This window comes from Oryza glaberrima, chromosome 11 (genome assembly GCF_000147395.1).
Source record: "Oryza glaberrima chromosome 11, OglaRS2, whole genome shotgun sequence".
NCBI classification, from domain to species: Eukaryota; Viridiplantae; Streptophyta; class Magnoliopsida; order Poales; family Poaceae; genus Oryza; species Oryza glaberrima.
This window is the reverse complement of record NC_068336.1, coordinates 21686451-21805765: the sequence shown is the minus strand read 5'-3', so window position 1 is coordinate 21805765 and position 119315 is coordinate 21686451. Positions and strand designations below refer to the sequence as shown.

The 119315-nt window shown below is 41.7% G+C and overlaps 9 protein-coding genes, 3 long non-coding RNA genes, 3 other non-coding genes and 1 pseudogene across 19 annotated transcripts; 7 read left to right on the top strand and 9 right to left on the bottom strand.

Moving 5' to 3' along the window:
* The first annotated feature begins 12461 nt into the window (after positions 1-12461).
* On the top strand, positions 12462-17950 carry LOC127753818 (LRR receptor kinase SERK2-like). Its single transcript, XM_052279266.1, has 12 exons — positions 12462-12631; positions 13613-13754; positions 14277-14409; positions 14740-14811; positions 14917-15060; positions 15139-15210; positions 15311-15376; positions 15449-15516; positions 15597-15734; positions 15873-16220; positions 16522-16916; positions 17219-17950. Exons 2-12 carry the CDS (start codon positions 13685-13687, stop codon positions 17540-17542), a joined length of 1830 nt encoding a protein of 609 aa, XP_052135226.1. The 5' UTR covers positions 12462-12631; positions 13613-13684; the 3' UTR covers positions 17543-17950.
* Positions 17951-18083: 133 nt separating this feature from the next.
* Positions 18084-21968, bottom strand: LOC127753814 (pentatricopeptide repeat-containing protein At4g19890). Of its 3 annotated transcripts, none has more exons than XM_052279261.1 (2): positions 19568-21968; positions 18084-19484 (listed from the first exon to the last, which is right to left on the bottom strand). In XM_052279261.1, the coding sequence occupies exon 1, from the start codon at positions 21951-21953 to the stop codon at positions 19935-19937; it is 2019 nt and encodes a 672-aa protein (XP_052135221.1). In that variant the 5' UTR covers positions 21954-21968; the 3' UTR covers positions 18084-19484; positions 19568-19934. The 3 variants fall into 3 exon arrangements, with proteins under 3 accessions (XP_052135221.1, XP_052135222.1, XP_052135220.1); XM_052279262.1 differs by having other exon boundaries at positions 18084-19697; positions 19811-21968; XM_052279260.1 differs by having other exon boundaries at positions 18084-19697; positions 19863-21968.
* A 652-nt stretch (positions 21969-22620) lies between these two features.
* Positions 22621-29514, top strand: LOC127753964 (uncharacterized). The gene is made up of 3 exons (XR_008012734.1): positions 22621-22806; positions 22929-23061; positions 29370-29514. It is a non-coding gene; the product is annotated as an uncharacterized LOC127753964 (long non-coding RNA).
* On the bottom strand, positions 28835-33840 carry LOC127753963 (disease resistance protein Pik-2-like). Its single transcript, XM_052279413.1, has 2 exons — positions 32832-33840; positions 28835-31359 (listed from the first exon to the last, which is right to left on the bottom strand). The coding sequence occupies exons 1-2, from the start codon at positions 33707-33709 to the stop codon at positions 29211-29213; spliced, it is 3027 nt and encodes a 1008-aa protein (XP_052135373.1). The 5' UTR covers positions 33710-33840; the 3' UTR covers positions 28835-29210.
* Positions 33841-38946: 5106 nt separating this feature from the next.
* On the top strand, positions 38947-42665 carry LOC127754916 (disease resistance protein Pikm1-TS-like). Its single transcript, XM_052280523.1, has 3 exons — positions 38947-39870; positions 39993-42220; positions 42308-42665. Exons 1-2 carry the CDS (start codon positions 38999-39001, stop codon positions 42199-42201), a joined length of 3081 nt encoding a protein of 1026 aa, XP_052136483.1. The 5' UTR covers positions 38947-38998; the 3' UTR covers positions 42202-42220; positions 42308-42665.
* Positions 42666-45257: 2592 nt separating this feature from the next.
* On the top strand, positions 45258-50002 carry LOC127754917 (disease resistance protein Pikm1-TS-like). Its single transcript, XM_052280524.1, has 4 exons — positions 45258-46088; positions 46185-48285; positions 49272-49541; positions 49612-50002. The coding sequence occupies exons 1-3, from the start codon at positions 45259-45261 to the stop codon at positions 49509-49511; spliced, it is 3171 nt and encodes a 1056-aa protein (XP_052136484.1). The 5' UTR covers position 45258; the 3' UTR covers positions 49512-49541; positions 49612-50002.
* A 219-nt stretch (positions 50003-50221) lies between these two features.
* Positions 50222-54494, bottom strand: LOC127754918 (uncharacterized). Of its 3 annotated transcripts, XR_008012920.1 has the most exons (6): positions 54290-54494; positions 54110-54195; positions 53210-53329; positions 53017-53106; positions 51158-51185; positions 50222-50878 (listed from the first exon to the last, which is right to left on the bottom strand). It is a non-coding gene; the product is annotated as an uncharacterized LOC127754918 (long non-coding RNA). The 3 variants fall into 3 exon arrangements; XR_008012919.1 differs by lacking the exon at positions 51158-51185; XR_008012918.1 differs by lacking the exon at positions 50222-50878 and having other exon boundaries at positions 51077-51185.
* LOC127756109 (small nucleolar RNA U54) lies at positions 51328-51407 on the bottom strand. The gene has a single exon (XR_008013149.1). It is a non-coding gene; the product is annotated as a small nucleolar RNA U54 (small nucleolar RNA).
* Positions 51750-51830, bottom strand: LOC127756108 (small nucleolar RNA U54). The gene has a single exon (XR_008013148.1). It is a non-coding gene; the product is annotated as a small nucleolar RNA U54 (small nucleolar RNA).
* On the bottom strand, positions 51928-52008 carry LOC127756106 (small nucleolar RNA U54). Its single transcript, XR_008013147.1, has one exon. It is a non-coding gene; the product is annotated as a small nucleolar RNA U54 (small nucleolar RNA).
* On the bottom strand, positions 52283-52365 carry LOC127756107 (small nucleolar RNA U54; annotated as a pseudogene).
* A 3431-nt stretch (positions 54495-57925) lies between the features above and the next one.
* On the top strand, positions 57926-62408 carry LOC127755341 (acyl-coenzyme A oxidase 2, peroxisomal). The gene is made up of 7 exons (XM_052280996.1): positions 57926-58443; positions 59757-59872; positions 60188-61071; positions 61320-61499; positions 61576-61742; positions 61874-61997; positions 62091-62408. The coding sequence occupies exons 1-7, from the start codon at positions 57974-57976 to the stop codon at positions 62244-62246; spliced, it is 2097 nt and encodes a 698-aa protein (XP_052136956.1). The 5' UTR covers positions 57926-57973; the 3' UTR covers positions 62247-62408.
* Positions 62409-71002: 8594 nt separating this feature from the next.
* Positions 71003-74657, bottom strand: LOC127753863 (thioredoxin domain-containing protein PLP3A-like). Its single transcript, XM_052279314.1, has 8 exons — positions 74429-74657; positions 72289-72363; positions 72138-72185; positions 71909-72051; positions 71728-71800; positions 71583-71644; positions 71330-71427; positions 71003-71253 (listed from the first exon to the last, which is right to left on the bottom strand). The coding sequence occupies exons 1-8, from the start codon at positions 74510-74512 to the stop codon at positions 71144-71146; spliced, it is 693 nt and encodes a 230-aa protein (XP_052135274.1). The 5' UTR covers positions 74513-74657; the 3' UTR covers positions 71003-71143.
* Positions 74658-75240: 583 nt separating this feature from the next.
* Positions 75241-78869, bottom strand: LOC127755410 (uncharacterized). The gene is made up of 7 exons (XM_052281084.1): positions 78551-78869; positions 78370-78455; positions 77808-77954; positions 77606-77714; positions 76015-76138; positions 75649-75922; positions 75241-75565 (listed from the first exon to the last, which is right to left on the bottom strand). The coding sequence occupies exons 1-7, from the start codon at positions 78684-78686 to the stop codon at positions 75464-75466; spliced, it is 978 nt and encodes a 325-aa protein (XP_052137044.1). The 5' UTR covers positions 78687-78869; the 3' UTR covers positions 75241-75463.
* A 6526-nt stretch (positions 78870-85395) lies between these two features.
* On the top strand, positions 85396-86348 carry LOC127755353 (uncharacterized). The gene has a single exon (XM_052281008.1). The coding sequence runs from the start codon at positions 85450-85452 to the stop codon at positions 85885-85887; it is 438 nt and encodes a 145-aa protein (XP_052136968.1). The 5' UTR covers positions 85396-85449; the 3' UTR covers positions 85888-86348.
* Positions 86349-104301: 17953 nt separating this feature from the next.
* On the top strand, positions 104302-105892 carry LOC127754072 (uncharacterized). Its single transcript, XR_008012758.1, has 2 exons — positions 104302-104709; positions 104886-105892. It is a non-coding gene; the product is annotated as an uncharacterized LOC127754072 (long non-coding RNA).
* Positions 105893-119315: the final 13423 nt, after the last annotated feature.

Sequence of the window (119315 nt, the reverse complement as noted above, 5' to 3'; positions counted from 1 at the left end):
AAACTCGTTCGTTTTGAATTTAAGTTTAATTTTGAAATATTTGGCCGAACCCAAATCATGCTCACACCTGCAGCTAAAAGCATGCGACAGATGGAAGTCTAGTACATCAGTCCAACCGCACTTAGAAATGTTCATGGTGCATAGCTTTGGTTAGTCAATTATCGCCAAAATGGGACAGAATTCCCAAACACAAGTGTCATAGCAGCACACAAATACTAGGCTAATTGAACTAAACCGAACTAAACATCGTTGAACTATTCAGAGCCTCGGAATGGTTTTGAGAGATGGTTACCCGCGACATCAATCATGATTTGGAAACTATCTCAACCCCACCATTTATGAAACTAAAGCAGCATATGTCGCACATATGCAAATGAGTTACGTGAGAAGCATACTCACTAAGCACATGAACCCCCAAGCTTTTCTATGTGCATGAATTACATAGGAGCTACGAACTAAGTCATGTGGAAGTCTTGCAGATTTGTCCACTAACTCATTATTGACATCTTCTCTTGAATAGGTGTGTCAGAGAAATCGGAATAATGAGACTTAGATAAATGCAAAATTCAGGGGGAGAATTTCGCTGACTCATTCTATAATCTTGATATAGAAAATCAAGTACCCAAAATCAATCTAGAAAGATTGAACACAGAATTGGGTGGATTGTACTCTTTTTTCCTTGGATAAGTTTTCCTAGCAGTTTCTTATCAAGGTTTTTAACGAGGCAATTCGTGCGACATTGCAAGCGTATGCTATGTACTCTTTCTCCAAATTTTTCCCACTGGGTTTTTGTGGAGTTTTGATGAGGCATAGGCATCACGCAGTGAGAGCCCAAGGGGGAGTGTTAGGAAACCGCCGGCCCATGAAGGCCCGGCCCGGTTACCCACTAATTGGGCCCATCACTAAACATGGAAGGTGGAAGAGGGAATGGCTACAAATAGAGAAGTAGAGAGGAGGATTGTACACTTGAGAATGCAATGGATGAATGAGAAAGGATGCCACACCCTCATATCTTGTGTCTCCACTTTTGTAGAATTACGCAATCCCTCTTGGACTACCTCGGTAGCAGGAGGGGTTGCATAATAATACTCACGACTAAGATTACTAAAATTATTGATTTTTTATATTCCACTCTGCTGGAAAGAACAAAATTACTATGTTTTAATATTCTCCTCCTTGCACATGACTGATGACCATGTAACTTAAGTATAAAGGAATCGAAAATTCATATCTCATAACCCTAATTTCCAAATTGTGATAATAATCTAGAAATTATGACAGGGTTAATCGGTTACCCATCAACTCGCCATCAGCTCGCCCCCTCGGCGGCTCGACCTTGCCAATTGCCCTCGTGCCGTCAGCCGTCTGCGGTCTGCCGAAGTGCCGATCCTTGCCTTTGTCTCTCCACACCTCTGCCTCCTGGAATCTTGGATGTGGCAGCGATGTGCGTGTGCGCGACTAGGGGACGACAAGATGAGAAGTCAAGACGTGCGGCGGTGCTAGGCGAAGCGCTCGGAGGAAACGAAAACGATGCAACAGGTAGAATTTGTGGACTTGTGGGCTGCCCGCTATAAGCCTTGTGGTTGTGGGCTCAAATCTCAAACATATATGTATATTAGGCCTTTCGGCTGACATATAATCATTAGCGCTAGCTAATTTCTATCTGTTGCCTGCTAATTTCAATCGTGTCGTTTCTAGTTGCTAATCGGGCTGTAACAAAACATGCTTACCGGCGTCTATAGATGGCCATATAGCTCGAGGGCTGTGGCCCGGCCCAAGCACGACACAGCCTGACTGGAGTCGTGCTCGTGTCGGCCCGGCCCGACAGCCGGGCCATGCTTGGGCCGCTCCCTTGGCATGATGGGCCGGCCTAGCACGGCACACGAAAAAAATAGTAGAGGGATGTAAAATAGACTTAATTAACCATATAAGGCAAGGCCCAAAGAGAAGAGGAATATAAAATAGACTTATTTTGTGGAGAAGCACGATGGCCTGTCATGCCTTTGGGCCGGCCCGGTGTTGACTGTCGTTAGTGATCAGTTTCGACCTTCAATATTACCGAAATAGAGGAGAACTAGTTATGCTTGCAATGCATATCCATGTTAGAATAATAATATTCCACTAGTATTTGGTTCACTTACCTTTTGCAGAGAATAACCATAAAGTGGAGGAGAATCGACATCAACTCAGACAATAAATCAATCGGACGATGTCGTGAATCAGACTTATGCATGAATGAGCCAAGAACTCAGAATTGACACGATGAACTGGGCCAAAATTCACAAGTCTGCGTATGAGAGCAAAAGAGGAGACGACCTGCCGATTTTGGGCCAGGCCAGCCTGACCCATGGTTCGGGAGAACCATTGGGTTCGGCCAAACCTCCCGTGGAGCCAATGGATGCAGGGTTTTGATGGACGGCTAGGATTGATCCCCAATGACAGTTGGAGGGTATTACCGACCTTTCTAACCGTCATTACCTGCCTATAAAATGAGCTCTTATCCTCACTTCACTCACACACCTCAAGCAAGAGCTCTCTCGTATTCTCTCAAGTTAGTTTAGTGTTCTCAAGCTAGTGGAATAGGAATAGAGTAGAAATTGAAGTCCGGAAGCCTTCGGAAGAGTTCGGGTATGGCTCTAGTAGCTCTTCTTTTCTCTTTTGTAAGCTTTGTACTTTTATTAGAATACTCTTCTATATACATTCATGGTATTGGAATACTTTCCAAGTATATGAATGCTAGCTTTACATTATGTTCATGTATACTAATTATACTAGCTTATCTGGGAGATGCATGGGTACGGGTATAGTGTTTGCTTATGCAATTACTCTATGTCATGACGATGGCATTAGAGTAGTATCTGATAGTTTAGGTGTGGTGTCTAGATAACGGGATATCATTATTTGGGGTTATATGCTACGGATGAGAGGTGGGCCGCTAATGGTGACAGCTCAGTACGGGTATTCCTCCGCGCGTGTATACAGTCCTAAGTTAATTTTCTAGGGAGGGTACTCCTCCGTATTTAGCCCCGGTTGTATGGTCATGACGGGCTGTCGTAAGGAACTCGACAGTCAGGGGTGGCTTCTCGAAGTACCAGGAGGGCATCGGATAGAGGGTATTAGCTGGTATGACAGATAACTAGGATGTATGTATACTATGTATACTAGAAGTATAAGAATATATTCTCTTTCTATTTTCTTTTCACTTAGCTTAGATATTTTAGTATGAGAATGAGTAGCCCTGCTTGTGTGTCACTCTACCCTTGGATTATCTTAACCCCTGCTTAGGCTACGATTATTACAAGTAACTTATAAATTATTAGTCCGGTTCTCTCTACTATGATCTTCCCACGGGATTAAATAAATACGATACCCTTCGAATACTCTCGGGTGATATACTACAATGGTATATACGTGCGCTTGCGGATGAACTTTGTAACCATAATATACCAGGAGTATTTCTGCGTCATTGCTGGGAATTATATTTCTAGTAATGTCGTTAAAAAATCCCAACACTCGGCACGGCCCAAGTCTTACTGGGCTGTGCCTGGGCCGTGTGTGCAGCCCGTGGGCTAGCACGACACGGCCCGGCGTGTAGGTCGGGCCGTGCCGGCTCGACTGACCTCAGCCCAGTCCCCGCCGTGCCTGGGTCGGGCCTTGCCGGGCGGCCCATTTGGCCATCTATACCGGCGTCTAGTCTTTTTAGGGACTGTCTATCCATTTGTCGGGTGATTTCTAACCAAAAATCACCCAGATTTTTTCTACTCTTAGATTTACATCCAACGGACTATGAAAGAATATAACAAATACATATTTACTTACACATTATTTTTATAAAAATTACAGTGCACTTACATGCCTTATCAACTGAATTTACAAATGTAATTTTAGTTATATAGGACTGTAATTTTATATTTTAAAGAAAATAACAAATATATATTTACTTACACATTATTTTTATCAAAATTACAGTGCACTTACATGCCATATCAACTGAATTTACAAACGTAATTTTAGTTATATAGGACTGTAATTTTATATTTTAAAGAAAATAACAAATATATATTTACTTACATATTATTTTTATCAAAATTACAGTGCACTTACATGCTATATCAACTCAATTTACAAATGTAATTTTAGTTATATAGGACTGTAACTTTATATTTCACGATGACGACGACGACGAGAGTGGCTGTACTGTCGGCGGCCAGCTCAATCGGCGGAGGGTAGCTAGGTAACACAGCCCGACGTGCCAGCCGGCCGGCGAGCTGCATGGAACGTCGACCTTGCAAATTGCCGCTCGCATCGCAAGCTGCATGGAGGCCAAAAAAGTGTCAAATGCCAGAAAAAAAATCACGCGGGAGATGGATAGCGAAATCGGTCTTGTTATTATTAACCGGGGTCATTGACGGTAAAATTAAGATGGGTATGAGAAATTGTCAGGGTCAGTGGGGCCCAATGCATGGCTATAGCGCCACCCCTAGCTGGGAGAGGATATCGCCGAGAGAACTCGAGATGATGGCCTACCTTCGCCGCTTCGCATGAGCTCCAGCTCCACCACCGTTGCAGCTGCCTCCATCCTAGCTTCAGTTCCACCGCCTCCAGGCTCCATCACCGTTGCAGTCGCCACCGCGCTAGCTCAATCTCTGCCGCAGCGCCGTCCCAAGTGACTTCTAGCTCCGCCACTGGCCGTCGAGTGAGCGCATGCAGGAGAGCAGTAGGGTGGCGGCGTGCTTGCCCGATTAGCAAGCTCGACGGGCTAGCCCCTGCCGCGGGTCAGCAAGGGGAGGAAACAAAGGGTATGTTTGGGGGAGCTTAAAGATTCTGAGAAGCAGCTGATTGGTAGCTAGCTTCTAAGAATCTGGAAAAGCTTGGTTTTCCTGCTTTTGGCTTCTAGTTCATTTTCGGGATTCTACAACTACAACTTCTCAGAATCTGAACCAAAAGCTGGACTGTTTGAGGAGCTTTTGATTCTGGGAGAAGATGCAAAACTAGAAGCTCCCACAAATAGACCCAAAGAGGTGGTGGGGAATGGGATTGTGAGAGGCTCATGTGAGAGAGGTGAACCTCACTAATTTTTTTAAAAAGAAATGTTGATTGGATTGCCACATAGAACCAAAACCACTTATGATTGAGTCAAGGGGGTGAGGGGGTGGTATTTGTCCGGTTTGAATAGTTGAGGGTGAAAAATATCTGGTATTTAAATTCAAGGGGTAATTCGATCGACCCCAATGGTTCGGGGGGTCTAATCAGGACTTTTCAAATATTTTAATTATGACCAACGGGATCATACGGGCCAACCAAAGTTGTTTCCGTACTGATCCCGCACGATAGAATCAGCCCAATAGGGCCCTATTAGTAGCGACTCAAATAGGGCCCAGTAATGGATCTCACGGCCCACGCGCACTCGTCGGAAGCTTCCTGGACTTGGACTCTACAACTGAACCGTCTCCCAAATCTCCCGCTGCTGAGGTGGCGTGGCGTCACACAACTCACAACCCGGCGAGGCGAAAGTCCGGTGAGCATCACCGCCGAAGCCATGGCGGAGGGGGTAGAGAGGAAGCCTCCCGCCGATGCGGCTGGCGGCGGCGAGAGCGAGGACTCTCCTCCGTCTCCGGCGGCGGTGGACAGGATGGCGCGGCTGCCGCCGGCGGACGTGGCCTGGTTCCTCTCCCTCCGACGAGAGAACCTCGGCCACCAGTTCGGCTATGTGTTCACGGCGCCGGCCGATCGCGACGACCCCGCGGCCTCGCCGGAGGAGATCGCCGGTGACTGGTTCGAGGCCGGCGGGTGCTTCGAGAAGGCCGATGAGGTGATCGAGAGGATTCAGGCGTCGGTGCGAGCACAGTACGAAGCACAGGGATTCGTCGAGATGTAGGGAATACGGGTACTCCCGCCGTTTTATAATTATTATAAGTCGTTTAATTTTTTTTATTAGTAAAACTTTTTTAAGTTTAATTAAATTTATAAAAAATATAGTAGTATTTTTAATATAAAACAAACATATTATCAAAATATATTTAGTATTAGATTTAATGAAACTAATTTAATATTTTAGATATGACTATTTTATCTATAAAGTTGATCAAACTTAACAAAATTTGAAAAAAAAACCAATCAAAACTACATATAATATAAAATGGAGAAAGTAGCATTCAATATTTTTTTAAAAAAATTTTGTGAGGTACTTTGCATGTTTCGTGTTATAAGTTGTTCTAATTATTTTCCTTGTTAAACTTTTTTTAGTTTGATTAAATTTATAGAAAAAATTGGTAACGTCTATAACACCAAAATTAGTTTCATTAAAATTAGTATTTAATATATTTTAATAATATGCTTGTTTTGTGTTCAAAATATTGATATATTTTTTGGTTAAATTTAAAGAAGTTTAATGAAAAAGGACAATTTATAATATGAAACGAATTGAGTAATTATGATTGAATTGGCATTTAATTTGCTTTTCTCCATCGATTTTATTTAATAATAGCATCAACCATCAAATCACCATGCGCATGATCTTGGTGCAAGTAGCCCCGCCATCGTCGTCACGCCGGATTGACGATCTGTCTCGCGGCTGCCTCACTGTCTCACACTTTTGTCGTCTTCGTGCCATGGTCACGTTTCACCATCCATATGGCCATATCCGATGAGAAAGATCAGAGAAGAAGATGACGACGGCGACGACCGGAGACCACTGACCACTGTTCACGATGCATAAAGAATGTCATGAACATGATCGAAAATCCAAGAGAGGAGCCGGTTAATTGATTGCTCTGGGATTTGAGGATTACTAACTTGCTGATTTCATGAGTTGATGTACATTCTATGTCATCTCTGACCTAGGAGAGTATCTGTCCAGTGATTTAGGATCTTGAATATTTAGTCAATTTAATTCGTACTCATGCAGAACTAATCAATTCCATTGAACTTATTACTGAGCTTTAATAAGCATGAGAACCACATCCAAAGTGCCTCGTGCTTTTCTGCTCCTCCTCCTTCCCTTCTTGTTCAGTCCTTGCCTGTACTACTTCATTCAGAATTTCAGAGTTTGGACTAACAATAGATATTACAGAGCTTGTAGTAGCACTGTCACTTGATCACCAGACTTAGTGATTTAGTTTCTCTGTCTATATATACTGCTTTCTGGATCGCAACAATTTTTGTACTGTAGAATTACAGGGATAGGTCTCACCAATGATTCCTTTTCAGAATTTCAGAGCCTGTTCAGATTGAGATTGTAGCCAAAATAAACCTTACCAAGTTTTGGCAATACCAATATTTTGGTAAGATGATAATATTGCTAAAATTTTTGCATGATTTCTAGTGTATTGACCAAATTTAGCAACAAACTAAATATAGCCATTTCTTGGCAACTTTGTCAAAAAAAATAGTATGGTTGAAAATGATATCAAAGTGAACATGCCCTCAGTCTTGCTGTGGGGGCAGGTATGTTGACGTTGGTTCAGTCTCAGTACTGAGCTCCAACTGGCTAAAATCATTGTTGCTTACAGCTTGATCTTACGTATACTAAACCTCTACGTTGATTGCTGGTTTTCAACCTTGGCATTGCCCCATTCAAGCCTGAAAATGCGCGTGTGTTTCTGATGTCAGTTCAGTTCATGCAGAGTTTCTCCCTGATAGGAACTCCCGATTGGCCATATCTGTTGTTACATCTCCATCATCAGATCATTTCCAGGAGCATCCAAACAAACCTCACCCTGTAGTATATATCAACTTGCTTACTGACTACTGAGATGTTGCATGATGACTTGTGCATGATGTTCTACAGTATCCAACTCATGAGAAAGAAATGTTCAGATGGGACAGAGAAAGATGAGCATAAAAGTTCACCTTATTCTTTGCAGTCTACTTCGAATAACAGCATATCTAACCTGTTCCACTGGATGATGTTGCATGATGACCTGTGCATGATGATCTCCAGCAGCATCAATCACAGGGAAGAAAAAAAATTCAGAAAGGAGCATAGAGAGAGGAGCATATGAAATTGAAAGAATCTAGAAGGCATTATAAGAGAGAAATTAAGTTAATTAGCATGATAGATAAACATGGATATGTGGACTGCAGAAGAACAGGATATCAGTGTCAGATTGTTACCCATGTCTGAACGCATGAAGGGCAAAAAATTCTACGAGATTTGGAAGCTTCTGATGAAATTTCGTCCAGATTTCGTTCTTGTTTTGATGTATCTGTATGCATATGGACCCCAAATTGAATTTTGCAAGCCATGAAAGGTGCCAAAGATAAAGTCTACGATTGACTACTGTTTGACCAATAATTGTACCGTCTTTTAATTCAATCAAATGCAAATACACTCAATAATTTTTCCTTGACTGCAATGTAATTGAGTACACTCAATAAGAAAAATGACCACCTATAGATCCTAGTGTGATACTCACATTAAGGAAACTGGAAAGGGCATTAGTGGTGGGGCCAAGGTGTTGTTCTGACTAATGACCAATCAGCATTAGCTTCTACCATGATGCCACAAGGCCCCTACACTTCCACAAAATTGAAAGCTTGTTTATAGTATGCACACATTTGGTGTTGGATGGGGTATGTCTACACACCCCTATAGTATTTATGAAAGACAAAAGGTGAAACTATTCTGCATATACCCATCTACAACCTAACGTATCAAATTCGTAAAGCAGTCTATGTGGTTTAGTAATGGCAAGGCAATCATTCGTGTAAATTTTTGTGTGTTAAGAATCTCTCTTTCTGTATTTTGTAAGGTGGAGGCTTTTCTAGTTGTCTGCTTATAGTCTTATCCACTGCCATCGGATATGAGTGAGTGGACTTCAGAAAAGATAAGGTGTGAGAATACCACTATTAATTCGACGAAAATAAGTTACATTTTGGTCCTCTAGTTTTCTATAATAGGCTCCACTATAAGGCTTCTATTTTATAGATAGTCAAATTAGGAATAGGGTTTTCTTACCATCGGTTACCATGGTAACTGGGCTTACCGCATGTGTGCAGTAATAGAAATTGTTCGTTATGTCGACCAAGTTCAAAAGAACTTTTAAAAAATAAGTTTGTAGTAATGTCTGGTTTTCATCGGTTTTGCTTGGTAATTTGTAACCGGTTTTACCGGGGGGAAGGGGTAAGGAAAGCCTGATTAGGACTTCAAAACTCATCACTTCAAAAGTGCATGAACACTTGAAGGTCATCCAGCTATACATATACCGCTGATGGAACTGTACATGTCCTTCAGTCTCTTTCCATATGGGATCTTGTCAACATTAGGGCAGGGCAGGTTCTTCTGAATTCTGGGAAGAGACCAAAAGGCAAAAGCCACGGGAATCCAGACTATTTTTAGGACAGAACAAAGCACACTTGCGAAGAGAATTTGTTTTGTTTGGAGAGGGGAGATGGATGAGGATGGATTTATAATAATGCAAGGCATCATTAAATGGGAACAGAATAGATACCGTTAACACTCACTGCATTTCATAATCCTTTTTGTAAAGATCTTGCTGGTCAATTTTTAGTTGGGGTGGTGATTAGGTTGCTAAGCTTGAATCTTTGAGGTGTGTGACACGCATTTTGAGCTTCATTCAGAAGATTTTGCCCTTTTGTTAATCTTATCGAATTTCATTTCTTTGTTTTATAAAAGAGCTGAGCTTTCATTGCTATTAGGTTCGGTTGTCATCTGTTATTAATTGTCCTTTGAAACCTTTTTCCCTTATTGGCTCTATGTTCATAGGAAGCTTTAGGGTGTATTCGGAAGTGCTCGTTCTCAACCGGAAAACAGTACGCATGGAAAACAAAGCAGTCCATTAGCGCGCGATTAATTAAGTATTAGCTAATTTTTTAAAAAGGATCAATATGATTGTTTTAAGCAACTTTCGTATAGAAACTTTTTGTAAAAAACGTACCGTTTAGCAGTTTGGGAAGTGCGCGTGCGGAAAACGAGGGAGAGGGTGTTTGGAACTAGGACTTCCGAGGCCTTTAGCTAAGTCAAATAGGAGTTCTAGGTATTTCTTCCCTAGTTTTCCTTTTGCTAAAAGGCTAAAACTATCTGATATCTTAGCGGAGACCATGTATCAAGTTCATATATATGTAGTAGAAACTAACTTACATGATACCTTATTTTCTTCTAGACTCAAAGGCATTTTCTGGAGCTCCTACATTTTTTTAACTGAAAACAGTGAGGGAGGCTCCCATGGTATATAATTTTAATTAAGGCGAGTATGTACATCAAGGTAAAAGGGAAAAAAAAACTAAAACTCTAGATGAATGTATTGATATGTACTAAAAAAAAATTTATTAACAGAAGAACTGGATGCCTATCCACCCTATGCTTGTAAATTCCTATGGTGAGAAGTAGATTTTCTGTGAACACAGGTTTTTTATACAGAATAACATAATCTTATCCGCCAAAATGGGGTGAGGGAATCCTCTTTTGCTTCTTTTTTATTTTTTAAAAAAGAATACCATTCTTTTTCCTTGACCAATCATTTCTTTCTATATAGTTACATCCACCAAACAATAATTGCTACTATAAAACAGTCACGTTTATTAGAGTGTGTAGCCCGACCCACCAATTATGAGCCACCCAGATTAATTACATCGGCCTACTCCATCACAGATTCAACAGTCACAACGTTAGGTGAGTCTACAACCCAAAAGATTAGTTTAATAGGATGATGATTGTCCCCACCTTCTAATTCGTGCTCTCCCAATTACCGATATACAAGATGGGATATTTGTTTGGGCTGTGTAGACCAGGATATAAATTTATAACTTGGGTTGAGCTTGAGCCTTCTTTGCTTTTGAATGACTTGATGTGTCTGGTAATAACGAGAAGAGTCAAGGTAGCGAAAGGAGCAGGCCCACGGCTTCAGCCCTTGATCAATTTGTCCCTCAAACAGTCAATGTCCGACAAACAATGAAACTCTAAATACAGAAGAAAAGTCAACAGTCAAAAGATCCTTTTGTGCTCAGATTAGAAAACATAACAGCAATGAACCTTTGCAACCATAGGCATACAAAATGTCACTACTGTAATACTACCTCTATATTTTAATGTATGACGCCGTTGACTTTTTGTCTAACGCTTGACCATTCGTTTTATTCAAAAAAAATTTATAAAATTATCATTTATTTTATTGTGACTTGATTCATCATCAAATGTTCTTTAAGAATGACATAAATATTTTCATATTTTTACAAAGATTTTAAATAAAACGAATGGTCAAACGTTAGTCAAAAAGTCAACGGCGCCATACATTAAAATACGGAGAGAGTACCTAATTTGGTTTAGTATATTAGCAATTCGTAGCAGGAGAATATAGGTTGGTGCAAGTGGAACTGTACAACAATGATTCTACAATTATTTTAATTTACTTTGGTAAACTTTCGGACCGCATGATACAATAAAATACATAAAAATATAGCAGCATTCAACTATAATAGTAGATTAGCAATCGAGTGGTAAAAATAGAAAAATAGATAATCTCAGGACTGCATGACCGTGCATGTGGCATCCTAGTCATGAAAGGTATAGTACATCTTGGCAGATTAAGGACAAGGCAGAGTATACTGTGTTGACCAGTAATTTGTCTAGCACATAGTGTCGTTTTAGATCCTACGGAAGTTCATGGAGCATATATGGTTCATAGATCAAAATCACCACCAAGACTCCAAACAAAAATCTCACTTACGCCTCTAGATTATCTAATGCACTTGCTACAACCCATTGTATAAGACATTTTTTATTTTGCGTGTTTTCTAACTAGCTATTTTGCATGGTTGAATCCACGTAGATTTGCTTCAAAGGGCAATATCATACTTGAGTGGGACCCTTTTTTTCAAAAATAAATAGATAAATGGAGTATGGCCTGACTGAGATTACGTGTTGCTTAAAGGATGAAGTAATGAACAAGGGTAGTTTGGGTAATCACTAATCACCTTGCTTAAGTCAACGGGGTCAAGGAAGCAGTCACCATAACAATATGTAAGGCACAAATTCCTAACTGTTAAGTTCAGCACTCCCTATGTCCACACCAAATACTAACAAAAAGAACTCTTCGTTCACGCTTGTACACAAAGTTTCTTTTTGACATCTGTACAGAGTGAAATTGACACTGTTTTATTCCAGTTCGTTAAAAAAAGTACTAAGAAAAAACCTCATGCCAACACACACAGGAGGGTCCATATAAAATGTTAGGAGATGTAGATGGTCTATTATTCGGCTAATTTCGGTTAATCAACTAGTAAATACAGTCTTTCGGTGCTCCGAAAGTTATCAAGGTATCTGCAGTTTTACTATTCCCTTTTGGGCGGCTGAGATCGAGTGTTCAGTGGAGAATCTTCTCTGTTGCGTCTGATCTGAGCCGTCCGTTGCAAACTTGCAACATCCAATGAGATGGCTTCAATGACACTGTCTCCATTGTCTCCTCCAGGATGAGCTCTCATGACATAAATACTGCTCACACAAGATTTCAGTCAGCAGCTGAGCTCCATGACTTGTCTCTGAGGCCTGAGCTCAGTTCTGACTGCCGAGCTGAGACCTCAGGTCTTCTTCTTCCTCCAATCTCTCACACGAAAGAAGAAAGTTTTTAGGAAGCTAGGAGCAGCACACAGTCCTTCTCTCCCTCTCTTCTTGGTAAGTTCTTGCCATATGTGGTAGTACAGCAACAGTAAGAATGGTTGACTTCTGAATCTGTTCTCTTCTACCCTCTTCTCTGCCTGTTTGCTTCAATCACCTGCCTGTGTCATCTGGTGAATTTATTCTATTTCTTCTCAATTTAATGGTTCTTTGAGTTGGGGAGGTTTATGTGGGGACTTGGGGAGAAGAGGCATCACCATTGGAGAGATGGATGAAGCTTTGCTGTTAGCTTAAACACCCTGCAGAACAGCAGAGGTTTCTGTCTGCAATCTGCAGAGCTAAAATTTCTCGGAAATCAAGAGAGAATTCAGAGAAGAGTTTACTTTGCGCGTCTTGAGGTTCTTTGCAAGTAGTATTCAGAACAGGGTGTGAACTTTGAGAAGCTGCTACGCAACTGCAAAGAGAAGAGGACAGCTTGTCTTCTCTGTTTTTCTTTTTGCTCAGTTTATTCCCCTAAATCATTTTGGGCTTTTTTTTTGAGCTTCTAACTTCTCCAGTAATGGTTTAGAATTTACATTTATTTCTTTAAGACAACCTTTATTTCAATAGTAACATACTTTTCATATTTAAGGACAACCTTTTAGACAGTTTAAGGTCTTTTGGACCACCCCATATTTGTACAGGCAATCGATTAGAGTGTAACTATAGAAATCCGGTTAGGTTTAGTGACCGCTGCAAGACTCATACAGTCAGGTGACTGATCACATGTTTTTATATGCAAGAAATCAAAAATGGTTTGCAACAAAAATAAAATCTTTATCTCTAGAAAGAATCCCAAACAGTCTGAATGTTCTTTTAAGGAGATTCTTGCCTTGTTTGGGTTAAAACACTTCCTTTCAATTTTGGCAGGAATTTATGAAGATTCCTCAATCTCTGTATTCTCAGTTTACTCTTTAAGCCTTGTGAGTCTCACACAATTTATTTTATTCTTCTGCCTTGTAAGTCTCACACAATTTATTTTATTCTTCGGTGATGCAGCTATACAGTGTGTATTCAAGAGTGCTTCTGTTCCTGAAAATTAAACAAATTGATAATAATTTTCAAGGAAGTATGAAACTAATAGCTTTTGGGTTGTTATTATTGGGGTATATACAATATTTTGCTACACCTGATTCCGAAGGTAAGGCCTTTACACTTTGATGTATATATTTTCTACATCAGTTATTCATATGTGGCTGGCATTAGAAGAGGCAATGGAATCAATCTGAGAATTTTGACTGTGAACTGCAAGAGACTCTGGAATTATTGCATTATTGAGTTTTTGACTAACACAATATTTACTGAGAACGCTAGTGTGTGTTGTGGATATGACATCTTGTCCTTGTCATCAGTCAAATGTTTGACTATCAACTGCATAACAGATTCTAGAGCACTTGTACTTACTACTAGCCTACTAGAAAGCACAACTACTCCTTCAGTTATTTAGCACATCTGCATTTTTCTTCCAGTGTAGCAAATATGCTTGCTCACAATTGTTCATAATTGAACAAGATTGCTCAAAATTCTTGGTTAGATAATGTACTCGCTCTAAATCCATATTGCATATGGGGCATTGAATAAGAAGAATATTACCACTTCCAATTCATTTTCACTGAATGTGTCTCATAATTTGCAAATATAACGATTTTATTTTCCTCATCAGTCATAGCATTGTATGAAATAAGGACAATGCTCAATGACAGTCGCGGCGTACTGAATGGCTGGAATAATAATCAAGTTAGTCCCTGCTATTTTCCTTCCATCAGTTGTAATCAAGATCAAAAGGTCATTTCAATGTGAGTTATCCCTTTCATTTTTCTTAAATATCTTAAACTCTAAACTTCATTATTTTCCTCTTAACAAGGTTGAATATCTGAAACTCTTAACTCCATTATTTTCCTGCTATGCTAGTTAAATGCATGCTCTAGCCTCTAACCATTGATCATAAGGAAAAGTTTTTACAGTTGGCTTGCACATACTTCATACTATAGTGTTTCATATTTGTAGTATATAAGTTTGTTTCACAATAAAAATAACATTAAAACTTTGTAACCACATATGGTTAATTTATTTTTGAGCCTTTTGAGGTAAACACATGGTTAATTTCACATTTCTGGAATTTGCAGAACTTTGAGCTCATCAGGATTATCTGGATTCTTGTCACCCAGCATTGGAAAGCTACTATATTTACAACAGCTGTAAGCTTAGCAATTTAATCCTAAAAATATTTAACATTTGAAGATTAATCCTCATTCCTCAATAAAAGATCTACTTTGTGGTTCGTTTTACTTTTTTGTTCCTAGATTATTGAATGATAACAACATAACCGGAGGAATTCCACAAGAGTTAGGGAACCTATCAAGCTTAACAACACTAAAACTTGGAGGAAATAGCTTAAATGGTTCAATACCTGACTCTCTTGGCCGTCTTTCAAAACTCCAAAATCTGTAAGTCAAATTCTGTGTCTTTCTAAGAATACAAGATTATGAGTCAATAGTGTAGTAGTTGATCATAATCTTCGACAGGGACATGAGCAAAAATCTCTTAATCGGGAATATTCCAACTTCTTTGTCTAATCTCTCATCATTGAATGATATGTAAGTCTTTCTGTATTGATAACATTGTGAACTTGCCAAATATCACCACTTGGATTACAGTTACATTATATGATGTATCACATCTCACTGTGATTTGCAGCAATCTAGCAGACAACAATCTGAGCGGTGAAATACCCAAACGGTTGCTTCAGGTGTCTCACTACAGGTATAGGCGAGGATATATTCTACAAGCAATTTTATGCCTAGTGCTTCACAGTTCTGACAATTGTAATTCCAGTTATATAGGTAACCATTTGAATTGTGGCCAACACTTGATTTCTTGTGAAGGAAGCAATTTTAATACAGGTAATATAGAAATCAACATTGCAATCTATATTGCACCCTTAATTTGGATCAATAAACAGTTCCATTCTTTTTATCAACAGGTGGATCAAATAACTCCACACTCAAGGTGGTTCTTGCAAGCATTGCTGGAGCAATAACTCTCCTTGTTATCATAGTACTATTTCTGCTATGGTGGCAAAGAATGCGCCACCGATCTGAAATATACAGTGATGTTCCAGGTTAGTTCAGCAGCATGACATTTGTGTGATGGTTACCATAGGAAACATATTTAGCTAAGGAACAATTTCACATGGACTGAAACAGATTAATAAAGACTTCTTTTTTACCAAGATGATAAGCATGTGCAACAATTTCAGGTCAACATGATCACAATCTAGAGTTTGGACAGATAAAGCGGTTCTCATGGCGAGAACTCCAAATTGCAACCAACAATTTCAATGAGCAAAATGTTCTTGGCAAGGGTGGTTTTGGTAAGGTGTACAAAGGAGTGCTTTCAGGTCCACACGGCAGAAAGGTTGCAGTTAAAAGACTGTTTGAAGTGGAAAAGCCTGAAGGGGAAATAGCTTTCCTGAGAGAAGTTGAATTGATAAGCATTGCTGTGCACAAGAACATATTAAGATTGATAGGATTCTGCACGACTCCAACAGAGCGACTCTTGGTCTACCCTTACATGGAGAATCTAAGTGTTGCTTCCCGTTTGAGAGGTAACAATAACATAAGAATACCACTTTAGCATGTTCCTAGAATATGCTTTCATGATTCATCTTCATTTACAATGTCAACTAAAGCTAGCATGCAATTGAGGTATATTAGTTAAAACAGTGCCAGGAAATAGAAGGAAATGTGGTTTCTGTGTCTTGATAAAAAGGAAGTGTAGGCAATTGAATCGTTGAATTATCTACTTCTTTAGGCAGGTTACCACCAAAAAAATAGGTCCTTTTATGATAATACAAACCCTAAAAATATCTAATGCAATAGTACTGTTGATGACACCTATGCATGCAGATATCAAACTAAATGAACCAGCATTAGATTGGCCAACAAGAGTGCGAATTGCCCTTGGCGCTGCCCGTGGCTTGGAATACCTTCATGAGCACTGCAACCCCAAGATTATCCACCGCGATGTCAAGGCAGCCAATGTCCTGCTTGATGGAAACTTTGAAGCAGTGGTAGGAGACTTTGGGTTGGCGAAGATGATAGACAGAGAGAGGAATACAGTTACGACCGGGGTTCGCGGGACAATGGGCCATATAGCTCCTGAGTACCTGAAGACAGGAAGGCCATCAGTGAAGACAGACATATTTGGATATGGTGTAATGTTGTTAGAAATAGTGACAGGAGAGCGTGCAGTGTTCCCTGAATTCTCGGAAGGAGACAGTGAGATCATGCTCAATGATCAAGTAAGATATAATTACATTACCTTACTATCGTTTATAGCTACCAAAGAAAGTTTAGATTGCACACCATTAATAATATCTTATTAAACTAGAGAATGGAAGCATATTAAGATCAGATAAGCAAAAGCTTCTCACCTATGTAATTGATATGAGTAGAAGTTAGGTATAACTATGAATGATGCTTGACTTATTGTATGAACAATGCAACATAAATTTTCTGAAGAATTAGAAAGTTGGTGTCTCATCTTTTCACATAGATGACCCTGATGGGATTGGATGGGATTGACTCTTTGGTACATGTGAAGGTGAAAAGGTTGGTGCAAGGAGGACGATTGACAGACATTGTGGACCACAACCTGGACAATGCATACGATTTGCAAGGTCTGGAGAAGATGATCCAAATAGCACTCCTCTGCACTCATATGGAGCCTCATCTTCGCCCTGCTATGTCAGAGGTTGTGCAGATGCTGGAAGGCAATGTTGTCCCAGCGGAGCAATGGGAGGAGTGGCAGGTGGCTGAACTTGCCCGGCGGCATCAGCATGAGATGAACCAACAGCGCAGGCTGTTCAGCTTCAGTGAGGAGTCTCTCAATATCCAGGAAGCCATTCAGCTATCCAGTGGCAGATAACTGGAAGATCATATAATTGTATCACTTCACTTGTTCCCCAAGAAAGGGTGAAGGAGCGAGGAGTCTCTCAATATCCAGGAAGACATTCAGCTATCCGGTGGCAGATAACTGGAAGATCATACAATTGTATCACATGAGCTTCACTTGTTTCCCAAGAAAGGGTGAAGGGAGACAATAGTACTCGCTATAGTTGTGGATTGTTAGGAATAGCCTAGAGTCCTCACGGTTTGCATAAGTAACTGTATCTAACATTTATGCTGTGAACACAATGTCGTGCAGCTACATCTCGTTCAGACATTCATGTGTATACATAGACTACAGACTACTATAGATTATATTCTATAGTGTTTTTGTGTTAATGTATACTTGGTAAAATGGTAACCCTGTGAATAGATCTTGTTCTTGAAATTTTCTAACGTATAACATAATTCTTAAAAAAGACTCACAAAATTCAGCCAAAATAGGTTTTTTTTTTTTAAACCAGGTTTCCGGAACTGTCTTGGTGGCCTTCCCTTTCTTTTCTGGCATGACACGTTTTTTAAAATCCAGACAAGTATGAAAGTGTGAACTGAATAAATGACCTAATAAAATCTCAAGAAGTAAACAGTTTTGTTAAAGCTGTGAGCGTGACAGGAGGAATGAAGCTGACCATTAGCAAATATGCAACCAAAGAAATGAAGTTAACAGTTTTTCTCACAGATTTTTGCTAAAGCTGTGAGCGTGACAGGACTAATGAAGCTGACCATTAGCAAATATGCAACCAAAGAAAGAGAGGAAAAATTAATGAAACTATAAGGCACAAACCTGGAGTGGTGGAGAGTGGATTTCATACGACAATGTGCATGGAAACAAACAAGATGCAGAAAGATCCATGGAGGCCAGAAATATCCCATGAGAACCAATAAGAGAAGGTTAACAAAATAAGACAGACATCTTCAGCATCGTCGAGGCAGCCCACGTTTGACAACCAATACAATCAAGCACCAATTTTGCTAGCTGGAAAGTAATTTCCTGGACTTACCAGCATCCACAGCAGCTTTGGTCAGTTTTCTGGTTGAGCTTTCATCTAAAAAAATTTCTGTATTGCTTGTTAACAGACAACATAACTAATCACCCCCCATTTTTTGCAGGACATTAGATGATAGCCTGATACCTATCGTCCCAAACACCCTGATATTGTGGGTAGACAGGGTAGTTTAAAAGCCATATCCAGCCACACACAGCCAGAACCACTGAAGACAGGAAAAAGTTAGTGCTGCTCATATAAGAGTTAGGTCTACAGAAAGTAGAATGAAAATAAGCAGGAACGTTGATGTGTAACATACCTGCAGCACTGCATGAATCACATTTGTAAATTGTATTGTGGAGCCTGATTCTACATATCATTTCTAGATTATTGTAAAAATAATTTATCTTCAAAATAGTGTGACTCCTATTACAAATACCTAAACATTTTCTTTGTCGAAACAGAATGCAGGGAAATTGGATAACCTGAGGATTCCTTGTAAGTAATATACAATGTAAAAATAGAAAACCATGAACGGCAACAAGTTAAAGCTGACAGCTGTAGTCTATGGTGCATGCAAAAATTCCATGCCCTTCATGTTTACTAAAGAAAAATAAAAAGAAGAATTAAAACAGACTGGAGTTTGGCCATGTAATGGTAAAACCTAGAAAGCTTGTCAACAATATAGCAATATACATGAATAGCTGGAATAAGCATAAAATCAAATTGTTAACCATCCAGACAGCAGAGACTTTCAGATGGTAGGAATAATGGATAACTTTTCTATGAAACAACATCCTTGTTGCTTAAGTACAAAATTGAACTAATTGTTCAGAACCAGTATAATGGTTAATGAAATAACCTTCATTATACAATGCACAGATGGATTTTGTTAGTGACTACTATCTCCCAAGTATTCAAGAAAGACTTGTTCTTCTGTAGGCAAATGATACAATGATGTGTTAGAAGAATAAACACTAGGATCAAACTAAAACACTACTGAAGTGCTGAGCTGTTACCATTTCTCCATCAAATCAACGAATGACCTTGTTTCTTCTCAGTTCTCACAGAATTTTATGCAAAGAAGATGCCATTACTATCTTCAAGTTCTCCCCACTCCATTTGAGAAAGTCAGGTCTATACCTTGAACTGGAGATTTTAAGACTAGTAAGTATATAAGAACAAAATTTTGACCAACTAGAACTGGGAAAGATTTCTTCAACAGGAGCACAGTAAAGAAATAAGAAAGGACACATTTTTACCAAAAACTGATTAATATGGCAGCATGTGAAAAAAGTCACATTGAGGACCTACTGTAGAATTTCTTGTCTGTATCAGTAGAAGCAATGCACCACCCTTTCTGATCAAGCAATGGCTGTTGCTAAATCATCTTTTTTCTTTAAAGCTAGAGATTTTCTTTGAGAATTTTTCAGACATTTCAGAAGCTAGGGCATATCTATTATTTTCATAACAAGAATTGATGAAGCCAGTATAAGTTGCATGGTCAACAGCATAATCCTCGTCCAAAACTTTTTTAAGAAAAAGACTGGCAGCATCCACATCTCCCAAGGCTCTGAGCTTTCTAACTACTACATCTACTGTATGAGCCTGCTGCCGTTTGTCCAATCTATCCAAGACTGATACAGCAATGCTTGTTTTCTCCCTCCTGCAATATTCAAAAGTTAAAGTGACACGAGTTACTTCACATGGCACCAAACGTTTATCAAGCATGCCTTCGTATAAAGCCTTTGCTTCCTCTAGCCTCGATTCTTTGCAGAGACCACTTATTAGAGCACCATAAGTTATAGAGTCCGCAAAACATCCATTTTGAACCATCCTTTCAAAGACCCTCAAAGCCAAGGTTGATCTTCCCACTTTGCAGTACCCTGCAATCATTGATGTATACGTTTGTTTGGTTGGCACTAGTCCTATCATAAGACATTTGTCAAACAATTTCTGACTTTCTTCCATTTGTCTCTGCTGACAATATGTAGAAATGAGGCTAGTGTATGCTTCTATATCAGGACAGCAACCATTTTCCACCATCCGATCGAACAAATCTAGAGCATATGTTATGTGACCTTGTTTGCAGTGCTCAGTAATCAGTATAGTATATGTTATCTTATCAAACTTGAGCCCCTGACTAGTGGCCATTCGGAGCACCTTGTAAGCCTCTTGAATCTTTCCTTTCTTGCAGAAGCCATCAATAACAGCATTGTATGTGTAAATATTAGGTAGGAAGCCTTCCTGCTTCATCTTATTCATCAGTTCAAATGCACGATCAAAACTGCCCCCCTTGCAATGCCCACCAATCAGCGTAGTGTATGTATTTGTGTTTGGTTTCAACCCCTGCTCAACCATCCTCACCAATAGCATCTCAGCACGAGCAAGTTTGCCCTCCCTGCAATACCCTCCAATCATTACAGTGTACGTGTGGACATTTGGCTTGTACGAGCTACTCTTGATGAGCTTCAAGAAAAGCCGGAACGCCCGCTCTGTCCACCCAATCTTGCAGAGACCATCAATCAACGTTGTGTGCGTGTACACATTAGGCTTCAACCCTCTTCCAACCATCTCCTCCAGCACATGGAAGGCTTGCTTCACGTAGCGTCTCTTGCACAGCCCATCAATCCATGCAGTGTAATTCACCACGTTCGGTGGTGTGCCCATCTCCAACATCCTCCTGAAGAACTCAGACACATCCTTGAACCGTCCCTTCTCACAGAGCGACCGCACGACCATCGTGCACGTCGCGTTATCCAGCGAGAACCCACAGCGCCACATTGCTGCCAGCAAGGCGTCAACCTCCTCCACCTTTCCCTCCCGGCAGCACACCGCGACCAGCGCCCGGAAGCTGCGCGCGTCGGGGCACACACCGGCCCTCGTCATTCCGTCGAACACCTTGCGCGCGTACACGAAGCTCCCGGTCTCCAGCCCGACCCTGAGCACCCAGTTCGCCGTCTCGACGCAGAGCGGGAGCCCGTGGCTGCGCATCTCGAGGACCATGTCGGCGGCCTCGGGGAGCCTCCCGGCCTCGCCGAAGGCAGCCACCATCCCCCGCATGACCTCGTGCGCCATCGGGAGGCTCCCCCTCGCGACGAAGGCGGTGGCCGCGGCGACGTAGAGCCGCATGAGGCGGCGCAGGTCCGGGCGCGACGCGAGGCGACGGAACAGCGCCAGCGCCGCCGCGGAGCCCGCGGAGTCCGCCACGGAGGGGAGGGACGCGATGGCGTCGTCGGGGGCGAGCGCGCCGGGGTCGCCGGGGGCGTCACCATCGAGGGTAGCATCCGGAGGCGGAGGCGGAGGCGGAGATGGGGTGGAGATAGCGGCGGTGGAGAGTGGTGGGAGGTTGGGGAGAAGGCGGCGGCGGCGGAGGACGAGGCCATGGCGACGGCGAGCGAGCATCTCTCTCCACGCAGAATGCTGCTTTCCCGTTATTTTCTTACTATTTAACATATAGATTGATTTTTGTTAGTAAACTGTTAAACGGTAGTAGTACGGAGTAGTATATTTTTTTACAAAACTATTGATATATTGTTTTAAAAAAATATCAAATAAACTTATTTTTAAATCTATAACAATTAAAACTTAATTAGTCAACGATCTTTTCATTCTGATAAAACTTTATTATATACTCCCTTCGTTCTAAAATATAAGAGATTTTAGATGAATATGACATATCTTTAGTATTATAAATCTGTACATAGCATATAGCATGTTTCGCACCCAACCTAAAATATAAGGGATTTTGGATGAATATGACATAGCTTTAGTATTATAAATCTGTACATAGCATATAGCATGTTTCGCACCCAACCTAAAATATAAGGGATTTTGGATGAATATGACATAGTTTTAGTATTATAAATCTGTACATAGCATATAGCATGTTTCGCACCCAAACAAAATACTTTATATTTTTTGTAGCGAGAGAGTATATATTTATGAATCTATTTTTATAAATTTATCGTACTACTCCTACCAATTAAAACTCAATTAACCATCAGCATTGACTTCGTTCTGCGTACATCACGATCTGAACCGTCCGTTTTCCTATGGACGGCTACGACGAAACGTCGATTCCAACCTCCAAGATTGTACCCCGTTCTCACCGGCGGTGGGCTTCCGGCCTCCCCGCCGCCGTGTCCGCGTCGGGGCGTCGGCTACCTCACCGGCGACCGGTGATCGGCGGCCGTGAGCACGGAGGAGGGGGAATGTGGAGGCTATGTTGCCTTCCAGGTATCACGTATATCACCAGGTAAAGCCTCTTTTCTCACCCCAAGTGACACACGTCCATCCCGATTTGCTGTGCGTTGCCGCCGTCGTGCGGCGACCGACCGATCGATCACTCGATGTTTGATTCGCTCGTATCTGCTGCAGATGCATTCTGCAGATCGAAGGTTGGGGCCTAGCTTGCAGTTGCAGATGGTCTGAAGGCTACAAATATGTGTTGCCCACGAACTGTTTGATAGAATGCCGAGGAGGAAACCGACCCTTTGCTTCTGCCTTGGATGTAAGTTTCCTCATATTAACTCCTGCAACTAATTCCAATTTACTTTTCATTCTACTTGATTTCAGTTTACGCAGAAGCCTAATCAAGGCCTTAGGAGAATGTAGGGAATGATTATATCATAAATATATAAATACATAGTGAAGGAAGTTTATTACAAGAGATTAAGAAGAAAAAAACTAAAAATTACAGTTATATAGCCAGCTGGGGGAGTAAATAGCTATAGGGCTCATTTGGGATGATGTATCGTCTTTCTTCTCTCATCTTTCGACTGCCAGGGCTTAGCTACCAGCTGGCCTGATGATCAGGGCTCATTAAGAGGCCATCATGGGCTCCCCAGGTTTTTCATCTGATCTGATGCAAAACTTCTGTTTCTCCTTTTGCTTGTGTACGCTAAGTGACGGCCACAGTTCAACACATGATAGGAACATAAGGGAGTAATTTTAATCAACATGTTTAGTGCAGACACAAGCTATGAAACTGCACACCAAGCTGAACTGAAATTGCAGAATGAGCAACGATTTTTTCTAATTTAAATGAATTGGTAATGTTGGTAGTTCCACCACCACTGGATTAAAATTTCAGGTAAAAAACTAAATTTTAGTGCTTAGTTAAGGCGGTTGATTTGTTCACATCTGTGAGGCATTGCCATATCAGGATTTAGTTGTAAAACAGATTGGATGTCGGAATAAATAATAGGTCACATTCCGGTGAACTAAAAAGTGCAGAACTCCTAGTACTGAAAATCAAATCAAGATGCTATACAAGATTATTGAAGTAAAGAGTTTTTGTTTAATATTTTAAGGAATATTAGATGTATACACAAATACAAGTTACACACAGAGTTCACTTGAACTCTATAATTATTAAAAATGAAATTCTGGTCGAGAAGGTACTTTTTAGGAAGCTGTGAGGGATGGTTGAATCCTTCTTGAGACAAGAATTCGATAATTTTTTCACCGCGCTGGCGGAAACTGGCCAAAGTTTATTAAGAGTGGGAGAAAACAGAATTTACAGGACACACGGCTTACAACAGCTGGCAACAGGCCAAAGCTCCGGAGTGCGCCCTAACAATCAGAGAACGAAACAAGCCACATCACAGATCTTAACACCGCAACAACAACAATGCCAAAAATTCTCACATAAGAACCCTCAATGCCTTGATATGCCAGGTGTCAGGCGGTGTAAATAGGCCAGCCACCTTCCACATCCGCCACTCATCTGTCATGACCGCGCATAGAGCAAACACCATAGTGTCCTTCCCCTCAAAAACATGGGCATTGTGTTCCTTCCAGATAAGCCATGTCACTAGGATCACACCTGCATCGAAGGTTCTCCTCTCCTGCTTGTTGATCATCTTGCGGACCATGAGCCACAAGGAAGGCAAATGCGGTGTAGGCTGTGGGCAAATGAAGCCCAGGCGGCTGTGCACCCGCTCCCAGACCTGCACCGTGCATGCGCAGCAGTGGAAGATGTGCAAGCAGGTTTCCAGATCGCAGCAGCAAAGGTAACAAGCTCGCCAAATGCCACCTGCGACGCTGCAAGTTGTCGGCAGTAAGACAAGCTCCTCGCATCACGAGGAACATGAAGAATTTACAACGTGCTGGCACCCTGGATTTCCACACAATTCTGCCCAAGGCGCACTTTGTTCACCGAGCACAGAGCAGCGAATTAGGGGTGGAAACGAGCCGAGCCGAGCCCGGCTCGGCTCGGCTCGTGGAAGCTCGCGAAATGCCTGGCTCGGCTTGGCTCGGCTCGGTTCTCCAACCGAGCTGTACATTAGGCTCGGCTCGGCTCGTGGTCTGGCTCGAGCCGGCTCGAGCTGGCTCGTGAGCTTTGCAATAGCAGCAGTTGTATTGCCAGCAGCAGTTGTGTTGCTTTGCAATGACTTGGTTATTCAGATAATAACTCTCAAGTCCCTACAAAGATAATTAGGTATATTGTATACAGCCAGCATATAACAAATTGATGAGCTTTTTTGGTTTTCGGCTAGAAGTCTTTCTATGCAAACCGAGCCAACTAAGCTCGTGAGCTGCTCGCGAGCTGGCTCGGGCTCGGCTCGGTTCACAAACGAGCTAAAACCCAGGCTCGGGCTCGGCTCGTTCAGGATTCGAGCCGAGCCGAGCCAGGCGAGCCCGAGCCGAGCTTGAGCCGAGTTCACGAGCCCGAGCTATTTGTCCAGCCCTACAGCGAATACACTGATTTGACGGAGAAATCGCCATTAGCCAATGCCGACCAGAGGATAGAATACCCTGGCATAGGGATCCAACACCACCTCTCAGACAACATCCCAAATCTTGAAATAATCGGCAACTAGCAGGGTGTCCCGCGCAATTGCGCGGCTAGCGAAAAAAATATATTATGATGTAAAATTATCAAATTTTTTCAACTTGAAATATGTTTTTATAAAAAAGAATTGTAATCAATCGTATTGTATTGTATATATATATAGGCATATCTCGTGTACAAAGAGACCTTATATCAATTCAAGAATATGCTTGCTAATTAAGAGAAATAATAAATAAAGTGACTACAACAATTTTTATGTTGCGACTTCAAAATGATCAAGCATCTCTGACGGAATCCCTATCCTACACCATTAAATTATGGTTTTATAATAAAAACTTCCTTCATTTTTATATTTTTTACAAATCCTGCAAGCCACCACCATCCCTTTGCTCATCTTCATCATGTCCTTCCTCTTCATTTTCGTTGCCACCCCTTAGCTCATCCTCCGATACCAATTGTCTTTTATCTCCCGTCTACTTAGCCGGTCATGTCATCTCTCATCTTTATTATCATCAACACCTTATAAAATCAGACTTTATTATCATTGGGGTTTCTTTTTATAGTTTTCAGAAGTCGCTGCCTCCACTTTACTCATTTGTTGCCCTTGGATCGCTTTTCCATGCGCCTCCCTACTCCTATGTCGCATATCCACTTGTTAGCCTGTACCGACTCTCTTCTTTGTTATCGTCGACGCCTAAAGTCAAACTTTATTATCACCATGATTGCGTTAGAAGACCTGCCAGCTATTGCCGCCACACATCCCGTGCCTTACTCATTCTCTACCCATTGGGTCATCCTCTCATAGTCCTACTATTCGCCACTTGAGCAGCTCACACTCCTGTAGCCTCGGTAGGACTAATTTATGAAAACTTTTTCTAAAGCCCAATGTGTCTTTCTTTAATTGTCAATCCTAGATTTTGCCATTTTGGTAATCAAAAGAGAACATATCTGTACCTCTTGTTTAGATAAAAAAATAGAGTGCAATTCTTCTCAAAATCTCCATTTATTTATTTTTGTTCGTCTATAATCTTATAATCTAGTTTCACCATACAATGTAGCATTTTCTATTTTCTTCAACTAATGTGGTATAATTTCTAGATATGCAAAGTGAGCATTGTTGTTTTATTTTAGGGCCCATATATCAATCGCAACACCAAATTTTGTTTTGTTAATACTACCTCCGTTTTTTAATAGATGACGCCGTTGACTTTTTCTCACATGTTTGACCATTCGTCTTATTCAAAAAATTTATGCAAATGTATAAGATATAAATCACACTTAAAGTTCTATGAGTGATAAAACAACTCATAACAAAATAAATTATAATTACGTAAATTTTTTTAATAAGACGAATGGTTAAACATGTGAGAAAAAGTCAACGACGTCATCTATTAAAAAACGGAGGGAGTATATTTTATTCCAAATTTCAATTATTTCCAAATAGCCTTCCTACTTTATTCAAATTTATTTAAGTTTATTTAGAATTAGTATTTAAAAACAATTTTGGAATTTATTTTTTATTTTGAATTTTAGCTACTCTTAATTTTGGATATGTAGAGATTATGTTTTGCTATGTACACATCTTGGTCTGTAGTCTTTACTTATTTAATTTTTATTATATATTGTTTTGTATTTTAATGGTACTTATTCAAAAATTATTTTATTTTTTATTTTGAATTTGAGTTATTTCTAAATTGTATTTCTATTTGACATGTTATTTTTCTTTCTCTCTGAGTAATGTGTGAATATCTAGCTTCTAGAGTGAATGTGATGTCTCCTTTCAAAGTTTTCTTAATACTTTATTTTTTTATATGACACTTGTAAAAAAGTTGGGGAAGTATTTGTTTGTATAAATTTTGATATGTACATTTGATTTCTTTGACTATGCAAAAGGTGCTTTGTAGTATTTAAGGTTAGAAACTTGAAAGTGAACCCATCTTTATAACTCGCACGTATATTTTAAAATTTAGCATGTGCTGGTCCTAAAAAAAAGCATATGCTGGTCATTAAGAATTTTTTGTAATTAGTGAATAGGATTAGCTGGTATTGATTTTTGCTAGCTATATATCTTTATATCTTTGGAGAAAAAAAATCAGAGAACGTGTCCTGTCCTGTTGCTTGGCATAGCACGGTTTGGAGTTCGTAAAGAACTTCAGCCTTGTTTGGCTCGGTGTCCGACTCCTAACCGAAGTCCAAAGTTATTCGTTTTTATTTATTACATATAATCAATCTCCACCGTTATAATCTGGACCCACCATGATCTGATGGTCCAAATATTTTTCTTTTTCTTCGATTAATGTGGAAATTTCTAGCCTCTACAGCGAACGTGGTGCCTCCTTTCAAAGCTTCCACATAATCGGATTCGTTTTTTTGCCCGGTTTTTTTCACCCGGTTTTTTCCTGGTTTTTTTCACCCAATTCCTTTTTTTTAATCGGACCGATTCTTTTTTTATTTTTTTCGCCCTTTTTTTACACGGAATCGGATTTTTTTGCCCGATTCCTTTTTTTTAATCGGACCAATTCTTTTTAAAAAAAATTTCGCCCTTTTTTTACACGGAATCGGATTTTTTCGCCCGTTTTTTTTCTCGGACAGATCGGTTTTTTATTTTCGTTTTTTCGCTCGCCCGATTTTTTTCGCCGGTTTTTTTTTTTGACGGACGACGGAAACACCTCTTATTTTTTTAAGTAAGTAGAGATAGAGATAGAGATTAACATGATAATTTCTTTAGAGTGAATATAGTACAATTTGAGCGCATAAATATTTTATTATACATGCATGTATAATTAGATTTAGTGTAGAACTCTTATCTTCTGTTTCTATAGATAAAATTGTAGCATTGTAATTTAGTCCTACCATAATCTATTGGAATAGATTTTAATCTACCTTTGAGCGTTTAATAATTAACATAATATTTGCTTGAACGTGCATGACTCTAATTACCTTCACGCCATATGAATGTCCGATTCCAATTGCAAATCTCACTACAGATTTACATGCTCAAATGGCCATACGCATGCATGCAAATACATGCATGTCCGACTCCTAGTCAAATTAGTCCAAATACATGCGTGTCCGATTCCTAGTCAATCTCTCTAGATGTTTTCCTTTTGGACTCACATATTTTGCTGGTTGATCTAGACCATCAAAATCTAGACAAATGCAATCCAACGACACATATATTTTTCTTTTTTTTCGATTAACGTGGGAATTTCTAGCCTCTAGAGCGAACGTGGTGCCTCCTTTCAAGGCTGTCTTAATAATATAATAGATAGATAGATAGATAGATAGATAGATAGATAGATAGATACCTTGCAAGGATAACCCCCCTCTGATATTGGCCAGTCGCCACCCAAGCATAATCTTGCAGAGCTGCTGCCACCAAGCGATTCGTATACTCGACAAAGGAGGAAAGGATAGGAGCTTGATTCTCAATCATAATTCGTTCGCCCAAGAATTCAAGATTAGTTGTTACAGTACCGATTAGTTCTTGAAGTAGATAAGAAATAAGTGGATTAGTCAACTTAGTGACAAAAGACAAGGTTTTCTTTTATTATACTAGGCAATTTATGAGAGATAAAAAAAAAATAGCACCTTGAGTTAGAAAGATAATTATTGGAACCAGTGAACACCTCTGACTGATTAGTTTTCTATGGAAAGCTGAAGATAAGTCTTTATACTTGCACAGACTTCAGGGTACAACAGATGAAACGAAATAAAGATACCACAACTCAACAAAGAACAATACAATAATTTGTAAATAGATCAGAAAGTCACAAAAGAAAAAGGCACCACTGATGGAGTAGGTACAACACATCGATAATACAATGGCACATTGCAATTGTAGATTATGTCTAGATCATCCATCATTGTTTTGCTAGTTCGTTGTACTCATCTATCACCACACTGGGGTTAGGGGAATTATTAGCCTTTTGAATCATGTTTGCCAGTCGTTTGATATGAGATGTCTTTGCCCTAGTATCTTCAGGTGCCTGGCTGCTGACTGTTAAAAATACCTGTTGCAGCTTTGAGAGGTTTTCCAGACCGTACATATAGTCCACCATTCTGAACCTCAGCTCAAGCCTCTGAAGCTGCCGCATTGCCCCTTCTAGAAAGCTCAGAGAAGGTAGCACAGGTGCCGCAAAACGCAGTAGCTTCAGCTTTTCAAATCCCTCATCTAGCACAAAGATCATACCTCCTGACTCCAATGTATTCTTATGCATTATTTTGAGAGCATTTGAATAATTGTCTGCTGCATGGAGTGAAAAAGTGAGAGAGAATAACTCAGGCAGGCTACTCAGAACCGCCAAAGTACCTGTCTTAAGTGAAGTCAATGACAGAGTAAGCTTCTCAAGGTTGTGCAGGCGGTCAATCCATCCAGGCACTTTAGACAACATGCCAGAAAGCTCAAGGGTGTACAGGTGTTCTGGTGGTGCTTGCGAAGAACTCAGTGAGCTGTCAAGGAAACCTGTGAAACTGTCATCAATTGCAAGAAACTTGAGGGAACAACTGCTCAAATGCTCAATAGCAGAGAGAAGTAACTCATCGTCTTTAGCTTGGAACTTTACAAGCTTGTAAATGGCAAGTTTCTTAAGGTTGATGAGCTTCTCCAGAGCTTCAAGGGAACGAAGCTGTTTTGGAAAGTCCACTTTGCTATCTTCTTTATGGGGACCATGCAAAGCCGTGTTGTCTCTTTCCTCGGCTCTGGTGGGTGTAGAGTTTCTGATGGCCATATCTGGTGACTGCTCCCGGTCTTCTTCCAAAGTTGAGCTTCCACTGATCTCAATCCCAGAAAGTGTTTGTAGAGCTACGACCTTTGTAATTTCCTCAGTTAATTTCAATGCTGTCCGCTTGCTTTTGTTGCCAGCAAGTAGATGGGTCATTCGCTGAAGCTTCGCAAATGATGTAGGCAACTTTGTGACATTTGTCTCCCTAATGTCAAGTACCTCCAAGTACTCCAGCCTTCCTATATTCTTCGGGATCTTGTCAATATCTGTCCGCCGCAGGCCCAGGTATTTCAACTGATACATGTTGCATATTTTCTTGAGCTGATGTGAGTGGGACAAGTCCTTGCAACCATCAAGGTCCAATACCTGCAGTATCTGGAACTTGAGCATAGTAGAATGAAGAGCACTGAAACTCTCCAATACTGTCAAGGATCGGACATGAGACAATTTCATCCTCTCTACCATTTCTGTTTCTTGCCAATCACTTTTATGAACAGACAATCGCCGTACCTTGTAGCTTGGAAATGGTGTCTGCCAGTGGCCGCCAATAACAGTGATGAAATTCTCATCACTAGACTTGGAGACAATGTACTGGAGAACCATGTCATGAATTTGACAGCTCTTCACCTTGCCGTTGCTGCTGTTGTTGATAGGCTTTATCAAGTTCCTGCCAATGAGTTCATTGAGGCTGTCTTCTGCAACTTCCTCAGCAGTCTTCCCATGCTCTTCAGTAATGAATCCTTCAGCAATCCATCTTCTTATCAAATGCTTCCTGCTAATACTGCGGCCCTTGGGAAATGTGCTCAAGTACAGCAAGCATGTCTTAAGATCAGGTGGCAGATTTTTGTAACAGTGGTTAATTATTTGCGCTACTCCTTCGGTGGTGAGATTGCTTCCCAACTCTGCACTTAAAGCCTCATCTACATCAACCAAATGCTGATCCAATGTCAGATCAATCTTTGATTTCATTTTGCTAGCAATCAGCCCTGCTACTACTACAATTGCCAAAGGCAGACCCCCACATATCCTCATGATAATGCTAGCATTAATGTGTCTATTGGGACACAGATCATTAGCAGATATTATCTGAAGAAACAAATTGCGGGAGCTCTCTGGATCGAGCTGTTTGAGCTTGTGCACATGACCTTGTTGACGGCGGCAGGCTTCAGCTACAGAGTTAAACCTAGTAGTCACCACCACACAGCTACCCTTGTCACTCTTGGGCAATGAATCCCTGACATTTTCCCATGCTGATACAGACCATATGTCATCTATCAAGATATGGTACCTGCTTCAAGCAATGTTTAGAAGTATAGTTGTTAATAATGGTTTATAGTGCTCATTCCAGACACAAATATAGTCACTTTTCCAATTCGGAGTATTAGTATTTTCTTATATTTTGTATAGTTGCTAGATTTTGTAAATCTTTATGTAAACAAGTTAGAGGCTTTCCTAGAAGCTGTACATTAATCCTAAAAAGACAAAAAGATCTGGATATTCCCATATTGATTAGAAAAGCTAAAAATTCCTACGTGTTAATCTAAAAAAGATAAAATCATATGCATCCATATGTCAAATATATGGCTGAGATTTATCAAACTTTATGTATACTAATCAGAGGGCTTCCCTAGAACCCTCCGCATTAATTTAAAAGATACTGCATAATTTAGAAATTACCATATTAATCAGAAAAGGTAGAAATTCTCACGATAATATAAAGAAATACAAAATCATATGTGTAGCATGTGCAGATGCACAGTTGATGTCTACTAGCTACTACTCCCTCCATTTCATATTATAAGTCGTTTGATTTTTTTTTCTTAGTTAAAGTTTTATAAGTCTGACCAAGTTTATAGAAAAAATAGCAATACCTATGGCACCAGATTAGTTTCATTAAGTTTAGCATTGCATATATTTTGATACAAAATTTATTTTGTTACTATATTTTGCTACAAATTCGGTCAAACTTTAAGAAGTTTGACTAAGAAAAAAGTCAAATGACTTATAACATGGAACGAAGGGGTACTGGCCTACTACAGTCCAATACAATAAACATAGGGAAAGTGCTAGACATACGATTTTTCCGTACGATCTTAGTACGAACAAACACGGAAGTACGACAGGGGTCAGGAGCAGCGCTGCTATACATACAATTTTTTTTAGATTGTTGTACGATATAACGCTTCTCTCGTAACAAACATTAATGGTTAGAAGATATGAACCCACATGGAAAAAGATTACTCTCCCACCGTGAGCCCATGTTCAAGGCCCAAACTCATCAGGTATTTGCCCTGCCATCTCTTAAGCATTATGACACCGTGAACCAAACAATTTTCTTCCTAACCAATCTATACTTCATACCCCTCCGGTTCCATAATTATTAATGTTTTAAATAATAACATGATCTTTAACACATATCTTTGACTATATCTTTTTATTATAATCTATACAATACATAAATATATTTTTACTTTTACTACACTAGTTTGTAAGACAAACCTATGTATGTTATCCTAGTGTCTTCAAACTAAATATTTTATTAAGCTATCGATAGTTAATTTAACCTCAACCTTATTAAAACGCCAAGAATCATATAATCGGAAGGAGTTGTTGTACTTCGGCACTCAACATTTAATTTATCATGTGGCCTAGCTTATGTTACACAAATTGATCAATTAAAAATAATGGCATGTTTTCCAAAGCAAAAATTTATATTAAATCCATATTATAAAATTGATATTAGCAATCCCAAAATCATACCTCTTGCCTGTTAATTGTTCAAGCAGCTTCTTCTTCAGCATTTCATCACCCCAACCCTCAATTCCATGGAGGGTATCCTCAGAAGCGTCTGCCTGCTTCTCATGGAACTGCTTGACAAGGCTTCTCAGAACCGTCGGGAGATGGAACTTCTGCGACGCGAGCACGAATGCTCGGCAATCGAATTCGTCCCCAAGCTTGCGGTACAACGCCATGGCGAGGGTGGTCTTGCCAAGGCCACCGAACCCGACAATGGCGAGGTACCTCTGCTGGGTGCCATCCTTCCCTTTGGAGAACCACTCCTGGAGCTCATCAATGGCAGCATCCATTCCTACAGGCTCCATGGTGCCAATCAGCCGGGGAAGAGGAGCTAGACGGTCTCTAGGAGCGTTGGCTCCGACGCCGAGGCCGCTGCCGCTGCCGCCACCACCACCATTGCCCTGGAGGTTCTCCACCCCGTACCTGGTGCGGCGCTCGCTGACATGCTGCGCCCGGAGCTTGAGGTTGCCGATGTCGGCGGCGATGCGGCGGCGCTGGTAGAGGGTGGTGAGAAGGTACCACGCCCTCCGGAAGGAGATGGCCGCGCCGCTCCCCCGCGGCTCGCGGCCGAGGCGGTGGCCGACATCGTCGACGCAGTCCTCGATGTCGTAGGCCACCTCCCGCACCTGCTTCATCCAGTCCTGACGCTGCTCGTCGTGGTCGACGTCGTCCCGTCGCTTGAGCTTGCTGAGGAAGGCCTGCATGCTGGCCAGCTCGTCGTTGATGTACTGGATGTCGTCGCGGACGCCGGCGATCAGGGTGTACTCCTGCGCCAGGAGGCTGCCCAGCTTCCCGGTGAGCGACTTCACGGCTTCGCTCGACGCGCCGACGACGAGGTCCATCGTTGATCAGGCTCGATTTCCGGCCAAATCAATCAATCAGGTAGGAAGTTTTTTTCACAAGGGAATGAATGCCATTCTTGTTCACGGCAGTGTTTGATCGCTTAATAAAGCGTACAGGGGAGGGCATAGAATACGGTGATCGTAGCCATAGGAGAGTTTTCACAATCCTTTCTTTCTTAAATGGATGGTTGAACAATAACTTGTCCTGGCCTAGACATTAAATTTTACAATTGATAAATATTTTTACAAATTTAAATATAAAATATCCTAACTTAGATAAAAACAAAGTAAAACAATATGCATTAAACAAATTGCAATAAAAATGAACTAACTAAAGCTAAACACTAAAGTGCACAAAACAATTTTAGGCCTAATAATTTGCAATTATTTTTTAATTAAAAATTGCAGAGAATAAATGGCAACTGAAATATAGCAAATACCAATGAATTAAGAGAGTACCAAGCAAAGAACAGAAAAAAGAGAGAATGATCGTGCTACCTCTACTTAAATGCCATTCAAATGTGAGAAACAAGTCTACCTCTACTTAAGGTTGTAATTGATTATCCATTTGGGAATTCCAAATTATCCCACTTGCTTCACTCCTTTCCATGGTGCAGGTGCACGCAACCGAGAAAATTGGCATTATACCATTATTAAAACAGGGTTTCACTAAAATACCGCTTCGCAGTTGGGATTCGCTGAAATATCGCTCTCAATTGAGGGGTTTCGTCCAAATACCATTTTCTTCCAATTCTCCCTTCCCTCCCATCTTTATTGACCAAAACGGCCCCTAGTTAAATCAATTTAATTAGATAAAAAAATATATAGAGTACAAAGTAAATACCGTCTAACATAATTATCTTGACATGTATTTTTTTTCTCTACACCAGATTGTTTAGTATGCAGCATACTATCTCCACAACATAAAAAAACACTCTCAACTGAAAACTCTCAGTCTCCAATTATATATTTTTTATTTGGTGTAGAGAAAAAAAAATATTGCATGTTCAAGATATTTGGGAGGTAGTACTCTGTAATCTACATATTTAATTTACTTGAATTGATTCAACTAAGGGTATTTTGGTTAGCACGGATGTGAGGAAAGAGAGAATTGAAAGAAAATAGCACACGAAGCCTCTCAGTTGAGATTGGCATTCTGCCGAATCTTAACTGCGGAGTGGTATTTTGATGAAACCCTATTTTGATGATTGTAAAATACCAATTTTCTCGCACGCAACATGCATGGCTAGTTATGCAATGTCTCACTGGATATAGAACAAACGAGTATGTATTCATGAGCATGGCTTGTCCTTCTGGTGATCATTAAATGGCAATGCCAATATAACTTGGAGAGGTTTTCTGTCCTGAACTTGTAGGAGAGTTACTTTGATCTGGAAAAGAAAAGGAAGAAACTTGTCGGAGATCAGGATCTACCGTACTGCAGGAGGGGTTAACTAATACCTATTATTGTTGTTTTGATAATAGCATCGAAGGAATCAACGAAAGTGAAAGCAAAGTCAATCAATATCGTCCCTGTTTAGTTGGGACTAAAACTTTTAAGTCCCTATCATATCGGATGTTTGGACATTAATTATAAATATTAAACGTAGACTATTAATAAAACCCATCCATAATCTTGGACTAATTCGCGAGACGAATCTATTGAGCCTAATTAATCTGGATTAATTAGGCTTAAAAAAATTGTCTCGTGAATTAGCTTTTATTTATGTAATTAGTTTTGTAAGTAGTCTATATATAATACTCTAAATTAGTGTCTAAATACAGGGACTAAAGTTAAGTCGCTGAATCCAAACACCACCACATAACTTGGTTGTGGTGGCAAGAATAAGTTAGAGTACTCTAACATTAGATTCGATGGAGTGGCGTGAGATGGCTAAGAAAAGTAAATTATGACCAAAGAGGTGTATATGCAGTGGTGGTACGGTACGTTGCTTTGGAAGCTGGAAAGTACTCTCTCGTCTCAAAATAAGTGTAGTTTTGCTCTATTCACGTTCAATGTTTGACCGTTCGTCTTATTTAAGAAATTTTTATGATTAGTATTTTTATTACTATTTGATGATAAAATATGAATATTATTTTATATGTGACTATTTTTTTTAATTCTTTCATAAATTTTTCAAATAAGACGGACGGTCAAATGTTGGACACGGATATCACGGTTGTACTTATTTTAGAACGGAGGTAGTAGAGACAAGACAACAGTGTCTACTGAAGGAGAGCAGAGCAAGCTAGAGATCGAACGGGATCATGTCGGAGGGAGCGATGGGAAGTAATGGTTCAGCACTTAATCTATTCTAGATGGGAGCACAAGGAAGGCATCTTCGTAAATATGTATCCCGTACATCATTTTCATAATATTTTAACATAAATCCATCCATCATTTCTATAATATTTAAATATTCATTCATGAAATTTCTATATTCATGAATTTCACAAAGCGCAATACATCATCTAGTTCATGTCACTTTTCTCCTCCTCTTAGTAAAAATCTCACCACTGTCATCACCACTCCCCTTGTTGTCTACTCCCTCTGTTTCATAATATAAATCATTCGCATTTCCCACATTCATATGGATGTTAGTGAATCCAGATATATATCCATATAAATGTAGAAAATGCTAGAATAACTTACATTATGAATGGAGGGAGTACTGATTTCAAGTATAATTAAACACAAATCCTTTCTTTCTTAAATGAAAGGTTGAACAATAACTTGTCATGGTCTAGACATTAATTAATGAATTTACAATTGATATATATTTTTATAAAATTTAAATATAAAATATACAAACTTAGAAAAAAACAAAGTAAAACAGTATAATTAAGAAAATTGCAATAAGAATAAGCTAACTAAAGATAAACACTACATAGCACAAGAAAATTTTAGCCTAAAAATTTGCATTTTTTATGAATGAAAAATTAGATAAAAGGGCAATTGAAATCTACTCCATCTGTCCTAAAATATAAACATTTTTAACATAGTGTCAAGTCAAATATTTTTTAACTGTGACTATTAATAGCAAAAAAAAAGCTCAATCATGTAAAATTGATATTATTAGATTTATCATTAAACAAACTATTATAATATGCAACTATTTTATTTAAAATATATTACTTTTATAGATATTATTGGTTAAAGTAGCATCTCGAAGACCATGTCGAAGTTTAAAAATATTTATATTTTGAGATGGAGGGAGTAGCAAATATCAATGAATAGGGTACCGAGAGAGAGATAGGGGGGGGGGGGGGGGGATGATCGTTCTACCTGTACTTTAAAAATAAAGAACAGAAAGGTCTAGCAAGACCTTCTCCTTTTCTCATATTAGAAAAGCATGGCGTGCTACCTCTACTTAAATGCCTTTCAGATTTGAGAAAATCTCGAGAGCATTAGTTAGGAAGGGAGGAAAATCCAAATACTCTGCTCCAATCCACTGGCCTTTCTAATCTCCTTAATTTCTAACCTCCAGCCCACAACTCAATATTGGTGAGAAAATGTATGACAAATGTTTTTTTAATACAAGTGCAAATGTTGATAAAATATGTAAAAGATATTTTTACAGTCTCTAGAAATTACCAAGCACCACATTTTTTTTTTGCATAAGTTCTGGTAGCTCTTAATATTTTTTTAGTACTACACAGAGCTACCACAAATTAATAGTTAAAATTATGGTCTCTCTCAGTACCGTAAAATCTCTCTGTTTATGGACAGCGAATATAAATTTCTCAAGGTTGCAAATGATTATCCATTTGGGAATTCCGAATTCTCCCGTTTGCTCTTCACTGCTTTCCATGTCGCAACATGCATGGCTAGTTACGCAATGTGTCTCGCTGTCGCTGGAGATAGAAGAAACGAATATACTCCCTTCGTTTTTTAATAGATGGCGCTGTTGATTTTTTCTCACATGTTTGACCATTCGTCTTATTCAAAAAATTTATGTAATTATAATTTATTTTGTTATGAGTTGTTTTATTACTCATAGTACTTTAAGTGTGATTTATATCTTATACATTTGCATAAAATTTTTGAATAAGACGAATGATCAAACATATGAGAAAAAATCAACGGCGTCATCTATTAAAAAATGGAGGTAGTATGTACGCTTGTCCTTGTAGTGAGGAGGTGATAAATGGAAATGCCAAATATACCTTGACGTTGCCAAAGGGAGAGGTTTTGTGTCGAATCGCCTTTAACTTGTCGGAGAGTAGTACTTTCCTGGAAATTGAAGAGAAGAGAAGGAACTTGTGTGAGAGGATCTAGCACTGGAGGGATTTTCTTTTTGATAAAAGCACTGGAGGAATGAACGAAAGTGAAAGCAAAGTCATCGTCCTTAATTAACGTGACATCATGCACATGACGTGGCCATGGTGGCAAGAATAATAGTTCCTCCGTTTCACAATGTAAGTCATTCTAGCATTTTCCACATTCATAATGATGAAATAGATTTATTAATATCATTATGAATGTGGAAAATGCTAGAATGACTTACATTGTGAAACGGAGGGAGTATGTGTAGAGTGCTCGAAGCTTAGGGGGTGTTTAGATCTAGGGACGTAAAGTTTTGGCGCGTCACATCAGGTATTATATAGGGTGTCGTGTGCGGTTTTCGGGCACTAATAAAAAAAATACTAATTACGGAATCCGTTAGTAAATAGCAAGACGAATTTATTAAGCCTAACTAATCCGTCATTAGTAAATATTTACTGTAGCACCACATTCTCAAATACTGGAGCAATTAGGTTTAAAAGATTCGTCTCACAAATTAGTTGCAATATGTGCAATTAGTTATTTTTTAGCCTATATTTAATACTTTATGCAGGTGTTTAAACGCTCGATGTAACAGGGTGTAAATTTTTTTTATGTAGGAACTAAACGGGGCCTCAGATGAAGTGGCGTGAGATGGCCATGTAGAAGAACCTAAGTAGTATAATTCAGAGGAGATGCATGCAGTGCAGTGTTAATTATTGCTAGTACGTTTTGCTTGGCAAAGCTGGAAATTAAAATACAGACAAGAAAGGCACGAGAGCATTGCAGAGAGAGGTGGCAAAGTAAGTACTGAAAGTAGAACTCGCCGGCAAGCTAGCTAGCTAGAGATCGATCGATAGATAGATACATCTACTATATCTGTCTAGCTTGCATTCGATCGGCATGCATCTGCAATACAGTTGTTTGCATGCTGCAGCAATTTTGTTCTGCCGCCGCGCTACCTAGCTAGCTCTTGAGTCCTTACCAGCTAGCCGTACAGTCTTGCAGGCGTGCGGCCGGGGATCATGGAGGAGGAGGGAGCGATGGGAAGTCCGACGACGGCGGCGCTAATCATGGAGAAGCGGGAGGAGTTGTTGAAGATGTTGGTGCCCCTCCCTGGGATGATCTCTGAGCTGCTGGAGGCTGGACGCATCACCGACTCCCGCGAAAGGCACTATTTGGCGTTCATGGAGATGGAGGTGAGCACCATTGTCGCGTCCCTGAGGATGCCGCTGCCACCACCCAGAGATCGTCGTGGTGTCGACCTCGATCGCCAGGCGGATTGGCTGAGTTCAGTGGAGTACTTCGGGTGGAGTACAGTGAAATCTCTGGGTAATCCGCACGGAGAAGATCATGCACCTCGTGCACTGCTGCGAAAAGCCATGCGGTGCTTCCGCCGCCCAAGGTCTTTCGACCATGAGGCGTTCATTCTCTTCCTTTTGTGCTCCATTGATCCACGCCTCGAGCTCCCAAGCTCGGAGCTCATGCCATCACCGCCTCAAGCAGCCCAAGTCGAGGCTGCTGCCGTCCATGATCATCTTGTTGGCATCGACGGCACGGCAAACGAGCTGCTCGGATGGCTCATGGCCGCCGACGAGAGCCTCCGGGTCATGGCCATCGCTGGACCCGCCGGCATTGGCAAGACCACTCTTGCCATGGAGCTCCACCGTCGACTCCGGTGCCAAACTCAAGAAAATTATTTCCAGTGCCACGTTGTGGCCAACTTCTCCCGGAGGCCTCACAGGAGCAAGCTTCTTCCTCAAACCATCCTGAAGCACATCATAGAGCAACTGGAGGCACCATCATCACCTAACAGCTTAGAAATCACGATGTTGGAGTTGGAGGACGACCCGGAGCTGTTGGCTCGCAACATATCAAGACGCCTCAAGGATAAGAGGTAGACAACTTGTACTGCTTGCTTAATTCAGCTGCTATATAGTACTCATTTAGGACTTCTCTTACAGAGCAGCATTTGAGCTCGAATTCTCTTAATATTTTATTTTCGTATTCTCCCTCCAGATACTTCGCTTTGATTGATGATATATTCGACGAATCAGATTGGGAAATGATCAAGGGTGCATTTTCTAATAATAACTGCGGTAGCAGAATATTGTTTACGGCTCGCGATGAGAGGATAGCAGGGTGGTGTTTGTCTAATTATAATGGGATTGTGCATAAGATGAAGCCTCTGAATGACTCGGATTCAGAGAAGCTGCTTCGCACAAAAGCTTTTAGTTCCATGGATGGTTGCCTTCCAGACAATCTTAGGCTATTATGTGATGAAATCTTGAACATGTGTAGAGGAATACCATTGTTCATAACTAGTATGGCAGATTGGTTGAAACAACATCAACAGCAATACGGCAGCTCTGCAGTTCCTAGGGTGGAACAAGTTCGCTTGCTGCTGAAACAATTTGAACACTGGCTATCATTTGATTACAGTGATGAGCTGAGACAATCGTCACTCTACCTAAGCATGTTTCCACAGGGATATGTGTTTGAGAACAAGGATCATCTTGTCACGAGATTGGAAGATGAAGGGCTCTGCCTTCCATGGTGGGACCTTTCTTCACGGGGTCCTTCATTTCAAGAGGAGCATTTCTCTGAGTTGGTCGACAGAAACATAATCACCCCAGCAGCAGAGAACTATGGACCCAATCTTGATGAAGATGACTTATGCCAGTGGCAAGTCAATCCTTTCATACTGAGGTTTCTTGCCTCCAGAGCAGCAGAGATGGGTCTTGTTTTTACCAGCTCAACGCTCACCTCAGCACCGAGCGGTGGTGGCAACACCACTCGGATAGCGCGCTGTCTAGCTCTCCACCATCCTGATCCGCAGCTTCCAGCAATGCTGCAGCAAATGGATTTGTCTCAGACTCGTTTACTACTCATATCTGGTGCAGTCGACAGAACAACGGTCCCTCTAGACAAGTTTGGATATCTGGTGTTGTTGGATCTTGAAGGCTGGGAGAATTTGAAGGATGAGGACATACTGCAGATATGCAAAATGTTTATGCTGAGGTATCTGAGCGTCAGGAACACAAGGGTCCGCAAGCTCCCACCTCAGATCAAGGAGCTGCGCAACCTGAGGACATTGGACATAAGCCGCACCAACATAAGTGAGATCCCATCAGAAGTGTGTGAGCTAGAACATTTGATGATTCTGGACCTCAGAGGCACACTGATAAGGCAGTTGCCAGATCGAATTGTGCTGCTAAAGAGGTTGAAGCGTCTTATCGTTGGTAGTGCTGGAGCTGGATCTGGAATGATTTACTCAGACCAAACAGTGCTAACAAAGATACCGGAGACGATCCACCAATTAAGAAGTCTAGAGATGCTAGCAACTATCGATTTAAGTGAATTCTCTGCAAAGTCAATAGAGTCTCTCAGTGATCTGAAGCAGTTGGAGGTCCTCGCAATAACATGGTCCTTTCACCAGTGCAGTGACAAAGACTACCAACAAGCCCTACGATCATCCATAGAAAGATGGAGGTACCTTAAGTCCCTGACCATTCATTGTGGGCTCGGTTGTTCCATGGAGTTCCTGGGTTCTCTAACAATACCACCTAAAGAACTTGAGAAATTTAAGGTAATAGCCGGAAAATTTGCCCGTGTTCCCCAATGGATCAAAGGGCTCCACCATCTTACTTTCTTGCAGATCACGGTCTGCAAACAAGTGGCAGATGATGTCAAGATCCTCGCGGGCTTGATCGAATTGCAGCGCCTAGTACTAGGCTTGGAGTTCATTCCCGACAAAGAAATAGTGATTGAGAAAGAAGGGTTCAAAAAGCTTGAGAGATTCTCCCTTGACTGCCCTGTCCCATGGCTGACCTTCAAAGAAGAGGCTATGCCGAAGCTCACATATCTTCGACTGAATTTGCACGCGTTCCCAGCGAGCGAGAGGAGTGTTCCTTCAGGTATCAGAAACCTTAGAATGCTTTCAGAGGTAGCTCTTCGCTACAACATACGGTACATCAACAGCCCCAATGTTAAGAGGACAGTAGAGGCGGTGAGCAAAGAAGTTGCCGACAATTGCAACCCTATTCCTGTTGACTTTTTCATCAATGGAATCCGAGTAGATGTTAGTCGAGCAAGTGACGAAGAGGCAGAGAGTACAACAGGATTCATCAAAGATGATGTGTCGGTGGATGGTGGAGTGCCACTGAGGAGAGCAACACTGTTTCAGAGCGAGATTGAAGTTGAAGGTGAAACAGAGAGCCATGACTAGCTTAGCTCCCGAGGAAAAGGTAATCAGTGTTAGCTCCCAGCGTTGCCTCCTGTAATTAACTCCAAATATAGTAGTTAATAATTTTTTTTCTTACTTGTTGCCGCAGGGAATGATGTCCTCGTCTCCAGAGGGGAGAGAGCTATCAAAAGAAAAGGAGGACGGCCTGTACTTCCTCAGCTTAGTTTTTTTACAGTCCAGCAGGCTGGAGCGGTACTGAATCGTAGCCATCGATTGGATCAGATCCAACGGCTATCGTCCATCGGTACCGCCAGGTACTTGGGATGGTACCCGTATGCCGCAGACTACATGTATTTATGTCAATAATCTGTAGAGACTCCCGTGTAATTGTGATTTGATATGCATTGGATGTCCCTGTTTGAGCTCATGCATGGTGCGGGAGTTCTTCATGGAGTATTACATAGCTCAAATGCTCAATACATTTCTTCATGCTGTGACGTATTTGCAACGCATGGTTTGACTGAAACTGAAGGTGAAAGTATGATGATCAAGCGGCAGACGAGGATGTGAAGCGAAATTGAGATTGATGATGGGATCAGGCGGCAGTACATCTTGTTCACAGAGTTGAAAACAACGTCATTTGGTACTGATATGGTTGAATTTCTTTAGTGTCAGGAAGGAAGCTTCAGTGGAGCAATATGGTATGCCAGTAAACTTAGGAGAACTTACTGGTACCAGCGCTTCATCATGCATTCGTGCCTTCCTAAGTCATGAAATTGCAAGCGATGAAACAACTCCTAAAAAGGTGTATGCACATAATTAGACCACGAGTCAACGCACAACATGATATAGACGATGGATCTGCCCAAAACTTGATGATATATGATCGAGTTGAACGGTGAATCAAGAATGATGAAAACAAAATGAAGCTAGTATTGCAGTATAAGGAGCCTTCGATTGCTCAATGTACAAAATCTCTCAAGCATCTACAAAGATATACAGTGCAACAAGAACGTCCGAGATGCAGTACACCAAACACTGCACCTGAGTATCTCCATGCGGTGGAGATGAAACAGCTCTGCTCAACCACAAAGTGCCTTCGGCCTTTTCTCAAATACAGAAAGGTCTAGCAAGACCTTCTCCTTTTCTCATATTAGAAAAGCATGGCGTGCTACCTCTACTTAAATGCCTTTCAGATTTGAGAAAATCTCGAGAGCATTAGTTAGGAAGGGAGGAAAATCCAAATACTCTGCTCCAATCCACTGGCCTTTCTAATCTCCTTAATTTCTAACCTCCAGCCCACAACTCAATATTGGTGAGAAAATGTATGACAAATGTTTTTTTAATACAAGTGCAAATGTTGATAAAATATGTAAAAGATATTTTTACAGTCTCTAGAAATTACCAAGCACCACATTTTTTTTTTGCATAAGTTCTGGTAGCTCTTAATATTTTTTTAGTACTACACGGAGCTACCACAAATTAATAGTTAAAATTATGGTCTCTCTCAGTACCGTAAAATCTCTCTGTTTATGGACAGCGAATATAAATTTCTCAAGGTTGCAAATGATTATCCATTTGGGAATTCCGAATTCTCCCGTTTGCTCTTCACTGCTTTCCATGTCGCAACATGCATGGCTAGTTACGCAATGTGTCTCGCTGTCGCTGGAGATAGAAGAAACGAATATACTCCCTTCGATTTTTAATAGACGGCGCTGTTGATTTTTTCTCATATGTTTGACCATTCGTCTTATTCAAAAAATTTATGTAATTATAATTTATTTTGTTATGAGTTGTTTTATTACTCATAGTACTTTAAGTGTGATTTATATCTTATACATTTGTATAAAATTTTTGAATAAGACGAATGATCAAACATATGAGAAAAAATCAACGGCGTCATCTATTAAAAAATGAAGGTAGTATGTACGCTTGTCCTTGTAGTGAGGAGGTGATAAATGGAAATGCCAAATATACCTTGACGTTGCCAAAGGGAGAGGTTTTGTGTCGAATAGCCTTTAACTTGTCGGAGAGTAGTACTTTCCTGGAAATTGAAGAGAAGAGAAGGAACTTGTGTGAGAGGATCTAGCACTGGAGGGATTTTCTTTTTGATAAAAGCACTGGAGGAATGAACGAAAGTGAAAGCAAAGTCATCGTCCTTAATTAACGTGACATCATGCACATGACGTGGCCATGGTGGCAAGAATAATAGTTCTTCCGTTTCACAATGTAAGTCATTCTAGCATTTTCCACATTCATAATGATATTATTATGAATGTGGAAAATGCTAGAATGACTTACATTGTAAAACGGAGGGAGTATGTGTAGAGTGCTCGAAGCTTAGGGGGTGTTTAGATCTAGGGACGTAAAGTTTTGGCGCATCACATCAGGTATTATATAGGGTATCGTGTGCGGTTTTCGGGCACTAATAAAAAAAATACTAATTACAGAATCCGTTAGTAAATAGCGAGACAAATTTATTAAGCCTAACTAATCCGTCATTAGTAAATATTTACTGTAGCACCACATTCTCAAATACTGGAGCAATTAGGTTTAAAAGATTCGTCTCACAAATTAGTTGCAATATGTGCAATTAGTTATTTTTTAGCCTATATTTAATACTTTATGCAGGTGTTTAAACGCTCGATGTAACAGGGTGTAAATTTTTTTACGTAGGAACTAAACGGGGCCTTAGATGGAGTGGCGTGAGATGGCCATGTAGAAGAACCTAAGTAGTATAATTCAGAGGAGATGCATGCAGTGCAGTGTTAATTATTGCTAGTACGTTTTGCTTGGCAAAGCTGGAAATTAAAATACAGACAAGAAAGGCACGAGAGCATTGCAGAGAGAGGTGGCAAAGTAAGTACTGAAAGTAGAACTCGCCGGCAAGCTAGCTAGCTAGAGATCGATCGATAGATAGATACATCTACTATATCTGTCTAGCTTGCATTCGATCGGCATGCATCTGCAATACAGTTGTTTGCATGCTGCAGCAATTTTGTTCTGCCGCCGCGCTACCTAGCTAGCTCTTGAGTCCTTACCAGCTAGCCGTACAGTCTTGCAGGCGTGCGGCCGGGGATCATGGAGGAGGAGGGAGCGATGGGAAGTGCGACGACGGCGGCGCTAATAACTTTCATCATGGAGAAGCGGGAGGAGTTGTTGAAGATGTTGGAGCCCCTCCCTGGGAGGATCTCTAAGCTGCTGGAGGCTGGACGCATCACCGACTCCCGCGAAAGGCACTGTTTGGCATTCATGGAGATGGAGCTGCGCACCATTGTCGCGTCCCTGAGGATGCTGCTGCCGCCACCCAGAGATCGTTGTGGTGTCGATCTCTACCGCCAGAAGGATTGGCTGGGACCAGTGGAGTACCATGGGAGGCGTACAGTGAAATCTCTGGGTAATCTGCGAAAAGCCATGCGGTGCCGGTGCTTCCGCCGCCCAAGGTCTTTCGACCATGACAATCCTTTCATGGCGTACATTCTCTACTGTTTGTGCTCCGATTATCGACGCCTCGAGCTCCCAAGCTCGGAGCTCATGCCATCACCACCTCAAGCAGCCCAAGTCGAGGCTGCTGCCGTCCACGGTCATCTCGTTGGCATCGACAGCACGGCAAACGAGCTGCTCGGATGGCTCATGGCCGCCGACGAGAGCCTCCGGGTCATGGCCATCGCTGGACCCGCCGGCATTGGCAAGACCACCCTTGCCATGGAGCTCCACCGTCGACTCCGGTGCCAAACTCATTTCCAGTGCCACGTTGTGGCCAACTTCTCCCGGAGGCCTCACAGGAGCAAGCTTCTTCCTCAAACCATCCTGAAGCAGATCATAGAGCAACTAGAGGCACCATCACCAAACAGCTCAGAAATCACGATTTTGATGGACGACCCGGAGCTGTTGGCTCGCAACATATCAAAACGCCTCAAGGATAAGAGGTAAACAACATGTACTGCTTGCTTAATTCAGATGCTAGGACTTCTCTTACGGTGCTCGAATTCTCTTAATATTTTCTCTTCGTATTCTCCCTCCAGATACTTCGCTTTGATTGATGATATATTCGACAAATCAGATTGGGAAATGATCAATGGTGCATTTCCTAATAATAACTGCAGTAGCAGAATATTGTTTACGGCTCGCGATGAGCGGATAGCAGGGTGGTGTTTGTCAAATTATAATGGGATTGTGCATAAGATGAAGCCTCTGAGTCACTCAGATTCAGAGAAGCTGCTTCATATAAAAGCTTTTGGTACCATGGACAATTGCCCTCCAGAAAATCTGAACCTATTATGTGATGAAATCTTGACAAAATGTAGAGGAATACCATCGTTCATAACTGGTATGGCTGATTGGTTGAAACAACATCAACAGCAACATGGCAGCTCTGCAATTCCTAGGGTGGAACAAGTACGCCTGCTGCTGAAACAGTTTGAACACTGGCTATCATTTGATTACAGGGATGAGTTGAGACAATCGTCACTCTACCTAAGCATGTTTCCACGGGGATATGTGTTTGACAAGGATCATTTTGTCATGAAATGGCTAGACGAAGGGCTGAACCGTATTCAAAGGGATCTAATTTTAAATGAAGAGATATGTTTCTCTGAGTTGGTTGACAGGAGCATAATCACCCCAGCAGCAGAGAAGTGTGGACCCAATCTTGATGAAGATGACTTATGCCTGTGGCAGGTCAACCCTTTCGTGCAGAAGTTTCTTGCATCCAAAGCAGCAGAGAGGGGTCTTGTTTTTACCAGCTCAACACTCACCTCATTACCAAGCTGTGGTGGCAACAACACTCGGATAGCACGCCGTCTAGCTCTCCACCATCCTGATCCGCAGCTTCCAGCAATCCTGCAGCAAATGGATTTGTCTGAGACTCGTTCACTACTCATATCTGGTGCAGTCGACAGAACAACGGTCGCTCTTGACAAGTTTGGATATTTGGTGTTGTTGGATCTTCAAGGCTGGGAGAATTTGAAGGATGAGGACCTACTGCAGATATGCAAAATGCTTATGCTGAGGTATCTGAGCGTCAGGAACACAAGGGTCAGCAAGCTCCCACCTCAGATCAAGGAGCTGCGCATCCTGAGGACATTGGACATAAGCCGCACCAACATAAGTGAGATCCCATCAGAAGTGTGTGAGCTAGAACGTTTGCAGATGCTGGACCTCAGAGGCACATGGATAAGACATCTTCCAGAGAAAGTCAAGGAACTGATCAGGCTAGAGAGTTTGGATATAAGCCACACCAAGATAAGTGATCTCCCCTCTGGAGTGTGCCGGCTACCTAGTCTGGAGACGTTGGACCTAAGAGGCACACTGATAAGCCAGTTGCCAGATCAATTTGTGCAGATAAAGCAGTTGAGACATCTTATTGTTGGTGGTGCTGGAGCTAGATCTGGAATGATTGACTCAGACCGAACAGTGCTAACAAAGTTACCGGAGATGATCCACCAATTAAGAATTCTAGAGACGCTAGCAACTATCGATTTAAGTGAATTCTCTGCAAAGTCAGTAGAGTCTCTTGGTGATCTGCACATATTGGAGGTCCTCGCAATAACATGGTCCTTTCACCAATGCAGTAACAAAGCCTACCAACAAGCCCTACGGTCATCCATAGAAAGATGGACAAAACTGAAGTCCCTAACCATTCATTGTGGGCTCGGTTGTTCCATGGAGTTCCTGGGTTCTCTAACAGAACCACCTAACAAACTTGAAAAATTTAAGATAATAGATGGAAAATTCGCCAGTGTTCCCCGATGGATAAGAGGGCTCAAGCAACTTACTTTCTTGCAGATCACGGTCTGCAAACAAGTGGCAGGTGATGTCAAGATCCTCGCGGGCTTGATCGAATTACAGCGCCTAGTACTAGGCCTGGAGTTCATTCCCGAAAAAGCAATAGTGATTGAGAAAGAAGGATTCAAAATGCTTGAGAGATTCTCCCTTGACTGCCCTGTCCCATGGCTGACCTTCGAAGAAGAGGCTATGCCGAAGCTCACATATCTTCGACTGAATTTGCACGGATCCCCTGCAAGCGAGATGAGTGTTCCTTCAGGTATCAACTACCTTAAAAAGCTTACAGAGGTAACACTATGCTACAACATACGGTACATCAACAGCCCCAACATTAAGGATGTGTTTGGATGGGAGGATAGAGTCGGATAGGATCTGGCCGCCCAAATTTTAAGGCTGTTTGGATGGAGGGCAGTAGTGGGATATGGCCACCACATAGGGAATATTCCTTTGGATGCCGGCTCTGTGCATCCGGCCGATTCGGGCGGCCCAGCCTCGAGCGACTCGCGCCTCCGCATGCGCTCACCTCCTCTCCATCCCTTTCCCCTTTTTCTTTCCTCTCTCTCACCGGTTTCTTCCGGCGGCGCACCAGGCGGACTGGAGGGCGGAGTGGGAGACGAGCGGCGAGTCCGGGCGGCGACTCCCGGCGGCGAGGGCGGCGGCTCCGGGCGGCCGCGGGCGGCGACTCCCGGCGGCGAGGGCGGCGAGTCCGGGCGGCCGCGGGCGGCGACTCCCGGCGGCGCGGGCGGCGAGTCCGAGCGGCCGCGGGCGGCGAATCCCGGCGGTGGCGCCGGATGCGAGCTCGGCGGCGGCGCTGGATGCGAGCTTGGCGGCGGCAGGAGGCGAGCTCCGTGGTGGCTCCAGATGCGAGCTCGGCGGCGGCCGGAGGCGAGCTCCGCGGCGGCACCGGATGCGACGGCTAGCCCGGAGGCGGCGGGAGCGGCGAGCTCGGCAGAGACGCGTGCTGGAGACTTTTTTTCCCTATTTCTTTGTTATTTTTCTTTTTTTTCTTTATGTTGATTTGTATATAAATATATATTATATGAATTTGTGATTTGTTTAGGAATTTGTGATTTGTAGTATATATGAATTTGATGGGGGTATACTCACCATCTCTACAGTGAGAGGTGACCACACCTGCTCATCCATCTACTCCCTCCAACCAAAAAAAAAATTGTATCACCAAATCCACCTTCATCCCTAGAACCAAACAAAAAACTAGATCGCCATATTCACTCAACCAAACAAAAAACTGGATCGCCATATCTAACAAAATATGGACCGCCATATCCCATCCAACTTTGACCGTGAACCAAACACACCCTAAGATGACGACAGACGCAGTTAGCAAAGAGGTTGCCAAGCATAGCAACACTATTGACCTTTTCATCAATGGCATCAGAAAAGATGTTATTCGGTCAAGTGACAAGAAGGAAGAGAGTGCAACAGGATCCGAAGTCGATGCAGCGGAGGATGGTGTTCAAGCGGCTGATGAGGCCATACTGAGGACAACAATACAGGTTCAAAGCGAGATTGAAGTTGAAGGTGAAACAGAGAGCCATACCTAACTCTAAGCAACCAAGGTCCCAAGAAAAAAGGTAAATCACTGTTCGTTTCTACTATAGTAACTCCCATTTTAGTTGATAAATTCCTTGTTGGCTTCTGCAGGCAGGACATGATGTCCTCCTCTACTAACTCCTAAGGGGACAGAGTTGATAAAGGAGGACGGCCTGCACTGCTTCAGCTTCGATTAGGATTTACGAGCAGACAAGAAGAAGCTTCTGTACTTTTGCTGACAAATGGCAATACATCTTCATGGTAGAGATCATAAAACTCTTGCATCTCATGGTCGCTTCTGCATTGCTGTTGGCCAGTTTGTATCTGTAATTTCTATGTGTGTAGTTGCTGTTGGCCACTTGTATCTGTATGTTTTATTTCTGTGTCCATGTGTTCGTTCAAACATAATTATGCGCGTATGTCATGCTGTTGCAGGCTGCATGTTCATTCGTATCAGACTCCCTTGTTGTAATAGCTATACATTATACCTCTATTTGAGCTAGCTCGTGCATGGCGTCCTGTACTGCGCATTTGGGGCTAAGAACTTGGGAAAATGTTGGACATGACAACATCAGACATGACAAATCTGTGTTGTATAAGTTTTGACTGGGACTGAAGCTGGCGAGAATGGTGATTACGTGGCTGTGATGAGTGGTGACAGTCGAGATTGAAACTGAAGATGACGATGGGATTTGGCGGCAATTACACGACTGGCCAAACCTCGGTGTCGCTGTGTTACGTAGTACTGATGATGTGTTTACTGTTTAGTATTCAGTACTGTAGGTTGACGCCCCAGTTTTGTGCACAAATATTCGAGACTCGCAAGTCCAAAACCAAGTTAAAGTAATTCGCTTCAAATCGGCTTTGCATTATAACTTTTTTACTATGAGTTCAAAAAATGCAAATTCGATCTGGAGTTTCAGGCCGAAGTTTCAGTACAGTATTTAGAGTTAGTGTACTCCAGAAAGCTTGATTGAACTTACTAGTGCCAGCACGACTTCATAGTAAAAAGCAGGCAGAACTTCTCTCATGAAATTGCCGTGCGATGAGACACTCCAAAAAGGCGCCAACCAAAGAACATAGACGATGGATCTGCCGAAAACTTGATATATGGTTAAGTGAACCAAAAACGGAAAAACAAAATTATGCTAGTATGCGGTACAAGGCGCTTTCGATTGCTGAATGTACAAAAAGTCTCAAGTATCTATAAAGCTGGACGTCCAGTGCAACAAGAGTGTCTGAAAAGCAGTACACCATCGGTAGCTAAACATGGCACCTCAGTCTCTCCACGTGATGGAGAGAAGTACCTTCGGTTTGTTTCTCAAACAGCTCCACCTCAACCACCAAAAGTACCTTCGGCCTGTTTCTCAAACGCAGCCTGTAGACAAGTTGCAGAACAACTGTTTAGGCTAAAGGCAAAATCATACAGCAACACAGTTCCAAGATTAACCAACATAAATGTTGCTATGTAATAATATAATCTATCACAGATAATTGCAAACGAACACTTCACTACTCGAGGAACTTGAATAAGAGTCAAGCTGTAAAAATAATATATAATTCAGTAACATGCCATGTTAATGCTTTGCTGCCAACTGTTGAACTTCTAGGTTAAATCTTGATATTGGAGTAGTCGGAATCAAAATGGTGATCTTACATATCCATCTTCACCACCACTTGAAAAGCTGTTAACATAGCATTATACACATGAATAAGAACTGAAGCTCAGAGCTAAATAAAAAACACTTTCTTGCCAACACAAATTAACCATCACATCACATGAGAGAGAATGTGCTTCAAGAACATAAACTAGTAATCACAGAAAGCAGCTCATAAATTTTCTTTTTCCCCAATAGAAATCAGAATAGCGTATATGACCAAATCTGATTGGCAACAATCACTGAGTCACCATGAGATGAAATCAAATTATCAAAGTATACAGCAATCATTAGAAGACCAGCTCGGTGCCCCCACCAAGACATCGTCAAATGATACAAAGCATAAACCTTCATCAATCTAACTTACAATATTTAGAACTTGTTTTGTTTCAAAATACTCAATTTTCAGACAAAGCAATAGTGGCTCTCAATGGAAAATGCATTGAAAATAGTCATGAAGCCACTACCATCTGCACATGCATTGAATCAATACAAGAAACACCTTGCATCAACATAATAATTATAAGATATGGGGGTAACAGTCAACTATGTTTCTTCCTAGTATGCCTTGTGGATGTTAACAGAAAAGGCAGCTCTCATAAGTCTTATTTTTCAACAGCTCCAATCAGAATAGCGTATAAAACCAATGTGACTGGTTGAAAAAACTGAGCTTCGAAATCCTTAGACATATACGACGCTTCAAACAGCCATACTAAGAATGCAACTCAATTGCGCACTAACAGATCAAATTTAATCTTGGACATGGCATAGCTCTCATATTCTCATTCATCATCAAACTATGGTCAGCATAGCGTATATTGCCAACATAAGTGGCTACAATCACTGAGCTATATATGACACAAGAAAAGAACTTAAACAAGACGAAAATAAACAAACAGCATAAGAATTCAACAGGAACAAATGAGACCAATGAATCAATTTAAGGGACAAAACTAGAGACAGGGTGGTGGGGTTAAAATGACAAAGGTGAACAACGGTTGTACGACAATGCAAAAGTTAAAGCTTAAGTAAAAAAAGGAGAAATGCCCATGGGAACATAGCCAGTAGAACCACAAGAATGTACTAAAAATCTATACAGTGGAATAACATACAAAATGGACACTTGCTCTCATAATGTTTATGACATCTTAATATGATTCAGAATAGCGTATATTGCCATGGCATAACATGGCCTAATCATTGAGCAGAAAACACAGAGAAGTACTATGGAACAAAGCTAATCCAGACATAAGTACAGAGGTAGAACGTAAATATAGCATTCATTACAGTAGCATTACAGGTGAACAATTCAGATGTGGCCAATTAGACATTTTCCAGTGTTAGTACAAATACACATCCATGACAGCCAACAGCACTCAAATAAATTATATGGAATTGGGGTAAATCCAGGGTGGAAATAGTGCTGGACAGGTACATAGGTGCTTTGCACTTCCCGGTGTATATTCATTGTTATTTATGCATGTAAAAGTACTACTTGCATGCAGATAAGAAGCATGTGAATGAATCATTTGTTGCTCTCTTGTCTTATAGTAAAATTAATCACAGAAGGAAAATGACTCGAAACTGAGAAAAAACTTATGCCAACCAAAATCATCGAAAAAAAGCATAAGTAATATCCATATTCAACTAATAAGGAGGTTTACTTCAGTGCAAAATAAAGAAACATAGACCATGAGCATTTCGATCCCAACAATAACATGTTGGGAAGATATGCAGTTAGCATGACATAAAACAAAGTAATTTAAGGCATGACCATGTAATCTGATAAAAAAATGCATCTATAAAAGAACTTAAGAAAATGCATTTAGGAATTAGGTATTGTGACATAGGTACATACATGGTCAATAAGAGGAGAAATGTCAACAGCATTAACAGGTCGCTCAGTGACATGTCTTCATCAGGGTCAGAGTTCTTGTATCCCATATAGCTAGCCAGATAGCAATGTGCATGTCAGTAAATAATTATATTTGTAGTACGAAGTACAAACAATTGAAAATATGATTATGCTAGTGGCATCAACAAAATATCACCTTAGCAGACTTATCCAAGGAGCCTGTTAGGAAATGCAACCAATCTGCAGATTTAGAAAGTGAAGTAATTGTTTTCTGATGTCCTTGTTCCTTGTCTGGCTCCTTCAGGCATTGTCCAGTCTGTACATGCATAAACCAAACAGAATGTAAAAGCATCCCATGATAAATTTGACGGAAAAACCTGTTCATTCCCATACAATTACAAAGTCAGCATGTTTAATAAAAGGTAAAATGGCAACAAATAACCAGCAAGCGTTATGCATAAATATAGTATGTTTTTGGTTAGTGAACAAACAACACAAACTACCATTGTGTCATTTGCACTATATTGCCAGACTCAATTCAAATCGAGAAGCCTGCAAGGTATTTATAACCAGTTCAGTGTACAAACATATGTCATGTTAATTCATACGGTTGCCATCAATAAACTGTGACAGTCACACATACGTAACAGTGATTTTTCAATCATATCTGGTAATTTTTTTACTATTAAACAACTTTCACTTGTCAGTCCAGATACACGTCGAATGATCCTATACAAGAGCGCTACAGGTTCAGAATTATATGCAAATTATCACATTCCGGACAAGCATCACACACCGAGTACTAGTGAAGAGTTTCTAGTAGCACGAGTGGTAACTGGTACTCCCTCCTTCCCTAAATGCTTGACGCCGTTGACTTTTTTAAACATGTTTGACCGTTCGTCTTATTCAAAATTTTTGTGAAATGTATAAAACTATATGTATACATGAAAGTATATTTAACAATAAATCAAATGATAGAAAAAGAATTAATAATTACTTAAATTTTTTGAATAAGACGTACGGTCAAATAATTTTAAAAAAGTCAACTGCGTCGTACATTTTGGGATGGAGGGAGTATATTGCAATGCAAGCTAACCTCGGTGATGATGATCTCCTGTTCAACGGCCCCTACACGGCCCTGTTAATCCTCCCCAATAATCACGAGAAGAGACTCTTCCGGCTCTGCATCCACAACCACACACTTCAGAATTCACGCATCCAGAAGCTTCCAAGCGGAAGGAGACTGAGGAGGTAGGAAAGAGGAGACGCGTCTTACGGTCATCGGGGGTCCTCGGCGATGCGCTTGACCTGGGCGGTGGGCACGTTATTCTCCATGAAGCTGTCGGTGGTGATGACGACGAGGCCATCGCCGATGGCGAACTCGTCTGAGAGCGCTCTTCGCCGCCGGGCTAGTGCTTCCCTGCGCCGCCGCCTCCGCCGGCGGGGAGGAAGGGTGGTAGACTGGTAGGGTTAGGGAGAGAGGCGGGGAGGTGGGGGACCTGGAATTCTGGATCGGTGCGGAAAAACCCTAACCGGGCCGGCCCAATCACTTCTTGGTATCATGGCCTCGTGGGCCGTTGGGCCAGTGCATTTACATTTGGATAAGTTCAATTTAAGTCCCTCATGTTGTCGTCGAGTTTAAGAGTAAATTGCATCCACGGTGCATTAACTTGGTAGGTGGGTTTAATTTGGTGTAATAACTTGAGAAATGAGTGTTCTAGTGCGACAACTTAACAGGTACGTGCAATTTAGTATAAGAACTTTATAAGTGATCGTATAAATGCAACAACTTGTAAGGTAAGTACGATTTTGATACAATAAACTAAAAATTTATGTGACAACTTGATTATTTGGAGTATTTTTTTATATAAATTCAATTTTAAGTACTAATTTTGACAATATACTAACGCGGATTTGTATAAGTATAATAATTATATTTCAATTGATATTTGAGAAGGTGAAGAAAAAAAATCTTGAAGTTAATTGGATGTAAATTGTACTACTATGTGCAGTATAATTCTTAAGGATTAAATTAGGTAATATCCGTATGACTATTGTGTAATGGTATATTGACATCGTGAAATTGACGCACCAAAATACTACATTGTTAAGTTATTGTACTAGAACGTATCCACTTGTCGAGTTGTTGTACTCGGATGTTCAATTCTCAAGTTTTTGCACTATATCGCACCCACCTATCAAGTTGTTGTACCGTTAGTGCAATTTACTCTTGAGTTTAAAATCAGGTGCTTCAGTGCTTAACCCATAATACCATATGAAGTATAACGTATCTTTTAACTTGCAATATCGTAGCACTCGAGATCCTAGACAATATTTTGTTCGGTTGACGTGACGAAGTCATGGATCACATTTTTGAACGGTTCAGGGAAATTCATAAGTTGTTTTTATTTTGCGAGGACATTAAGGGGATTTCAGAAATTCAGAAGTCGTTAATTACATGCACTCTACTATGCGTGTACGAGTTGATTCATTTTCTTCGAGAATAAGTGAATAACTCAAGCTGATAATATCTTTCGTTACACTAGAGTAACAAAAGATCAGACGACTTATTGACAGATTTAACAGTCTCCACTTCTCCGTTTGTCGGCACCGTTATACTGCCACTGCTAATTCCTTGATTGCACGACGCCCAAGCTACGAAGGCTAGAGCTGAGGTTTAGGATCTTGGAAGGTGCTCACGGCGTGGAAAACCTAGCAAAGCAAACCTCCTGAAACTATCAAGGTGCAGGTGTCTGATATGATATCAGAAGTTCAGTAAGCATGCATACCAACGGTTGTAGTTGATGAGTACTACGGGGGATCAATTATCCCTTAGGGCAACAACAATGCTTAAGGGGCCTTGGTGAAGATAAGATAGATCCAACCATACCCTGTGCTGTGCCCATGGCCATAATGCTTAAGACAGTAATAGATGTTAAGATAGGTTCCATATTTTTTTTAAAAAAATCTACTTTAAAATAGATCCCACCATACCTTAAGTTATTCATATATTCTTTATTGTGTATGTGTGCTTTGTTTCATTATTTTACTTTTTAAAGTTAAGCCATAAGCTTATAGCTATTTAATGTCTTGCGGTTAATAAGTACAATGTATATAGCTAATTATAAGGTTTTTATTGATCATTCTTATTCTCGTAAGACTTGTGAAGCGACAAGTTTTATTAGAAAAAAACATCTGTTTAAGCATTTATCAAACTTTTATTAAAAAAGACAAACAACCAAAGTTTAGCATCAACGTCCTATAAGGCTATAATAAAAACGAAAGGATGAAGTATATAAAAGGAACTGAGGGAGCACTTTACACAATATACCCATATGCATCCTCCGGCTATTAAATAGTCCTTCGAAATCTTGCTATTTAGAACTATTAAACGTAGATTACTAACAAAACCAATTCCACACGAATCTAACGATGTATATTAATCCATAATTAACGGATGATTACTGTAGCATCACTGTAGCAAATCATGGATTAATATACCTTGTTATATTCATCTCGCAAAATAGCCTAAGGGTTATGGAATGGGTTTTGTTAGTAATCTACATTTAATACTCCTAAATAGCAAGATTTCAAAGAGCTATTTAATACCAGAGGATCCAAACAAGGCCATAGTAATCTCCTTACTCTTTCGTTCAAGGTAAACAATCTCTTCTCTCATAATGAAATACTACATCCGTCCCAAAATACGTGTCGCTTTGATTTTTTTTTTAACTTTTGATCTTTCGTCTTATTAAAAAAATTATGAAATTATTATTTATTCTTTTTTGATTTACTTTATTATAAAAAGTACTTTAAGTATGAATTCTCTGTTTTTATATTTGCACTAATTTTTTAAATAAGACAAATGGTCAAATGTTGGCACTAATTTTTCAAAAAAGTCAAAGCGACTACTAATTTGGGACGGATGTAATAATAATTAGACGATCTTGTTCTCATACTCCCTTCGTCCCAAAATAAGTACAGTTTTGTACTGTTCACGTCCAACGTTTAACCGCTCGTCTTATTTGAAATTTTTCTATAATTAATATTTTTGTTGTTAGTAGATGATAAAACATAAATAATACTTTATGTGTGACTAACTTTTTTTAATATTTTCATAAAATTTTCAAATAAGATAGACGGTCAAACCTTCGATACGGATTTCCACGGCTACACTTATTTTAGAACGGAAGTAGTACATAGATTTGCATGTGTGATCATTAGTTCACTACGTGGAACACGGTGAAGCGTGAGGGAAATCAAATCAAATATATATTGAGCCGTTTATTTAAAGATCAGAGACATATGCTTCGTTTGAATAAATCAAATCATGGGAGATTGATTGCTTCGTTAGCTCAAAGTTTCAAACCCACACGAAAAATAAAATCCCAAGTGAATAAAAAAAAAGTGCCTTGAACGAATTCCACATCACCATCCTCATCCATCCTCTCACATGATTCACATCGTAAAGCGTGCGACAGAAAGTCCGCGGGTGGACACGTCATCATGACGAGCAAACGAAGCTCGACTCGCACCGTTTATCCCTCGCATCCTTTCCCATTACCCCAATGACATGTGGGACCAGAAAATGCATAGGAGGTCAGGGCCCCACCTGTCAGTGGGATAGAGGGTCAAGAGAAGGTAGTCAAAGAAAGGTAAGCCTTATCTACACATCACCATCTGCTTGTTGCCACGTCACCTCTCGCTTCCTTGCCTTCGCCGTCTTAACAATACCAAATTACCAAAAACGCCCACAGGTTTCTTCATTATTACACAGATTTCCTCAGAATTCGGAGGTTAGGGGCATATATGAAAATATTAATTTTGTTAGGGGTCAATTTGTGAGAGGGGTCAACCTTTTGTGCCCATAAAAAAGCAACGTCCTAACGTAACGGCAACGACCACCCTTCGCTTTCCGTCGCGCGCGCGTTTCGTCGAACACCTCGCCGGCGACTACGACATGGCCACCGCCGCCTCCCGCTCCGGCCGCCGCGGCGGCGGCGGCAACGACGAAGACGACCGGACGGCGGCGATGCGACGGCTGCGCGTTCTGTCCCTCCACCTGGAGGATCCGTCACCCTCGTCGGAGGCTGGGCTGGCGCCCGCGGCGTGCGCGGCGGGGAGGCGGCGGGCGACGGGGGGAGCGGACGCGGCGGCGGCGCTCGCGGCGTACCTGCGGGGGAGGCACCGGGACACGCAGGCGCGGGTGTTCGAGTTCTTCCTCTCGCGGCCCGACCTGCAGACGCCCGTCGAGATGACCACCGCGGCGCACCGGGAGCTCTGCTTCCGGCAGCTGTGCGCGCTGGTGCGGGAGGCCGGGGTGCGCCCGCTCAGCCTCATGGCGAACGACCCCGCCGAGTACTTCGCCGTCATGGAGGCCGCCGGCGGCGCCGACATCTCCCTCGGCGTCAAGCTCGGCGTCCAGTACAGGTAAAGGATAGCAAATTGAGTACTAAATAATTAATGAGTAAATTTCACAAAACTACAGGTATTTTGACCAAATTATCACAAAACTACAGATTTAAGAAGTTTATCACAAAACTACACATTTAGCACCAAATTTATCACAAAACTGCAGATTTTAGGTTAAGTATCACAAAAATGCATATTTAATATTGAACTTATCACAAAACTACAACTTTTGGAGTTTAAATCTCTAGCACCATTGTTATGGTGGAGCTATAAACATTATTACTTTGTGATTAAATTGGTTCTAAACCTGTAGTTTATGATAATTTAGTTACTAAACGTGTAGTTTTGTGACATTTCATCTTAAATGTGTAGTTTTGTGATAAATTTAGTGCTAAATGTGTAGTTTTGTGATACAACTCTTTAAATCTGTAGTTTTGTGATAGTTTGGCCATAGTATCTGTAGTTTTGTGAAATTTACTCATAATTAATTGACTAGTTCCTGTCGGTGCTGAATGTTCTGCACGTCTCATTGTTTCTCTTCAAAAATTTTTCACGCTCAACTGCAATTTGTTATACACTTATACTAATTGTTAAACTCAATTAAATGTATGCTTCCTCGAAGAGTTCGTGTGTTCCAATCCAATGGGAACTCAATAAATCTAAAAAAAAAAATGGTAATAGTTAGCTGGTTACTAGTAGTGATCTTCTTTCCTTCTTCTTTTTTACCGAGATAAATAATTGAGAAAAAAAAGCGACCATGCGATGTAATCATGTAATACATGCTAATTGTGTTTTCACCTTCGCAATAATTAAAGCATTATTGCTGTGATTGCGAAAGGGGGGCTTGTACCTATCGATAGCTCAACGAGATACAGTACTGCTGCTGTTGGCTGTTGGCAACAATATGCCAATATTGCATTTGCACTCTTCCACGAGGGCAACTATTGTTAGTTGGGTTGTTAGTTATAAGGGCTATGAAAAGCAACAGTTCATTTATAATACAAAATTTTTGGTTTCTCTTTTGTAATGGTTTGATATTAAATGATGGTCATCTTCTGCAACCGTCGAGTGTCAGCCTGCTTACTTGCTATGATAAAGAGAGCTAATTAATTCTTGATTTTGATGGCTCAATCAAGCATCAAAACGTGCTTGAGCTTGCTTTTGGAAAGCATTTTTGTTGGTTGTTAGTTTTTAGGCCATTTAATTTACAGGATGAATGATAGCATGCCAAGCTCCAAAAATGCAGATGATCTTTTACCCCTTTTTTAACAAAGTTATTTTTTAGGAGCTTTGCATTGGAAATTCACTACATGACCTGCTTGTTAATGCAGCCTTTGGGGAGGTTCTATAATAAATCTGGGAACCAAAAAGCACAGAGATAGGTTCTTTGACGGAATCGACAATTTGGATTATCCTGGCTGTTTTGCTATGACAGAGCTGCACCATGGTTAGTTCTCACTTCTATTTACTCACTAACTAATCATTATCACTGCTTGGTTGCTTTGCACTTTATCAGTCCAAACCTCCTAGTTCAACCTCCATGGCTCCATGCTCCATCCCATTACTGTTATGTACCATATTATTTTGGTTCTTCCTAACACAGTCGGATCTGAACCCTGCACCTAACAACACTGTTCTGTTCTCAATAATTTGAGAATGAATATTCATGCCCATGCAGCCTGTTAGCTCCCATCATGATAATAGTTAAGTCCTCCACACGTTACTATTTCATCTTATTTTATTTATTTTCCCTTCTTAACAGGATCTAATGTCCAGGCCCTACAGACTACTGCTACATTCGATCCAGTTACTGATGAGTTCATTATCAATACACCCAATGATGGAGCTATTAAGTGGTGGATTGGTAATGCAGCACTTCATGGAAAATTCGCTACTGTTTTTGCAAGGTTAATTTTGCCCCTCCAAGGAAAAGGTGGGGACCCTGCTGATATGGGCATTCATGCATTCATTGTTCCCATACGGGACCTTGACACCAATGCTGTTCTTCCCGGAATTGAGATCAATGATTGTGGTCACAAGATAGGCCTGAATGGTGTGGACAATGGTGCACTGAGGTTCCGTTCAGTGAGGATACCTCGTGACAATCTTCTGAACCGATTCGGTGACGTGTCACGAGATGGAAAATACACAAGCAGTCTGCCAACAATTAACAAAAGATTTGCAGCAACCCTTGGTGAGCTTGTTGGGGGACGGGTTGGTATTGCATATAGTTCTGTAGGTATACTCAAAGTTTCAGTGACCATTGCTGTTAGGTATGCTCTGCTTCGACAGCAATTTGGTCCCCCTAAGAAGCCTGAAATCAGTGTGTTGGACTACCAATCTCACCAGCATAAGCTAATGCCCATGTTGGCATCATCATACGCATTTCACTTTGCCACACGGTACTTGGTGGATAAATACTCAGAAATGAAGAAAACCAATGATGAGGATGTTATGGCTGATGTGCATGTTCTTTCATCTGGATTGAAAGCCTACATAACTTCATATACAGCCAAATCCATTAGCGTATGCCGAGAATCATGTGGTGGCCATGGGTATGCTGCTGTAAATCGTTTTGGTGCTTTGCGCAATGATCATGATATATTTCAGACATTTGAAGGAGATAATACAGTTCTTCTTCAGCAGGTACCAATCAGCCTCCTTTGTTAACAACTAAGTTGACTTAAACACTCAGCCTGACCTATGTAATAATATTTGACTTGCAGGATTTTAACTGCAGTAGTAATATATTATTATTCAAGCACACATACATATTTTGTTTTGGTGGGGCGCGTGCGGGGGGGGGGGGGGGGGGGGGGGGAGGGTGTGGTGTGCGGGGTTGGTTAAAGGCTACTTATCCTTCAAATAATGTGCCTCATATCATGCTGTTGCAGGTTGCTGGAGATCTCCTGAAGCAATACCAGGAAAAATTTAAGGGAGGGACACTCTCAGCCACCTGGAACTACTTGAGGGACTCCATGGGCACCTACCTGTCCCAGCCGAATCCTGTCACTTCTCGATGGGAAGGGGAAGACCATCTACGGGATCCCAACTTTCAGCTGGATGCATTCAGAGTAAGTCATATCTGCATAATGATCTCATTATAGAATGGATAAATTTGTATACTGATTGGATATATTTTCTTTGCAGTACCGAACATCTCGATTACTGCACAGCGTTGCCGCTCGACTCCAGAAGCATAGCAAGACGCTTGGAGGATTTGGTGCATGGAATAGATGTTTAAACCATCTGCTCACACTTGCAGAGTCACACATTGAGTCTGTCATTCTTGCAAAGTTTATAGAAGCGGTCAAAAGGTAAATTCTTTGGTTGCATCTGCATTCTGTATTTCCTCACTTGGACTGTTCTACCATCTTGCTTGCTTATGTTACACTATCTATGAACCACATCAAATGAGGTGATGTTAAATGGTGCTGCATATATGCAGATGCCCGGATGAAAAAACACGGGAATTGTTGAAACTGGTGTGCGACCTTTACGCGCTCGATAGGATCTGGAAAGACATTGGAACCTATCGGAATGTCGACTATGTTGCCCCAAACAAAGCCAAGGTTTGATTTTGCTTATCACTTTCATATTGTATACTCTTCTTTATCTCACACTTAAAACAAATCTAATACAAGTCGCCCCCAATATGCTTGCAGGCTATCCATAAATTGGCTGACTACCTCAGTTACCAAGTGAGGCTTGTTGCTCAGGAACTCGTCGACGCATTTGATCTTCCTGATCTCATCATTCGTGCCCCAATCGGCATGCAGTCTGAGGCATATGCTCAGTATACTCAACACGTTGGATTTTAAGTGTCAACAATATATACTTACCATACTTTCCAATATCCAAGATATATACAGTCAAACTTTATGTTATAGCAAATGACATTAAGTCACCATGAAGCATACGAGTGTAGTGAATAATAGATGGTAAAATAATATATTTTTAGACTGTGCTCTCATTGTGAATAAGTTTTGTCAGACTACATCTTGGCACAACTGTTGCGAGCTAAATGCTTGAATTGTAAAGGTAAAAATTCCATTTGATGAATATTTTGCTGCATATCATTAATTTTTAATAAAACGTGCTGGTATTTTGCGCCATGAATAATTTACGTGACGAAGTTTTATCACAAAAGACAGCCATGCTCCTTTCACTATGCAGAACTCTACCAGCAATTTTTGCAAAACTAAAATGAGACCAGATGCATCTCCCCAATAAACATTGTGTTCTGTCATTCTGTTAACCCTGGATATGCTTTGGCAAATATAACACCGAATGTTATGGATTGGCTAAGGATCCGAAGACCGGGAAATAGGGCACACGCCCTCTAATAGCAACTCTGAAGATTATGGCTAACTTTAGATATTCATTAATTGATTGATAATAGAGTACATGCAGTCCTTCTAATAGGGAAGACAGGCTTGACATCCAAGTAACTGATCTTTAATATTATAGAAATCAATTCAATCTCTATCTCTAACCCTCTAATAAACCTTATCTCTTTCCTAACTAGATAAGATTTATTAGAAGGTTAGAGATAGAGACTGAATTTGTTTGAATTTGTCTTTTAATACTGATATTAGTTATTTGATGTGAAGTCTGTCCTCCTTATATATGAAGGGACCACATGTACTATATTATCAATCAATCAATGAATCTCTAAAGATAGCCCTAAACCTCATAGTCTCGTTTAGCTTAGCAAAGAGAGGCCTTGCACTAGGCAATCCATAACACCGAGGTATATTTTGCAACCATAATCCTTAACCCAATACCTATTACAACCTCACAATTAACGTACGAAAATACTCTCAGATGTTCAACTAGAATACTAGGAGTAGAATAATAGGGTGAAAATTGTAGATCAGGATCATCATCAGACTAAACAAGATGAGCATTCGATCAACCCATCTGGTAGTCATGACGAGCCATCTCGTAATTTTGCTTGAGCTCCTCGTAGTGCTTCCAAAGTGAAGGCTTTTGAGAACTTCATTAGACGATCCAGAACCGTGGTCAGCTTCGACTGCAACCCTTTCACTGCCTGTACACTTCCCACTCACCTCCTGCTCGTTGTTCTCCCTACATCCCGTGATACCGTTTCCGATTGTTTTACTCCGAATGTAAAATTCAGGTTTTCTAATATCTATTCACTAAATAGTTAAACTTATAAATATAGAAAAAGATTATGACCACACCGTACCATTTCCATAAAACAACAAAGAAAATAATATCGTTTCCGATCTTTTCTGACCGTTTTTGTCCCTAGCTTAGTGGCCAAGATTTGGCTATGCTCATTTCATGATTTTATCATTCTCACTGTACCTAATCCATATTAGTTCTATTACTATTTGAAATATGATTACGGGAAAAAGAAGAAACTGAAAATGGGTAAAGCAGATCAACTGAACCTACATACTCCGTCAACCGTCAACGACTTTCATCTTATTTTAACACTTGATTTTGAATTAATTTTTAGTTTTTTATTGTATTTTATTTATTTAGTATTGGATTTTAAATCAACGGACACAGATATAACTTATTTGTGTGGTTTATTAGTATATATATAGGACAAACGATTATTCCGAACATGTTCGTGAGAGTGAGAGTAACCTGCTCCTTTTTTGTTTGCAGGTGATAATATAACCATGCGTCCTGCAAGGCTGAAAAGTGAATTAGCTTTCTTTTAAGTCTTCTATATAATTTAATCCGAAAATTCAAATCGGGCGCCCATGCATGCATCGGGTGCCCACGCCTTCGCGCCGAAAAAATCGGGCGCCACGCCTCCCGCACCTCCGCGCTGTCCCCACCACGTGCCTCACCACACACGCCGTTACAACAAATCACCCACGTATTTACGGAAACGCTCTATTTTGGGAATCTATTTCATTTTCTATTCCACCAATAATGTTTCAGCAATTATACTCGTGTTGTTTCACTATGTATAGATCAAATGTTGCAGTAAATTAAAACATCATTTCGCTATTTGCTGAAACATTATTTTTATATATGATGAAACAGCTTCAAAAACCGTTATTTCATACATTGTAACAAATGTTTCATGAGGTGATTTGGTTATGTTTAAGCTTTTTAAACTATTGAAACATTTTTCTATCTACTTAGTGAAACAATTCCGAACTACTTGGTGGAACAGCGCCCAATTTGTAGGCGCCTCGAATTCAATCATGCAGATTTTGATACAAAAGTCAAAGAAATTAAAGTTGTTCTTGGAAAGCCAGCTGAACATCCTCGAGCCTTCTTGGGCCGTTTCTGTGTAACGGGCCTAAACAGAGCCCATTTGCAGTACGGCCTCCTGGGGAGTTCCTCATCCGTACGTACCGCACAGGGCGGATCGAACGGCTACGAGAGATCCCAGAGGGATCGAAGTTTTCTTCACCGAACCCCCTCGCCCTGTCATCTCGGACGTCACACACCGATGACGCACACCACGGCGAAAAAGCTAAGAGCAGGTACAACATCAGGCTATAAGCCAACTATAAATATATTTTAAAGAGATAAAGGAAGAGAGAGAAGAATAGCGGGCTACAGATTCGTAGCCAACTGCGGCACGGACTCCAAGACATAATGTATGTATGACAGGTGGGACCAAGTATTAATAGTATAGTAAGTAACTATTGTATGAATTGGCTATTACATTGGCTATAGATGATTTGGAGCTAATAGTGGGTTATACTATTAAACTTTCTCTAATGGGCGGCCAGTCGCGCGCCCCCTTCCTGTACGACTGGACACGTGTCGCGCACAGAGAGGGGGAAGGGTGATTTTTTTTTGCGATTTTATTATTTTTATTTTGGATTTTTATTTTTGCATGAGGCCCATGTAAACAACCGCATGTGGTTGCCCTAGCCACATGCAAAGATCTTGATTTTCGTGGACTTTTTCGTGCATGTGGCTGGTTCAAACGCATGCGAAAATGTTTTTTCGCCCGTCATGCAAAAACCCCATCCATAGTAGTTCGGAGTTTAGAAACCCCAACCCCCGTGTTGCTGAGCAGGAACGCAACTGCCCACTGCCGACCTCTGCAGTGGTGCTCAACATGGGCCTGCTTCCGTTGCGTTGTGCTCATCTGGTCCGCACAAGCGGCCGAGGTCAGGGACGCTGTCGAGTCACATGGCTACTGCCGGGTCGAGACCGAGCCCGAAACGGCTAATGGGCGATCGCTCGCCTGGCGATGGGGGTAGCAATCAATTCGCTCCCCCCCCCCCCCCTCCCTCTCCCTCTCTCCATCTGGTTTCTTTTTTTTCACCACATTATTTTCCTATTTTAGTAAATTTATACACCTAAAGTTTATACACCTCAAGTTTACACATCTAAAGTTTAGAGACCCAAAGTTTATAAGTCAAAAGTTTATATATCCGATTCAAATTTAAATTTGAATTCAAATATTTTTTATATATAGTATTTCTATACATCTAAAGTTTATACACCTAAAACCTAAAGTTTATAAGTCAAAAGTTTATATATCCGATTCAAATTTGAATTTGAATTCAAATATTTTTTTTATATAGTATTTCTATACATCTAAAGTTTATAGACCCATTTCAAATTTGAATTTGAATTCAAATAATAGTTTATAGACCCAAAGTTTATAAGTAAAAAGTTTACATACCCGTTTCAAATTTGAATTTAAATTGAAATATTAGTTTATAGACCCAAAGTTTATATGTCAAAAGTTTACATACCCGTTTCAAATTTGAATTTAAATTGAAATATTAGTTTATAGACCCAAAGTTTATATGTCAAAAGTTTACATACCCGTTTCAAATTTGAATTTTAATTCAATTTTTTATGGTGTAGTAGTAAGAGAAGAAGGGAAGGTAAAGTAGTTAAGGGGGAGGGGCGGGTGATCGCTGGGGAGGGGAGGGAGCGATCACCCGCCCATTAGGATTACCTGACCGAGCTAGGGCAGTTCATTTTTTCGGCTCATCTGAGCCGCACAGGCCAAATATAACAGCTGCGAGACATCCTAAGGCCTTGTTCGGTTTAGATGGTGATTAAAAAATATTGGAGGAGATTAAGAGAGAATAATTCCACAATAGGTGTGGAATAAATTCCCTTCAATTTCTTCCTCATAAGAATTAACCGAACAAGATTTAAAGGGATTCGAAATTTTGTTCTCCTGACCCTCTCATGCACGCCTCGCCGAAGCGCTCGCCGTTGTATCATGGCTTTCCCCGGCCTCGGACCATAGTCTCCTTCAGCCACACTTGCACAAACACCCGCGCGGCCACCGCCATGTTGGCATATATGAAGAAGAGCTCCGTCAGTCAGCGCACACGACAGCTAGTCTGCGGCTCCGCGCCCTGCTCACGCAGTACGTCGTAGGTCGCCGTGGCCATAGGGATGCAGGCGGGGCGAGCAAACAGGTTTTTTTTAGCCCATTTATCTCACTTCTGATTTATTTTTTCTTCTAAATTTTATTCTATCATGTCAAAAATGAACTAGCAAGCAGGTAGCGAGACTACCCACCTGCATCCCTACGTGGCCACCCAGCCCAATCGCCCAAATGGGGAATGCGCACGCCTTGACGGACGAAACGAACGCCACGTAGATTGTGTTCGTTAACGTGAAATGGAGCAGATGATTAACATATAATTAACTACTCCCTCTGTCCCTCAGCCATGAACTTTCATGACTAACTTTAATCTAATAAAAAACATAAATAATATAATATGTAAAGTGTTATTTATATTTTATAATCTAATAACAATAAAAATACTAATCATAAAAAATGTTAAATAAGATGAACGATCAAAGTTAAACACGAAAATTTATTACTGTGTTTATTTCAGATAGGATGGAGGGAGTAAGTATTAGTTTAAAAACTTAAAAAAAAAGTATTCAATAGTATATTTTTTCAAGTAACGTTTATATAGAAGTTTTTCAAAAAGAAAAACGTGTCTTTACCAGATTAAAAAAGAGTACGAGAAATCAGAGGCAGAAGTTAACACAGCCGTAGCAAGCAGCGCCCGCGCTCGCGACGGAGAAGCTGCATATGCGGAGCTAGCGTCGCGCCGGCGTGGTGACCGCGCGCGCATGACCAAGAGACAACCCGGCGACGGCGATTCCATGAAGGAATGGAACTACCTAGTAGATGTTCGACAGTTTTTTTTTTACCAAAACATATACAAATCCTAGCATAAATGTCATGGCGAATCATATGCTTAGAAATAATACTATGTGACTGCAACAAAATTGATGACACAATCAGAACATAACTACAGATAGGCATCATTGGCCGTTCTCACGGTCTCACTATCGGCTAAGTATTTAATCAAGAAAGGACATCTAGCTTAGTGGTTGCATTGACCTGATTAGCATTCTAAGGTCCTGAGTTCAAATCTCCATAAGAGCGAATTTTAGATTGGGTTATCTGAAAGCTAAGTTTCATATTTGATAGGCTAAGTTCCTAATTTAAAATTAAATAGCTGCATATATCTGGATATAGAGGCCGGATAAAAAATATCCTTTTAAAAAAAGTATTTAATCAAGATTCATGGTTGATGAAACATGAAGAACTAATCACGAATGGTGTTCATCAACCGTTGGCTTCAGTTGGATTCCATGGTCTTGCTCCTCCTCTTCCTCTTGGTTGTCTTCCTCGCAATCCGAGAGCTCGAAGTCCGCGAACAATTCCGCCCAGTCTTCCTCGAGCCGTGCCTGGCGCTGCGCCCTGACGGCGAGGTAGTCGCCGTCGACCTCGTAGTAGCCCCGCGACTCGACGGCGGCCCTCACCTCGGCCTGGTACTCGGCGAACGCGTCGCCCGCGGCGGCGCGCAGCGCGGCGGTGGCGAGCAGGATCGCCCTCGTCTCCTCGATCTCCTCCTCCGCCATCACGCTCTCCCGCCGGTCGATCGTCCTCAGCCCGGCGAAGTCCTCCGGGTCGCAGGCGCGCTCGCGCTCCTGCGCGAGGATCCAGTCCACCTCCGCCTGCGGCAGCCGGACCATCATCTTCTTCTTCTCCTCCTCCGGAGCCGTCGCCTCGCCGCCGCCGCGGTCACCGCCTGCCGCCGCCGCCGCCGAATCCGCCATATATATGCTCGCCGGCGATCTCTTCCTCCGCCGCCTGGGGTTCTTCGTGTGGGGGTGGTGATGGGGAGGGAGACGGGTCGGACTTATATAGGCGGAGGCGTCTCCGAAGTCCGAATCAGAGTCGGGCTCGGGCCCGTGTGCGTGTGGGCCCGCATCCGATTCCTATGCGGGTTGGGTTCGTGTTGTGATACTAGCTAGTGGGCCCGAAACCCAACACAGCCGTGCTATGGGTCGGGTTTCGATGTATGAGAATTGAGAAAACGTTGGGGGCCTGGAATCGTGGATGCTTCTGACGGGTTGCGGGTTCGGATTTGGAAAGCACTTTTCGATTCACATCGCATATGGCTGAATGGCCCTTGAGCTTACTGCTGTCCAATCTATTTTTCATATAAGATTCGATCGTGTGCCTGTTAAAATTGTTGATTTATCTTTCTGATTCTAATATAACTAAATTTTCTAGGTATTAAGATATGTCACATCTAGTTGTAGATTCTTTTTTTAGACTGTTTCAGATTCATTTTTTGGACAGTTCTATATTTGTTTTTTTAGTTCTATATTTGTTTTTTGGGACAGAGAGAATATGTTAGTGATACAGGAGATAAGTCCCTTTTTTTTAATCCATTTCTGCACTAGACATTTTATTTTGCTGATTTACATCGACGACTCAGTCCTCACGAGCTAAAATTTTCACTTGGAGTACTCGGCCAAAATTTTCTTTTAAACTGATTACTCGGCCAAATTAAACTGGGATTACAAATTAAAAGGCACTTAACGAGAGCGCTGTCAGAACTCAGTTTGTAAGCTAGGCACTGGTGATAGCAGCAGAGAATCGGCAAACAAGAACAGAATGTAAATGCAAGGTCATTTGACCTACCTAACAAATACTAGCAAAAAGAGCTCACATCAAAATGCTCTTTCCAGATTTATTTTAAGGCAATGAAAAAAAAAAGGGCCGCCATATGGACAGCATCGATCACAGCAACGATCTCAACATAAAGTACTAACTCAAAATGAGCATGATCAGGTACCCCTAAAACATCACGATTCAGAAGCGTGCCAGTAATATATGCTCCATCCGTTTCGAAATGTTTGACACCGTTAACTTTTTAGCACATGTTTAACCGTTCGTCTTATTCAAAAACTTTTGTGAGATATGTAAAATTATATGCCTACATAAAAATATATTTAACAATGAATCAAATGATAGGAAAAGAATTAATAATTACTTAAATTTTTTGAATAAGACGAACGGTCAAACATGTGATAAAAAGTCAACGGCGTCAAACATTTCGAAACGGAGGGAGTACACGAAAACATGCAGAGACTTCTACAGTTGTCCAAAAAGGTTATCAGATACGACTGAAAATGTCAGGTATCTACGATTGCAAATGTCAGCTAGATATCATATGCTGTACTCAGGCTCCAGGGGCCTTAGGTTCCCTGTTAAAATGGCTAGGAATAGGGACGGCACGTCCTCCTTTGGTCTCGATGGAGGCACGCAATTTTTTGCATTTCTGCATAAGTAGTTTGATCTTTATGCAGAGGTTTTTCACGCCAGTCGTCTCCTTTCCATGAGTTAAAAAAAGCTCCCGGATGATCTCTCTCCTGGCTTTTGCGATCTCATTATAGATGTCAACTAGGTCGTGATTTGCGGTGTTAGGCCCAGTTTCTTTCAGCTTGGGATTATTATAATCCAGATTATTGGGAGTAAACTAAAAGAAACAGACAACTTATTGAAGTAGCTTATTATAATCTGGAGCCCAGCTTATTATAATCTGATAAACTCATTTAGGTGAGCTTTTTCCAGATTATTGGGTGAAAAATTACCCACCATGCCACCCACTTCCTCTTTAGACTTACAAACCCAATAATCTAGGCTCTAATAATCTAGGAAAGAAACAACTAACCGCTTATTCTATTACAGATTATAACAATCTAGTTTATAGTAATCTAACTCAATAATCTAGATTATAATAATTTTAAGTTGAAAGAAACAGGACCTTAATCTTTTCAGCATCAAACATGTACTCAACACCAACCTCGAAAGTGCGCAGTTCCTGTAAGTGAGGAGTCAATGAAGAGATTTCAAGAAAATAATCTACCATGATACAAGTCTATAAGTTTATCAAATTCTCAAAGGCCCATATCTATTGCCAGTGATCCCTGATCACGGCGCCCTGGAACGAAAAACCCTCGAGGAAATCACGAACTCACACAGATGCACAACGACAAGACACGGAGTGGGTATATAAATGCGGGTAATACTAGAACGTCTTATAATATGAAACGGAGGGAATATGTACTTTTTTATATTATTTTTGAGATGGTAATGTTCAACTCGTAGCTCGTCATGTTTATGTGAAACTCCATATATAGCAACCAGTCAAGTATTGTAGCTGAAACATTGGCAACACGATGACCAGAAAAGAAAAGCTGTTAAGGGTAAAGCACACCGACTCGCATAGGCCAGCTTCGCACTTTAGCAGTATGAATGAAAAGCTAACTAAACAGTACACAAAATAAATTCCTTTGTTGCTATTGCATTTTCAAATCCCTCGTTTCCTAACTGGGTTGATACAACTCGGAATGCATATTACATAAACACATAGAGTGCAAAAGGAACTTGATGACACTGTGGAGTGTTATCATCTCTTGTTCATTCTGAATCAGAATCTTGAGCGGTTGAAGATCTAATCCTCCTGTTCATTGACATATCAGTTTCGTCATCTTCATCGTCCTCATCCTTCTTCTTTTCGTCGATTATACCTACATTGTTGTGTGTTATCATATTTGTCATTTCAAGGTTTTGACAGAATTGTGTATGGAGATGTAATAGAGATACCTTTCATCTTGAGTATATTTTCCAACGCTCTTGTTGAAAAATCATCTTTACTGCCGAGGTCTTGAAACCCAACTAACCGGTCAATAGCAATGCCCTTCCTAAAGAACAAAATGTCAGTTCGAGAGCAAAAACAGAACCCTGACTATTGGATTAGTCCTTGCATGACGAAAAGGTTATAGCAAGGAATACCAAATAGTTAAGCACACGTTATCCAAATCCGATGGGTAGAAATGATGAAAGTTTATGCACTTACTTGAACAATATCACGCAGGGCAACGTTTTGATTCCTAGTTTCGTGACAAAGAACGGAGCATTCTGGAGTAGTTATTTACAAGATTAGACATCATCTTTGTAATAAAATACAAGTAACTGGATGCTAATAGAGATAGCATACTAACTTCAGCATCAAGCTTTATGAATTTAGTTCCCAAATAGACTGGTGCAAGGGTCTTCAAATGCTTATCCATGATCCTAGAAAAGATTTAGATAGGTGTCCATGAATTGTCATCCGTGTCAATTAATTATCATCAGGTCAACTATAAAACAACTTATTTTTAAAAAGAACAAATTATGTCCTACTTGCAACGGTAAAATTCACGGTGGTAGAAATGGCAGATGACCTTTTCGCTGCCAGTGACCTCTCCTAGGAAGTCCCCTTCAGTTATCTCCCTATATTCACCATGACCTTGCCTTTTTAGCACTTCACGCTTCTCAACCTCTTTCTGTTATGCACAGGAAAATGAATAACTTAAAATGAAGATTATCCACACAGGTTCACAACCTTCAAGGGAAATGTGCAGAGGAGTACCTTCAGAGCAGCAATTCTGTCCGCATGCAACTTCTCAAGCTCTGGATCCTATAGTTGTAGTTCCACAGCACGATAGATAAAAAGGTAATCAGTGCTTCAAACCGAAGGAAAAAAACAAGAGAAATATAGAAGATACTGTAGTTAAACTCACATCCAATAATTCATCAAGATCAACCTCATCATGGCTTGCACTTGCTGCTTGGGCTTTCTCTTTAGCTACAATTTCCTAACATAATAACTATGTCAGTATACAGGGGGGGGAAACAAAAGGGGACAGAGAGAGTTGTATTAGCCTGTTTTGAAAGCAAGTTTGTTTTTAAAAAATGCAAGAGGTTTACAGCACTGGAACAAGAGTGTAAAAATACAGTATTTCACCCCCATTATAACAAGGACATAAATGAAAATGACACAAACAATAAGAGAAGATATAGCTTGCCAATCATATCACAAGGAGTGAAGAATCAAGTATAAATAATAGAAACGAGTGATGTGCGTGGAGGACAGTTATATCCTTTTGTACTATACTTTCGATGCAAACCCCCAACAGTTTGTTGCTGTCAATATACAGAAAGCCCATTTTGATAGAAAAATGAATACCTTTAACATAATGTGCATTCATGAGAGAGCAGAAGGCATCAGAAGGTAATCCATTTCCAACATACATAAGAAGTTAAAAATGCCCGGATGGAGAATGATCCACTGCAACTTTGATTATTGCAAACTTGCAAACCATATCCCCAACTAACCACATTTATAGGCTGCCTAAATGGGAGAAACACCCTTGTTTTGTGTACCCTGAGGTGTCATAAAGCATTATCTCCTATCCAGCATAGAATATACTGGTCTCTAGACCCTGCACCATCACTCTATTTGTTGTCCTCGAATACAGGACTGGAGCTAATCCATCCTCCTAATGAACTATCCCCCACCCCAACGTTCCCAGCCAAAGATTGAATCATGCTACAGCAACACCAGGACAGAGCAATCTGGATGGCAAGACTTCTCGCACGAGCTAAGACCACTCCCATAGCCAAATGCTCAAATCCAATGCACCTGCCCTTTCCCAAGACAAAAAGAATCACACTGTTGTGTTACCAGGATCAGCCTCCACGTTGATCTATGGTTATACCTTCCACAATCCATGCCTGCGGCACAGCTGAGTGGAGGCGAATCAGACGCCAGTTCTAAGGATAGGTGTACCGGACTACAACTCACTCCCAATCAAAAACCAAGATTTGATCACACGCTGGTTACCGAGATCCAGGAGCGCACTGGCTCCACGGCCACCACCACAGCCAATTCCACGACCCAACCCGCTGGATCAGTTTTTACCCCCATTACAACAAGGACATAAAACGCAGCTGACACAAACAAGCAGAGAAGATTATAACTTGCCAATCACATTGCAAGGAGTGAAGAATCAAGTATGTGAGTGAAGGACAGTCATATCTTCTTCCCTACACTTTGATGCAAACACCACAGTTTGTTGCTGTAAATCTAGGAAGAATATCAAAAGGACTACCTGCAAATTTTACATGACATGCATTCATGGCATAAGAAGGTAACCCATTTTGAACATGTAAAAGAACGGCCAGATGTATCATGATCCACACCAACTCTTTGTTATTCTAAACTTCAAAATATTATACTCAAATCGAGCCAGGTTTATTGGATAAATGTGAGTAGCGCCATTGTTTATTGGATAAACCGAGGTGCCATAAAGCATCATATTCCTATTCAGCATGGAATACACTGGTCTCTATACCCTACAACATCACTCTACTTGTTCTCCTGGAACACAGGACTGCAGCTAACCCATCTCCTTTATGAACTAAACCTCCCCAGTCCCCATGATCCCAACCAAATACTAGATCAAGCTAATACCACCCACATTGCCAAATGCCCAAATACTAGATTAACCAAATACCAGAACAGAGCAGTCTGCAAGGTAACATTTTCGATACGAACTAATACCACCCCATTGCCAAATGCCCAAATACATGTCCATGCCCTTTCCCAAGTCGAGAAATTCGCACTGTCGTCATACCAGATCATCTTCCCCGTTGCCTCTGCCTTCCACAATCCATGGAGGCAGCACAGATGAGTCGACTGCTCCGCGGCCGAATCAACCCCCCCGGCCCGCTGGTGCCGAGATCCATCCAGCAGCACGGCCGGCTCCGCCACCAACCTCCACAGCCAATTCCGCGACCCACCCACCCGCCCAACACCACCGGACATCGATTGCGGGAAGCGCGAGAGCTAGGTGAACGAGAGTGAGTGAGCGAAGTCACCTTCTGGTAGTCGCGGGCGGCGGCGGCCATGACGTTGCCGAAAGCCAGGTTGGAGAGCGTCGACTTCACCGCGTCGGGATCCATCTCTCCCTCTCGGCTCTCGCCTCGCTGCTACTCCCTCCGCAACCTCGCCGCCGCTTCTGCTCGGCCGCCGAGATCTCCTCCCCTCCGATTCCCGTTCAGGTGGCGCCGCGACAGAGAGAGAGAGCGAAGTGGTGCGTGTTGCGTTGCGGGTGCAGCCGCCTCAGAGAAATCGAAGCCCGATGGGCCAAATTCTTTCAAACTGTTCGAGCTTGTTTTAAAAATAAATTTTCCAAAACTACGTAAATATTGACTAAACTGTTATAAAACTATAGATTTAAAATGATGTATAGTAAAACTACATATTTGTTGTTAAATCTGTAGTTTTGTGATATATCATTTTATATTTGTAGTATTGTAATAATTAATTAAAGTATATTTTAAATATATAGTTTTGTGATAATTTAATTAAAGTATATGTAGTTTTGTAAAGTTAATTATCTTTTTTTTGGGTGGTATTGGTACCACACTTCGAAGACTACTGACTGAGTAGAAATTTCCTCTGTTAAATGTTAGTATTCTGGTTTAAAAGGCGCATTCTTGGATTTTTCTGGTACCAATTCAAATTCAAATACAGTTTTGCCGTATTGTCATCTGGTTTAAAAGGAGAATTATTTGTCTACATTTCTACTCATTGCAAGGTTTCCTAATACATTGCACAGAAGCACATATTTTCCCTAGACACGTTCAGATCACCAACCTAACATGCACAAGAAATGAGCTCATCGAAATAAAACTGTGAAACCATTCATCGTATAAAACTCAAATGCTGTTGTCATTTTTCAGATAGGTATTCCCTTGTTACAATGTACAAAAAAAGACAAACGATATTGTTGTGCATTTGGCTGCTTAAAAACCGAAACGCCTGCTTCACCGCTTAATTTGTATCATCTCCTGTACAGCTGGATAGTGCCGCAAGTCCTAAATTAAGGTCATCATTGGTATAACCATGGGCTATAGAAGCCCCAGAGACTTCAGCTGTTGGACATGCTCCGAAGGGAGAGGCGGCGGACACCAATCCGCGCGCTCGCCATCGACATCTTCCACAACATATTCCTGTAAGAACCAGATACAGCTTAAGTGCAGAAGGAAATAAACTAAAGTGAAAGACTGAGAAATAAGCGGCAAACAGAACTCACCTTGGTTAACATTCGTTTTGCAAGAATATGGTAGTGTCTCTGCCAGATCCGCTGACCCACCATGGTTGCTACCAAGACGCTGTAGAAAATGCCGATAACTGTGAATAGTCCAAGCACGATTACTCCCATGATAAAGAGCAATGGTAACCCTGCTTCTCCAGCACCACCCAAGCAACCACCACACTCTCCAGCTGTCGTTGCACAGCCCTCAAAGCATGTAGTGCAATCTGTCCACATGCAAAGCGTACCAGGTAGATGGCAATCTGCACACATCCTGAAACAGAAAAGAACAGTGAGCAGTCAGATGAAGCAAGCATGCAGCATTGGTAGCTTGTTAATACAGTTGCTAAATTAATTGAAGCATACCCTGGTTGGCAGCAACAAAGACACAACTCTCGACAAGGCTGTGCCAGGTCATTCCGTACTCTTCGGTCATAACAAGTTATGAAGCATCCTGATAACCCAAGCAAAGCAAAAAATAGCAATGCCCCTGTAACCATAAGAACAATACTTAAATTTAGTCCAGATTAAACTAACATGCGTAAGAGAAGGTACGATGAATCTTATTGCCAGTCTTCCCACAGATTTAGTAAGTATATATGAATTTTCCACATAATATATGTATTATCACAATTGGCAAATCTTAGTTCCTCATAATATAAGTTACAGAGCCCAATGAATTAACACAGCAGGGAGAATACGACATGCATATCATATATCCACTTCTTTACATACTTGGCTATGATACAGATGAATATCCTAACTTGCCCAAATCTCCGTTCGTTTGTGATGGCGGGGGCAGATTATCCCTCGGTTTCATGCTTTTCAAACTACTAAGGCTGTGTTCGGCGCTGCCTGTACCCATCCTCTTCTCGTTTTCCGCGCGCACGCTTTTCAAACTGCTAAACGGTGCATTTTTTTTGCAAAAAGTTTATATACGAAAGTTGCTTAAAAAATCATATTAATCCTTTTTTTTAAAAAAAAAAGCTAATACTTAATTAATCATGCACTAAACGCAGCCTAAATGGTGTGTTTCGTGCAAAAACTTTCTATATAGAAGTTGCTTTAAAATATTTGATAAATCCATTTTCCAAGTTTAAAATAGTTAAAATTCTATTAATCATGTGCTAATGCCTTTCTCGTTTTGCGTGTCCGTACTTAATATTCAGCTTCACCACTTGCGAAAACCACCTGATAATAACAAAGAAAGATCAACCACTGAACCATATGTAATGAACATGTGTATGTGTTCCTGATTGATCCAGCCATGTGAGCTACATTCAGGTAGTTTGGTTGATATAATTGGCATTTATTTATTGAGCTGAACAAGGTTAACCAGATGTCTATAAAACTGTTCATTGCGATGTTTCAGCAAGAGCTCAGAATTAATCAAACTGAAGGCATTAATGTAAAATGGGCGAAATGAGCAGCTGAGCTTCTTGTTAATTATAGTGTTATAGCTAATTAGAAGCAGAGGTGCTTGGTTTCCAAGGACGCAGCCTCCCTTTTATAGAAAGTACAACTAAGCTGAATATTACAAAATTGGACAGCTCATTGAGCAGTTACTCCTAATAATATGATGATCAAATTAGTCACAAGCAAACCATGGCATATTCAAGTGACAACCATTACCGTGCATTAAACAGGGAACAATAGCTTGCTCTTTACTATTCGATACACATATCATTCACTCTCATATCACATTTCTACACTTAAATTCCTTTTTTAAAAGCCCATCTCACCCATCATACATGACACAAGAATGAGCCATTGAGGTTCGTCGTGTACACTCACTGCACATTTAACATTGTAAAACCTACAACTCCCACGTGATTGAATTCTATGGATGCATGGTGAGCTAGCATGATAATTCTTTCAATCAGGGTACAATTTCATCAAACAATCATGCAAAACTAAGTGCAAGAAATAACAAGTTTGGTATGACAAAGTAATTTACCACATATGTAATAAAAACTAACTTCATTGTCAAACCCCCAGGCTGTCCTCAACCAGTAATTCTGTAATCCATCAATAAAATGCACCAAATACGCTAATGCAGATATGACCTGAACAAATAAATAACCAAAAACAAAACTCTTTTATCATTCATTAGAATAAAGACAATTGAGAACTAACAAAGAGTATCTAGAGGAACTTACAAACTGCACTAGAGCAAAGATGAATAATATATCTCTAGTGACGAAGAAACGAAATTTCAATGTTCGCCATTTCCTATCAGTGTGAACATGAACCCTCAAATAGTAAGGAGCTTTACAAGTGGTGCAATGCGAAAAGGCAAATCCTTCCTGTACATGAGACAAGGAAAATGTCAAGCAAAGTTAGTTTTCTTACTAAACAAAGCTTAGCAAAATAACATTGACCTGCCAATTTGTGTGCAACAAAAATATGTATCTTGAAAGCGTAAATGTTGACAAAGGCAACCCTGGATACTCTACGTTATGAAGAACCATAGCTTAAATTTGTAACAAATCGCACCAAAAACTACATTTTAGGCACCGCATTCATATAACGCTAAAATTAGTTATCACAAAGAATGAGGTTCAAACATGGTATATCTTATCTACCAAAAATGCCACAACCCCCCAACTTCTCTCAGCGCACAGCAAACAGCAGCTCCCCCAATTTATTAACAGCTAACGTGCAACCAATGAAATGGGCGGGAGATCAGCGGGGAGGCCCGAGGGATCAAAAGCTTCATACCTTCACGGCTCTCCAGTGGTCGAGGCAGTCGCGGTGGACGTACTTGGACGTCCCCTTGCACTTGCACGGCGCGATGAAATCCCTCCCTGCACACACACACACCGAGAGACAACAAAGCACTCAGATCCCCTTGCACGATAAGGTCGCGGTCGCGGGGGGTGGCGGATGGATCTGCGCGTACCGTCGGTCTCGAGGCAGATCCGGCACTGGAACTGGTCCCCGGCGCCGGCCTCGATGTCGATCTCCGAGGGCGGCGGGATCAGCGGCGAAGACTCCGACGCCGACGACGCCGCCCCCCGCGCCGGCTGCTCCCCCATCGACGATCCACCGTAGCCTGCCCCCGCGCTTCTACAACCCTCCTCCTCCTCCGCCTCCCATCCGAAACCCTAGCTCCTCCTCCTCCTCGCCTCGATCGATCGATCGATCGAATCGAAGCCGACGACGACGAGTCGAGGGAGGGAGGTTGGCGGCTGTTAGGTGCGGTGGTGGACTAGCGAGGAAGCGAGGTATAGATTGGTCGCGAACTTTTGCCACGCGACGGTGGCGTACGCGCGGGAGGATGACGCGTGGGGCCCCGCGTGGAGGTGGGCCCCGGTGGTTATACTGGTTTGGAGTAGGAGTAGCTTCGGTGGGGTGGGGTGGGTGGGTGGGTAGTCGTACGTGCGGGTGAGAGTTGACCAGAGGCTTCGTTGTGATTGCGCGGGCGGTTAATGTTTTTGCTCTTTTGCGAATGGGGGGCTTCAGTGACTGCGTATCAAAAGTTTGCGATGTTGTCTTGGGTTCAAAACTTAAAATGCGAACCAACACGAATCTCCTGAAAAAAAAATTGTGAATACTCCCTCCATTTCATAATATTTGTCCACGTTCACATAAATGTTAATAAATCTACATTATGAAACGGAGGAAGTAATATATTTGAAACTTTACTGTGTTAAGGCATCTTCAATGTATCTTACCGAACTCAGTATTAGTGTGGCCCATAATAACTAGGTAGTAGTAGTTGTTTAGAGCATCCACAATGTTTATGTAGAGGATGGGAAGTAAGGTGGGGCCTGCTTTAGAAAAAAAGGCAAGTTTGCTGGAGACATTGGATTGATGTGTCGGAAGGTAACATTGTTTATCTGCTTATACCTGGTAGTAGCACTATTATCCGGTATTAGTTCTTCACCACCTCCACAGTGGTTATTACCCGGTAATAAGGTAATATTTAATGCTTATGCTACATTGTGGATGCCCTTAGTGGTATTTTATAAAGTAAGCTGTGATACCTATCGAAATTGTGTAGTTTGCATGTCTTATTGACCTACATACTTAAGCTCGAGTATGTCTCCACTTAAATAGTCGGATGGCAACAATCTTACAAGAGGTCACTCGCTGAATAACAAAGTTGTCATTGATGATCAATGTGTGATCAACGTCCTTTAGGACGCCTTTTCCAATGATTTGATACTTTCTCTTTAGCCCTTTTTAACATTTCTCATGATCGGATTATAAGTTACGGGTTTTATGAGTGGCTTGTTGTGAGATAGTCACTTCAGACGCATGGTTTGTTCTTATCTCTTATGTTTATGACACGTGTTGATCCAACTTAAAACAAAAGTTTCTTTTTATAGTGGCAAGAAAACGTTTATGAGTGTTGCATGCATAGAGTGTACCCCTCATACAACTCCATCTCATTTGTTAGCCAAAATCAACGAACCAAAGAATACCAACTAGCCATTTTCCAGTCGTCGCTACCAAACTTCATCTAGTGATGCACTCATGCAAGTGAGCAATTATGCTACCCCATAAATACTACCCCTTTCATCCCAATTTGATTATTCCCTAGGCAAACGACATCAAGATCAAGAACACCATTCTGAAATTAATCCTCACCAATTAAGGTGCTATGTCATCTCGTATCCAACAGAAATTAATTCTACTTAAAATTTTACACGTGTTTAAACCAATAGAAATTAATCTTGGTTAGTTACATGCATACATAGCATTTAAAGATACACATTACTATTTGTTCAAATAAAAATTAAATAGAGACAGTTTGTTAGAGGATGATTATTTCGGGAAAACCTCGCATTGATTATCGATGATGACTTTGTTATCCAGCGAATAAAGAATCAAACTGTATGTATGTAAACTATTAAATAATGTCTTTATTCAATAGTTTATTTTCAACATGCTAGTATATAATTTGAAAGAAAAATGTTAGAAAATGCTACTTACTAGTCTCACTCTCACTTGCATCCTTACCATCCATCGATCCATCCACGACCACCAAGGTAATCGCGTCGTCAGTTCGTCACGTACGCGGTGCCCGGCTAGGATATGACCAAAGGGTTGATCACTTCCCCGTAGTCCCGTCATATTAGGGCACCTCCAACAGTCTCTCCAAATCTCACTCTCTAAATATCTATTTGGCCAACTCTCGATCCAATTTAGCAAGTGAAACTCGTTATTTACTCCAACAATCTCTTCATTCATCCTCTCTATTCTGTGTCTATGACAGTGGGACTCACATGTCAGTCTCTAGAACCCTTTCTTTTCATCTTTCTCCCCCATCCGCCCCCATCCGTTGCCGGCATCCGCCACGCCCCATGGACTTCGCCCCCATCCGCCGCCTCCGCTCGGGCTCCATCCCCATCCGTTGCCGCCATCCGCTACTGCCGCTCGGGCTCCGTCCCAATCCGTCGCTGCCGCTCCATCTCTGAGCTCGGCGGCCGCGCCGCCGTGCTCGGCAAGGTCGGTGACGACGACTTCGGCCGCGCCATCAGGTTCGACGACGGCGCGGCCACAGCCACTGCGCGCATGAAGGTTGGGTTCCGGGACCGTGAGGACGGCAGCGGTGGAACGAGGCTTGTGGCCGAGATGGTGAAGAGCCTTGCCGAGCCCTCCATCCCCCATCCGCTGCCGACATCCGCCGCCTCCACTCGGGCTCCGTCCCCATCCGTCGCTGCCATCCGCCGCTGCTGCTTGGGCTCCGTCCCAATCCACCGCAGCCGCTCCATCTCTGAGCTCAGGCTCCATCCCCATCCGTCGCCGACACTCGGGCTCTGTCCACATCCGCCGCAGCCATCCGCCGCCGCCGCTCGGGCTCCATCCACATCCACCGCCATCCGTCGCCGCCGCTCCGGCTCCGTCCCCATCCGCCGCTGCCGCTCCATCTCTGAGCTCGGGCTCCATCTGTGTCGTGCTTGTACGAGAAGTGAGAGCCTGAGAGGGGAGGGAGAGCGGTGCCTGTCCTCCATCTCGCCGGCGGCAACAAAGCTGAGGCACTCCTTGCCGACGGCGACAACGACGATGACGGTGAGCTCGGGCGAAGGATTCTAGTGACGGCGCGCCTCCTTCCCCATGGTGGTGGCATGCACGAGCGGAGGGAGCTGGTGTGCGGTTGGTGGGAAGAAAGGGGAAAAAGATGGTGGGGCCACAGATGGCCAGTGGCTGAGGGTGGCCAAAGGCTGGCCAAGTTTGGCTAGCTCGAGCCCATGTTTGGCCATTGCTATTTTTTAGTTAGTGGAATAGCCATGCTGTTGGAGTGTATTTTTTTTCAAAGTTGTTAAAATTTTGCTTGGAGAGTGCAATGGAGAGGCTATTGGAGATGCTCTTAGTTGCTACTCTTCGATCCGCATGAGCTATTCTAGAAGCTTCAAAACACTGTGATCTCGATCGAAAGTCGTCCTTTCGAGGTAAGCAAAAAGCAACTTAAATTAGCTTTTGTAAACAAAAAGCTTTATATACAATCCAGTTCGTGCAAAGCAACTTAAATTATCTTGGAATAATCCAAACGGTATATTTACAAACGAAAAGTAATTTGTGAATACAACTTTTATATACGTGTTTTTAGCAATAAAAAAGGCTGAAAAATAAACTTCAATGAGAAAACCACAAAATCAGTTTTAATTTTAAGGTTGAAAAAATAAATTTTGCTACGAAAAGATGAGGCCATCTCTACTCGTCAGTAGTATCACTTGATTAATTAGGGGTTTAACCATTTGTTTCCTCGGAAAAATTTGATAATTTGACACTTTTTTGTTGCCCAATTACTTTAATTGACATTTGTGAGGATGACATATGGGACCATCTGAGTGAATGAAAGTGGGCCAGGATGTCAAATAATCGAAACCCATTGAAAAAGGTGTTAAATTATCAAATCTCTCGTTTCCTCGTAGTCGTTGAAGCTGCGGTACAAAATCGAGACGTGCTACAGGACATGGCCGGGCGTTGCCGTGCACGTGTCCCCCGGCAGAGGCACCGGCCGGCGGCAACCCGGGAATCGATCGATGATCAGCTCGTGGCCAACCATAATGCTCCTCGTCGAAATCTCTATTCTCTAGTGAGCTTGGCGTGTCGATGCGTTTGTGCGAGGCAGAGTGCGCGTCGTCGTCCGCACCGCGGACGACGCAGGTGGCCATGGCTGCAGGGAGAGGCTGGGCTCGACGTGGCCCCGTGCCGGCGCGCGCCCTTGCAGTTGCCGGCTGTGCGTGGCACTGCATGCACCGGAGCGCGCGACGCTGGGCGTCCACTTCGCGCTCGGACACGCGGTTGACACACGCTCGAGAGACGAGACCCGGGGCCGTCCGTTCGATCTGCTCGGCCTCGCACTCGCCCGGCGCCGCCGATGAGGCGAGGGCAAAACGATGGTCACGATCGACGCAGCGATCTCATAGGCTGCACTGTCAGCTGCGCTGGTGCAGAGAGCACGACGCGCGCATGCAGTAGTGCCACACCATAGAGCGCGGAGGCGGTCTGGCGGTGGTGACTGGTGGTGGTCGATCCCGCAGTGGCACAACACTTAAGTAGGATGGCAATTTTACCCGTCCGAATATCCGCGGATACCCGGCCCAATAGGTATGGGCATGAGTGTAATATTTTGACCGTGGGTATACCCGACCGAGACCCGAGAACATAGCAGGCAGCATCCGAGTATTGTTTTTTGCCCGCGGATAACCCATGCCCGACCCGATACATATGTATTTACTAATTTTGGCCCATCTCTTATTCCTCGTACCCTTTTCTCTTAGCCCATTTGGCCCACTAACCAGGGACATATATATACTCAACTAATAGAAACCCTAACCTAATTCCCCACCTCCTTCTTCTACCCCAATCCCCATGGCGGCTAGTGGCGGCTGCGCGGCTGCCGGTGGCGGCAGCGGCGCAGGCTAGCGATAATGCGGTGGTGGCTGGCGGCACACAGCGCAGGCGGCGGTGCACGGCCCAGGCAGGGCCGATGGGTACTTATCGGGCATGCCCGTGCCTGACAGGCATGGGCACGGGCATAGGATTTTGCCCGATAGACCTTGCGGGCTTGAGTCAGGCATGGGCACGTGGGTCTCGGGTCGGGCATGGAATCGCTTTACCTGTGCCCGACCCGACCCGTTGCCATCCCTACACTTAAGGCTGTGTTCGGCACTCGTTCTTCCCAACCTCTCTTCCTTATTTTTCGCGCGCACGCTTTTCAAACGGTTAAACGATGTGTTTTTTAAAAAAAGTTTATATACGAAAGTTGCTTTAAAAAATCAAATTAATCATTTTTTTAAAAAAGCTAATACTTAATTAATTATATGCTAATGGACCGTTTCGTTTTCCGTGCGCACTGTTAACTTTGGGAACCAGGCTGTCCGAACACAGCCTTAATCAACAACGTTTTCATGGTAGAGTTTGTGAAGGTCGTCGTGTCGGACTCGAACCACATGATGATCTGGCCACTAGCTCACTACGCATGGCACCCGTTGCTATGTTGGGCCAATTGAGTTCTTTAATCTCTAGGTTATTGCTAGACTGGATATCCGTTTCCGTATCTACGTCCAACAAAAACAGATTTATTATGGACGCGACTACACAGCTAGCGGTAGCTGATTTGTCTAAACTAGCTACCACTCCATCTATGAGAGACACTATCTACCTATACTTTAAATATAATTTTCTCTTAAACTACTCATTTGATCTACGATCCGATTACACCATTGTGTTCGTAACAATTTAATCTTTATAACAAGATCTCACATGATTATATTTTGATGAAAAATCATAAATTACTTTTATAATATATCTAAATTACTTTTAGATCTCACTAAGTTACTTCTTAGACATATAAAAGTAAATTGAATAAAGCCTAAAAGTAATTTACATATATTATAGAAGTAACTTAGAACAAAACGAAGGTAACTTTAATTAATGTCTTTTTTCATTGAACAAATTATCATATTTATAAGTTACTTTTAGATTTGATTAAAATACTTCCTATACATTCGTAATGCTCTGAGGTGATTAAATTTATTATTGTTTTTAGTTAATTTCATATTTTGTGCTGATTAATTTAATTTCTAGATAGAGTCATGTTTTTATCTCTACAACGGACTTACTTCAAATGACATGCCAAAGTTACCTTCGTTTTATTCTAAGTTACTTCTATAATATATGTAAATTACTTTTAGACTTTACTGAATTTACTTCTATATGTTTAAGAAGTAACTTAGTGAAATCTAAAAGTAATTTAGAAATATCATAAAAGTAATTTGTGATTTTTCATCAAAATAGAATCATGTGAGATCTTGTTGTAAATATTTAATTGTTACGAACACAACAATGTAATCGGATTGTAAATTGGATGAGTAATTTAAGAGAAAATTTTATTTGAAGCATAGATGATAAGAATATTTTTCCTACTTACTTAATAGATTATTACTATATAAAAGACATGCACGTTGACATAATAGGTCGGTACAAATCCATGCCAACCTAGCCTTAAAATTTGGCTTAGATTTCTCTTACACTTAGCAACTGGACCGTTGCTGCTTAGTACTAAACCGAGAGCGCTCTCGGTTTAGATTTTACGATTTATTATATTCGTATATTTGCATCCGAAACAGATACGATTTAGATTTGATCTCTATTTGAATATTTTCGCAAAATGGTCCATAAAAAAAATAATACTCCTGCACGTTTCCGTATCCGTTTTGGGCTACCCTAAGCCCAATAAAAGGAAAAGCCTATGCGCAGCCCAATAGGACTTCGGCGCCGCATTAGGTGATCCATTGCAGCCGATCATCTGATCATCTGATTCTTCCTGCTCCGCCGCTGGTCATGGAAACTCCTGGACCGGAGCCGAAGGCGGCGATGACGGTGGAGGTTTCCGATGAGGAGGAAGTGAAGGCGATCGCTGCAGATGCGGGATCCGTCACCGGGGAGGGGAAGCGTCTCGATGCGGCGGCGGCGGCGACGACGGGCTCCGCTGCAAGTGGAGACGGCGGCGAGGAGGAGGAGAAGCCTCCTGTCATGGTGCCGATGCCTCTGAACACCATCGCCGCCATCCTCTCACTGAAGAGGGAGCCGAGGCCGACGCCTGAGGACCTGGCGCGTCTCTCGCCGGAAGAGCGCGACGAGCGCCTGGCGTTCTTCGATTCATTGGAGGAGGTCAACGACGAGTTCGAGGAGTTCCAGAAGGAGATCCTCCGCGAGGTGAAGGAGACTGGCCGCTACATGGTCCACGAGAGCTACTTCACGGAGCAGGCGGAGATGTAGGCTCGTATGGAGAAAGAATGGGCCAAGATCGACTGGACCGGCGTCAAATTCGGCGACTGGGACTACGACGATCCCACTTGCTGTCAACCATTGTGATTTCAGGCTCGCTCGCTCAACTGAGATGCTGCAGAGGATTTACTTCTTTACTCATTTACTGTATCTACCCATATGGTCTCAAGCCAGTTTAGCTTTTGAGTACTGCATCACCATTAGCTACTAAATTACTAGCTCTCTATCGGGTAGTATCAGTTATCTATGGTGTTTGCTAGGTAGTAATGTCTTATGTTATTGGACCGACCCTTATATAGGGTACTCCTCTAAGGAAGACTGGTTTTTGCTATGAATGAATTACTATAATAGTAGTAAGTCTGTTATTATTAAGTTTCTGCCGGTATTAGGCTTGATAATATTCTTTCTTGGAGTTCCCTTGTGGTGCTCTATGTGATTATTACTGTACTAACTCTATCTGTGATTACTACTTTACTAACTCTGACCTTGGTTAACAAGGGGGCATACCAGTACTCTGTGATTAGTGGTAATTTTGGTATTTAGTTTTTTTTAATTCTTTGAGACTGCTTCCAAGAAAGCCCAAAACCCTCCTCTAAACTAAATTTTGGGAATTAAGTCTGAAATCATATACCAGATCCCCTTCCTCGACGGTCGACCTGCGCACTTTTCTAGGTGAATGATCAGCTTCTCTGTTCTGCATCTATACGAACTGTGATGGACAAGTTGTTGCCAAACAGAACTGTTGGTACTTCTTTGGAAAATATGCTGTTGAACTTGTCTTGAAAATGGTACAGCATGTTTGTTGTAATTTTACACATGGTTTGGACATATAGCACATGTGATGTTTGAAAGCAGCATCTTTTTGACAGTCAAACTGCCATGTGTGTAGCTTAGCTTTACAAATTGCAAGAAACATAGCAACCTGAACTTCTAGAAGACTTTTGCCAATGCCTCTACAATCAGATTTATATCCGTGGTCATTTTCTTAATCTGCAAATGAACCAAGCAATAACAGAGTTGTTAGATGTACATTAATTAAGCTGCAATAATAGAGTTGTTAGTCGTTTTATGGCATAAGGTGGAGATAGCAAAAGTCGAAGTACTAAGAAATCAAAATCTGCATGAAAACATACCCTATTGAAGTCGTCAACTTTGGAAATCATTATGATCCAGATTACTATAGCTGAAAAGCATTTGTCCAAGTGATAATCTATTGACCTAGTTGATGATGTGAATATCATTTTTGGTTGTGCTTTCATGGCAGGTCTAATTTTGGACAGCAGACATAATTTTGTCTGTGCAGATCTCTATCTATTTGTTTGTGGATTATAAAGCGAACACTACATTGTTTTGTATCACCTGAAAAATTATTTGATTTTACCATGCTAATTATGCCCTCAGTCCAAGTGTGATAATCTGTAGTTTATGACTTGTTCATTCATCAAATTTGAGCTGCATCCTTGTACTGAAAAAAATGTTTACTGGACTGTTGATAGACTTGATGTTTCGAGGTTCAGAGACTATTAATTTGGTTCCCTGATAATGTGTCAAGAGTTTTGTGTATGTACTATTGATGATGGAAGGAGAAGGATACTTCACTAACTCGTTGAATGAGGGAAGCATTATAGATTTTTGCCAAAGTAGGTGTGCTCATTGTCTCTTGTAGTCAGCACGGTTAGCCAAGGGCTACATGAGCCAAATCTGTGTATGTCGGTGAAAGAAGAAAAGAAATACTATCCAAGTGTTATGTGAGCCAAATCTATGTATGTGGGTGAAAGAAGAAAATAAATACAGGAAACGTTTATATTCATTCGAAGATTTCCAGGTAAATTATTATAGATTTGCTCCGGTCCAACAAAAAGTACCTCGAGGCACCGGTACCTCACGGTACCAAATCGTTTTCGATCGTTGGATCTAACAATACCCATTCTGCCCAACTAGATCCAACGATCGGAAATGATTAGGTACCGTGAGGTACCGGTACCTTGAGGTACTTTTTGTTGAACTGAAGTAAATCTCAAATTATTATTTTTTTCCTGCAGGTTTCTCTAGTTCTGCACATACATTTGTTTTGTTCTATGATATACAATATTCTCTCTTCCGGTTTCTACAGAAAGATGCCTATGGATCTTGGGAGCGGTATCTTGGTTTGGAGCACACTCCACTGCTACTGTGGTATGTCTTGCATACCTTTTAAACTTTCATCACATGATCTTTCAAATATTTGGGTTTGCCTGATGTTTTAAAGGATTCTGTTGAAATCCCTTTTAGTTGAATGTATTTATGAACCCAGTAATAAAGATGTTTTTACTTGCATTTTACAGTATATCCCTATATGTCACAAACTTAGAGATGGCTTCGCTGCTACCAAAAAGTATCCTCATCAAGTATCTGGCACATCTGGTAAAAGATCTTGGAGTTAACTTTGGATTTAATTCCCCATGAACATCTTGTTAGTTCACATGCATTTTTTGAGAAAATATGTAGTGCAAACCGCATATGTAGTGGAAACTTGGAAACTATCGTTAGATCGAGAAATGGACGTCCGAGATTTGTCCATGTCACTATGAGTTAAAATTTAACTCCTTGTAAAATTTTTACTCATGAGTGAATCTGCGAGTTAAATTTTAACTCATGGTGGCTTGGCCGAATCTTGAACGTCCATTTCTCGATCCAACGGTAGTTTCTAAGTTTTTACTACATTTGTGGTTTGCACTACATATTTTCCCGCATTTTTCTACACTGTACCGTAGCATTCCAGTGCCGTTTTATGTGCACATTACTATGGATTTGAAGGACCTGTATCTTCACGAAATTCTGCTTTTCTCCCCTGGTTTCAACCAACATGCAGAACCGTCACATCTATGAGGATTTGCTGCCTGATGTGATTTGTGTTCCTCTTAATCTGAGTGCCTGACTAATCCCTGTATTTGGACACTGATGTGCAGATGTGGACCCCTGGAGTTTGTGCGCGACATATCCAAATCACACTCAAGGCTCAAGTTGTTGCATTTTAGGCATCCGCGGATCTGCCTGTAGGGTGCTTATAACTAGAGGCGTCTGGCTGCCCTAAACCATAGATGAAAATCCAGTTCAGGATCAGGAATCATCCTTGTGATCGATTGTCTTTCAATTTTGGAGTTTTGAAAAGCTTTGTTTCAGTAACCATTTCGTTCTACTATGTTCTCTCCCCCGGCTGACTCTATTCTATTTTCTGCGGTTGCCTTGGTTCCTCGTATGTTTAGCAACTTAATGTGAGAAAATAATGCTGAAACATTGAACATGCTCTTTTGCATGCTAATGAGCAAGCAAGGATGATATAGGCTGCAATGGTTTCTCCGGTCGTCACAGCAGATCATTATTTAGGCCAAACTGGTTTTTCCTATTGGAGATTTTATCTCAGGTTGATAGCATTGTCTTGTAAAGTCAGCCGTAGCAGATTTGCCAACCTTCTGAGGTTGAGCGAACCTACTGGTGCAGTACTGTGGTGAGCCTGTAGTGAGCCAGTGACTGCAAATGTAGTATCGGGGTATAGAAATATTCAAATTAAAGAAGATAAAAATTAGGGGTGAAAATGGTATAAAAATTTTCCGACGTTTCTGTTCACGTAAAACTAATATAATAATAATATTTTTACTATTTATTACCATTTATAAAATTAAGTTTACTCGGACTCCCTTAAATATATGTTGAGTCTAATTCGTATATCTTAATATTAATACTTAGAGATTTTGACATCTCAACCATTAAAACAGATACAAAATGACTTTATAGACGGTTTTAAATTTGGATTTCGTTAATGTGGCTGATTGATTTAGTCCAACCGATTGAATCAGCATGTAGACCCTACGTGTCAGCGCCGCTCTTCTTTCCCCTTCGCTCCCCTCTTTCCTCTCTCTCTTCACCTCTTCTCTCTCTGCCCTCAATGCGATGCGACGACGGCGGTCGACGAAAGCAGCACCTCCTCTCACCTCTTCCCGCTCCAATGGCAGCGGCAGAGAAGGCCGCGGGCGGCGAGAGCTTCTGTTGCTGATGCTTACCTGTCGCCAACTCCGCGCAGGTGCTCGCCGGCGGGGGCAGTGCTGGTACGCCATGAATTGCGTCTCGTTCGTCGTCCCCGACACGCCGCCACTCAAGCTCGTGGACAACTATAAGCATCGCCAATGTCATCGGCTGGGACAGCGTCCCGGCGAGAGGCCCACGGCACGCCGGTGTAGAGGCTGAACCTGCACGAGTTCATCGAGGTGGTGTTCCAGAATACGGAACAGGTTGCAGTCTTGTCATCTCGATGGATGGATGTGACTCCTGGGTTGTTGGGTAAGCTTCATTTCCATTAGCCACTGAAACTTCCAGACTTTTAGATTGCCTCAATTCTTAGATGAACATCAAGTCATCAACGACATGAGAGAAAAACGTTCATTCACCTTTGATGATCACCGAACAACCTACAACAACATGGTTTATGCTCAAGCGAGACATACAGTTCAGGCATGACATACTCGTAGTGAATTTGAAGAACAATTTATTCTGAAGTCTGAACATTCCTACTAAAATGCATTTGAGGAACAGTTAGCTCTGAAATCCGAACATTGCTAGTGAATTTGAAGAACAATTTATTCTGAAGTCTGAACATTCCTACTAAAATGCATTTGAGGAACAGTTAGCTCTGAAATCCGAACATTGCTAGTGGATTTGAAGAAAGAACAAGTATTTCTGAAGTCTGAACATTCCTAATCATGGATTTGAAGAACAATTAGCTCTGAAGTCTGAACATTCCTAATCAATTTGTAGAACAATTACTTCTACTATATTGTTGCTGCTTGCCGAGCCGTGCCAATTTCCCAATTTACTAAATTTGTGATATTTTGGCCGCTTTGAATTTGAGATGAATTAGAATAAGTTTCTAAGGAGGATAAATGAGAGAAAATTGGAGGAATGGGAGGCCCTCAAGTTTTATCAACATCAAGGATATACATTATGAACGGATTTGAATTTTGGCTACTGGGGACGATTGCAAAGGAAATTTTTCACAGTAGTTGGATTTTAAAGGATGGCCCATATCCGCTCACCATGAAACTTGCTTCAGTGGCAGAAGCATGGTACCATGCACAAGCACAAAAAGCTTAAAAATCAGAAACCAGACAGATAGCTTAACTAAATATTACTACCATGAGATACCTACCTAACAATCATCATCGACCAACGGTAAAACAACTAGTACTAACAGCAAACATCACCGATCGATGGATTGATCAAACATGTAGATATAACTGGTACTAGTTACTAATTAATAAAGATAATTAGTGTCCAATCTTCCACCACCACCAGAGATGGTGGCCTACTTCTACTTGTAGCAGCCTGCTTCTTCGTCCCAGTCACCGACATGGACGCGGCTGAAGTCAATCTTGGCCCATTCTTTCTTGATCAAGGCCTGGAGCTCCGCCTGCCTGGCGAAGTAGTTCTCGTCGACCATGTAGACGCCGGTCTCCTCGACTTCGCGGCGGACCTCGGCGTGGAACTTGTTGAATTTGTCGTCGGACTCCCTGCGGATGGCCGCCGCGAGGCGCTCGTCCGGCGAGAGGCGCTCCAGCTCCTCCGCGGTGGGGTACCTCTCCTCCACCCTGAGCGCCATGATGGCGTCGATGTAGCCCTTGGGGAGCGGCACCTTCCGCCCCGCGGCGGCGGACGACGCGCTGCCGCCCTCGGCCGCCATGAGATGAGAGCTTGGAGATGATGCAAGCTGCTTCAATGGCGATTGGGATTCCGAGGTCGTCGACGGCGGGTGGGGATCGTGGTGGGAGGTGGCGGCGACGTACGGCTCGATTTGTAGGCGATCAAATCCTGACCAGATCGGACTCGGGAGAATTGCGACTCCGAGTCGGAACTGGGTGGGTGGTGTTCCCAATCATTTGGGCCAGGCCCATCTTTGCCTCCACGAGGATTTTAGCTTTTTTAGGTCCATTCATTTCCTATACTAGGAATAAGTCTACTTTTCTTCCCTCTTACCTTTGGTTGAATCGTTCACAAAAACCGGATGTAACAACTTCTCAACTTCAAACCATTCATGTATACTGCTATGGGACCTAAATTGGACGGTTTTTTAATAGTTTAGGGGTGAAGATTTCTGGTTTTACGGTTAAGGGACGTCAAAAAACAATCTCACTGTTAAGTTGAGGGAGCTCCGGTGAACTTATTCCATAGCCCATGTTGGGCCCAGCCCAGGCCCAGTTTGTTTGGAGGCCTGGAGCGAGAGAGTCCGAGTCGGATCCCTCCCGTCTCCCACAAATCCCCAACCGATCCGATATATAGAGAGGCATGCAAAAAGAGATCGAGAGAGAGTTCGATCTTCCGGCGATTCGACATGGCCACGACGGAGGTTGCGGCGGTGGCTTCCGCCGCCGCTCAACTCGTCAACGCCGATCCCGCCGTCGCCGCTGCAGCCGCGGGTGGAGATGAAGAAGGCGACCAGAAGAAGAAGCCTTCCGCTAAGGTGCCCATGCCCGAGAATCTCCTCGCCATGATCCTGGCGCTGAAGAGGGAGCCATGGCCGACCTCCGAGTACCTGGACTCCCTCTCGCCCGAGAAGCGCAGTGAGGAATTGAAGAGTGCTGAACGCCGCTCCAAGCTGGACGACGACTTGGAGAAGCTGCAGAAGGATGTCCGTGACGGCATCGACAAGGATGGCTACTATCTGGTCGATGAGAGTTACCTCGCTGAGTCGGCCGCCTGCGAGGCTCAGATAGACGAACTATGGGCCAAGATCGACTGGGATCTCTACAACTTTGGGGACTGGGACTACGATGATCCGGAATGCGTTGTGTACCTGTGATGATGATGGTGATTTCTGGCTCAAATGACAATGGTGGACAAGGACTGACCGGCCTTTGGGGAATTCAGCTAGCCCTTACCTATCTATCTAAGCTATCTCTATCAGTTAGTTAGTAGTATCAACCAGTTAATATCTATCATGTATCTATTTATCTCTCTCAGCAAGTATCATGTTTAGTTGATGACGTTTGTTAGGTAATGCCTATCTATGTTATTCGGCACTCTACCTATGGAGACTATGTGATATATATATCTTATGGATGAATTGCGTATGGTAGCAACTCTACTATTATTAAATTCTTGTCGCATTGGCTTTCATGTGGTTCTAATGCTTGGTTGTGGAGCTGTCAGTCAGAGATGCGATATATATATGATGCTCTCTTTCTGCTTGTGTTTGTGATAGTCAGTTTCTTTATTCCTCTGTCCAGGTAACTAAGGCTGTTTGATGCTAAAAGACCAGCACTGCTAGTTAATTTTGTTTGGTGATGAAAATTGCTACTCGTGCTACTCTTTAAAATTGCAGGCCTATGATTTGTTTGTGACAAACTGATGGTACCTTTTGATTCTGTTATGTTAACTCTGTCTTTGAGTGTGTTTCTATTAAATTTGTTTGCAACTGGGGTGTTTAATTTGTTTAGTTGTTGTGATATTGTACAATTTGCATGTTCGAGCTTAAGTTATGCCTCTCTATGACCCATTTTGCAGCCCTTGTGTATATATTTATTTCTATCAAGTCAGTATCAGTTATGTCTACCCTTTTAATTGATGACGTTTGTTCGGTAATGCCTACCAATGTTATACTACCGACCCTTTGTATAACTATTCTTGAAAAATCTTATGAGCTGGTGTGGTTGTTTATATATAAATTCGAGAATTTACCACTCAATAGTAGTATCGGAAGGTTTTCCACCATATATCTCACTGATGTGTGTCTCGATTCCACATGTTATAGAGTATAGACATATAAGAAAATGCAATTTTTTTTCTTCATTGTCCAATGTGTCCTTCAATGCTGGTCGCCCTCAACCGATGTTGGACGGCGGACCCCCTTCGAAGCCGAGGTCTGTCGCACCCGGATCGTTGCCCCCTCTGCGATCAATGCGACGGAACGATTGATCATCTCCTGGTCGCATGCCCGGAGTCTCGGCAGCTTTGGTGGATTGCTCTTACTGCTATCGGTCATTCTGAATGTCTACCACTCAATGAGCAGTCCTTTCATGCCTGGTTGTGTGACAGTCGCAAAAGAATGATTAAAGACCATCGCCGAGGGTTCGACACAATTGCGGCACTGGTAGCATGGACAATCTGGAAGGAAAGGAACAACCGGGTCTTCAACCAGAAGAGCAGACCTTGGATGGAGATAGCTAGGGCTATGATGGGGGAAGCGGACCTCTGGCGGATGGCTAGATCAGCCATACCGACCATGACAGTCCCTTCGCTTGTTCTTTGGTCGCCAAATCATTCGGGAGATTAGGCTTCTACTTTTCTCTTCCCCTCTCCTGTACCCTGTCTCTTTCTTTTTATTTTTTAGGCCCGTTCTGTAAATACTTTTATTCCTCTTAATACAAAAATGCGCGTCTCGCGTATTCCCAAAAAAAAATGTGTCCTTCAATTGGATTTGCTTACAGAGCATCTGCTTTTCTTAGTTGCACTGATACTAAAGAATGTTTTCTGTCCATGACCGCTCTTCAGCTCTTCCTTTTTAAGGAAGAATGCAATTTGATAAAATGGCTGAATGAAATACGTTTTGTTCGATGTTACATTATCAGAACAAGCCAAATAACTAGATGGTATGATAATTTTCATAGCAACTGTTTGAATAACTATATCTTCAGTGTTGAAGTTATGTGTTGCCGTGGGGAATATTTTCCTTGCATTTGGTTTTTTGTTCTGTTCTAATCCAACTGTAGCTTTACTTCTTGACAATGTAGTAGACGAGGTTTGTAGTACCTTATGGAAACTTCATTTGTTTTCATGCATTCATATTAATCTTAGAGCAGCTGTTGTGTCTGATGGAGGAGGAATGGGTCCTGCCTAAAGGGGTCAGGCGATGGATCAGTCTAGGTTTCGCAATCAAGAAATCAAAGATAACCAGTGTAAGTCTCATCTTGTTTTCCTAGCAAAATTTGAAGACCTTTACCAATCTGTGAGGGATTTCAAATAGAAGCTTATTGAGTACTAAATTTCTATATTTCTTTTTGAGAATTGTGTATTCTGTACTTTAATGAGAGTCTACTAAATTAAGAAAGCAAACCTGCAGAAAGATGACGTGATGATAATGGATAATTTTGTTACCTTTGCTATAGTGTTTTAAATTATTTCCCCTGTATTGTTTATGATATGATACTGAAATGTTTTCATTCGATATAGGGCATGACAACGAGAATTAAATGCAGTTCTTTTTTGTACTAGCATGCATTGACAAACTATGGTGTAAGAAATACAAAAGATATTATTGAGGCAAGTCTGATGGTAGGCTGGCAGCTTGAACATGTGTGTAAGATATATAGTTATATATAATTCTCTGAAATGAAAGATGAATTGATCCCTAATGAGTAAATATATTTTGGAGATCTTCAAATGTAAATCTGTGTAGTGTGTACTGTTTTATAGGCTCTGTTCCTTACAAAATGGAAATATCCTTTACTTGTATCACAAACTTTGCAGTTATATATATGCAATTTCATCTGTGCATTGTTTGTGCAATTAATCTTATAAAACTGTCATGGAGTGTTTTAGTTCAAATATTTGTACATTTTTTCTTTTAGTATGTAGGTGCCTTATGCTTTTGTGTCAAAACACTTCTTAATCACTGACTGTTAGTTGTTCATTTTGCACTTTTCTCTACAGCATAGATTGAAATGGCTTTAAGACGAGCACAATGAGACTTCGTGCTGATGCAATAGTGTTTGCTTGCGCAATTTTTTTTTATTTTTATCATTGTTTATCTTTTTTCTGAACAATTCATGGCAATTTAAACTTCTGCAGCTATCAGCGATAATCACACAGTTCTTAACAGATGATTATTTTTACAGTTTGCTTGTCAGCTCCAGGCCCTGCTTCCCTTCCTACCATTTTTGAATCCAATTGATAATTGAGAGGCATGGTCTAGAGTCTAGACAGGACAGTGTTGGTGCCAGCATGCCACCATCGAGGCCAAGCTTCAAACAGCATAAGGTTAAGGTATGAATCTACACCATATTTTCAGCTTCAGAAGAGATCCAATTATATTATCTTTTCTCTTTTGTTGTTCCATCTTTGATTTAAATTGTCAAGTGGGGCAGCCAAGACGAAATTAATTAGTTTTTATCTCGATTACATGTGTATAAACCATGGCACCATGCATTCACCCTTTCTATATTGAACGCTTGATTGATCTGAAAGATTGGCTAGATTTGTTATGTTGGTTTGTTGGTTTCTTGGGACTTTGTAACAAAGGAGCGGTGTTATAGAGCTCATCCATGGGTGGACCATGGACGATGGGCAGCAAGCCTGAGAGTCAGGTAAAGGAGTTGGCAGGAAGCTCAGAGAGACTTCTTTGCTTATAGATTATGGTACTATAATTGATTTGGCTTCACACACAATAGGCTCATCTTCTGTTCTTTTTTAATACTGGTGCAAGAAACCATATAATTTTTCTCTCTCTTTTTTACTCCAGTCATCGTAGTGCCTCCATTGTTTCAGTTCTTGCAATATCCAGGTGACCAAAATCTTTCCTTCTTTTCAAGACAGTTTTCCTGAAATTTAGTAGAGTTTCAGAACCACTAAGACTGAACTTTGTATGGAAACAAATGTTAATTATTTTTGGAGCTAGTATGATGTTAGAATTTCTTATAGTTTTACGTTTACCTCCAATCACATGGTTGCAGAATCATGGTATCAGCCATTTCATTATTGATATTAGAAAAATCCATGTGTAGTATCATTGGGTATTTAGAAAGTTCCTCCAATTTTTGGCTGTAAAAATGTTTTACTATACATAATATTTGTTGTCCTCTACAGTTCAGATTGTTTTGGCACTACGTTTCAAGGATGGATTAAACATCCCAAGCATCTCAATCTGTGGTTGTACAATCCTCAGACCACATAACCACCGGTTGTCTAATTTTCTGGATAATAGCATGTTGGATGGCTATTTTGCTGTGTTGGACGGACAAACAGACGATTCAAATGTGCATTCAGTACCGTGAATGTAACAATTAGGTACCTGATCATTCCAGAAAAAGAAAGCTTTATAGAGCATCTTTTTTGTTGAACAATTATAGGTATCTGTCTATCTGATCATTCCAGGTACAAAAAATGCTTCATCCTCGGGCAGACAACTGATGTGATCTCGAATTCTAGGCAGCAGGTGCACGCTCTATGCCTCTATCCTAGGGCCTTGACCTTTGAAGAAAAGGAATGCAGATCCTCTGCCTCACCTTGGCACCAGAATTGACTTGACAGCCTTTGTCTCCACTATCAGGTAAGGAGTAGTATTTCCCCTTTATCTACTTTGATCATCACTTTTTCTTTAGTTTCTCCATTAACTTTCAGTTCAAATAAACTACATGTCATCTTCCAATATCAGATATAATTCATTGAGTCCGAACAATGCATATTAAATTTCAAAATTGAATTCATACTCGAATGGCCAGCATTTAACTTTGCTTGTAATGAACATAATGGTTCAGTTTGTCAGCTATAACAATAGATTGCCGTAAAAATACCAGTGGTCAATTGCAGCATTCTGTCATATCCATTATCAGTTGTGCAGCTACGAAAATATGCGTGCAGCTGACCATTGCAGCCTATAAAAGTAAAGCGGAGGTGAATACTTTGGTGATGGCAATATGATTATGCGTATGTGATTCTTAATTTATTTTATATGTTTTATTCTCTGAAATAAGAGGGAGAAAATGCTGATTTATGACAGTGTAACAATGTGAATGCTAATTTTATATGGTGTGAACTTTCCCTGCTATGAACAAATTACGGTTACCAAGTCCATATGCTATAGAATTTCAGAGTTATGATGCTACCTATATAAAATACACTCTGTATGTAGACATAGGTTTGTTGGACTGCAAGTGGTCAACTGCAGCATTCTGTCATCCATTATCAGTTGTGCAGCTACTAAAATATGTGTGCAGCTGACCATTGCAGTGCAGCCTATAAAAGTAAAGCGGAGGGGAATACTATGGGAAAACTAAAATACTCTCTCTTGCAGTCCAAACCATTAAATATACTCATGTGCCTTTTTCTGGTGAATTGAGAGACCAAGTTTATTTCACTCAAGTAAACCAAGTTCTATCCCACAAATGCATCTACTTAATTATGTGCTTTCTTCTGAGTAAGAGATCCTCAAGCTCATTTTACTCAGGTAAACCATGGGCAATTTCCTCCGGGAGTTTAAGCAAACACATCTAGTCATGTGCCTTTTTCTGGTGGAGCTAGAGAACATCAAATTCATTTTATTCCTAAAGTTAGACCAAGGGCATTGTCCTCCAGCAGTTCAAATAAACACTTCTACTCATGTGACCTATTCTGGTTGAGTTACAGAACAACTTTCTCAGGCAAACCAAGTATGAAATTTTTCCTGATACATATAATTATGATAACTGTTTGCTTATGGAAAAATAATTTAATAGTGTATGATTTAGTCGGTATATATGAGAACCGAGAATTTATTTTATTTTATAATTTATGTCGGTATTATGGAATTAAGATGGTCTATTGCCTTTTCCTTAGCATGGTTATAGTGCCTTTAGTTTAGCCCACCAACTTTTGCATCCTTTAATGTCCTTCCTGATCTTGTGATGTCTTTTACTTTTCTGTGCCCAATTTTCAGCTTGCCCTGAGGCGGCACCGGTGAATTTTGTGTGGTGTCAGCCTCTCAGGCATTGGTTAACCGATGAAAACTTTTTTTTTTTGGGTATTTGGATCGACTGTTTCTTTCTGCAGCATTATCCAACATGGAGTGCTCAATTGCATCGATGCAGATCCCTATCGTTCACTTATCCTTATGCTTATCTATACGGCTTATTGAAAAAAAAAATTATGGGTAAAACTTTTATAAACAATATTGTAAAAGAAAACTTGATGAAAAAAAATACAAAATCAACTTTAAAATTAAGTTTTAAAATTTAAATTTTGACTTGTAAACATAATCATAAGCAGAACAATAAGGCTGGAAGTGGCTACTTCCTCCGTCCCAGTAAAAGTGACGTTTTAAGGTTAGGAACCAAAATTAACTGAGGAGTAAAATGACCAAATTGTCCGCCGTGATTTGATTGAGCTATCATTTCCAGCATTTGTTAATGCACCCAGATTATCATTTCCAGAAGTTTCCTGATTGCTAATGAAACCACAGCTCAGTGCCACGTGCCTCTGTAGATTGGTCCCACCTCTGTAGATTGGTTTAAAGTAGTAGTGCAGAAGCAGCATAACGACACGTTTACTGGGACATGGATAGATCGGTAGAACGACACATTTCCTGGGACGGAGGGAGTAGCTAGAAGAGCTGGAATTCCAAAAATAAATATTATCTACCTGAAGTCTCTTGGCAAATTTTTTGAAGAACTGAAAAACACCATGAATTCTTTAAGGCATTTTGGATGTCTTATCCAATATGTTTCTTACGCATAATGTGATTTCATAAGAAAATTTTTGTTCATCATCTTCTTTCTTTCTTTTTTAGAAACTCCATCATATTCTTTTGGCATAAAAATTTGAGTTACATAAATTTTGATGGTTTATCTTTTTTTTTAAGCGGGCAAAGCCCACTGACAAAGATCCACTACATGATCCAGTACGCTCGGCCACGATTGCAGCTGATCTGAACCACATCGAAAACTGCTTTGCTGCTGTGGGCTGTGGCACATGGCTTGTACCTGTGGCCGAGACTATTTCGGACGGCGGCACGAGGTTTGACCCGACTCGGAGTCGCAGTCCTCTCCAGGCTCCCGCGAGTCCGACCTGCTTAGTTTTAGGGCTTGCTTTGCTCGCCTACAAATCGATCGAGATCCACGTACGCTGCCACCACCTCCCACCACGATCCCCACCCGCCGTCGACGACCTCGAAATCCCCAATCATATCGCCGCCGCGAATACTGTACTTCAAAGCTCAACTCGATAAGAAATACTACCTCCATTTTTTAATAGATGACGCCGTTGACTTTTTCTCACATGTTTGACCATTCGTCTTATTTAAAAAATTTACGTAATTATAATTTATTTTGTTATGAGTTGTTTTATCACTCATAGTACTTTAAGTGTGATTTATATCTTATACATTTGCATAAAATTTTTTGAATAAGACAAATGATCAAACATATGAGAAAAAAATCAATGACGTCATCTATTAAAAAATGGAGGGAGTACTGTACTTCAGTCGTGATCACTGAGTCCGAGTGCGACTGGGTTTGCCCGCGTGCCTTTATATTGGAGAAGCCACAGCCGTCTCGTTCATCGATTCCACGGGCGCCCTTCAAATTCAGTCTCCCCCGTCTCCGGCGAGTGCAATTACGTCGATCGTTTTGAACGAGCGCGAATCGCAAAGCTTATGGCGGCGGCCGAGGAGGGTACGAAGAAGGCGGTGACCTCGGCTGGTGGTGGTGGAGTCGACGGCAGAGACGTCGAGCCGAAGCACGCCGCCGCCGTGGAAGAAAAGGTGCCGATGCCTCAGGAGTACATCGCGGCGATCCTCTCCATGAAGAGGGAGCGACCCCTCTCCCCCGAGGAGCTGGCCCGTCTCTCGCCGGAGGAGCTCCGGGAGGAGGAGGAGGAGCGCAAAGAGCTGGACGACAGCTTCGAGAAGTTCCAGGCCGAGGTCCGCCGCGACGTTGAGAACAATGGCTGCTACATGGTCGACGAGAGCTACTTGGCCGAGAGTGCCGAGTTCCAGAGGGAGCTCAAGGAAGGATGGGCCAAGATAGACTTCAGCGGCGTCATCGTTGGGGAGTGGGAGTACGACAACCCGGATTGGTGCACATCCCTTTGATTGATTTATTGAGAGGGTGGTAGTTTTACCTAGGCTTTATTAGATACTCTTACTTCAGTAATATATGAGGCTTATTACTAATTTTTATCAGTAATATATGAGGCTTATCCTTGTGTATTAGTTAATTTTTATCAGTAATATATGAGGCTTATCCTTGTGTATTAGTTACCCTGTATCGGTTGGTACAGTATGACTTTTATTAGCTAGCGATGTCTATTTTTATGAGTTATTAGACCCCTATGGAGACACTTCTGTTTTATCACTGAAAATCCTTTTTATATGGTGACTTATCTTCTGATCGAAAGTTGCTCTTTTGTTGGTTTTTGATTGGTCCATGTGGTGCCCCTTCGATCTTTAGAGGAAAAATCATTAATTTATACAAGAAAAAAATGCTTACAAATCATTAGTGGAAAAAAATCTAGAGCAAAATACACAAAAAAATGCTTATAAATCATTTGTGTTATTTTTTTCACAAGAAGAAAAAAAATACACAAGTATGAGTAACTATATTTTTAAAAATATAGTTACTTTTCAAGTAGTGAAGCAAAGAGTTAAACCAACAACATGGATTAAAAGTTTCACACACTATATTTTTAAAAATTAAGTATGTGCTCAACATGTATAGGGATAGGATTTTGTAAAACTCTAGAACCATAATTCCTAAGGTCATGAGGTTTTGTGCAACTTTGATCATAAAAATACAGGGTTTCCTTTTTTAAGAAAAAAAACCAGGCCTTTGACAACAAACAAATCACCAAGAAATTTCCACGCCGATTACCAAAAATGTGCAAAGGAAGTAATAAAGTTTGCTTGGACAAGTTTCTCAAATCTTTACCTTAACCTATTATAAAAAATTGTATTGTTTCCGCTGTTCGTTCGTCCCTTGTTCCGCATCCATTTTGGTTTGTCCATTTACCGACTCACGCAACTAGATAGCCCATGGCTCACTACAGGCCCTACACGGCCACATAAGCAAACCGCGGCAACGGCAGCAGCGCCACCAAATCCATTAACCATCCCAGATCGATTTGTACATGCACCATCATCAAAGGAATCAAATCAAAACACGAGAGCGGTTCATGTTCCTCGGTCATTTTCTTTGCTCCACCGCCATGCACCACCGGATCGCCCGTTCTCTAATGAGGGAATCGCCTCACGGGGAACCGAAAAATGAGCCACACATTACCACCCCTATTCCAGCTGGGCGTCATTTTCTTCGCCACCGCCGGCAAAGACAACTTTACAATATTTTCTTAATTAACTACTTTAAGTGTAAAGTTTTGCTTGTTACTGTCAGCCTTGCATTTTTAATAATAAATTGGTATTCTCTAAGTTGAACTATAAAGGGAATTTAATATTAGCACTATTTCATTAGTGTACAAGGGATATACTCATTATATTCATTGTTGAGTTAAGAGGGAATTCCTTGCATCGCTGCTGTAGTGGTTTTACTGTCTGGGTTTGTCAAGCCATCAGCTAGGAATCAGTTGCCTGCTCTTAAGTAATATCCAATTTTTCGTTCTCAAAATCGATTCGCAGATGAAGCATAAAATTAGTGACCAAGGACACATTGAAGAATACATATAAAGGTTGCTGGCTACGATAATACGAGACTATTTTGTACTCCCTCCGTTTCATGCTATAAGATGTTTTGACTATGGTCAAAGTCAAACTATTTCACGTTTGACTAAATTTATAGACAAATATAGTAATATTTATAATACTAAATTGGTGTCATCAAATCAATAATTGAATATATTTTCATAATAAATTTATCTTAGGTTAAAATGTTACTACTTTTTTCTATAAACTTGGTCAAACTTAAACCAGTTTGACTTTAATCAAATCAAAACGTCCTGTAACCTGAAACGGAGGGAGTATCCAATACTGTGTGAGATGGCCCAAGCATAGTAATTGTCTTTCTTTAGGATCGGTTGATCAAATTATCCAAATTCATGAAAAAAAAGCTGGCACTGGATCGGCCCAAAAATTGGGCTTATTTGGTACTTGTCCAACTCCGATCATTAAATTTAACCCTCAAGAGCCGAGTCTGGAGCTAGTAGAGGTGTGGAGCAGCTAAAACTTAGTTCTACCTTTTTAGTTCATTTTATGAGAGCACTTTAGCTAACTCCACTATCATTTTTAGGTGGAGCTGAAAATATTTGGTTGGGTTCCAACTCCAGAAGAGGTGAAGCTGGAGTTGGAGCTGTGCCAAATAGACCGTTAATTCATTCTTTGTTTGTCTTTTTTTTACCCTAAAAACATGATTATTTTTTAGGGATGATTAAACCTTAATATGTTGGTTTCTAATCTCCTACCAGAACCTCTGTGATCCTTATTGATTCATTATTAAACAAAATTATGTTTTATATGGGTAAGTAGATTGACTTCAGCTGTTGCAACTTAGGACAGGTTGGAGATGGATTCCAGCCAGTTGGTCTCAACTGGGACTCTGACCGTTTAGAGTTGGCTTGATCTTAACCCGTGATGCCACTCAAGAATGTGAACGACATTGGTAATTTTGGATCCATGCAGGCCAGATATACTGAATTTGTGCCTGTAGGCTGTTTACCAGGAGAAAAGTCTCCAGTTAAGCTTGGGAGAAGAACGGTAGGCCACTAGTTGTGAAACCATGTGTGGTTATAGTTCTTTTGTGATGGAAAATTGACAAGTACCGGAAGTACAAGAAGTGTGTGCGTGGACTAACATTGGTCAGGTTGCGACATCTGTGCCAAGACAACGGTTGTTTGGTTCATGTGTGTGCAGGTGATCGGGGTCGATCTTGGTCAACGGCGGATCGGGACTAGACTCAGGGAGGAGTTGAGGTCCAAAGCGATCAAGGATGCCGGGTGACAAGATTGGACACAAGGTTACACACGGTGGACGAACACCGTGTGAGGAGGTCTTTGCAACGGGCTTCAGAAGGTCAAGTGTGCAAGCATCGGATTCGCGAAGAAATCAGAAGGGACTGTGCAAGTGCATTGCTGCTACAGTAAATGGGCTTACGGTAGGTAGCATACATGCATGTACACGTACTGTACTTGTGCAAGGAGGAGCTTGCACTGTACTGGTTGCTACTAGCATGGCTTGGTGGAAAAGTCAAGCTAGAAGCTGTGCATGTGTGCTGTGATTGGTTGGCAGGGAGGCCAAGCCAATCCAGCCGTTCCACGTGGCCCAAGGAGATCATTGGCTCGGTTGGCATGAAGGCCAATCCGGCCTGTCCAGCTCGGGAGCTCGGTCGGCCCAAGCACGTTGCTGACTCAAGATGGTGAAGGCCAGGCCGAGCAGGCCCTAGACATGACGACGGCCCAGCTCGGCTCGGCAAATGCACAGGCGTGTGCATGCGCGCGCGGAGCATAGTTATTAGGACCGGACCGGACCGGCGGTCCGACCGGTAAAAACCGGAACCAGAGACTACAGCGGCTCGGTTCGCTTAACAGACCGTCCATGCAATCGAACCGTTAAAAACCGGGCGAACCGGCCGGTTTTTTGTGGAACCGGTGAACCGGGCGGTTCTGTGGGGACCGGCCGGCTTCGTAATTTGACCTTCTTAGCCCCAACTTTTCCGGCATTACTCAAGTGAGGGGTGGGTAAAATTGTAAAATTTTAGTTTTGGGGTTCCTCTCCTATCCCGCACGCACAGTATCGATCCCCAAATCCAATCCATCGGCGGCGGCACCGGGCTGGAGAAGGCGGCGACGGCGGCGCAGCCGTAGCGTGCCAGCGTGTAGGAGCCTGGGAGGCGGCGACGTCACAGGCTTGCATGTCGCAGCACTGCAGCCGTGCAGCGGAAGCTAGCAGCGGCAGCGGCGGCGCGTGAAGCTAGAAGCGACGGTGGCGTGCGGAGCGGAAGATAGCAGCAGCGGCGCCGAAGCTAGCAGCGGCACGCGAAGGTCGGAGCGGCGGCGACGCCGGATTGCAGAAGGCGGCGACGGCAAGCTCCAGATCCGACGGCTGCTTCTCTGCTCCTGATCTTCTGGTGTGCCATGGCAGATGGTAGTATGGTACGTACTCTTTCTTACAATTGCAAGCTGCTATTTTAGTTGTGCTTTATTGTTTGACACTAAAAATTTACAGCTTGATAGTTTTCCTTGTAGTTTCATACTAAAAAAAAAAACAGATTTACTGTAATATTGTTAGATGTTAGAGGTGCTTATCGTTGATTTGTTTCCACACACAGCAATGTATCAAAGAGAGGAAGAAAAAGAGGTACTGCTACTCCTACTATTGGCACTTTCTTTTATGCATGTGTGAATGTGATGTTGGTGAAATTGCTTTGTGAGGCTTGTATTTTTTGACATTTTAGTACTTGATATAGTATATATGTATTATGTTGGTAACTTTGTCACCGGTTCGATTTGACCGGTTCAAAACAATCGAACCGGCGGTTCAACCGGTTCGTAACGGTTGGACCAATGAACCAGTGAACCAACGCTCTTGCCGGTTCAATTACCGGTCCGGTCCTAATAACTATGGCGCGGAGGCGGGAGATCGTACGGCACCTGGAGGCGTGGCGGCCTTCTGTTCGTCAAGGAAGCGGAGACTCGTGGGACCGGGTCCCACGCGGTTTTTCACATGGCGCGCGCGGGAACGTGGTTTTCGCGAGCGCGCGCAGAAGCGGCTCGGCGGGAGGAACGGCGACGTGGCGGCTTCTGACTTGTGGCGCGCAGGCGCGAGAGGAGCGGGCGCGGGCTCTCTGGGACGCGTGGCGCGGATGCATTGGCTTGGAGGAGCACGACGCGGATCGGTGCACGCTGATTGGCTTGGAGTGGAATCACGCGGATCGCACGAGGGCGCGCGACGTGAAGAGCTCGGATCAACAACGTGGCGACTATCCAGGAGGTTTCCTTCGGATCTAAGGAATAATGGACTGCCAGGATTTCATCAAGGCTAGGGTTTCGCCCTAGGGATATTTGAGACAATGTCTTAGGGGGTCTTAGGCTATAAATAGAGGGATGGATGCAAGGGTGGAGGTTGCTCCTTTTGTAATCCTTTTGAGATGCTCGGTGAGAGAGTTTCCGTGTGAGTTTGGAGTGTGTTTGCCCGAGAGGCTTTTGTATTAGGATTAGTTTGGAGTGTGTTTGTCCGAGAGATTTTAAGTTTGTGTTAATGTTCCTCTGAAGGTGTATGTTTGCTCCTAGTTGAGCGGTTATTTTGCATCACCTATGAATGAAATGATTTGAAGGATTTCGTTTTTGCCCTGTCCATTTAAATTCCGCAATTTAAATTCCGCTTGCAATTTGAACTTTGCGATGATGAGTTTTGCTCTCTCCTCCCCACCTCTCTTCTAGTTTCGGGAATTCCTTCTCTCTTCTTTTTCTCTCTTCTTTTCTAGATCCGGCTTCTCTAATAGCCGCGGTTCTAGTAAGAATTTTGAAAAATCCGGCTTGATGAGTATTTTCGGGGGCAAGATTTGAATTGCTATATTCACCCCCCCCCCTCTATAGCCGTTCTTGGTCTTTCACTAGTTCATAAACTGCATGCATGCGTTTACAGCCAAGTTAAACAAAAATCAGGGCAAGTTCAAACAGGGTTTGCAATTTCTGTAATAACCGAAATTTTTGGTCATGGAATTTCAAGAATTTCGGTGGCTATAATTTTTCATGGAGTGATTTAAAAAATAGCAAATTTTGGCTGAATTTAAATAAATTTTGATCAAATTCACAAAAAGATCACTACACCAGATCCTCACATCTTTGACGGCATATCTGTGACGGGCTTTAGTATTGGTCAGTGATGAAAGTCACCTTTGACGGGTCCTACGGGACGCCGTCATCGGTGAGGCATCCTTCTGCAACCCGTCACAGGTAACTAGTCACCTGTGACGGTCCCACTATAGAAACCATCAAAGGTGAGGTAAATCTCACCTCTGACGGCTTCCACATCCGGCCCGTCACAGGTGACTAGTTACCTGTGACGGGTTGCATCCTTATAAACCGTCAAAGGTGAGGTTAACTCACCTCAAACGGACCCATAACTCACAGGTGGGGAGGGGGGGCGGAGTATACTAATATGTACTCCCTTATCCACTCTGTCCCTCACACACTCTCTCTTATCCACATAAACAAAAGATCTCTCTCTCCCTTATCCACACTCATAGAAACAAGAGGGGAGGCTCTTGCGGGACGGCGGAGGACCCGACGGCGCGCGCGGGAGAGGCGGCGGCGGCGGCGGCGCGCGGCGGTGGTTCGGCGGCTTTAGGCGACAGCTCAGCGGCGCGTGGCAGCGGCGGTGGTGCGGAGGAGCAGCGGCAAGGTGGTGCGGCGGCGCTGGGCGGCTGCGGTGGTGCGGAGGCAAAGCGGCGAGGTGGTGCGGCGGCGCTAGGCGGCTAGTGGCGGCGGCGGTACCCACATCCTCCTCCCCCTTCTTTCTCCCCCTCCTCCCCCTTCTCTTATTTCTGATCTAGTGTGTGGCTCAGCGATGCGTGGCGGCGGTGAGGAGGGCTCGACGGCGTGCGGAGGCAAGGAGGAGGTGGGCGGCGGCGCCGCGGCCTCCATCTCCGACCGGCGGGGGCCATCTCCATCCCCGACCGCCGGCCTCCAGGAGCTCAGGGTCACTGGCGCCAAGCTCGAGCGACGGACGACGATGACCACCGACGACAACCGCCGAGTCTGCCTCCGGGACGTGGATCTGGCCTCTGGGACACGGATCTGGCCGTCGACGCCTCCCCCACCTCCCGGCGCCAGCGCCTCCACCCTTTCTTCCCCGCCGATGTGGTCGGTCGCCATGGCTGCCATCCCTCGCCCGCCGGTCGCCAGATCTGTCGCCGGTGTGCGGTGTGCCTTTTGCATTGATATGATATTGTTGTCTGTGCATTGAGAAATTCTTGCCATCCACTTTGTGTGAATACTTCTATATGAGATCTATCGGTTTGAATTTTTTGTGTGATGATGAATGTGAGCAAAGCAGCTCTGAGCCTGTGACAACGAGCACCACCACAGTAGCGTGCACCATTTTTTTTTGTTTGTTTTTCACACCAGTGACGGGTTGCATGCTGCTTCTTTTATTTTTTTTGCTGGGTTAAAGACATCAGTGACGGGCCACAAAATAATGGGTCGTTTGAGATAACAGTCACCTGTGACAGGTTTTATATGTGGTCCGTCACATGTAGCCTTCACCACTGACGGACCTACACCCGTCAAAGGTGAGGAGAGTCATCAGTGACCACTAATCTCTGACCAGAGCTATATCCGTCAGAGGTGACACTTTGGGCCCGTCACAGGTAGCCCTACCCAGCGTAGTGGATGAAAAACCCCGGAAAATTTTGGATGAGGTATTTGCTTGTCGGGGGAGGATCCAGAATTGAAAACCCTGGTTTAAATCACTTGTCATGTTAGATTTATTCTAAGTCAAACTTTTTATCTTTAAAAGAAAATCTTAGAAAATTCATGTGGTTTGACATGTGAATTATATGTTATGAAAGTCTTTTTCATAATGGACGTCTAAACTGTGCATAAACATTGTGAAGGTAAACTATATGGATGTTTAGATATTGATAGTAAAAATAGAAATATTTGAATTAGAACGAAGCTAGAATAACAAAACAGAGAGAAAACGTTGTTTTATTGTATTCTGAATAAAGTTTTAAATGCAAACTACCAGTTGCCACGTTTCCTGAACCTGGACGTGTCCGAATCGAAGCCCCCAAACATCCTGAATCCTTTCGGACTCAGAATCCGAATCCGACTCCTTCACACTGAACCATGCATGCTATAAATCGAAGAGATAATCTGAAGCGAGAGAGCATCAAGTTCATCATCAGCAGCAGTGTACGTGAGATCGATCGATCGATCGAGCAGATCACAAGCAACCGAGTTCGTCGACATACGCACTCCAAGTGAATAGTGATCCATCATCATCCATGGACGCCTCTGCGGTGGCTTCAGCCGACGAGGCAAAGAAGACGACGACGGCGGCGGCGGCGGCCACCGCCGCCGGCGAGCAGCAGAAGCCTCCAGCAGCTGCGCCATTGGCGCAGGGGTACGTCGACTCCATCCTGGCGTTCGAGAGGACGCCATGGCCGGTCCTCTCCGACGACGACCTGAAGCGCCTCTCGCCGGAGCAGCGCCGGGAGATCGACAAGATGGCCGCCCTGCACAAGGCTTTGGACGACGACCTCGCCGTGCTCCAGGCCGAGGTCAGCCGCCAGGTCGAGGACAACGGCTGCTACGTCGTCGGCGAGAGCTACCTCGCCGATCAGGCCAAGCTCGAGGCTCTGATCGAGGAAGAATGGGCTAAGATCGACTGGAGCGCCTTCGAATTCAAGTAGCCATGAGATGTGTGTGGACATGCAGATACTGATCGATCTTGTGATGAACAGATTATTCAACTAGTCATTAGTTAGTAATCCAAAAAAAAAAACCTGGTCATTAGTTCATTATCTAGCATGATACGGAGTATGATATATAGTACTCCCTCCGTATTTTAATATATGACGCCGTTGACTTTTTAATAAACGTTTGACCTTTCGTCTTATTAAAAAAATTTATGTAATTATTATTTATTTTATTGTGACTTGATTTATCATCAAATGTTCTTTAAGCATGACATAAGTATTTTTGTATTTGTATAAAAAAATTTGAATAAGACGAATAGTCAAATATTGGTTAAAAAGTCAACGGTGTTATATCTTAAAATACGGAGGGATTATGTATCAGCTATATATATCTACTGGCCTGTTTGAAGAACGATGATGTTGGTAATATAGTGAGATCATGTAACATATATTATGAACGAATTAAATGTGGTATAAGTATTTGCAATCCTATCAGGGTTTACAATTTTGTTTTGCATATTTACGCCAAGGAGGCACCAAAATTTCCGAGATCTCAGAAATTTCGGAACGATGTCTTTTGAAAAAACATTAGACAATTTTTGACTGAATTTGACTATACTTTTAAAAAAATATAATTAAGACTGTCTACACATTGTTAGGCTCTACATCATGAAATAAATTTGTAAATATCCCGAAGACCCAAACTAATTAATGTAGAGCACCCATTTGAAGCTCCGCATGAAAAAAAAAATTCTCTTCGTTTCAGGTTATAAGACGTTTTGACATTGGTCAAATTGAAACTACTCTAAGTTTGACTAATTTTATAGAAAAAAGTAGTAATATTTTTAACCCAAGACAAATATATTATGAAAATTTATTTAATTATAAACTTAATGAAACTATGCTGGTGATGTAAATATTACTACTTTTTTTCTACAGAGTTAGTCAAATTAAGAGTAGTTTGACTTTGACCAAAATCAAAGCGTCTTATAAACTAAAACGGAGAGAGTAATTCGAAGGTAGGAATATATATTAGTTAGGCATGAAGTTTCAACACAAAATTATGAACTTTACATTCAAATAATTGTTAAAATTTTACTAGAAATTTTTAGATAAGAAAAAGTAATTATAGGTTGCAACTTGAAACGCTTTCTTTAGAAAGTCTCGATAAAGAACCCTATAAAGTGTAGTTCTAACTTCACGGAAAATTGTTTTAAACTGTCGAGTGGATGTATGTCTGCGTTTGCTCATCATGTTATTTCCACACTATCAATTTCTGTTATTCTTCATCTTACGCCTGGGCACCCCTCTAAACAACTCCTTCGCTGTAGTGACAAGTGCGCCGTTGAGATACTGACATGTGGGCCCATATAAATTTAGGAGTTTGCAATTTTGATTCAGACAAATTTCGTAAATTTTAGTGCTATTGAAATTTCGGACATTTCGACACTTTTTGGACCAAAATTATTGAAATTTTAATAAATTTTGATTGATTTTTAATAAACTTTGACCAAATTCCTAAAAAAAGAGAGAAAACCCGAAAATTTCGAACGAGGCAATGACTTGTCAGGGATTCAAAATTTTCGGAAATTTCAAATAGAAATTGCAATTACTAGTTAGGACCACGTATCAGTGACGTAACGACAGTTCCTACAGGCCTACGTGTCAGTGTCTCACCCAGGGTTTGAAATTTTGCGCCCCCCCCCCCCCCCCACCGAAATGCTCACATCTCTCCCAAAATTTTCGGTTTTTTGCAATTTTTTATGAAATTGGTCAAATTTTATTCAAATTCATTCAAAATCAGTCAAAATTTCAAATAATTTCGTACGAAAAAATTCCGAAATTTCGGTTCTTTCGCTCACCTCCGGCAGAAAACCAAGTTTCGAAATTTAAAAACCCTGGTCTCACCGCGCGCGAAGGTGGACTAGACTACATACGCTCATCGCGAATCGGACTCTTGTTGGCCTACCCTGCTTCCGATTCCGACTCCTCATCGCCGCGAGTTGAGAACACACAGCGCGCGACACTATATATATCAAGAAGGCGGAGACGACGCAGCAAGAATTAATTAAACAGCGCGGAGACGATCGACCGACGACGCAACGCACGTTTGCCCGATCAGCAGCTAGCGCGCGCAGTCGCTTGATCGGCAAGAAGCAGGGGCTCATGGACGCTTCTGCCACGGCGGCGCCGGCGCCAACTTCCGACGAGGCCGAGGCGGCGACGGCGGCCGCAGCAGGAGCTGCCATCACCACGGTCGCCGAGGCGGCGGCAGCTGAAACTATCATCGGAAGGGAAGTGTTCCGGCGAGGCCTGCGGCGAGCAGAAGCAGCCGTCAGATGGCTCCGCGAAGAAGAAGATGATGCAGTTGCCGCAGGCGGAGATCGAGTTCATCCTGGCATGGCGGAGGGAGCCATCCCCCTACCCGGACGACGACCACTGGGCGCTCCTCTCGCCGGAGCAACTCCAGCTGCGGGAGGAGATGGCCGCCATCGGCAAGGAGTTCGAGGACAGCTTCGAGGAGTTCCAGGCGGAGGTCCGGCGCGAGGTCGAGGAGAAGGGGTTCTACGAGGTCGACGAGAGCTACTACGCCGATCAGGCCGAGATGCAGGCGCAGCTCAAGGAAGGATGGGCCAAGATCGACTGGAGTGACGTCGTCTGCGCCGACTGGGATGACTTCAACGACCCCAATTGCTGTCGATCGCTGTATTAATAAAACTCTATAACAGGATCTCACCTGTGTATCATGTCGTGTGTTGTTGCTGATGGACATGAACAAAGTGAATTTCTCAGCGTCTCACATCTATAAATTAATTTTGGACCTTAACTTATTTTTCTGAAAAAAATACACACTGAGGTCACGTATATTGAGATTGACGAATTCGTATTTTTTTTTAGAAACATAGACTAGCCCGGCATATATTGAGATTGACGAAAGCTATCAACATGACATATATTGATATTAACGAAATCATCATATGTGCCTCGCTATCAACAGGTACGTCGTCTATCATCGAAAGAGTAATTAACCGTAAAATACAAGCACTCGTGTCAAGCCTGGAACTTGAACCCGCATAAGTTGGTTCCACCACACGGAACCTATCCGGTTAATTGAGCTACGCCTATGCTCACTTTGCATCTTTTAACCTTAGTTAGTACTGTTGTACAAGGATCTTTCATGTTACTAGTACAGTTATAATGGATGAATTTATATATTAGGATAGTGAAGAAAAAGTTTTGAGAAAATTGATAAATAGATTATATTAGGTAGGGCATGGCTGGCTGGAGGGCCGCCGAATGGGGATGTCGCTCTCGCGGCCAAGGTCATCGCTGCCATCACCAAGCCATATATGGTTCTTCCACCGCGTCGTACAATACATCGTCCCAACTCCAAGTCTGGACATTGATTGCAATTTTGGTTCGAAATTTCGAACCCCACCAGCAAATCAATATACCGACCAAAATTTTCAGGTTTTCTTAAAAATTTTTTGAAGTTGATCAAATTTTATTCAAACTGAGTAAAAATCTGTTAAAGTTTCAGAAAATTTCGGTCCGAAAAGTGCCAAAAATCCTGAAATTTCCGAAATTTCGGTCCTCGTCGAAATCGAAAGTGGTGTAAACCCTGAGTCGGGGGTAGAGTCGGATTCGAAGCCGACTCCGTCTCCTAGCTCGTTTCCGAACACAACGGCGCTATGTCATCAAGGTGGCTCACAAGTCAGAAGCGACGCAGCAAAATTGAGGAACAGGCGGAGGAGAGACGCGACAACGACGTCGAATCGATCTCAGTAGCAGCTAGCGTTCCACGTACGAAAATATATGGAATCTTCGGCGGCGGCGGCGGTGGCAGCGGCAGCCGCCTCCGACGAGGCAGCAGCAACGGTGGTGGCCGAGGCAGCTGAAGTTGTCACCGGAGTGGACTGTGCCGACGACGCGGCGGCGGCGGCGACCACCGTGGACGGAGACGGCGGTGACGAGAAGAAGCAGCAGCAGCCGTCTGTGAACAAGCTGCACATGCCGCAGGAGTACCTCGACTACATCCTGGCATGGAGGAAGAGGCCCTTCCCTCTCCCCGACGACGGGGAGATCCTCTCGCCGGAGCACCGCAAGATGCGCGAGAGGATGGCCGCCACCTGCAACGAGTTGGGCGACGGCTTCGAGGAGTTCCAGGCGGAGGTCCGCCGCGAGGTCGAGGAGAAGGGGTTCTACGAGGTGGACGAGAGCTAGGATGGGCCAAGATCGACTGGGGCGACATCGTCTTCGCCGACTGGGATGACTTCGACGACCCCAATTGCTGTCGATCGCTGTAATAATTGAGTGTTATTGACATGGTAATTAACCTGTGATCGATGATCATAAATGTGTTGTGTGCTCGATGTTTTGCTGAGGGAGCGGATAGACTGTATAAATGTATTGGCAGTTATGCAGTTATGTGAGCTTAATGGTAATTGCTAACTTGCAATGTGTAATTACATATTTTTTTCACCTACGTATAAAAGATTGTACGCAAATATATTAGAAGAAAGCATTGTTGAGGTTACACAACACAACAGTCGCATACCATTGCTAGGTGGGCGGGGGGCAAGAGACGACACAGGATAAAAAGAAAAAAAAAAGAGAGAATGGAAAACTAAAAACTACACACAGAAATAGGGGGTAACAGCGGCGGAGCACCACTATCCTCCCAACAGAACCTCAAAAGCCACAGCGCTAATAGTTGACCACAAACGAGCTTCTTAAAAGATGGAGGCTAAAACCGTTGAAACCGACGAGACAGAGAGGAATCAAATACCCTAAAGTTTCTCTCCTTCCACATGTACTAAGAAACCAAGAGAACTAAGGGGTCAAAACATTTAGAGCAAGTTTAATAAGGCACACTCAGCAGGCGATAAAGAGTGCCACATCATCCAAATTCATTCGTGGAGGAGAGAGAAAGCTAGAGGGAGAGGGCAACGGGCGCTTCTGCAAGCGCCGAGCTACAGCACAAGAAACTATGCATATTACAGGAACCGATGCAAAATCAATATTGTGGTTGTTTTTCTCCAATAGCATAGCTATGGCCCCATTAGCAGAACACACGGGATAGGATAGAGAGTAGCAAGTTAGATTAAAAAATAGAAAAAGTTAACTACCTAGAGAAGTGTGTAGGTAAATTAGCAGCCTGCTATTGTACGTATCATCTTTATTTTCTATCTCCGGATGACATGTACATTTTTATCGCAGGTTGATGGCGGTACTATTAAACTTTCTCTTATAAAGATGTTCCAGTTGGTAGGTCCTAGAAGTCGGTCATCAAACCTAAAGCATGCAACCGTAAGAAGAATGGGTGAAGTCAGAGGGGGAGAGAATTAATGAGAGGCATGCAACAACAATAGTTTACTGCCCTCCACTAGTTTAAACTGCCAGTTCACAATCAACAGCAATAGTGTCATTGCATTTTTTTTCAAAATGGCTATGATATTATTTTCAGTGAAAGTTTAAACTAAATCGGTAATGATAATATCACGATGGTTGTGTGGTAGTATAACAAATGCCATCAATTAAACACGGTAGATATAACAAATAACTAGTACACTAATTAGCTGTCAGTGGTTGATGAGGACCAATATCTTTATTGGGCAAGTTTACCACAATATCTTTGTTGATTTCAACATAATGTGAAAAAATATATATTTTAATTTACTCCTCCAAACTTTTTTTTGCCACAACAATTGACTCGCTATTGAATATGATTACCCGGACTTCGTTTTACTCCCTAACGGTATTTTCTCTTTTTTTTTCTCTATCGATCTCTCTATATAAGTTGTATTTTGCAATGAAATTTGGTGAGGTCCATAGATGCATTATAAGTTACCTCTTAAGACTTTTTAGAATTTGTTTTTATCATATCCCTGTTTACATGTATTGGAAGCACCGAGACTGATTTAGGCATAGAGGTTTCAAATTTCTAGCAAATTATCCTAAAAAAATTAAAAAATAGTGTGGATCATTGATATGGGTGTTATCAATGGTTGTACAAAGTTTTAGCTTAAAATATTATCCACCAACAAAGAAGGGGATGAATACTGCACTGCAGTCGCATTCACTACTGCCTCCTCACCGGAGAACTCCACCATGACAGGAACCATGGCGATCGAGGCGCCGTGTGGCGATACCGAGTCGGAGTCGCAACTGACCGGAGTGTATCGTACACGCCGATCTCCATTCCAGACCGAGTCCGAGTCCTACTAGGGTTCGCGTCCCCCCAATAAATTCAACGCCGCCGCCACCGCTTCCTCTTGCTTCTTCTAGCTACAGCCACAATCCCCAACCATCCGTACGAGCTTAGTAGACATCTCCAGAGTACTCCAGGCAAGGCGAGGCAAGGCGAATCGCAGCGGCCAATCGAGCGGATCAAGCGCATGGAGGCCGAGAAGGGTACGACGACCGTGAAGTCGGCGGTCACCGGCGCTGCAGCCGAGGAGATGTTCACCGAGCTGCAGGATGAGCTGCAGGCTCTAGTCAGCGAAGAATTCGCCAAGATCGACCTGAAGAGCATCAAGTTCGGCGACTGGGACTACGACGACCCGACTTGCTGTCACATGCCGTGATATATCATGTGATTTTGTGTTTCTGATGGATGGACGATCGACTGAGTCACATCGGATGTTTGGACATTAATTTAGAGTATTAAACATACACTAATTACAAAACCCATTCCATAACCTTGGACTAATTCGCGAGACGAATATTTTGAGTATAATTACGCCATGATTTGACAATGTGATGCTACAGTAAACTTTTCATAATTATGGATTAATTAGGCTTAAAAAATTCGTCTCGCAGATTAGCTCTCATTTATGAAATTAGTTTTTTTATTAGTCTATATTTAATACTTCAAATTAGCGTCCAAACATTCGATGTGACATGGACTAAAAAGTTTTAGCCCCATCTAAACACCCCTTAATGTCTCTTACTGTAAATCTTGGAACTAATCTGAGCTTAATTATTACTACTATTAGTATGCTAGTGCGAGTAGTTGCTGATCAGTTCATTACTTTATTTTTTTGCAAGTGATTTATGCAGTTGTTTTATATTATAAGTTGCTTGAACTTTTTCCCCAAGTGACTAAGGGCCCATCTGGTATCACTCCAGTTCTTAAATTTAACCTCAGCTTCAGGAGGGGTGGAGTTGAAAGTGAAGCTGTGCTAAACAGATCCTAAGTTTGTAGAAAAATTTAGCAACACTACAACAACAAATTAGTTTTATTAAATGTAATATTGAATATTCCCTCCGTCCCTAAATATAAGCATTTTTGGACTTCGACACGGTCTCTGAGATGCTACTTTAATCAACAATATCTACAAAAGTAAAATGTTTTAAATAAAAAGAGTTGCATATTATGATAGTTCGTTTAATGATAAATATAGTAACATCAAATTTACATGATTAATCTTTCTTAATTTATCGCTATTAATAATAGTCAAAATTTAAAAAGTTTGACTTGACACTATTCTAAAAATGTTTATATTTTGGAACGGATGGAGTATATTTTGATAATATGTTTGTGTTTAAACTTAAGAGTATTGTTATATTTTTCTACAAACTTAGTCAAACTAAAAAATTAACTATGAAAAAAAACAAAATGAGTTATAATAAAAGACGTGAATATTAGGGAAGGACCCAATATCAAATAATTAGAAGGGGTGAGGCTTCGAACCTCGTCTCACCTACCACCTTGTGGAGGTAGCCGAAAGATCCTTGGGCGTTTCTCAAAATGAGTTATAATATGAAAAGAAGAGACTACTTGCTAAGAGTCATTTTACGGCCCTTCATGAGAAACGGGAATGTACCACATTTTTAAGTGTGAAATTTGATCCTCTCTATTCTCTCATGCTAGAAGATAGCAAATTTACACTACAATCTTTGATATCTCTGTTTATATATGTTGTAGCTACGTTTTTAGCTGAGTTTGGCCCATTTGTTTTCGTGGCACGCTTTTCAAACCACTAAATTGTGCGTTTCGTGCAAAAACTTTCTATATGAAAGTTATTCTAAAATAGTATATTAATCTATTTTTCAAGTTTGTAATAATTAAAACTTAATTAAACATACATTATTACCACCTCATTTTACATGAAACACTTAATCTTCATCTTCATCTTCAGGAGATTTAAACACCACCTTTATATATGTTTGTACGACATATCTCGAAGATTAAATTATGTTTCCATGGTACAACGTTAGTACTGTGTATTCCCTCTGTTTAATTTTAAAAGTGTGATGTTGATTTTGGACACAAAGTATTACCCTTTTTGTTATGTTTCTCTCACAGTAATTAAGCGGTTGGTTGGCGAGCCTATATAGATCGGTTTCTTCGACCTGTTCAAGATCGAGTCCATTTAGGCAGTGTTTTTTTGCTATAACAAGTATTTCCTCCGTTTCACGATGTAAGTCATTCTAGCATTTTTCATATTCATATTCATGTTAATGAATCTAGACATATATATATCTATCTAGATTCATTAACATCAATATGAATGTGGAAAATGCTAGAATGACTTACATTATGAAACGAAGGGAGTAATACCAAGTTATTTCTAAGATAATGACTAGTGATACTAACTGAATACACATAGACATTTTGCAAACACTAACAGAGATAGCATAAGGGCCAAGCTGAATCGATCCTCTCCTAATTAACTTGGTCTGTCAGTTTTGTCCACAATGACAGTTTAGCATGTGGTGTGTGGCATCTGATCGATCAGTCCTCGAACAGGATGCCGCTCTAAGTTCACCTTGGCCCATAATTCATCGGAGAGAGCCTGGGCTTCTTCCAGCTCGGCGAAGTAGGTGTCATCGACCATGTTGTCCTGCCTAGCTAGGACCTCCACGCCGCGGCGTTGGAGTCAGGGTTCACTCTATCAGTTGAGGCGTTTAGACGTTTGTATCAGGGGTCACCTAAATTCTAAAATTTCAGTCCAAAATTTAGAGTAAAATTTAGTTGAATTTAGTAAAAATAATATCGTATTGAAAAATTGAAAAAAATCGGTCCGAAATTTCCAACCCTGGTCAGAGTCGGATTCGATGTCGTTGTGTGTCCGAGTCGGAGACAGCAGGTAGCCTAGCTTTGACGTTGGCCGGAAAATAATGTGTCACGCTTCAGTGGTTTTGCCTCAACGACCAATCTCGCCGCACTTAATTACGAACCTCCATGAGTTTTTGTAGTTGATAGGCACGGAACAAACAAATGGTGCCTATAATGCGCGCACTTATTCGGATGAACACTTATTTTGAATTGAAGGATAGAAAAAAAGATAAATGAGAAAAATACACAAGATTTAGAAAGAAATGTAACTGCATAACACATAAAAAATGCAAAAAGGAAAAAAAATAACATCTGAATAGACCGTTGGAAAAATATAGGAAGCAAATGAGAAAGAGAAACTTTAGAAAAACAATCTAAGAGATTAGAGCTTTTCCTAGAAATTTTCCACAAAGGATTTAAAATCCTCTAAGAATCGTATGTTTTTTCTACCGATCAAAGGTAGCCTAACAAAAGTACTTGTAAAAATCTACCAATATGGTTTTTTTTCAAGCTAAATATTTGAGAATTATTAGTGATCAAGGTTTCAAAATTTTGCCTGCATAATATTTAATAATGCAATATATTTAAGGAATTTTGCTATGTATCACTAGTGTAATTTTCTTTTGATACGCACTCGAAATTGTGATAATGATAGAGGTGATGACAACAATGAAATCTAACATAATGATAAAGGTTTCCTTTGAAACCTTGATTGATAGTCATTTCTTACTAATTGATAGGATCACAGTTCACAAGTTAACAACACTTGATAAATCACTCGCAACTCACCAGCTTGTGACACTGAATTTAAATATACTAGCCAAGAGGCCATGCTTTGCAACAAAAAACAAATTGAGTTTATAGCTTATTAACTCAATCAATCATGTATTTAGCGCAAGCAGTACTTTTACTATTTTTCTTGTTAAACAAGTAGGCGATTTTAAGATTTTAGGGAGATCTAGCAATGAAATAGGAGAGAACTCGTTGGAGGATGGTGTAATAATATAGATTGTGGGATCTAAATATCAGTGGTAGGGGTGGTGTGGTAAAATGGATACCACTACTTAGTAAGACTAATGAAAAGAATTAATCTCATGTCTAATTAATGGCAGCAACTAATCTGCTCCTAACTGCAATGACAGATTTCTTCAGTTCGTGAAGAATAAAAAAAATGAAAAACCCCAAGTTTGATCAAGATTTGAACTAATCCACTCCTAATTGCTGTAAAGAAAATGACAATTTTCATCAAGGTTTGAACTAATTAATCTTGA

Bases quoted from the DNA above. Each gene is read 5' to 3' on its own strand.
- LOC127754916 (XM_052280523.1), top strand. From the start codon at position 38,999: ATGGAGGAGGAGGGAGCGATGGGAAGTCCGACGACGGCGGCGCTAATC. The intron at 39,871-39,992 runs GTAGACAACTTG...TTCTCCCTCCAG, and splicing joins AGACGCCTCAAGGATAAGAG to ATACTTCGCTTTGATTGATG.
- LOC127755410 (XM_052281084.1), bottom strand. From the start codon at position 78,686: ATGGGGGAGCAGCCGGCGCGGGGGGCGGCGTCGTCGGCGTCGGAGTCT. The intron at 76,139-77,605 runs GTAAATTACTTT...TTATGGTTACAG, and splicing joins TAGTTTTTATTACATATGTG to GGGCATTGCTATTTTTTGCT. The intron at 75,566-75,648 runs GTGAGTTCTGTT...TGGTTCTTACAG, and splicing joins CAAAACGAATGTTAACCAAG to GAATATGTTGTGGAAGATGT.
- LOC127753818 (XM_052279266.1), top strand. From the start codon at position 13,685: ATGAAACTAATAGCTTTTGGGTTGTTATTATTGGGGTATATACAATAT. The intron at 14,410-14,739 runs GTGAGTTATCCC...TGGAATTTGCAG, and splicing joins GATCAAAAGGTCATTTCAAT to AACTTTGAGCTCATCAGGAT. The intron at 16,917-17,218 runs GTAAGATATAAT...GTACATGTGAAG, and splicing joins AGATCATGCTCAATGATCAA to GTGAAAAGGTTGGTGCAAGG.
- LOC127753863 (XM_052279314.1), bottom strand. From the start codon at position 74,512: ATGGATCCCGACGCGGTGAAGTCGACGCTCTCCAACCTGGCTTTCGGC. The intron at 71,801-71,908 runs GTAGGACATAAT...AATCTTTTCTAG, and splicing joins CGTGAATTTTACCGTTGCAA to GATCATGGATAAGCATTTGA. The intron at 71,645-71,727 runs GTTAGTATGCTA...TAACTACTCCAG, and splicing joins TCATAAAGCTTGATGCTGAA to AATGCTCCGTTCTTTGTCAC.
- LOC127754917 (XM_052280524.1), top strand. From the start codon at position 45,259: ATGGGAAGTGCGACGACGGCGGCGCTAATAACTTTCATCATGGAGAAG. The intron at 46,089-46,184 runs GTAAACAACATG...TTCTCCCTCCAG, and splicing joins AAACGCCTCAAGGATAAGAG to ATACTTCGCTTTGATTGATG. The intron at 48,286-49,271 runs GTGTTTGGATGG...ACACACCCTAAG, and splicing joins ACAGCCCCAACATTAAGGAT to ATGACGACAGACGCAGTTAG.
- LOC127753814 (XM_052279261.1), bottom strand. From the start codon at position 21,953: ATGCTCGCTCGCCGTCGCCATGGCCTCGTCCTCCGCCGCCGCCGCCTT.
- LOC127753963 (XM_052279413.1), bottom strand. From the start codon at position 33,709: ATGGACCTCGTCGTCGGCGCGTCGAGCGAAGCCGTGAAGTCGCTCACC. The intron at 31,360-32,831 runs GTATGATTTTGG...TGCTTGAAGCAG, and splicing joins GAACAATTAACAGGCAAGAG to GTACCATATCTTGATAGATG.
- LOC127755341 (XM_052280996.1), top strand. From the start codon at position 57,974: ATGGCCACCGCCGCCTCCCGCTCCGGCCGCCGCGGCGGCGGCGGCAAC. The intron at 59,873-60,187 runs GTTAGTTCTCAC...CCTTCTTAACAG, and splicing joins TATGACAGAGCTGCACCATG to GATCTAATGTCCAGGCCCTA. The intron at 61,743-61,873 runs GTAAATTCTTTG...GCATATATGCAG, and splicing joins TTTATAGAAGCGGTCAAAAG to ATGCCCGGATGAAAAAACAC.
- LOC127755353 (XM_052281008.1), top strand. From the start codon at position 85,450: ATGGAAACTCCTGGACCGGAGCCGAAGGCGGCGATGACGGTGGAGGTT.